Source organism: Rhinolophus ferrumequinum, chromosome 11, assembly GCF_004115265.2.
Source record: "Rhinolophus ferrumequinum isolate MPI-CBG mRhiFer1 chromosome 11, mRhiFer1_v1.p, whole genome shotgun sequence".
Classification (NCBI taxonomy): domain Eukaryota; kingdom Metazoa; phylum Chordata; class Mammalia; order Chiroptera; family Rhinolophidae; genus Rhinolophus; species Rhinolophus ferrumequinum.
The window spans coordinates 58,842,194-58,963,652 of NC_046294.1; the positions used below are offsets into that span (position 1 = coordinate 58,842,194).

Consider the following 121,459-nt stretch of genomic DNA (forward strand, 5'->3'; position numbering starts at 1 on the left):
CATAGCAGCCACAACGATCCTTTTACCAACAAAAGTTTTTAAAGAATCCTCTGCTTAACAGTGGTGGCCCAGCTCAGAATGAAATCCAAACCTCCACATGACCTGAAAAGCCTTGGCCCACTGCCACCTCTCTGACCTCAGCTACCACCAAGCTCCCTCTTACCCACTCTGCTCAAGCCTCCCTGATACTGTTGTTGCTTCTCCGAGATGCTAAGCACAATCCCATTAGGCTCTTTGGTCTTTCCTGAGCCAGTGCATGTGGTAAAGGGAGCCAGTCTCCACATCTTACCTTCTTGCTTTCTCACTTCATTCAAGTCTCTGTTCAAAAGTCACCTCAGGGATCAAATATATGGTGATGGAAGGAGAACTGACTCTGGGTGGTGAACACACAATGTAATTTATAGATGATGTGATACAGAATTGTACACCTGAAATCTATGTAATTTTACTAACAATTGTCACCCCAATAAATTAAAAAAAAAAAAAGTCCCCTCAAAGTCCCCTCAGCAGAGGGCTTCCTTGATGCCCTCTACACAATAGCACCAGATTCCGATCACGTCCCTCTATCCCTTCACTCTTTTTCTCAGAGCACTCATCACTCGTCATAAAATACCTGCTCATTTCCTATCCTTACAAGAAAATAAGCTCCATGGAAGCAAAACCTTATGTCTTGTTTATTGACTTCTTGCACCTAAAACTCCTGGCTCATAGCAGGCACTTGATATGTTGAGAGGATGAACAAAGAAGTGAATTTACTTTCATCTTATAGAAAACTCTTCCGTGGCCTATCTGCCCCTTGCTTATTGTCCTTCACCCCTTTTCGTTCACAGCCAACCTTCATACCACCACATTCTCCCCACATTCCTCACTTCCCTCTGCCTTCCACCCCACCAGTTAATGCCTGGGTATCGCTAGGGCTAAGGTTTAAGCTCCTAACTGCTGGAGCCAATGGACAGGTTTGAGTCTTTATTTCATTTGTGTTGACCATTCCCTACTTCAACTGTGTCCTTGACACCTCTTTCCAGATTATTCTCCAGCTCTGACTGTTCTTTCCTGGTCTCCATTATTCCTTGACTACACTTTAATAATGAAGATATTCTCCAAGATTCAACATTTTTTCTTACTCTACACAAATGTTCCTTTGGTAATCTCAATCACTGTGTCAGATATTCTTCTACATGAAGTATTTTCTATAGTTTGAATTAAGTTCTTTAGATTTCCAGAAGTGGGATTACATGGCAAAGAATAAAAACATTTCTATGACTTTCTGAAACGGCTGCCCAACTCACAATCAGAGTCACTACTGTTCCCTCCCAGGCGTGATAGGAATCAAACAGGTAAAATAGGTAACGGGGCAGAGAATTCCTGGGTTCTATTAAGAGGCGGTGAAGAAAAAAAGTTAGCTAGAACATTAGTTTCAGAAACAGAGGTAAGATATAGGTTGGAATTGTTGTAGGCCTTGAATACTTGAGCAGGATTCCAGTGGTTAAAGTGCAGGACTGAAGGGCAGGGGCTAGAGTCAGCCAGACACGAGAATCCCAGAGTCGGCCAGACACAGCAATCTCACAGCGAGACACGGGAGTCCCACAGTCAGCCAGACACAGGAATCCCAGTCAGCCAGATATAGGAATCCCAGAGTCAGCCAGACACAGGAATCTCACAGTCAGCCAGACACAGGAGTCCCACAGTCAGCCAGACACAGGAATCCCAGTCAGCCAGATACAGGAATCCCAGAGTCAGCCAGACACAGGAATCCCACAGTCAGCCAGACACAGGAGTCCCACAGTCAGCCAGACACAGGAATCCCAGAGTCAGCCAGACACAGGAATCCCAGAGTCAGCCAGACACAGGAGTCCCACAGTCAGCCAGACACAGGAGTCCCACAGTCAGCCAGACACAGGAATCCCAGAGTCAGCCAGACACAGGAATCCCACAGTCAGCCAGACACAGGAGTCCCACAGTCAGCCAGACACAGGAATCCCACAGTCAGCCAGACACAGGAATCCCAGAGTCAGCCAGACACAGGAATCCCACAGTCAGCCAGACACAGGAATCCCAGAGTCAGCCAGACACAGGAATCTCACAGTCAGCCAGACACAGGAGTCCCACAGTCAGCCAGACACAGGAATCCCACAGTCAGCCAGACACAGGAATCCCAGAGTCAGCCAGATATAGGAATCCCAGAGTCAGCCAGACACAGGAATCTCACAGTCAGCCAGACACAGGAGTCCCACAGTCAGCCAGACACAGGAATCCCAGTCAGCCAGATATAGGAATCCCAGAGTCAGCCAGACACAGGAATCCCAGAGTCAGCCAGACACAGGAGTCCCACAGTCAGCCAGACACAGGAGTCCCACAGTCAGCCAGACACAGGAGTCCCACAGTCAGCCAGACACAGGAATCCCAGTCAGCCAGATATAGGAATCCCAGAGTCAGCCAGACACAGGAATCCCAGAGTCAGCCAGACGCAGGAGTCGCACAGTCAGCCAGGCATAGGAATCCCCCATGTGATGGGTCACACTCACACTTCTCAGGAAGCTACATTTGCGGGAAGGGGAGGAAGGATTACCAAGTGTGGAAACTGTAAAACATGTATGCTAAGACTTGCAATCAAGAAAACATGCCTGAGAAGCTGCTGAATAATGTGAAACTAAAAATGCCTTGTGGGTCCTCTGGCTTCCCTTAACACAGGACAAGGCATCTGGGGACTTTCACTTACCTCCTAAATCTCAGGACAATAAAGCTCACGTTGATGAATGGCAGACACTCGTCTCTATTGAGTGACTGGTAAAGAATCGTGTTCTCCTAAGCACCTGAGACCAGTATTCCTTCAATCTTCTTTGTGAAGACTCCCTCTTTCCACCTCATCTCCAGCAGACCAACCCTCCCCCGAAGGAGGAAATGTCGCTGGGCTATCATCCAAAAAACCCTAACGTTTCTCATTACCTAAAGTATGTTTCGAGCTATGCTTGCTTACAGGAACTGAAAAGGATTCCCGACGGCAAAGACCAATGTGCCAAGCACAAAAATCAAGACAGTGATGGGGCATCGTGTGCAAAGAGGACCAAGCACAAGAAAATAACTACACATGCCTAAAAGAATTAAATCACTCCAGGTCACAGACTATTAAATACATAAGGCTCCTTCCCAGTAGGGGAGAAGGTGCCGTTAGAACATAACCTAACCCTTCTCCATTCTTTGATCAAAAAATAAAGTTTCTGCTCTGCTTTACCAAACTCAGTCTCAGTTCTGGCACAAACGGCACTGGGCAGAAGCACCTTGATTTGGGTCCCTGACGCAGAAAGGTTGGTAACAAAATATCTCCTTACCTTTGGTCGGCCTGGGAATTGTCAGAGCCTGGTGGAGCAGACTGGCCCCTAATATGGGATGATGGTAAAAACCTGCACTGAGTCTCTAATTGTCCACTACCTGCAGCTGTAAACTGCCCCGTGACTGAGGATGTTTTGTGTTGCAGGCATGGTCTTAAGGGGTGGCTTCGGGGAGCGATGCAACCATTAATCTGACCTCCTGTTCTTCTTTGATGTGGACAGTTCCTCTTTTGAAACTTACGCACTATGCGGCAATTCAAGGCACGTACCCTAGCTAAAACCTGACCCCCTTTTACTATGGTGTTAGTAAAACTGGTTTATTAAATAGCCCATCTTCTTTAATACATCTGACACCAGATGTATGCGTTTCCCACATCAATTACAGAACACCAGGTGGGTGTCCTATAATTCTCACACTAATGAGTTAGCACAGACCTCACAGGTTAAGGGCTTAGTCCCCCAGATTGCTCCCTACCCCCACTTCAGATGCCAATTCCAAGTCCAGGTTGTCCCCTGTGCTTAAGACTGACCAGCTATAAATCAGGGTTCCTGTGACCCCCCCCACTCCTCGGGTTCAGTAATTTGCTGGAATGGCTCACAGAATTCAGGGAAACACTTAATATTTATTATATACTGTGTTCCCCCGAAAATAAGACCTAGTCGGACCATCAGCTCTAATGCGACTTTTGGAGCAAAAATTAACATATGACCCGGTCTTACTTTAATATTAAGACCCGGTCTTACATGAGACCGGGTCTTATATTAATTTTGCCCCAAAAGACGCATTAGAGCTGATGGTCCGGCTAGGTCTTATTTTGGGGGGAACACGGTAATAAAGGATATATGATCAAGGATACAGATGAACAGCCAGATGGAGACATATAGGGAAAAGTCTGGAAGAGTCCCAAGAGCTGGAGCTTCTGTCCCCATGAGTTGGGGCGAACCACCCTCTTGGCACGTGGGTTATTTCACCAACCTGGAAGCTCTCCCAAACCCTTGGTATTGGGGTTTTCATGGCAGCTTGATCCCATTGGCATGATCAGTCACTAACTCAGCATCCAGTCCGGCTCCCCTTCCTGGAGGACGGGGTTGGGACTGAAAGTTCCAAGCACTAATCGTGACTCCTCTTTTTGGTGACCAGCCCCACCCTGAGGGTCTTCAGAGACCATCAAGTCACATTATTAGAACAAAAGACATACCTATAATTGCCAGGAAATTCCAAGGGATCTGTGTCAGGAACTGGGGTCCAAGACCAAATATTACAACAAAAGATGCTCCTAGTGGGCTTATCACTTAGGAAATTATAAAAATTCTAGGAGCTCTGTGCCAGGAACTGGAGACGGGGATTATATTTTCTCATCATCTTACATTATCCCATTGTGGGGACAGAGCCAGGAGTGCAGTTTCCAGGCTCTCGGCCTCACGTGGAAAGGTGCTGACTCAGGTAGTAAATGGCCATCAACTGTGACTGGATGGCCATCAGCTGTGGCTCATTGGCCATCAGCTGTAACCAGTGAGCCATTGGCCACTAATATAACCGCTGTGGCTACGCTAGCAGCACATGGGGGCTAGCAAGAAGATGGTGGCTGAGCTAGCAAGCATGGATTGCAGCTAGCAAGGGGGGGGGTTGGTCGGTTGGCAGAAAAGCGGATGGCAGGTTGCAGATGGTGTGGTTCCTGCTTTCTGTGTTGCCAACCCAGCCGCCAGCGAGACTATAGTGGTGTGACTCCCCTACCTATGGCTCCGTGGGTGTTCCTTTTTGGCCTCACCATGTCCTGCGTTCTTATGTGGGAAGCGGGAGCTGAGACCCCACAGGCCGCCCCACACGACACCCATTCTGTCCGTGTTTCTTTTAGGCCAGTATGACACCGGTTTAATTTACTGTAGCTTTATGAGGCAAAATGAACCATCATTGCTTCATTTCTACTTTGGAAATGTGATGTAAATTCTGTCCATCACGAATTGTTAAGTTCTGCCTATCAGTACAGTTGTTAAAGATTAGCCCCTAGCAATAGCGCTTATTACCACATAATGGGTGTAGCCTTCCTTGCATCTGCCTCTTAAGATCTTCGAGCTAAGCCAGGGGTGTCAAAACTTTTTTCAACGTTTTTTACCAAGGGCCACATGCGGTAAAATACACAAACAGCCGGGCCACTCATTGGAGGTGAAGTACGTATTGCCTCACCTGGTTTATTTAACTAAATATATTTTTGGAATTTGCTGCGGGCCAATTAACAATGGATTGCGGATGGCAGTTGGCCCCGGACGCAGTTCGGACACCCCTGTGCTAAGCCTTTGTGGGGTATCGCAAGGGAGTCTTTCCCCGCCTACTGCAGTGCCTCTGCCTCCGCCAGGCCCGTGAAGCCTCCCAATTATGTGAAAGTAGAGCTTTTCAGTCCCTACTCTACTTCAGGACAAAAATGATCAGAGAAAAGCCGATTTTGTTTCGTGCTTTTGAAGATGGCCACTAAGCTAGTTGGCAGAGACAGTGTAGTGTGCTTCATGCTTCCATGTAAAGTGTTCTTGAAAGGCTAAGGAAATCAATTGTAAGTTCTGCACGTTAGTGCAGGCAGCTTGGAGTCCAGGTGCACCAAGGGGATTGGGGGGCTGCTCGCTTCTCTTGGTATTTCCTTCAGACAGTCCTAGTCAAGGGCAACATAACTCAATGCTTGTTTACCAATAGGACAGCTGCCAACTGCCCAGGCTCAAAAGAGGCAGGAGATGTCTGACTGCAGTCAGACAGGGTGAAGGGTAGCTCCCCAGGTGATTCTCACATAATTTTCATTTCAAAACCCCCTTTGAAATCAGCTTTTGTAGCTGATAAAGAAAAAGCAATTTGAGTGAGAACTTATTAGGAAACAAAGTTTCCATAAAACTTTCTGCTTTTCTCTCCTTTTGGCTGTCAGCCTACAATCAATTTAACCTACCCTGCTTTCAAGATAATCACGAATCTGCCCCAAAATAAATACCACAGGGAAGAACTACACAACTGTTGACAATGTGGGTAGTTTCACACAGCATAAAGACTATACCTGCATGCTACATCAGTAACAAATGGGGTATTTACTAAATGCTTTTACCAAAATTAGACTAGAAATACCAGCTAGTGACAGAAACATTTCTGACTGTTGACACAACAATAATGGCAAGAAATCAGCTTGAGGTTTTCTGGGATTGCACAGAAGATGACACTGCACCCTTCCCATTCAGAGCCTATTCAGAGAATTCCACAAGGGCTAGTCAGACCCATGGAATGGTAGCAAGTGTGGCTGAACAAAGATCTAAACTAGCTGCAGAAGCCACGGATGGAGGCTGTGGTGCCACCTTTTTTGGCAGCTAAGAGTAACTTCATTTGGCAGAGTGCTGTGGCCTCCACACGCTCTGGGACCCAGGCACCACTGAACACACAGAAGCCACACTCATTTTGAATGATGACATTTTGTTTTTCTGCATGTAGTGTTGAAGAATGAGCATTTGCATCAGTACTCTGAATTCTCAGAATATGGAACACGTTTGTTGATGGTGATGAACAAGAGAAGGGCCTTGAAATGACTTTAGTTCAAGGAGCAACTTATCCCATTCCAGGGTCAAATTTTGTTGGCTTGTAGAGAAGTAAAAGATTCCTGGTCTAACAAGTCCTCTTCTTAACTATGGAATCTCATAGTTGCTGGTTACGGAAAGGATCTCTTAAAAACTTAAGAGTAAGATGTTAAATCAAAAGCACAATTATTTTGAAAATGATCTGGGATAGGTACAGTTGCTCTCTGCTAAAAATAATCTCTCTCTCTGTAGACTCTACCGACTCTGCTGGTTGGATAGTAAGGTGGTCTGGGCATGTACAGGTTTATAACCTGACGTAGTTACGCATTCAACAGCGGATTTACCTCATTTGCTGTATTTTGATTAAAGTTAATATGATCACACATTGTGTTTTTCCTTGTCCATGATGTCTGGGCATCGAAAAAGGAGGCAGGAAATATGAACCATAGGAGACCATCTGGGAATAAAGAATGGTCATCCGTCTAGACCACAGAGGGAAAAAAATTCCCTTTTCAGTTTACACATTCGAATTAACCACAACATGTCAGAGAGAGAACAATGAACCATGAAACCAAAAATGTGACTCCTCTGCCTGCTAGCTTACCAATCTAAGTTCCTTTTCTAGTTCCTGATTTTAATCTGCAAAATGAGTAAAATGTGAATAATACCTATCCAAACAAGCCCAAAAGTTGTTTGAACAATAGATGGCAATGTTTATGCAGCATCTTCACAAAATGAAACATACTAAAAATAAATAAAACAAATAAGGTAATGTAAAAGGAACAAGCCATAGACCTTGAATATAACATCCACTCAAACACCAGTATAGACAAATCAACATCTGTGATAATGTTAAGGAAGTTAACTTACAAAAGTACAATTTCCCAAGTTTATAAGAAAATGGTTTAATAATTGTGAAACTTAAAAACTGGTAAAATTAACAAAGTATATTGGCTAAAGACTATTTTTTTCCAACCATGGCAAATATTATGCAAACATTTATCAATGCACAAAGCTTTTATTCCCTCTATTATGTACTCTGAATCCTATTTACTATTCAATATGAAACATGATACAGTCAGAGGTTTCTTTGGCAGACATAATCACATGCATCAATATGTCAAACTCAAAGCATTTCCTCCTTAAACTTACCTGACCAAAGGCATCTGATCAAAAGACAAAAATGAACAATCTGAATAAGTAGTTCAGTTTATCAATAAGAGACTAGAAGGTAACCAAAAGTACAAAGATAAATCTTTTTGGAAATTAAGTTAAAACAGAAATTAATTTTACATTTTATTAAATCAGCAAATATAATTACCTGCATTTACTTTCATTAGCAAAAAAATGATACTGATGATAAAGTAAAAGGAAAAAAGAAAATGCACCTCACACCAGAATAACATAACAAGTTTGTGGAAGCTGCGTTTTATTTGAAAATCCACCCATTTTTGCTAACATACATTTTCATATTGTAAACAAAAATAGAATCTGCAGAGACAATGCAACAAGTAGGCTTAAACTCATGTACAGAACTGCTTTCCTACAACAAACTGTCCTTCTTAAGGCCCCTCTCAACCCAAATGTTAAGATGTATTTACACAAAGCACCGATCAACAGTGCAGTTTATTTCTTTGTTAACTAAACTCTTGGCTAGACATTAACTTTAAAGATATTATTTCCCCTTATTTAAAAGGTACATGATCATAACATGGCATGAGCCAAATAAAAGGTTCAAGGATTTTGTCCCCTTCCCTCCCCCCATAACACCTCCTAGAGTTTTACTGAGAAGGAAAGTCTTGAAGTGAAAGCAATTCGTCACATTCATTTTGGAAAGGCCCTAGTATCAAATGGAAAATAATGACATGCCAAGCACAAAGCGGTAAAGTTCCTTCCGATGCACTAATGCCGAATTTAAAATGTAGTGCTTTTCCTAGTCAGTGAACTGTTCCCTTGCAAAATCCTAGGCACAGAATTGACTATATGGATTAATGCATTTATAATGCTTCCCTAATTCCATAGGGACTGAGAATTCTTACGCGATTCAGAACTCAGACCTATGGGCTTGCCTTAAAATATTTAGTGCTCTGTATGTCAGCTGAAAAGCATTCTGAATCAGATTCATTCTTGTGGATAAAAATCAAACATACTGTGTACATCCATACTCATTTTCATAAGGAGGTTTGATACAATATTAATGTTATGTAAATTGATAATCATAAATAAATACAAATACTTAAGGAATGTCTACTGCAAACTGAATATATATTTTTTAAAAAAGAAAAGTTAACTTGAGTTACTGTTTCCGTATCTGTTAGGGAGGACTGGAGGAAAAGAAAGATACTGCACATTATGAGTTATGATTTTCAGCCCCCCAAAGAGTCCTGTGGTGTTACAGTAAAGGACACAGCTCTTCTCTCCAGGCAGCTTTTCAAATACAAATTTCACACTTTCCAGATAAGGGCTTTTCTTGGTAGGTTACTGATTATGGGTATTAATAAGAGTTGAAAGAACTGAAGGGTTAGTCACCGAAAAGACAGATCTTAGTCTGAAATCATGGCAATTCTTGGCTTTATAAACTGTACTGATACATTCTTCTATAGACTAGTCCCAATTTCCTTCATGGGCCTTCACTGGGTTACTGTAGCATTCTAATGGAAGAAGAGAGTTTGAGAGACAGCAGTTTGGATTTTGCTGGAAGTATTTGCTGCTTGAGCACTTGATTTTTTTGGAGTAATTCCATTCTCTTCCATCTAGTTACATAAACTGTATCTGGAGAAAAAAAAAAAGCATAAGTTAATTCATTGCACTGTAGGATGTCTTCTCACAAACACAAAAAATGCTTTATGGCTTTTACCATAACTGGCCCAGAAGTGTTCATAGCATGTTTTATCACAAACCCTGATTGTAAAACAGTCAGTATTATCTTTATCATGTGCCAGAACTCAATACTTGAAGCATAATTACAGGGCCTTCCAAATATCTTTCTTATTACTAAAACCAATGGGGTAGGAAAAGAAAGAAGACAAATGAACAATTTTTCCATGCCAAGTTCAGAAAAATCTCGCCATGAACACAAATATTCCACGTAAAAATCTTTTAGGAAAGCAAAATTTGAAATATTATTTCCAAATGATATGATAAAATTAGAGATAATTAAGGGAATAGTAATATTATGCTTACTAAATCATTTCTTCACTAATATAAATAAAAATCTGAAAGCTCTACAAAAGAATACTTTTCAATAGGTCATTATTCACTCAGATACTTCGTGATATCCCTTAAATTGAACATCCAAAGATACTACTGAAGTAGAAGTGCTAATAAACTGTTGTCAAATCAGAAAAGTACAAACTCAAAGAAGGTATATTTACACTGGGGGCTACAACACCAAGAAGAACAAATTATACTGTTTTCCAGCAAAAAGAGGCAGTGTGGATCAAATGCAGAATCGTTCTATCAAAAAGGGCCCAAGGATTCACTTGCCATTTAAAAAAAAAAAAATTAAGTTGGGGTTTTTTTTCTTTGGGAGAGGGGGAAATGTTACTATTTTGAGATGAAAAGGCATGCATACAAATATAACCCTTTAAAGAAACGATTAAAATGAAATTTTCACGATTTCTGGCCATTATATTAAAACTAAAGATGCTCCTAGTCAAGTTCTAAGCTTATGTGTAAAATTGTGTAGTTCCCTATGATTCTTTCCAGACTGACTAAAACAGCCAGTTCTTAAGGGTGGCATTTGATCTCGTCCATCTGCTGTGAGCAATGGATGCTTATGTGCAGACATGAGAGATGGTCCTTTGACTTCACACCTTCTAATTGTATTAAAAAGATTCTCCAAAAGTTGTTTGTCCTTACATCCTATCATGATGTTTTTATTCTTCACCCGAAGAACAGAGGGGGAGGATGAGAGGGGACCTGGAGTCCTTTAAAGAAACGAAGGAGAAGAGTGACTGTGCTTAATGTTTGATCATTTTTTCCTTAAAGTATTTCGTCCCCATCTCCCCCAACAAGCAGCAATACCTAAAGTGATTTATAAGAAATCCTCCAAAGAGAGCTCTGCAAAAGGGTCCTTTCCTGAAGCTCTGTGAGGACTGTGACTGGAGGGGCTGGAAGTTGCCGACAGCTGGGGGAAAAGAAGACAGAGAGAGGGAAAGAAAAACAGAGCTCAGAATGACAGAACATGAAAGCAGAAAATGTAATGAAAGAAGAAGTGATTTCTGTATTGTCATCTTCAATAAATACAAAGGCAGCCTTTGTAGAAAATGAAATTATTAAAACAAAAACTTCAGTTGCATGGCAAGCTAAAGGGTATCCAATGGCATGTGTTCTTCAGAAAACAAATTCTTGTTTCTGAAAGTCCAAAAACGTCGATACAAGCTGACCCACGGTTAAGACTTTTATTCTGTGTGTGACTGGGAGAGGGGAAGAAGTGCGTAATTGTGTTGTTTTTTTAAACTGAGGGAAGATGGCTTCCTGTGTCCAGGCTGTCTGTCAAAAGCTGTGCCAACTCTGACCCCAGTGCAGACTCAACACGTCTAGCTGCAATGTTCTTTCCTTCCTTTCCCCAGGAGTGGAGGTCCTGTCCTCAGTGCTCACACTTCTGCGCAGACAGGTGGCTCCCGCCTGTTTATGTAGCCATGTAGCTGATGCGTATGCATCTAAGGTCACCTAATCTAACTCCCCACATCTGGCCCTGAATAGAGGGAATGACACTACAGATTTTTGATTCTGCTTCCTGCTTGAATATGTATGCTTGATTCCTGGAATTTTCTCCCATAACTTAATTAGAATATACAGTGAGGCAAGTAAACTGTGTGTTAAACATTATCTTTAGTGTTTCCTCAAAGACAGACTGTTGCTAAAGACCCAGATGTTCAATTTCATACAGGTATCTCCTTCAGTACTTCAAACCAATCATGAGCCACTTTAGTTTGGAACAAACTTTTAATTTTTCTCCCCCTGCACAAGACTGCAGTCATGTAAGCACAGAGCCATCGTACAATGGAATGTCCTTTCATTAGCGTTCAATTGAGCATTAAATCAAAGTTGACTAAGTGAAAAAGTAGTTTCAATTCATACTTCAACATTCAAATTCTATCAAGGATTTCAAGCCCCTAAATCTGTTTTTGCTGGTCCAAAGTGATCTCATTTCTACCTTTTTATTAAAACAAACAAACAAAAAACCCAAAACACTACAGAGAATGAATAGCCAATGACTTCCAGCAAACAGTACATCACCAGTATATGCAGTTTGTTATTTTGGACATCAAGTTCAATTTACAGGCTTAGAAATCACCTTCAGTTATAGTCGTGGTTGAATCATTTACCTATTCCACACCTTGTTCTCAGAAATAAATGTTCAAAAACAATATGAAGGATGATGAAATTACACATGCAGCTACCGAGGGGAGGACAGGGCAGCACGTGGCTGGGTTTGGAGATTCAAATATCATCCACAGAAACAGATTAAGGTGCAACTTCATTGGAAAGACGTCTCCTCCGCCCCCTTCAGACCTACCATGGATAACCGTTCAGAAGCAGAATGACTTTGAGTGAAGTGATTATCAGTCACTAATCTGGAGAGTCTAAGATTAACTAGGTTTTTCTTCAAAACAAATTTTCTCTTTTACTTGAAGTTAAAACAAAAACAACAACAAAAACCTTGCTTATTGCAGATAGACAGCATCCAAAAGTCTCCTATGAGAGCCCCACACTAACATGTCTAAAATTACATGTTTTCATGAGTGCAACAGTCTGAAGACCTGACAGTCCTGGAGGACAATGCTCCTGAAGAATCTGGTCAAAAGTTAACACTTTCCTTCACCCCAGTATATGAGCACACTGCTGGAGAGAAGTCCTAGAGGCTTACAAATAAAGTTGAAGAGGATCAATTTTCCTTGGGACAAAAAAATGCTAGTTTCTAACTACTACTATTCTCTTAAATTGGCAAAATAATTACACGTACATGTCTCACAGAGTACAGACACCATAAGTTAACTTTAATAAAAGGCAAACATACCTAGGGCAAAGAAATTATAAAAAAAATTAATTGTAGTGATACACTAATCATAAAATTAAAATGGCACCAAAGAAAGAAAATTCCCGGTTAGAAGAAGAAAAAAGCAGCAGTCTCAGAAAGTGAGACTAGTGAAATTGAAAGCTATGGGAGAATAACGGATTGGATATTTAAGGATAAATTTCTGACATATCATTGGCTGTGCTTAAAATTCTTCGAGAAGAAGCTACTCTGCCATATCTTTACATGTGACTTTTTCAGTCAGCCAAAAGTCTGGATAACAAATAGCAATGCTGCAGAGACTCACTCTGTCTTGGCTGGAGAAGCAACGTCAACATCTTGAGAGAAAAATGGGTAGAACTTCCTTTGCCTGGGAGCAGTTTTGTAGAAAGGTGGAACTGACTCTAATCCTGGCTCTTTTGTAAAATGGGGTTTAGAATATCTAGACCCAACACTTGTATCCTCTTTTATGACTATCTTGAGAATAAAATGAAAAAACACATAAAGCCCTCAGCACATTGCCTGGCATAAATTAGTCACTCAAATAGTTCCACCTTCCCTACCACCTACAATCAAATGCTCATCTATTCTTGTACCAGAAGAGGCCCAGCTCAAATGCCATCGAGTCTGTGTTGCTCCTCCTCTTCCGCTGTGTTCTCAGCATTGTTTCTCTTCTAAGGGTTTTTAATTCTACCACCAACCAGTCCTTTGTGCACCCCTAGTATTACTCACCGTTAGGCTCCTCAGATGTAGGAAACATAATTTACTGTCCCTTGCTCAGAAACTCACAGGGACTTACACATATAGCAAGCATTCTATGTGTTAAAAGAAATTGATTTTTGGTAATAAAATAAGCTCTGTATAAAAAATGGTCTCCAAAGTGGATATTAGAAGAAAATATTAGAACTCTTATTTTTTACCCTTTTAATATTTCTATTTTTTACATGTTTTTCAATGTACCTAATATATTGTTGTAGGACTTTATAAATATAATATAAATATACGTATACTGAGGGTATATGTTTCAAGAATATTTTCCGGACACTGCTGTGCAATCAAAACATTTAGAAATAACGGCTCTGCTTAATAGGATTCCACAGAGACATCAGCTATAAAACTGAGTCATGGAATAGTAAGTTGTTTCCTGGTAATGTTTAGAATATGGCCAGGCTATTAGTAGTACATTTGAACCCACTTGCATAGGGATATAAACATACAGTGTGGCACTCCAATATTTTATATTAAAGATAATGCTGTTCCTCGGCTGTCTCTGTGAAGTGTGGCTAAAAGAGAGGATTTCTCTACTGTTAGAAGGAGAAGGCCTGCCCTGTAGGTTGAGTCTAGTGCCTCTGATAATTGCTTCTTGGGTTTGTGCTCAACATAACCCCACCTTGGGCTCCTGCCCATCAGAAACATCACGAAGTTATGCCACCGTGACTCCTGTCACCCTCACACACTGCTCATCTTCACTTCGGAGGCACTACACAGTGACCTAGGACATCCCTCTTTGAAGGTATGCTGTACCCAAACCCCTCTAAAACTGAAGACTACAGCTAAAAGTCTACAATCACTTAAAGCTGTTAACAAAAAAGAAATGTTATTCAAGGTGGCATTTATAGTAAGTCACTTCATTAGAATTATGGCAACCTAAATGAACAAAAGAGTTAAAGAAAACCAAATTAGAAAAGAGAGGGGTTGGTGCTAACGTAATTGCGGTTTAGAAAGTTAAAAAAAAAAATTACAAAACCGCAATTACTTTTGCACCAACTCAATAGATCACAAGGTTTTTAAAAAACTCGTGGGAGAAAATATTAACTGACCTAACATTAAAAATAAACATCTTCCAAATATCAGAAGTGCTTCCAAGGGTAAGGGAAAGCCTTTTAAAGTTCCATCTGATGAATGGGAACCATGAAAACTGGCTCAGTTTATCTGAACAAAGTGTTCAATGCTGATTCAGACTAAATTTCAACTTCTTGCCCCTTGAAAACAAACAAAATGAAAAGCCAAGGTTTCTGTCAACTGGTACTATAACAAGACAAAATCATAATTTACATGCACCTGCAATGTACCACTTATTTGGTATCTATTAGAAATACAGCACTTTTGTTTGGTTTAAAGAAAACTCCAAACTGTATTCCATATATGAACTTGAGGCTACCTGCTTTTACCTGATGGACATATTGGGCTTCCACTGAAAACTTCTAAGGAGACCGTTCCTTAGGCTTAAACATTTTCAAAAATGGTTTGCCCCTTCCCTAAAAGCAAATTAGACAGTTTATAAACTATATTAAATTGGACCAAATAAAATTTTTAAATATTCTATAATAAAGCTTGGTACTTCAGGGTAACACCACCTCAATGCAGGTGCTGCTCACAGTCCTGAAGAGTGAGGTGTCTGGTTCCTGTGAAAAGGCCACAGCCCACGGGCCTGTGGACGATTCAGGCCCCAATGCAGACCATGCTCAGCTGGGCTGTCCGGTCCCCACTCCCCAGTGACCACCTTAGCTTAGCTATGTGTTTACCTGATGTCGCCACGTAATAATGAGTCATAATTATGGCCATCGTTAAGTCAAAATAATGAACTATAAATCATTTACACTCGAGATAATTTGTAATGCATGAAAGAAATATAAACTGTATTATATACAGTAAGTTAGAATTTGGGAATCAGGTCTACTCAGGGAACAGGGACAATATCTGGAAATACGGCAACCTTATAGAATTTTCTTCTAAAATCAAACAAAAAAGTTCCCTGTAATCATCATTAATAACAACAAAAATACCACAAACCTCCACGTTCCTATTTCAAATTATTTTCATTTGATCCTTACAGCAAACCTACAAAGCACACAAGGTAAAATCACCATTTTATAGATAAAGAAACTGAGAGAGAATCAATTTCCGTTGTTTTAAGCCATCAAGTTTGTACTACTTTGTTACAGCAGCCCTCCGACACTAATAACAGACTCAAATGCATTTCTGCTGACTCCAAGGCTGGTGCTTTGTTTCCTCTCAAAAATCTGCCATACCAATTAATTTCAACTCACCTAGAATTCATGGCTATGTTTAACATACAGGAAAAGCTTAAAGTAGACAAGTAATTTTTTTAAAAGGGGCTTCTCTCCTAACTATTAGACAGTCACGACACCCCTTGTGCTTTCTATACACACAGTGCTCCACCTGGTCCCGATGTTCAGCATGAAGATCTTACAGAACTTCACAAGCACTCAAGACTTTACAAATATATTCTGGTTTTAAGACAAGAAATACAATTTCCTTCTAAATTAGATTTCCACCTTTTAGAAAAGACGTCCTCAGCAAAAAGAAACCACTAAAATGGTCTTATTCTACCGGTAGGTCTTATTAAGAACAGTTGTCACCAGATGTGACGCCGCAAATTTTTCTTTTGACTGACTCTGGTGTACCCTGGGGCTATAGAACCATTCTCAGCTATGGTACTAAATCCCCATTCCCAAAGTAAATTCCCTCATGGTATCTTCTACTAGGCCAGGATAAATGAGCACAACACACTGCTGACGAGGCAAAAGGCCTTCTTTACAGAAATCCAGCTGGTCCGATCAGCTGACAGAAGAGGCACTGCCAACACCCGCAATTAACACACCAAGCAAGTTAAAACAAAAAACAAAATACACACATACGCACACCCCTCCCCTAAAGGCAAAGAGAGCCATTAGTTCTTACACACAAGAACGTCATTAAAAAGGCCAATTTTTTTAAAAAAAGACTTGAATTATTCCAATATCTAAAGCCAACAGTGCCCCTATTTAGAAGCGTAAAAAGCATTCACAACAAGCCATTGTTTCCTTTCAGACACTTAGCTGATGTCAGACTTACTTAAAATTAGACATTACAAAAAAAAACACAGCAGCCATTTTGCATCTTTAGCCACATCCACCATAAATGAAACTGGCAATCCTCCATTAATAAAACACCCAATACCAATCAAGAAACACACAAAACTTTTAATATGCATATTTTAAAAATTAAATGCTCAAATGTAAAACTCTGGTTTTCATATGCTTTTGAAAAAATAGACTGGTATGTATCAGTGTGAGTTTCTCATAGAAGGACATGATAAGAACACAATAAGCACCACTCTTCCCCGCAAGGATCTTCAACATCTAAACTGCCTTATAACATTCCTTAAAAGAACGTTATTCCACATCACAGTGACTTTAAAAAAAAAAGAAAAAAACCCCTCAAACTAACTAGGTTAAAACTGTCTTCATGCTTAGTAACATAATACCTACATACTGACATGCAGAAAGAATTTACAAACTATTGGTCAGCAACGGACATTTCAATTTATATACCAATAAGTACCAGTAAGATTTATATAAAGCACCAGTAAGAGATGGTGTAAGAGTCCCCATTTTCTCCAGTTAAACAGATACACTCATAACCTGCAACAACCAAATAGTGAGCAAAACTGAGGAAGCACAGAAGAGGAAAAAAGCATTAACCACAGGGATCTAGTATTTTCCATGTAGTCAAACATCTAGGAAGATGTTTTTTAAAAACAAAAGTACAATGTTAGGCATGAAACAGAAGAAGTTAATAGCCATCTTTAAGCAACTAGCAGTTACATAAAAACATGTAAAAATTATAGAACAAACCAGCACAAAAAATGGGAAGAACAGGGTTAAGAGTACAGAAAGGCATAATTTCAATACTACAGTGCTATCTGCTAAATTAAACTATAATGAAGACAATTTTTTAAAGAATAGAAAGTGGAGCTAACAGCCATCTGGAAGGTATTATTAGCTACTTGCTCACCAGCAGGCACTAACGCAGCACTTAGAGTAACCTATGTGCAATGTAAAACACAACACATTGTTTGGAATGCCTCACTGAACGGCAAGAGGATAAACATATTTAGGAGGGCTCAGGTATTCTCAAAAATATTAACTAGATTTAATACTAAATAAGCAAAAGACCCAGGGCTACAGGTTATGCTCTAGGTGAGTAACGGCTTACAACACACTTCAAGGAGCAGAGAATGATTTTTGGAAATAGCTATAGAACTGCGATTTGATTAAAAGATTTTATTTTGATGGAATTTCTCTTTACATTTAAACTACCATTTACTTTATAATGTACAAAGAGATGTCCTCTGCCCCCAAGGAATTTTGAATCCAATTGAAAAAAGAGCAAAATAATAAGAGAACAATTAAAAGGTACTTCATTAAGAAATATTACTTCAGTTATAGCTAGCACTGAATTCAGGGACAAAAATTAATCCAAGGACTGGCTAAGAATCATTAAAAACTAAAGCATGAGAAAAATATCCCCTACTTCAAAGGTAGTTCAATTTTAAAATTATTAAAAATACTCAATTATGAAATTAAAGGTGTCTTCATTCCTCAGGTGAGTCATGACATTTTACCTTACAGTAACTAACTGCCAACAAATGAAACCAATTTTGAACACTGCTATAAATTATTACAATGGTTATTAAGTAAAAAGATCAATGGAAAAGGTAAGCACATTTACTTGTTTGACAAATAATGTTCAAAAGCTACTATGAGTCAGATACTGTTCGAAGAACCAGGCAGGATACAGAAGTAAACAAGCCACACAGAAGCCTGCCTCTATGAGGCTTACAACCTAGTACAGGAGTCTCTTGCTAGATGGATGGACTGATGGATGCATGAACAGATGGACGGACAGACAGATTTGAGGAAGTGATAAGTTAGTTCTATAAAGCAAAATAATGCAGGATAAGGAAAAGAACTTCAGATCTTAGAAGATGTGGAAAGGAACTGGAAAAGAATAGAGTGAGTAAAGAGTAAATCCATTTTATACAGACAAAAGACTTCTGTCAAAATCAGCAGAATACTGGATACTTATCAAGAATTGTAAAGGCACAGGAATTGAAGAACCTGAATATTCTGTTTATTCATTACTATTCTTACAAATAGGTAGACTTCGTGTGGTAGTTTTTAAGACAAAAGAAAAGCTGAGGGGATGTCTTATATGTTCAGTTATATTTAGATTCACCTCCTTAGATTTTTTAGTATAAAGGTAAGAGGCCACAAATACTACCTATAGAAGATAATGCCAGTATCTACATAATGGATTAAAAAATTGGAAAGGCAAGGAACGCAGGGAGACTGTTGTAAAATAAACACGAGATAAAGAGGTTCAAATCTGAAGGCTGTAGAAAGAAGGGTGGATCTAATGATGGCAGTGAAATAATTAGTGGGACTGTGTGATGAGACGTGTGGAGAACACAGGGGGAAAGGAAATTAAAAGTAACATTAAAAGATTTAAGATTCTGACTTTCAAATGATTCAAATTGACTGTGTGAGGAGACAGCGTCCTTGAGCCACTTCACTGACACCTAATTTTCTCTTTTTTCTAGTTATCAATGTGATTGCTTCGTATACTTTTCAATCAATAATATTGAAAGTTAAGTGCTCACTTCAAATATGACCTCTCAACTGGAAACTTATTACCCTAATGTTCTCATTCTCTTCTCTTCTGGCGTAAGTCATTAGGAAAAGGCATTTCTGTCACTGTTTTCTTTTCATGCACTTTGTTGGTGTTTTGGTGAAAGAATTATGTGGATTTTAGAAGGCAACAGGATATAAAACTTGGGTTAAGAGTAGATGCTAGAGGGTCTGCAATTTTTTAAGGTGGAGTTTTACTAAGATTTTTTTAAAACCATATTAAAAAGAAAAAAAGTAAAACTAATATAAAATGTTACAAGGTTGAAAGTCTTATCCAAAACTGTAAAGGATGTTCTTGACAACTATAGTCCGTAGTTATATCTTGTATGTGTACATGTAGTTTATAAGGAAACCCAAGGAGTTTGCAGAGTGGTTCTGATAAAAAGAAGACGTATGGGCTACTGTAGGGCCATATGGACTCAGTCCCGTTAGTAAAAAGGCAGTATGGTACCAACGGGCACTGAACCAGGATCAGGGATTCCTGGGAATCAGCTGCATTTCACCAACCTAGCTGAAGAACCTTTCCAAGTCTCAGCTTTCTTTATCTATAAAACAGGATGGTGATACCAGGCCCATCAACCTTAAAGATTACTTTGAGGAAATAATGTTATGTGAATGTGCTTGTAAACTGTCAGGCAGTAGCCAAACTTAAGGTAACAATATATTCTGTTTCTTTAGACAGGAGCTTGTAAGACAAGACCCAGACTGGGTGCAGGGTTTAGTCACACATCAGGGGAAAACAACTTCTGTAGTCAGCAGTTCCTAGTAAACTTATAGCTGTGCACTGTAGCTTTTATTTTTACATACATTTAAGTTCTTATCACCTAGTTTCTTAAAGCTAAAAAAATTTTTTTAAAAATAAATGATATATGTCTAAAGTTAAAAATATGAAAAACAAAGAAAAAAGAAGACATGAGGAAGACATATAATCTCAAGAAAACATCTACATCAATAGTTAGGGAAATCATGAATGTCTTATAAGATTATCAGAATCTAGTATGTTGCTTTAGCAAGTTAAGTCAGTATTTAAAACTACTGCTGGTAAAAGACAGAAGAGAAAGAAAACTATAAATACCCATAACCCATTTTATAAAAACAAATGCATAAAAATTAACTGATTTATAAAAGGGTAATGACTGCATCAATTTACCCCGACTCCCAGTTATCTTCAATGTAAATACCTGAATGATTAAGGAACATGATTAAGGAAAAGGTTACCTTAACATGAACAAGGGGAAAAAAAGGGGCACCTGGGCAAATATATGAATTGCAAAGAACATGGTTTTTACCTCTTACTCAGAGCTAAAATCACAATCCACTCCCAGTTACCGGTGCTCCCCAGGATCCCAATTAATTAAAATGAGCTCAATATTCCAAAAAGCTGAAAAATGAAAGATCTCCTGTGCTTCACTGCAAGCTATCTGCTTGCCCTATCCTTCCAAATAATCAATATTCCTAAAAGGTCTCAGATGAGAAAGCTCTGAAGCAAATAATGTCCACCATGAAGGGGGAAAATGCTATCAACTTGTTTCTCAAATTGTATGAAAGGATTTTTCAGCATTGTACTCCTTCCACATCAAGCACATTAGACTGGTTACATGTACACATTAATACCTGAGCTCCTGATACAGGGCCAAAAGGGTTTGGTGGTCTCATGACAGGCTGGCTGTATATTAAGGTTGGTTGTGTCATTACAGGTACACTTCCCATTTGAGGCGGCTACAAAATAAAAAAAAGTCACGTTACTGTAAGTAAACAAGACTCACATCTTCCTCTTAAGTAAGTAAACAAGAAGGATGACGGGGATAAAAACTACTATTACTTTTGCTTCAACTCAAAGGGAAAATTCCTGTAAATGAAAATAAGACTGACAGCTACAATTTTTAAGAGTATTTTGGTATGAAAAGTTTTTAATGTGCTCATTTTTAAAATCTGTATAAAAGCTTAACTTTTTCCATTCAATGAGCTGCAAAATTTAAACCTTACTAAAGTGGAGCAGACAAAATAATTTAGACCAAAAAATTTTCAAATTTGCTAACTTGTATATAGGAAAACTTAAAACTGTAAAATGACTAAGACATTTCTAAGTAAACTAACTTTGTATATCAAATGAAGTTCTTATGCCATCATGCAAGTGAACACAAGTGAGCACAGCTGATTCTTTTAAGAGGTTTACTCTGGTTCTTTCATTTTATCTCAGACATTTTTAAAGAGAACCAAGAAGAGGCTTAAATTTACACACAAAGCGGTTAGTTCATTCTTGAATAATAGAAAATATTAGGCTGGTGCAAAAGTAATTGCGGTGTAAAAGGTTAAAAATTGCAAAAACCGCAATTACTTTTGCACCAACCGAATACAATCTCAACCATCTCTTGCTTTAAAAATTACCACTCCATGGTATAAAATTAACATAATCAGTGACAAAACAGAGCACACACAGACCACTATACTATTTCGGGTAATGCAATTTAAAAACTTATCTTTCTACAAGTCATTATTTAACCTTTCAAGTAGACTCTTATTTGTACAAAGAACTTCACTTTAATTTTGTGGTCTGAGCTTTTGTGCAGACCCTTTCTTAGGTAATGACCACCAATCCAAAAGTTGTGAAACTTCTTCACGTGCAGGAAAAGAGCTACTTCCATAAGATGTAAATGAAGCAGCAGCACAGGAGCCACCACAGCAATACCAAGGGATGTGGTGCTGTCTCCTATCAGCAGTAGTTCCTCAAACAAGCACAGGAGGTTGAAGCCACTACCTCCATTTCTTATCTAAGTGAGTCTATATATGAAGAGGGTTGAGAGTACGGGCCGTCTAGAAAGTGGATTGTGAAGGAGTTCAAGGTTAAAGGACTGTTTTTGTACTGTGCCGATCATTGGCCTTTACTAAACATATCCCCACCCGATTTAAGAACTGTTCATCCCTCCCTCCACTACAGTATTAAGGTTGTAAGACCTCACTGGCGTTAACGTAACGTCACAGCTACAAAGACTTGGAGTTAACATTAATGTTTAAATGAGTTTGTAATGAAGTATAAAACACCTAGCAAAGTTATGAGGGAAGAATAAGCCAAGTAATACTATGAACATTAACAAATGATATCTGTTGTATACTGACTATTCTAGAAATATTTATGAAACCAATGCTATAGTACAAGGTTGTGTTAGGCACTACCAGTATGTGTGGCACTAAGTTCATTTTTCAGTTAAGTTTGTAATAAAAGCATGTTAAATATTTTCAAAAACCCGCGTCTAGAAAAATACTTACGATTCCATATCCTATCATGCCTGTTGGTGTAGTAGCAGGATAGGCCATTACGGGGGGTGCCTGAAATCGTGAAAGAAAAAATAAACAAGGAAGTATAATTCATGTATGTCAACTGAGTTCAAGGAATTAATAGCTGTACTTCCACTAAAAGAATTGCTAAGACAGCTGTGATTAAATATGACACTTGTGATCATTAATAACTGTGTCAATTTGTCAACTATACTTTAAAAATATAACTGTGTCAATTAATGCTTGTGTCTTGCAATTAGCAGAAAAGCAGAATGATTAGAAAGGAAAAAATGCCATTTAAACTTAGATACTTAAACAATGATCCAAGATTTCAACAGGCTTTTTTCTTTTTTTTTACAGCTTTAAAAATCTTAGGATTTTAAAAAATATTCCAAGTTCTAAAATTTAAAGTCTACCACTATCATAAAAAAAAATGTTTACCCAGAAAAGGTAATATTACTGCATGTTTTTCTTAGGCACTTCCTTTTTCGAGCAAAAGAAAAAAACGTAAAGGTCCCTAATCAATTAATAATCTGATCTTCCAAAAAATTAGTTTCTAAAGACCTCATTCACTTTTTCAAAGAACCCCCAAATATTTCAAACCACTACTGAGTATAGCTATTTGTATGAAGCACACAGCTCTTACAGAGTACGTATATTAGCTAGCATTCCTTTTAATTTATTCCATAAATTATTTAAGTTATCTTTTGCAAAGCAGCAATTTGAAGGAGGAACATTCACTTTTGAAGTCTGTTTATGCTTTAATGCCTGAAAGAGCCGCCCACCACTATGTTTAAGTTGCCCTCCTCCTACTTTAACTCATGCTCTGTAGCTATACAATCTGAGCACAGAATTATTTTAGATATATCTGCTGTCTTAACAACATTCCCTGTGTGTGTTATCTTATAATGAAAATTGAAACTGAATACAGGTGAAAGACCAGTAACACTGCTGGAACATAAAAAAACAAAAAACAAAAAACTGAAATTATATGGCAATTTGAACATATGCATGGAGAAGGTAAATGAAGCGTAACTAAAGGGAATAGTTAAAAGTTTAGTATTTGGGTGAGCACATAGGACTTATTGGTTTCTACCTACTTAAAAACCAAGAGCTGCAAGAGCAGCAGACAAACTGCCAAGTACAGCAGAAGCCTGTAAGATTTCATGCAATTGTTATTTTCAACATCACCACAATCAACATTTCCCTTCATTCAGAAATCATCAAGAGCATAGTGGCAGCACAAATACACACACAGACACCCAGCCATCTGGCAGCAAATGGCAGAATATTAAGCAAGAAAAAAAATTTATATTTCCCATGCCTCCATCAGAATCAATTCTGCAACACACCCATGAAATCAGGAGATGCTAGGAAGAATTTTTGGCACATTGAAAATCTGAATGTGAAAACAAGTAATAGCTGGAAGGTTATGAGATTCTGCTACAGCAGTGGTTAATATAGCATGCCAATTTATTGCAAAAAGGCTAGTTTTTGGTCACTTACGTATTGTGGAAAATGCATGCCATTCTGTTTTTCCCAGGGAGAACAATTACATAATGCAATAACACTGGATTAGAACAAGTACTTACACAACAGAAAATACACAGAGAGAGCATTTTTAGTTCACATGTACATTCACTAACTACCTAAAAATCCCTTGTATTTCCAGTATCTAATGGAAGAACATCTATACTAAAACACTATCAAGGTTGATCAGGGAAACTTAGTCTTTGGCATTAACCCCTTACATACATAATAGTTTACTGATTACAAGTGTCATTAAAACATAAAATCTATCAGTAGTGTCAATAGTACAAAATTCAGTGCATCCCATAAACAAGGCTGCATCACATAACATCTGCCACAGAAAAAAGCAAGCATAATTAAAAGAATTTGTAGTATAACATCATTATATTATTTTAATAAAATATCAATGAATTTGTTTTAACTTAAAAAAATATTTTAAAAACCTTGACAGTGTTTAAGGATTAATAAAAAGGTTAGAAATGTCCAGAAATGTCATAAGCAACAGTTTACCTAAGTAGTGAATCACATCACAGCCCTAAATGTTAGTCATTAAAAAGAAACTCTATAAAATACATACACACAAATATTTTAACAAAATCCTTAAGAGATGGTACACATTACCACATATAACACAGCACCATAAATACTGCTATCTTATCATCAACTCACATCCCAATTTTAGGTAGTTAGATCCCTATTACATTTGAGTAGTCAATCTTAGGTGAAGTGCTATCTATAAACTTGTAATATTTCATATAGATTAAAACTAATTAAATGCAGAATAAGAAAATATTCATAGTACTTTCATACCAGCATTTGGATTTGTATCATTCCTCATATTACTGTCAATGTATAATTCACACTTGAGTCTATACAATCTACTGACCTAACCTTTTGCCATTCCCTAGTCAGTGAGGTGCGTTCCAGTGGGGAAAAACACTGGATTTAGAGTCAGATGGGGGTGGATTTCAATTTAAATCTACTTTCTAGTTGATGTGCACTTGCAAAAAGATCACATAACTTCATCCTTACAATTGGGATGATACCTACTCAAATTCTCTTAAGAGTGCAGTGTTTACAGACTCAAGATAGTGTGTGCCGGTGTGTGTAAAAACCTAAATATTTAAAATGCAAGGTTTTATTATTAGTGATGGTAGTGACCACTATCAGTGAAAAACCACTGCCTACAAAAAGTGGCTAAATCAATATTATTTTCCATTTATGAAGACTGAAGCTAACAAAACTCTTTAGATAACGTCCCACAAAATTTTATCAGCACACTATTTTTTTAGGTCAACCTTACTAATTTTAACATGAAAATGGGGCAATGCTCTAGAAGGGATTTTATAACAAGAAAGTGACTAACACAAGGATAATGGGGATCTCTAATAACAACAGGGAAGCAACAATGTGTGGCTAGATTGTGGAGTCAACATGGAATAGCAATTAGCACACTTACAAAAAAGCATGTTTCAAATTTTTCCACAAGAAGAAACTAGTTTTCTCTGATCCAGGAGAACACTGTGATGGTAACACAGCAGCTGATCAAGGATAGGCATACAGCCTTAAAGCAACTCTGAGATAACTACACCTTAGAATAATTAAACACATTAACAGAAATTCATTTAGTTAGTGAACTAAAGGCTACCTACTTAATTAACATATGTAATTAATCTCATTATTAATGGATTCTGTATTTGCAAATTCACCTACTCGCTAAAATGTATTTGTAATTCGAAAATCAATGCTTGTGATGCTTTTGAGGTCATTTCCAGACACGTGTAGAGCGGTAAACAATTTGTCTCCCCTACACATTGGCCCAGCTGAGGTCGAGCAAGGCCAGGCTCTGTCTTGTTTCAGAGCTGATATGAAGATGGCCAAGAGGGGAAATGGTGCAACAGTAAGACGCCAGGAGCTCTGGTTCTGGTGCCAGGTGGACAGGGTGAGAATCTGCAATCTGGCACCTGTTACTGGGGTGGCTCAGACAAGTCACTGAACACTTCTGAACCTCCTTTTCTCTTTTGTAAAATAAAACACATATAATCTACCAGAGCGAGTGTTTTTAGCCTTAAGATTATAATCTATGTAAGGAGTGTGTGTGTATTTATACCTACACACAATCAATTCTCCACTTGTACCAATTGATTTGCTGCACTTATGTTCTCACCCTGAATTAGCAAACACTGCACTAGTGTTGGGGGAAATATGTATGTGTGAGTGGAGCTAGCAATGGTTCAGTGTTTGGGTAACTTTAAGAACTTAAGTGCAGCAAATAGGGAGAATCAACTGTATAAATTATAGGACAATATTAATAAAAGCCAAGCAAAGACGGTTTTTTTACCAATTGTGAGAGCAGAAAAAAATTAAAGATGTTATGTTCTTGATAAATGAATAATAAATTTGAGACCAATGGTGGAAAGTAGAGATTAAGACCATATGCTTTGAGGTTAGGCTATCTGGGTTCTAAAAATCCACCCAATCACTTAAGGACTCTGTGATCCTGGACATACTACTTAGTAATCTTTTGTCTTCATTTCATCGTCTGTAAAATGGGGACAATAATAGTTACTACCACTGAAGGTTAATTTGAGGATTATATAAAATAAAACGACATACTATTTATTAGAATAATGCCTGACACAAGTAACCTTTAAATAAATGGTAGCTACTAAATTGTACCTGCAAATATAGTCAACCTCCTTTAATAAAGAAATAAAGCCTCCTTTAAAGAAATACAAATTACTTATATTTCTAAAACTCAATAATAAAATAATCTTTCCATTTCATTTATGCCTGGCACTTCAAAAAGTTTTATGTTACACATTTATTGAAAGCATTCATGTTAGTGTATCATGAGCTTTTTCCACTCACCATTGTTGCAGCATTCCAAGCAGTTGTTGGTGCAACCTTTGGTTGCCAGTTAGATCCTCCAGTTAGCTTTTTTTCACCAGGCTGACTCCAATTTACATCACTTTAAATAAGATAAGTGAGAATATTAAATGTCTATAATTATGAAATTTCTTTACTATATATTTAGATTGAACAGAGTATTTAAGATGTACATGACATCTGTACACATACTTTCGAGATGAAAGCCAAATCAACCTCTAAGTGGCACACGGGCAAAGAATACAAATAAAACACTCACTTCTTAGTGGTTCCATTTCCAATGCCAAGATCTAGAACAGGAGAAAAAGAAAGCAGTTAAAAACAACTCTTCTTTATAAAACAATTTATTTTAAAGAAGATTAAAGAATCCAAAGAATACTTACTGCCCACAAGGTTGGCTAAGGACGAATCCAAGTCATCAGACACTAACTTGTTAGGTGGGAGTTTGGCAACAGGAAGACTCTGGTTCTGAGAGGCCACTGTTGGTTTCAGAAGTCCACCTAGTTCATCAAAGCCTTAAAGTTACAAACAAACGAAATAGGACTTGTAAGGAACTTTACGGTGCTACAGCTTTCTAAAGGAGGTCTTTGCCTTTTCTCCTTGCTTCTTTACTGGGAAAGTCCTCCAAAAAATGGGCACTAAACATTCTCTTAAATGGAAAAAGAAGAATTCACCATTTCAAAGTAAACAGATTGAGAAGGCTGTATTTGCTTTGATAGAAATAATTTGTCTCAGTTCATGACAAAATTACATTAAGGTTAAAGGGGATGAAGAAAGAAGCATTCTTATTCCAAAGTTGTAAAAGAGAAGAGAATGAAATGTAATTCTCCTTCTCACCTGACAAAATTGTCTTAAGACTCACTTATACCTGAAGCCACACAGGTAAAAAAATACATCTCTGTAACTTCAATTAAAGTTTCTTTTAAGAAATAATATTTTATATTAGGTTAGTGCAAAAGTAATTGTGGTTTAAAAGGTTAAAAATAACTGCAAAATCTGCAATTACTTTTGCACCAACTTAATAGACCTTGTTATACTCTCCAAAGTGGAGAATGTAAGGTATATGTAAAACAGTACTCTAGAAGCAAGTGAAAATGAACCATTAGATTATCTTTTGTTCTGTCTAAAACCAGTTAACCTAAAGTATACCTAAGACACTACAATTGCATAAAACCATCTAGTAAACTAGGACATTGTTTGGAAATGAAAATAAAATCCCTTAAATTCTCTTCCAAAGGGTAGAAGGTAATAATCCACTCAAACGAACCCATGAAAGGACTTAAATAACATGTTCTAGGAATACCATAGAATTTGAAAAAGAAAATCATTAAAAATGCTAGTTTACAAAATATGAACAATTGGTCTCTATTTCCTTTATCCTTTTTCCCAACAAGACAAATTCAAAAGGAAAAAGTCAAATGCATCAAAAATATTATAAACCTACTAGAGCACAAAAAACAATAAATTCCTAATCCATACATATTCTTTACCAGCTTGCTTACTTTTTGGATGACAACAACTGTATATTATAAAATTTAGAACACTTCAATATATTTCTTTAAATGGCTCGAATTTAATTACCAAAATCAAAGGCCATCATTCCATGGTTAAGAATAGATTTGTCAATTTTACAAAAACTCCATCATTACAAACTTCTAATTAACGAGATACTAAATGGCAACATTTAAGTACAAAGCTGGCTCTACAGCTTTACAAAGCTCTTTTAAAACTGAACAAGCATATTATAGTAAGAATCATCCCGAAAACAATACAAAGCCCCTGCACACACAGCTCTGCTATTTAATCCCTCCTAGCTGTTTATACATGGACTATCTCAACAAGTCAAGGTACCATCAGTTATATTTTACTAGTTTTCAAAAAAGACCAATTTTCTTTCAGCAAAGGTAAAAATTATAATGACTAACAGACACAATATTCTACACACAATCACTAGTAATTTAGCAGTCCAATCTTGGCAAAATCTCTTTTTCTCTTGAAACAAAATCTTCCCAGAACCAAAAATGCCACTATGAAAAGGCAACAGTTAATATTAATAGTTCCTTAAAGTTCTCATCTAGAGGTTGGGGGAGGAAAGACAACTTCCTTGGTATCCCAATTTAATCTATTTATACGTGTTAAAAGAAGCATTATCTGTCCTTACATAGAATCAAAATAGAACATTATAGTAATGTTAATAAAACAGTTTTTTCTTACCCCCAGAATCTACAATAACGTTGGCAGATTTATTTCCAAACACAGATTCAAAGTCAACATTAAGGCCAGCTGAAGGATGTGGCTGTGCAACTGGAGAAGGAGTGAATCCTAAGAAAAACCAAAATGGAAAAAAGCTCAGTTCTTTAATAAGTCTACATTTATAGTTCTTTAATAATGATAACAGAATGGAAAAAGCAATAAATTCCCACAGCATAAACAAAGCCAACCCTACAAGCAAAATGTTTCCGACACCACCCACCCCATCTTTGTGTGATGATTACATTTTCCACAACAAAATCATCCCACTGACAAAGAAAACTAACAACGGAACAACTGAAGTTGAACTACTAGTATGTTTTGTTACAGGGAAAAAAAAAAAATAACTTTGCTTATTTTTAGTGTTTGTTGTATGTTGATGATCTTTAAAAAACTGAACACATCTAAAATATACACAATGTAAGAGATCATTTGGGAATGAACTAAGTAGTCTATAGTGCTTTAAAAATACATGAATCTACTCAGTATCCCCAAGAGTCTTTTTCCCTCTACCTACTCACCTCCCATATTCCTACTTCCTTCCTTTCTCTTTTCCTTCCTTCCTTCCATGGTTAATCAAAAGCTATATGGTTAAGTTCTTTCAAGGAGTGACAGGATTCTGCAAGTTACAACTCATTAATCCTTATGTCCCTGACTTGTGTCAAGATGCATTTTGGATATCAAAGAAAAACAGACCAACTTTCAATTCCCAACTACCCTCTAACTTCAATTTAACTACTTCCAATAATAGGGTTGACAAGTACACAATCAAACATACTAATTTACCTAACTCTAGTCTAAAATACCAGAACATAAATAGGAAATCTTATTCTTTCTTGTCCTTATTACACGGATGCCAGTGGTATTAAGCCAACAAACACCCAGCTCATGTCTCTGAAACCACACTATGATGAGGTAACAAATGTAAGATTTTCAATTGTGTGAGGCCGTACTTTTGTACTTTTGAGGTGAGGTTCTGAATTTCTAGGGGCTAAACAGAATTACAATCATCTAAAATTAATAGGGCTGTCACATGACTTGGGGAGCTTTCAAATCATTGAGTATATATCCAAGTAGAGAAGAGTCTAGCAAAGATCACAAAGAAAGAATTCTTTTGTTTTGCTGAAGGCTGTAATAAATGGTTCCTAAGTTCTCTTCCATTTCCAAATTCTATAAACTCAGAATGTAAAAAAAAAAGAAAATCTGATATTAGAAGATTAACAACTATATCATTACAGAGAAGAAACTTTTGATTCCTAAACATAGGCTCTCTCTCTTCCTCTCTCAACTTTCTGCTGAAGGACTTTCAGTCTTGTCTCAATCTTACTTTGAATTCTTAATGTACACCACCAAGATGGAAAGAAGTACAATGAGGTTGTACTAAAAAGACTGGTCTTAAACTGTAAAAAGTAGGACAAGATTTGGTAAGAAGTCCAAAAAGGTCCCCAAAGGCAGAGGCCAGAAAGCAGTGAGGGTGAAAGCAGTGACTTACCAACAATGCCTCACACAAGCGAGTACGCACAATAATACAACTTTAAAAGTAGCAGCATTTTATATCATAGCACGAATATTCTGTAGGGCACAATTTTTTTTGAATGTACAAGTTTGATCTTATTTCCTTAAGTACTTAACCCTTAAACTACTCTTCACTCAAAGACTTTGGTTATACAATGAAAGCACAAATACTATCAAAATGCAAAATAATTTAGTATATAAATCTGACCATTCTTCAAAAGGTTCCCAGAATTATACAGATTTAACAATTTAACAGCATTTCAAAGTGTACAAGCTGTGTAAAAATCATACCATGGGCTTACTGGTTCTTCTCATAACTTGTTACAAAAAGAACCAGTGTATCGATTTAAGAAAAACAAAAATCTACCATGCTTAATTATGTGTCCATGCTATCACTGCAGAGTAAGAAGTACACATGTTGTTCTGTAAATCATTCTGGAAACAATATCTTGGCTATAATGTCACTAAGCTTTAGAAAATACATGGAACAATAATTTATAAATAGGGTAGCATATCAAATTCCTATTTTCTCCTGCTATTTTTGTCCCAACTTTCTAGAATTTGGTTGATATCAGAGGTTAGCCTATTTTTTACAGTAATACAAAAACAACTTTATTACTTTCTGTAAAGAAAGGAACCATCTTCTGAGGTTACCAGGGGACCAATCTGTGAGATTACAATATTATTACCTATAAGTATAAAAGGTTTGAAAGCATATAATGTAATCCAAAGCTAGCCCCTCAAGTTTAAAAAGCCTCTACATAGACACAGAAAACAGGCAAATTTTAATAAATTATTAAGAGCTGACTGGCTACCAGGGAAGCAAGCATCACACTTTCAAAGTAATTTTTTAATTAGTAAATGCTGGTTAACAACACACCTTCAAGGTAAGAGGTTTTTTGCATTATCATCTCAAAGCACATTATCAACTTATGGCCTTCTGTCCCAGGGTCACTTTATTGGAGACTGTGAAGGATTGTCAACCTTTACTTTTTAAAAGTTACTTTTTAAAGGTACAAAACTAATATCACCACTTCAAAATAAAATTTTATGGACCAAAAGAAAAAAAAATCCACAAAGATGAATTAACAGGTTCTCTGAGTTAAGATTAACTGAATTAATCACTACACTGAACTAACTGCCTACTCTTTCATTTCACCAAGGTCCAGTGAAACCTGTCACCAGCAGCACTTCATAGATGAAAATTTAGAAACCACTGCCTTGCAGGGCAAATCTCAGGAGGACAATAATAAGTTAACTGAAAGGTACAAAATGAACAAGCTTTGGGGACAGACACTCCAAACACCTTTAACAAAAATTGGCTGGTTTGTTAATGGATTTTGGTGGTAGTTCCATAATAAATGAGGCCTTGTACATTTTGTGAAAATAACTGCTACTATTTATTAATTCCTACTAAACACTATGCAAAGGCTTTATAAACAGGGTATTGTTTAAGCCTCACAACAACCCTATGATATAGTTATTATTGTCCTCATTTTACAGATGAGGAAACTAAGAGATTAAACAACTTACGCAAGGTAAAGATTTAGTAAGTGGTGGAACCAAGACTTAAACCCCAATTTGTTTAATTCCAGAATATATTAGGGGTTTTACATCTTACAAAAACGAGTAAGGTAGAAAAATAAATTTTTATTGTTATAGCTAGAGTAACTATATCTATTCATCAGGACGACTCAAGTTTTATGAACTTGAGCTTTTCACAGCAAACGCTGACCAAAAACGTGAACAATCGCTGGCAATTTTAAAATCTAAAAGCGATGAGAAAACAATCAGCGTTCAAAACGGTACCTGATGATTAAGTAATAATTTAGATAAGACGCACATTCCAAATACGAAATGATCGGCAGATACAAGATGGTGTTTAATAGTAGTTTTAATGACAGTCCATATGCCAGGGATAGTGCTAGACATTATACAGTCGTATATGTAAACCTCCTGGCAATCCTGTAAGACATTATCCCAATTTTCATATGCTTAGAAAGGTTAAATATTTGCTGAAAGTCACACAGTTAGGAAACGGAACTAGAATTCAAATCCAAGTTTACTGGATTCCAAACATATTCTTTCCATCAAATGCCCTCACAAATTCCATTTTTAAATACTTTAATGGTGTCCAATTCTTACCGCCAGTTAAGAATCTCAATTCTTTATAGTTGTTGTCAAACCTACTTTTTCATGCCAACTTCACTAATCAACTCCTATGCACACACACACAAAAAATCAGCTGGATTTTGAGGTTTTATTGCTATTACACTGGCTAGAGCATATCTGGAAAGACACAAATGAATATCAAATTAGCCATGCCTCCCTAGAAACTGCTTCCCATTTCTATGGCCTTTGCATAGTGCTGGAAAAGCATGCTTTTTTCCAGTAGAATCTCCGTTAACACCTGTGCAACAACTTGAGCCAAAATTATCTAATGTTCTATCACTAACATCTATACAAAGAGCTTTAAATTCCATAAGCTTATAATATAAAAATGTTACAAAACTTTTCTGAGAATTTGAAAGTTGTGAGTATGGATTAAAGTAACTGGAAGATGACAGGCATCCACTCACAAAACAATAAGGTGTCTAATCAAGGAAAACAAAATCAGGCCAAGAAAATGATGTTTTTTTAAAAGCAAATAAGTATTTTTCCTTATAAATATTTTAAAAACTATTTTTAAGAAAAACAAACCCCTCTTCCATAACTGACACATTTTAGAGATATACCATTACCTACCTCCAAATAAACCAGCTACAGTAGAAGGGTCATGGCACATAAGGGTAGTATTAGGATAAGCTTGAGTACCACAAAAAGAATCTGACAAGGCATACAAGGAGGGCAGGGGAGCACAGAAAGGGGGGGGGGGGGAGGGAGAGGGAGAGAGAGAAAGAGAGAGAGAGAGAGAGAGAGAAAGGGGGAGGAAAAGTTAAAAGTGGAATGGAGTAATTAAAAACAAACAAAAAAACCAGGGGAGTCTGAGTACTTGGTGTTCTTCAAATTACGCTTTACTAAAAAGAGCACGTAAGGCTCCATTATGAGTACTGTATTCAAAATAGGTATATTACATTCGCAATTTTTTTTTAAATAACCATCACTGCATCTCTTAGGTAAAAAAAATATGAAGCAGTCGGCTTCTTGGCTAATACGAACCTGTTTTCTAATGCCTTCTTTGACAGATAAGGAAGCAGGCCTAGACAAGGTCCCAGACATGGCCCAGCTGGGACCACAACGCACTCCCCTTGACCTACAGTTCAGCGTTCCTCTAGCTTTAATGAGAACAAGCTACCTAGTACACTGAGCATCACATCATCAGATCAACGCCCTCCTTTAGAAGGGCTGGAGGGTATCTACATAACTATCCTCTGATTTTTCTGGGTCGTTCTATAGTGCAGGGGTTAGCAAACTACAGGCTGTGGCCTATTTTTACATAGCCATGTGAGCTAAAAATGGTTTTTACATTTTTAAAGGGTTGTTATAAAACAAAAAAATGAAAGAGGAAAAGAAATGAAACAAAACAAAACAAAAGAAGAATATACAAGAGATTTTATCAAAACGAAAGGGAAATGAAAGGAAAAAAGAAAATACAATAGATTTTATGTATCCTGTACAGACTGAAGTATTTATTATCTGGCTCTTTACACAAAACATTTGCTGACCACTGTTCTAAAGCAGCACTAGCCAGCACAACTTTCTAATAACAGAAATGATCTATAGGTCTGCCCTGGGCGATGTGGTTGCCACTACTCATATGTGCCACCTGAGCAATGAAAATGTGGTTAGTACAACTGAAGTAAACTTTTAATTTTATTTAACATTTAATTTTAATTGAAGTTTAAATGACAATATGTGGTCAGTGGCTAATTAGACAATGCAGCTTTTAGGAATGGCACACCCTGGGTGGACCTTTCATGCTTGTAGTACTGAGTAAGAAACTCTCAATTTTTATTACACAACTTCACTTCTTAGAAACTTTTAACTTGGATTGAAAGCCTCTTCTAGGACAGGCATCAACAAACTACAGCTGCATGTCTTTGTAAACAAAGTTTTGGAAAACAGCCAAGCTTATATGCTTATGCATTTTCTATGTCTTCTTTCACTTTATAATGTTAAAGCTGAGTAGCTGTGACAGAGATTGTGTGGCTCATGAGCCAAAAATATTTACAATCTGACTCAGAACAACTTTGCTGACCGTTGTTCTAGACTAATACCTAATGGTTGACATCAGTGGTTTTAAATTTCCCCTCTTGTACTCATTTTCATTAAAAAAATAATAATAATAATAATCAGTATTTATCAATGTCTTTTCTCTCTAATGACAAAATTTAGCAGATGTGATTTTTAAAAAGTATACTTTATACTTTCATTTGTACTATTTGTTCTCAGAAAAAGTATAAAGGGATTTAAATGAAAGACTATACTTCCCTAAGGCAAGTACTCTGCAGAGCAAAGCTGCAGGTCCCTTGCTTCGGCCTTTGCTCCCACCAGCTGGATTATCTTCATGCATTTAACTTTTCTGGGATGCAGGTGATCCATTCATAAAATGGTAATAATAATCTCTCACCAGTAAGAGTGTTGAGAGCTGGTCCAAACATTCTCTAGAGGTCTTTGCAAACTCTAAATTATCAATTCTATGATTTTGATTTTCAAATGCACCTACTTACCTTGGAGTATATGGCCATCAACTTTACTAACCTGCTTTGTTTTCTGGTCTTATTCTTGTCCCAACCCATAGGCCGTAAATTTAAGAAATATTAGGAAAATGACATTGCTGGTATATTCCTTGTTACAGACTTTCCTTGAAAAGCCAAAATAATAAGTAACTAACTCTCTCACAATAGCTTTTATATTTTATTCTGCTTCTGTTGAATGTGAAATAGCTACGATTTTTAACTTAAGATTACTGTCTTCTATCTTGTCCCTCTTCAGTACATAGAGATTTGACAGGCTGAAGCTCAGGCACTACTCTGACCTAAAAGACGGAAATAACATATAGCTCCAAAGGAAAGATGTATCTGTTTCGTATCTCCAAGTTAAGAAAACTGACTTAAAAAGACACAGGCAGCCATATTTATTAAACATATACTAGTTCATACTCAATAAATGTATAGAAAATATAAACTTGTTAAAAAATAAAAAAACTCCAAGGATAACTCTAGTAATCCCTCATTACCAAGCAAATGAAATACTATTTGACAAATTTTCTAGAGTAACAAAATGTGAAATTTAGTTTCAACCACTTTTTATATAATTTTTAATGTATTACAATGACATGAAGGAATTATTGTGATCAGTAATTAAACTTTGGAGCTATTAGGCTAGTTTTATACAACTAGAGCACCTGCCTTGGAACATTCTCAAACCTCCAACCACTGCATTCTATTCATCTCCCTTGCTCCCTTCCTCTCACTCTCTAATAAATCTAACAGAACAGCCAGAGCCTGGCCACATGATCTATATTTATGGTACACAGATGACTTTCTGCATGATGCTTTAATTAAATGATTTATATTTGCATCACCTTAAGCTATTACTTTGAATCGAATAAAAGCAGTTTTACCATCTTTTAAGAGAGGTTTAGCATCTTCTTGGCAAGATTCAAAAACATTTTGGTTTAGAACATACTTAAAAATTGACTCTTCCGTGTATAATTTTGATATGAAATTCTGCCTTTTTATGGATTTTTATACTGCAATTAAAGGCTATTCAGTCAAGTTACTTTTCATTCTCTAGTTTTTTATTTATCTCTAGGCTAATAATGAAGTGAGACCCTTAAGACAGGGATAGAGGATACGTACGGACTTTAGACAATCCAAAATTCTACTATTCAGTTCAAAAAGGAAAAAAAAAAGATTAAGGTAGCTACTAATACAACCACTGTTGCTCCCAAATACAGAGGGAAAAATATAAGCATACACAAATAAGTATGTAAGTTTAAGAGATATTACTCTTCAATCAACTCTCCTAATAACCAACTCTCTAAAGTAATAAACATGATGCAACATGATGCTAGACAGCTTGAGTATTGCAATATAATATGATAGACAACAAAACACTAAAAAAAGTCCAACTTCAAAGGAAATTTTCTTTCCTGAAAACTTGCATTAAGTAAAATCAGAGGTACTAGTGCAAATTTAAAAACCTCACTATATTATTGCTATTTAGTTTATTTGAAAATGTGATATTAAAATCCAAAGTAATTATTACAGTACTTTAAAAAATAATTAATGGATACGTAAAAAAAATACTCAGGCAGTATAAACATTAATTGGAAAGAAAGGTTAAATGGTACTTTACCAACAAACATTTCATGAGTAGGTGTCCTAGTAGTAAAAGTGGATACATCTGAAGAAATGGGAAGGTGAACATCACCACTACTTTTTGTGAGGAAAGGATTTAAGCTTGGAATGGCATCATCAACAGCATCTACAGTAGCAGAGAAAGGATCTGTGTAGTCCAAGTGCATTACAGCAAAATGAAGAAAGGAAGTAAATTAATTAGTATTATAATTAGTCGAAAGATGCAAAGTGAAAAGTAGTAGCTGTATTACTATTTATAGTAGCTATATTACTATTTATATTAATCTTAAATGCAAAATCACCAAGATGGAAGAACTGCACTTAACATATTTTAAAATGAATCCTCAGAAAAAAAAATTTGTGTGTCTATTAACAGTAGTGTACTAAGGATAGATCTACTTTCCAACATTAGGAAGCCAATTAAAAAAAAGAGAGAGAGAGAGAGAATATTAACCAAAATGCTTCTGTAAAAAAGAGCCACACACTTTGAACCACGTTCACCACTCTAGGTAGGAATGTACTGGCTTTGGTGGCATAGCTACGTTTACTCAAATAACTGATAAAAACAATTGATACGTCTGCAGTGTTAAGTAAAATTTCTAAAAACAAAGGGAATTGGGGGTAAAAGGCTGTTTCTAATATATGCAGATAACTCTTGTATAGGTTCAGAGGTAGAATGTAAAGATGAAGAAAAGGTCTAACGATGGGGAAAGGAATTTTAGAAAAATTAACAACAGAGATGAAGATTGGCTGTTTAGTAGACTGAACAGTTCTGAAGGACAGCAAGAGTTTTAAAGCCAAATCATTTAGGCTTTAAATGATTTGCTGAAGAAATAACCAAAGCATTGTTCCCTACTAGAATGTTACCATATATATTATTATCAAATTCTACACCAAAAGTTGTTTTAGAATCAGATATTTACTGTCTGTGCCTATACCTCATTCAAGATAATTGTCATTCTATGATTGAAAACCATTCATCCTACCTTAAGTGAATGAAGAGAGGGAAAAACAGCAAAAATACAGCGCTGTAATTTTTTTCTCTTGTAACACAACAAAAATGAGAAGACACTCCTGTACCTCTAACCAGCAACCTGTTCTTCTCTAGTCTAGTTTGTGACCCTCAATGAAAAATACTGCGGTACCTTCACAGTATTAAGCACTGTAGTTTACTCTAAGGCTGTATGATGGAACAATAAGAGGGCAGCAACAGCCTGAAGACCAGCTCCTTCACTACAACCTAGGCACACTTTCCTTTAAGTCAATAAACTCAAAGCAAGTGTTCCACAAACCCTATAACTGTTTAAAAAAGAAAAATATGGAGAAAAAATTGAGGTCACTGGCTTAAATATAGCAAATCATTTTTTTAAAACGTTAAGTTTTGTATCACTTAAGGCTTTTTCTAGGAATTAAGCATTACTATGAAACAATTCACACCCAAAAATAAAGTCCTATAAATGTATTAAAATTCACTGATGTACTATTCAAACTCAAATGAATCATGTTTTCACATCTTTTCCACCCCTCTCCTCAACAATAAATGGAACAATGGGGGAAAAGAATTAAAAAAATATATTCAGAAATAAAAAGTAGAAAATAGTCAGATATAAGTTGGACTTTATGTACTAAAAGTAAAAATGCAATGATGACCACTGTAACTTCTTGTATAAGAAAGCAGCTGCAGTAAGTTTAGAGTTTATCTGTTTGGTTGAAAGTACTTTTTTTAAATATTCAAATAGTGGCATGGAGTTTTTCAAGTACACTACACTCCGTTGGACAGTAAGCAACATAGAACATCTCTCTAGTTTTCCATGCAAAAGAAGTCATGAGAGACGTCATCTGGGAAAAGGACACACATTTCTGTAACAGATCCATTGGGTTGTGAGAAAAGACATGTTCTGGAAAGATGACTACCATGTCCCCCCAAAAATAAGTCCCAACCAGAAAATAAGCCCTCACATGATCTTTCATGATGACATCCCCTGAACATCAGCCCTAATGCGTCTTTTGGAGCAAAAATTAATATAAGACCCGGTCTTATTTTCAGGGAAACACGGTAGTTATCTGCTGTTCTACTAACTGACACTGTTTTACCTAAGCACATATATCAATCATTTCCTATTATACGAAACATCCTAGAGAAGAATGTGCAGAAACATGTGCAAGTGCATCTGTATGTAGGTCAATCAGACAGTAAGAAAAACCAGGTCTTAATCTACTTGACAAAACACTACAAGTAATCTAGGTGATGTTAACGGACTAATAGACACTATACTATAAATAATAAAAGCATTCATTAAGACAAAAAAATAATGTTCCAGCCATTCCAACTTAAACTTTATTCACTAGACTGGCAAATCTATTCTAAATTCCTTAAACTTCTTAAAAATAATAGGGTTTTTCCCCATTATTTTCATAATTCATTTGGAAGATTAATTTTGTTACACCAGTCATAGAAAAATAATTTTAAAAATAAAGATTAAAATAGAACCAATCCAGTCATAGTCTTGAGATACTCCATACTTTTTACACACAGAAAATGGAGTTTTTTCATAAAACGTTGTGTTTCATGCTAGCCGAGTAATGCAAATTAAACTTCAGAATGGCTAATTCTTTTTTGCCTGAATTAAAATTTGAAATCTTGCTTAAAATATACAATATTGGTTACACTGTATATTTTTAGATCTACTGTCACTCAGTTTTCAAAGTGTTCGTGAAAACTTAAATTTTCTCAGCTATTAGTATTCAACACCAAGTGCTTATTTAAACTCCAGACCACTTCTTAAAAATTCAAAGGCTCATTAACAACGTGTTAAGAAGAACAGGAAAGCTTGTGTTCTCTCTAAGTTCATTTTTAGGTGGAATCTTAAATGCCTTTCATATAAACATGCAAACCTTACTTTCCTTTAACTTTGTATCACTACCTATCTGTAACTGGGAGTACACATCATTTCTGTGGTATTTATGATAAGAACTAAATTAAATACCAAATCTGATATTAACATCCATTTTCAGCATATGAAAGCATAGAATAAAATTTTAGAATCATCAAAAATCATATCTTCTGTTTTGTCACACACTATAAAAGCTGCATAATATAAACCGTTACGTTATTTCAAAAACATTTAAAATTTTTTCATTATAATAAAAACTTTTTATACATAAGATTTACTTACTTATCTCAGTCTAACTTCAATTTTAAAAATGAAGTAAAAAACCTTAATCCGAATGTCATGGAAATCAACAATACACTAACAAAATTATCAAAGTTCTTAGCTTAAAATACTCTTCAGCTATCCAATATGCAGAGTTCAAAGCTCTAGAAACTATCACCAAAATTATTTCAAATATATGAAAGTCAAGACAAGTATTAATTCTTCTTAAACTGAGGAGTTCATAGTGAAGATCACCATCCTTTCCTCGTATGTATGACTTTAAGCTTTTGGGAAAAAATAGTCAATTGCTCCTGCCTCTGTTCCCACTACACTTCATTTGTAATTTTAATACTTTTAACAGTCTCAGTTGTACAGAGCAAGCCTAATGTTAAAACGTAGGGAAAATTTTGATGGAAATATTACAGAAAGCAAAATAACCAAAAATAGAAAAATTAAACACAATTAAATGTATTCCAACATACTGTATTCACACATAGACTGCTATGGGATATTCTTATAACAGAACGTAGAACAATTCTTACAGGCTCAAATTACTTATAATTATCTGCCTTCAAGTATGAACTCAATACTTCCAGGCAGGAACGAATTTCAACTTGTCTTTGTTAGAATTGTACATGGTGTTCAGAAAAAAACAATTTCAGAGTTCAGTTTTTTTGAAATGTTACATTAGTTCTCATTAAACCTTCTGTAAAAATTTTCATCTGTTTGGAAAGAAAACTTTCAGCCTTAATTTAGAAAAACTACTTAAAAAACGGTGGTGGGGGAAGCAAGCTACAATTGCTTAAGTGGTCATATTAATTCTAGTAACCTTGTCTAAAGCAATGTACAATAAGCATGTAAATTTTGGCAGATTAACAATCCTAAAACTAGGAATCACCATAAGTATATTAAGAAACTCCTTTCTTAATCTTAACTGGCTATCTAGTGCATTCAGATAAATAATTCTAAAAATTTATTGACTTTAAACCAGCTTGTCATTTTTAGAAATTACTCCCAGATCTTAAAATTCAGCTAATTTAAACTTTCCTTCTGAGTCGGTCAATGAACTTTTAAGTAAGTTGTGGCTCACAAAATTAGTCCAAAAATCTAGTGTTTTAGTTTCAGTATTCCTGGTCCTCTGCCTTATCATGAACCAGAAATAACTGGTCTAGAAAAATACAAAACGTTCACTCATTCAACAAATATTCACAAAGTACCTATTATATGTATCAGTCATTGGGGATATAGCACTGTACAACATATTTAAAAACTCCTACCTTCAGAGATTATACAAAATAGAGCCTTAAGAAATAAATATATAAAACAAAAAAGTTCTTAAAACTCAAATCATTAAAGATGAAAAAAGTCTCATTCAGATACCATTAAAACTCACTAGAACAATTAATTTATCTTTGTTATGAGAGGTAAATCAACCAATTCAGATTTTACCTGTGAGTCAATATAAAGTTTAAGGTAACTTGCCATTCTCTATAGTTCTTTAGACACTGTCCTTTCCCTTCCAAATAATATTTGAGCATTTATAAAATAATACTTACATATATACAAACAAAATCACCAAACCCAACCAAAGGAAGTGATTTGAAAACATACTAAATGTCTACGCAAAACTGTTTAAAAATTCACGTGAACTAGGCTCATTCCTTCAAAGATGCCAAGGTCACGGTCATATGGTCACCTCAAGATCAAAGAACTACTCAAGGGCACCAAACATTCCTGTTGCTAATTTTTTAATAACAAAATTTTATAAGTCTGAATTAAATCAACATCTAAAGTATAAGTAGGATAAGTTTATCATGACATTCCTTCCTAGTCAGAACAGCTCACTGCCTCGTAACACCATCTGAATTTTATTAGAACTTTATCATATACTTACACAAGATGAGTTTTTTCCCCCTGCAAGTAATTTTTTTCCCCTATACCAAAAGTAAAATAACCATTATGTATTTACTGATTATAGAATAGAAATGCAATACTAGAAGAATGATTTCATACTTAAACATATATTTTGTCCATCTTCTTCGTCTTCATTAAACCTCATTTCATAATTTAATTGAACTTGAATTCCAAAATTACTTTATAAATAAATAAAAATATCTTCAAGGAGTAAAATGACTTTATTGTCATTTTAATATTTTTCAAGTTCTCATGTATCAAGTGTAATCAAAAACTGTACAAATAAATGAAATACCACAGAATAGGGAGGGGAGATGCCTCTATAACATATAAAGTAGAATTCTTTAATGCTTACCTCCCCATGTATTTGCTACCTGAGAAGCACTTGACATAGGAAGTACAGGTGGGTGAAAAGTTGGCTGCTGCAAATCAAGCAGATCATTTGGTAGCTTTGATGTGCTAGGAAAATATTTTGAAAAGATGATTTATTCAATAGGTAAACTTTGCTACATTAGCCACTCCCTTCCACCCCCTCCCCCCTCCAATAAATAAAAACATTTAAAAAAAAGTGAGAGAAAGCACCATTAATACATCTCAAAAGGAGGAACAGTTTCAGCTAGGTAGCAGCTGCATATCCCTCATTTAACAGCACACCACAAGGAGGCCTAAAAAATATTCAAATACCATTTCTTAAGTTTACAAAGGATTCAAATAATACCCCTCTGGAAAGGATCAGTAATTTCCCCAGTAAAAAATTAATTTCCTTATTGAAATGAACCTAAATAACATGATTCTGAAATACAAACATCATGGAAATTTTAATTTTTTTGAAGGAAATTTGTTTTCCTATTTTTAATCCTTCAAGAATTTCAAGTGCATTTGCAATACCAATACCCCTAACAAAGTAAAATATCTGTTAACCTCACCTCTACTGCTTTGCAACACAGGCAAAAATTATCCATGCATATATGACATCAATTTAAGCAGATTCACCCAATGACACAACTCCAGGGGGCACTACTTACATGATATATTTTTTACCACAAGACGTTTATGTGGTTAAGGAATATCAACTCAAAAAAAAGAGTCCCAGTTTCATGAATTGAGACATTATATGTGTACATAGCACAGATCATTTTTAACTTATATTTACTCTAAAACAAAGTTTCGAAGGCATGCCTTTCAGACATAAAAAACAGTTTTATAGGTAGATAAATAAAAATACAAATGGATTTAGTTGCTTTGAGGAAAAATAAAAAATGTGCAATAAGCATTCTGTAATAGGCTGTAAGATTTGCCCACAATTACTATTTAAAAAGTGAAAACTTTTGAATGCTTTAAGTGAAATGTAGTAAAATCAGTTCTTTAATATTTGTTTCAAACTGCAAACAATCAACATTCTTTTTCATTTATCTCCCCATGACAGACTTGTTTTCAAGGTCCCCAAATGGAAAACTTGACACTCAATGGGTTCAATGTTATTTAACTGGGGACTAAGGAAAGCAGCATACAAAAACAAAACCAAACAAAAAAATAAAGCTGAGAGAAAAACATATTAAATTCAACAAACATCTACTAAGCCTTTAGGGAGCGGGTAGAAGTTGAGTTAGTGTAAGTTATACTGAGCTGCAATACGAGTCAGCAGGTGGAAGGAAAGACCTTTCAAGGATGAATTAATAAAAGAAACAGCAACAATAAAATCAAAGAAAAGCAAGCAAACAAAAAAACCCCATTGCACTCTATGGTGCATTCACGATGTGCTAATAGCAACATGTACTTTGCTAAATCCTATACTTGTCATCTGGAAGCCTGCTGGAAATGAAAATTCTTGGTCCTCACCCCACACCTACTGAATCAGAAACTGGGGGTGGGGCTCAGAAATCTGTGGTTTAATTAACCCTCCAGGTGATTCTGATGCTTGCTAAAGACTGAGAACCCCTGACCTATATCATACATTATCTTATTTGGAAACTGAGGTGTCTTTTTTGTTTTGGGGGGTTTTTTTAAAAGAAGATTAAGAAATAAAGAGAGCCAGGATTCAAATTGACTTCCAAACTTCTACTTTAAACTACTGTGAGGTAAAAGACAGGACATATTTGAAAAAGCCAATTATTCTAATTTGCCTGGAAATATCACATTTCCATTGTTAAGTAGCTCAACTTAAGCAACAAAATTATTGAAGTTGGTTTGGTAGGCTTCAAATACCACAGAAATCTGGCAACTAAACTTTTACTATGTTCCAGAGTACTGATTTTAACACCAGGAATAGACATGTAAGACACTTAATATCCAATGAAAGATATTTTGAAATATTAATATGTTTAATACTCATTACACATATCTGCAAGAGTTACAAGGGGCCCTAAACGATTAGATACTTCATAAATGTTTTTAATTATGATTAACTTTTATACAATGAAATGTTTGCCAGAGATAACCCACCATATATTCCAATTAGTATAAATTTATAATTTAGCCATCGACCATTTCCTAAGTATACAAAATGAAAACTCTTATCACTTTCTATTTAGTTATTCTACCTCCACCGCCATTTTATCACCACCTCCTTTGCTTGAATTTATGATTAAAACTGATAAGTCAAACTAAACCTGAAAAGCTCTGCAAAATTTCTCTGAGGACTCTTTAAACCTAAGTATTCCGAGGGAGTCTTTAAGCCTCCACCTACCTGTTAGAAGAACTAGGGGTAGAAAATATGTCAATGGCTGGTGCAGTCATTACACCCCCTGCAGAGGTGGACACAGGAGAGGCTGCAGTTGTTAAAGAGGTATGCGGTTTCTTTGCAAGTTCTTTTAGGCGCTGTTCCTGTTGAGAAAAATAACTACCATAAGGAATCCAGAAACCAGATTTCTTTGTATGGCCTCTGAAAAAAGCTAATTTTCTAATTTTGTTTCGACAGCAGAAAGGTATTCACTGACTGTTTACTAGTCATTCAATGTTGGGATGAAAAATTAGACTATGTACTAGATGTCACCCCATTTGGATAACTATACATTAAATATAGTTAGTTTCTTTAGAGGTCCTAATTACTTTATGAACACTTGTACCTGTTTTTCCAAATAAAGAGAATACGCACACCTACCTTTAAAGCTTTTAAACGAGCCTGTTCTTCCTCTAATGCTGCCTGCTTTTCCCTTTCGTCCACTTTGGTAAGAGACAGGCCAGTACTTGCCAGGGAAGATACTGCATTCGAAAGTGTTGTCGCCCTAGAATAATTGGACAAAGGTAATTTGGCTTTTTGCCAACCATTTCACATTATAACCTGGTTATGAAATGGTCTGGCAGCCTTGGCATGGATGGGCACTATAATTATGAACTTATGAAGTCAAAACCAGTACTTCATAGGAAATATTCTACCCAGTGACCTAGAGGATTATTAGCATTTATACACACTGCTTTAAATAAGTGTTAGATTTTAGAAAGCCTTCACAATAAGGGTGGGACATTGCCTCTTCTAAACCCTAAGGGAGGGAACCCATGAAATTAGGAAAGAGCTCACATATTCCCAGGAAAACCCTGGTGGGTAAAAAATACTGAGTTTCTTACAGGAAATGATTCTCTGTTAACTTCCAGCCTGGGTTTTGGCAGTACTACTACAGAACACTAAAACACGAGTCCCGGTAATAAATAATGTGAGTAGGTATGTTTCCCTTTTAATAACCCAAAGGTATAGTTCCCAGAGGACCACAGGTTCCTTTAAAAGATCTATTTCATTCCAGTCACTAGTCCATCTGGCACCCCCTTTTCTCTGCTACCCTTTTGCTGAGTTATAATTTCCTTTTCATACGTATTATACATGCACAAGGCAACATCTCTCACTGGAAGATTCACAGTAAGCCACCTTCTTTCCCTTATACCAAAACCTTATCCATATTGTAAGCCTCAACATTAAATTCCAAAATGCTAATTCTAGCAAAATAAACACACATGGTAAAGAATTGTAACCAGAAAAACTAATCCTCAGTGACCTTTATTCATTTTCCTTTTATCACACACCAAACATCACTAATTTCTATTCTAAGCACACAAATGACAGAACTATTTAAATTTTATGTAAAGTCAATTTTATAAATGAGCCAATATAAACATACAACTCAGAAGACAAGTAACATAGTTGTGACAGACACGCCAAGAGCCCCAACAAACTTTATGATAAAAAAACATATGAGATGAATAGGTATCCCTGCACTACTCAGCTACATTTTCATTACTTTCTCAAATAACTGGGCCTTATAATTTTGGCTTGCACATCTAAAAACTACTAGAAAATTCAAAGAGCATTACTTGGAATTAAAAACTATTAAAACTCAGTAACAACAATTTCCTTTAGAAATTACTTAAATTTTTGTTGATAAAAATAAACCAAGTTCTGAAACAACAATCAAAAAGTCTAAAAAGCAGGAAGGTTCTCATTATACTTCAAATTTTTTCTTCATACTGTTAAAAGGAAATCTTCATAAGAACACAACGACAATTACTCATGTCACCACCCAACACAGAAATCATGTTACAAGGTCAATGTGAGATGGTCTGTTACTTTCAACTTGCTAGACTAATTAGTCCCAGTCTTGGGAATACGGTCAAAGCTTAATAGACTGATTAAAATATGTCGATAATCAACCCCATGAACTAGCATTAGTGAAAGATGATGAAATCTGATGTCAGACATCCTAGGTTTGAGGCCCAGAGTTACTACTGCATATTTCACAGGGCTGTCGTGAGAGTTAATCAAATGTGTGAAAGGCATCTTATAAAACATCACACCAATGACTGCATTATCATCTTTAAGAGAACTATTCACACTGTTCTAGTCACTATTCACACAATTCTAAACCAAGTAGTTACTGTCATCACCTTAATAGATGCTAACATTTATTGAAGACCAAGAACTATTCCAAGAATTTACATGTATTTAATCCATTTAATCCTTAACTCTGTGCAACTCTATGAGGATGCAACTGTCATTAAACCCATTTTAGAAATGATTAAATCAGGATAAAGAGAAGTAACTTGGAACTTGAGCTCGATTCATCTACTCTCTCAGAAACATCACTCTGCTCTTTGCCCTATGAAAAATGATGTACCTGCTTGCAGCTGTAGAATCTTTGATTTTCTTTCCTTCCAAGGAAGCTAAATGTTGTTCCAAAGCATCAAGAAGACTGCTTGGGGCCTGAAATTGTACAAATATTAAGACTTTCATAATCAGGTCATTGGTTAAAATAAAGCAAATATCATCTGACATAAGAAAACAACACAAATAAATAGGGGTATTCTTCATGAACTAATTAACAGTGGAGTTGTAACTACCTAAGAATGACACTGTTCTTTTTATTACATGAGCATCAACTAGAAAGAGGTATAACATAATCAAAAATATGAAAACTAAGAATAAGTAAACATGATACAGTAAGAGGATCCTGCAAGTGTTTAATTTTTTTTAATATTTAACTTATTTGAATTTTAAATAGAAACATACTCCTAAAAGCTGGACATACAGTTGAGCATATTCCTGGTACTTAATAAGAAACTCCTGAGTAATGGAAAAGTGTCCAAAAATAACTATTTTTGAATAGTTATTGATAAATGAAACTGAAGACTTAACATCAAGGAAATGAAAATTTAAAATCACAGTGAGAGACAACTTCTTACCAACTAGAATAGCTAAGGTTAAACAGACTAGCAATATAAAATGTTAGTGCAGCTATGGAACAACTGCAAGTCTCCCACAATGCTGGTGGGAGTACATCCACCTTGAAAAAGATATGGATGTTTTTTATAAAGTTAAATATACACCTACTATAATTACACAAATCCCATTCCTAATCATTTACCCAAGAGACATAAAAAGTGTCTCCACAAGAAAAGACTTGTTCAACAATGTTTAAGTAGTTTTATTTATAATAGTAAAAAACTGCAAATAATCCAGAAGTCCATTATTTGGAAACTGGATACACAAAACTGTGGTGAATTCACACAATGGAATAAATACTATGCAGAAATAAAGATGAATTAGTGGTACATTCAACAACATGGACAGATCTGTGATGAGCAAAACACTGTGATGAGCAAAAGAAGCCAGATACAAGAGTAAATACTTGCATGATTCCATTTATATTATTTTCAAGATTTAATAAAATTATGCTATTAGAAATCAAAACAGTGATTTTTTTCGTGGAGAGAACTAGGGAGTGACTGGAAGGGAACACAAGAATTGGGGTGAAGGAATTGATTACATCTTAAATAGTGTGTTGATTACACAAATGTTTATAGTTATCAAACCTTATTGAAATAGATACCTCAACTTTTTTGAAACAAGAAAGACTAGCTTTTAAACTCTCAGGCTATATGTCAAATCTCAACTTAATATGAAGACTTAATTACTTTCAAAACATCACCTTTTCAGCGATCTGAGAAGGAACACTACCTTTAAGTGAAGCAAATTCATCAGTGGCATTTAATTACTCCAAATATTCTTTAGGATTTGAGATACAAAATTTCTGGATTACAGAGATCTAAAAACAGTAGCTAATTTCTCTAACAATTATGTCTTGAACAACTTCCTTCATCCTGTATCTCTCTCTCACTCACACACACACACAAGCACAAGGCAGATACAATAGAAAATTAAAACAAAAATTTTGGATTGTAACACTGACTTCTATGTTGAACTGAGAACACGTGTGCAACTCACACAACCCTAACAAAATGTTCACTAAATGAACAGGCAAAGTACTGGTTCCAAGAGCTATTGTCAGAGACGATGAGACTGTTGGTAACAGGTAACACTTTAAAAGTTCTTATAACACAACAGGCACTGTGCTAGCTACCTTTTATATAAGCACTGACTATAAGGAAGACACTACTAGTATATCCTATTTACAAATAAACAACCTCAGTGAAAATTTAAGTTACTTATCGAAGATCATGTATCTGATAAATAGCAGGAGCCAACATAAGGCCTAAAGTATGTCTAGCCTGAAAGTCTACATATTAACTATTATGCTACAGAATCCTAAATTAAAATTGTGGTCCTTTACATTTTTCTGAAGGATTTAAGCTGAGGCTTACAAATATTAAACCACCATGTTAAAATAGTAATAACAAACTATTTCTATAGATCCGTTCTAAATATATCTGGCTATTCTTTAAAAGCCAAACCTACATTAGGAAGACTGAAGGAATGTGATACTTCACATCTTAAAAAGAACAATTTATAACGAAGAATAATCTCAAATTTCTACTGTTCTGCATACATAATCACCATCTTCCCTAAAGTATCAACAGCTTTGTTTTAGTTCACTTTCCAATCACTCAGAGATCTTCAATAAAGAGGGAGGTGGGAGGCTGGCTAACTCTGCCAGTTTCTCTACCAGGAATAAAGTACAGCCACATGACAACCTGTCCTGAGGCTGTTTCTGAAACAAAAGATGGGTGAAGGTGACAGGACAAGTGGGGTAAAAGGGAATGTGAAACTACCAAATCATCTTATACCACATACTGTTCTAGCATGATTCTGCTCACATTTAGCCCACAAGAATGTACTCAATCTTCATGAGGTCAATGTATCTCCAATGCAGAGTATTTCCCTTACACATAACCCATAACTAGATCTATTGAGTACTCTTGGCCTGAAGATCAAAAGGATGAATCAGAAAAAGTTAGCACAGAGAAATAAAATAAAAACCATTATTTAAAAAGAGGTCCCACAACAATTTAAAATTAGGTACAATATAAGTTAACTATTAAGGAGAGAGCTGATACGAGTGTTATAAGGATAGTTTATGCCAGGTACTTTCATTCTTAATACTCAGTAAACAAACAAACAGAAAAAGCAGAAAAAAATTGCAGGTTGAAAGTTTTTTTCCTAGAAATATTTTTGAATACCGTGATAAAAACAATATAATAATATCTAATACTGAGTGCTTAATGCTGTGTCTTTTAGGTATTAACTCATTAAATCATCCCAACTACCTTATGAGGTGAATACTGCAATTTATCCATTTTAGAGATGATAAAACTGAAGCATAGAGAGTAACTTCCTCAAATCACAGGGCCAGCTAGTGGCACAGCCAGGACTCAAACAGACGGACAAAGCCTGCTCTCTTATTCCACTATCATGTTTTGAGGTTTAACCCTATTTAATACTCCTACCTGGGTCAAACAGCCAAAGAGGAAGGTTTAAAATAAAAATAAATCCTGTATAAAATAATTCTCTACCAATAGAATAGTGCAAATTTTGTTTTTAAAATACTGTTCTCTAAGTTCAGTTCTTTCTTTTTTTGACAGTAATAACGATGGGAGAAATTAAAAGGAATAAACTAAAATGGTTTGTAGTGGCCAGCTCTACCAATATTAGAAGTGAGTAGATCATTCTGTATAGTCATGATGTTAAGAACAAGCATCAGCAATACATCAAAATGTTAAAAATCTGTCAAGAAAAATTGTACTGATCTTGACAGCAGGGGCTGCATATTATTCATCATGTGTCCTTCACACCTAACAATACATAGCAGACATTGAATTGGTATTATGACAACACACTTACCTGTGAAAGGTCTGGTATATCACCTCTGTCAATTCCAACTTGCTGTAAGAAGAAGCATTGTATTTAATAGTTAAAATTGTAATAAAGGTGTTTTCTAAAAAAATTAGAAAATGACATTTATGACTAGTACTGTGAACAATATTTTAGATAGACTTCTTTGAAATCAGAAGAATATTTAATCATTCAATATTTCCAAGGGCTCAAATATTATTTGAAGGCTCTAAAAGTTCTAACAGGAGAGGAACTAGAGTGGGAAACTCACCAAGACTATTAAGTTACCATCTCTAAATCTTCTAAGTACCTATACCTTGTCACAATTTGGAAGACTCATCACCACTTCTAGTTGTCATATGATAAAAACACTATGGCAAGAATGAGAAAGGCTGATCACGAACAAAGAAGTTCCTTGGGGGCATAAAAGAAGTCAAAGAACAAAACTGATGACAGTGACTTTCTCTTTCTCCATAAAGAATGCTTTCCAAGGCAATCATCATAGATACCAATTTTTAAAACCTATGTTCACTCAATTAGGCCAGGTTTTATACAAATGCCAAGTGGTATCTAACCAGAACATAACTGTCTCCACAAAGCAAAGCAATCCCAAACACGCTTTCATGACATTCATGCACTAAACAATTTCCAGCAAAAAAGATAAATACCCTTCCTACTTATTCTAATACTCAAATTAAAGAACCGTTTTCCCTCCCTGTGGCTATGTTTCATTTTCTCATCATTCTCTCTTTCTTTTCTCAACCTCTCAAGGGCCAGTCCCAGAATGATATCAGTAGAAAAACCTGATAAAATAATTCAAACTGAGATCTTAATAACTAATCACTGAGACATTTGTCCCCTTGAAACACATTTGAAAAGGTTACTCATGCCTTTACTCCAAGAACTAAGATCTCATAATGAACTAGCAATCCCAAAGACAGCTTCATGAAAGAATATTTTAGGGCAGGAGAGTCTTCCTATTTCTCAGATCATATGGGAACAGATGGTCTCTCCCATCTCAGGCTAAGTAAGACCAGCAGATATGGAGGTAAATAGGGCTTAAAACTTAAGTCAGTGACTATAACTATCAAATCCAAAGAATGTAAGGGGCCAAATGGAAAAGTCAACAAATTAAAACTTAAAGAATGTACTGAAATCACAGCATAAACTCTCTTTTCTTCTGGTTTTACTATGTGACTAACCCTAAGAAATGGAAAAAAACATTGATTTCTCCTTGAGAGATACTTTACATTTAAAATAAACTGCAGAAGACTTTATGAAATAGATGATTAACAGCACGTGTTACAGAATAAACTATCACTACGGTAACAGAGCTAGCTAGAATCAACAACTTGCTAGTTCCAGATTAACTACTTTAATATAATTGATCAATTATAGCTTAGTCATCTTCCAGGATTAATTACCCTAGCAAGATGGTGGTGATGGTAGAGGGTAGAGAAAGGGTAAACAGAAACCGTTAAGAGCTACCTCTGTGCAAGCAAGAATTATCTTGCTTGTAAGCATTACAACCGCCTTCTGTGGCAATTTCAGAAAATTATTTCTTAAGCAGATTTGCAAAACTAGATTATCCTATAATCTATATTCATGGTTTTCATAATCAATGATAAATAATAAATACACTAAATTCACTTCCATAGGGGAATAAAACATTTGGAATGATGTGGCTCCAGGTGCAAGTCTCACTGGAGAGAGACTTTCACTAACACTGAATAGTCTCTACCACATTTAACAGAATAAATCTTCTAAAATACATGGCTAATCCCAAACATAAAAATCACTGCCACCACTGTGTGCCACCTACCTAATTTTATAGAGAAATAATTTTAAAATAGATTACCTTTCAATATTCAATATTGAATTAAATATGTAGAATACATTTTATTCAATACTACATCATATTCATATCATGACAGAATTCAATACAGCTTATCAATATGATTGAATACATATCATATTTAAGATGTTTCTTTTTTCTTGAATAATGACTGATTTCTTTAAAAAACACACTTAAAGACGAAAAAGCAAGTTAAGAGACAGTCACTTAAAGATAGTTTACCTCTGCAACTTTAAGAAACTCTGAGATTCTTGTCATCCTGGTCAGGAACTTCTTATAAATGTCAAGTCCTTCTTTGCATTGGTTCTTTTTCATATCAAAATATTTTTCTGCCAAAAGAAGATGTAAAAATACTTTTACTCACATCAAAATATAACACTCAAAAAAGACCAGTAATAGCTCGGAAGAGATCATGTGTCTCAGAAAACACACTCACCCTATAGGAAAACATCAGTTAAATTAGCTTAATTATTTAAGGCAAATTAAAACAGACATGCTGTTAAAGACAGAAAAATTACTTGACTTTACTCACATGACCAGTTTCTTCCGTAATATTTCTTCCCTCACAATTTCCTACACATGTATTTCTATGTCAATACATATCACCCTTTACTCCATTTAAAACAGCACTAACTTCTATGTCCAAATATTCTTACTAATGACATCGTAACAAAGATGGCTACTTAATCATGTCCAAATATCACTTGGAAAGCTCATTTAAACTTAATATATAAACAGCAGTAAAGAACTTAATTTACAGTAAGCACAGACTGGAAGACTGTGCCTTCCAAAGTTTTATAGAAAACACTCCATTTTTCAAATGTGGAAAAAAATAAGCCCAACTTCCCTATCTCCATGGATTAAAAAGCATCCCTGAGTAAGTTCGTGTTACCCTGGCCAATGAAAAACAAATTAAAATAAATTCTAAAAGAAATAAAAAGGACTGGGGGGGGGGGAAGCGCACTGAGTAAACACATTTGATATCTGACACTTGTACTTCGGCATTCTTTGCAGACTATTATTTGTTCACTCCATCCAAATCCCACTGGAAAAAAAATGAGCATTCCTAGGCAAAATTAACTGCATTCCACATACAGTTGATCCTGAACAACCTGAGGGAATGAGGGCACTGAACCCCTGTGCAGTCAAAAATCTGCATGTTAACTTTTCACTCCCTGAAAACTTAACTACTAATAGTTTATTGTTGACCAGAAGCCTTATTGATAACATAAACAATACATATTTTGTATATGTATTAACTAGTATATTTTTCACAATAAAGTAAGCTAGAGAAAAGAAAATGTTATTAAGGAAATCATAAGGAAAATATATTTACCACATCAAAAAAATATACGCATCTAAATGGACCCACGCAGTTCAAAACCATGTTGTTCAAGGGTCAACTGTATACCTAATACACAATAAAGCACCACACATTTCTAAAATACCTCAAAACACCTCCTCCTTAAAAATAAATGTTTAAGGCATTTAAAATAATTATCAATTTTTAAATTAAGTTCAGAAAAAATGTCAATTTTACAGTTAAAGTTCATTATGAAGTAAACTGAGGAAATAAGATTTTTCAGGGACAGAAAAATTCCAACTTAATTTTCAAAGCATTTTTATGTTTTTAAAAATTATAAAACTGATTGAACACAGATGTATCTAAAAAATAAAGTTCATCTAGCTAAATGTTCCAGTTGTAAAAATAAGAACCATATTTTGCACACTTTTTTGTCCAAATTTGTGAGGGAAAAATAAGGACGTGCATTATACATGGAGAGTACTAATTCCATATCTATATAAATGTTTTTAGTTCTTTTATTTATGCTTATGAGTTAAAAGTGTAACTCTAGAAATCAATAACGATATCTGTATGCAAAATAATACCCTGGAATACAATAATCGGTTTTGTTAAACTTACGATGAACTTGCAACAACAAAGAGTTCTTGGCCTTCTACGGTACGTAAGTATCGTATATTTTTGTTACCGGTACATAAAATTTCTTGTACGTTGTATCTGTTCTTGTGTTTTGTAATTATTTGTTACATCAAATTTTTTGTACCATATTATGTTTTAAAAAATGCTAAAATTCCTTTATCATACAAAAAACAAGTACCTAAATGTAAACAAACAAAAATTTTAATTAAAAAATTAAAACAAGAGATTTTTTTCTCCCTGAAAGTTTGGGCCAAAAACGTAGGTGTGCATTATATGCGGGAACACATTATACACGGCAAAATACGGTAATCACTTAGCCTGTGTAACAGGTATAAAATTCTTTTCTCCAAATAAATTGTTACAATAAATGAATATATCTCAATAAATTTCTACGCAGCTCTAAGTAACATGAGTTGTTATTTAAATGTATTTATTTATGCATATGACACAAGAAATAAAATGTCATTAAGTTACAGCAATATTTACCCAACAGGTTAATAATTCCTTCATTGTATGCTGCAAACAGTCTAATGGCATCTTTGAACAAAAGCATGAAGGCAGCATTTATTACCCCATTTGTAAGTTCATTACTATTAACCTGGGGAAAAATAAGAAAAAAGATTAGCTAATCTTATGTTTTAAATGACAATGACTTCCTGCAAATTAAAATACAGTGAATTCAAATACTTAGGTGTATTAGGGAAAGAATAATTTATTTCTTGTAATCAGTTACAGCCAAATAGTACAAAAATCTTAATCAAAGAGTTCAGATTTATGTTAAAGACAGAAGCAAACAAACATCCTATGATATTCAATTTAGTTTTGAAGTAAGTAACTGAGAACAAAAGCACCTTTTGACTCTTAAAATCCTAGGCTATATCACAAAAGTATTTTAATTAGAAGTTCACTTCAACATTAAATACTTCTAATTGTAAAATAAAGCCATTTCTAGGTGGAAGTTCACTTTGAATCATGAAGGATTTACCGAGTATTTTAAAATCAAAAAATATTTACTAAATGGCTACTACAATCACCAAAGCACTAAGCTAAGCGAGGTAGAAGATACTTTTTAAATATAACTACACACACACACACACACACACACCTTTTCTCAATATGACAAATGAACTCATCACTTCCAAAATGGTTATGATAATAGGATTTTTACCTCATTTGGTTACTGGGAGAATTAAAGGGTATACTGAGTGTAAAGAGACTAGTGTATAACCTTACACATGAATGATCAATATTTACAATTATTACTGAATTATGCTATACCAAAAAAACAGCACTTGTCTATCAAGAATACTAGAAATACCTTTAGTTTTATCTCAAGGAATCAATCAAAAGGATAAACCAAATTAACTTTAAGCTCTTTTATAGATAACACAAATATCTAGTACCTGAAAAGGAACGTGTTGCTAGGTATAGAAAAGCATTAAGTAAAAAACTGAGTAGTAAGCAACAAATTGGTAAATATTTGCAGAATACTAACAAGGCTGATTTCCATTATAGAAAGAGAATCCTAATAATAAAGCAAATGACAGACAATTCACAAAATAAAAAATACAAATGGCTAGTAACATGTGAAAAGAAGCTCAACTTCACTTATCAGATAAATTAAGATATAATAATCAAATTAAACTACTGCAATATCCTTTCTTGAACACTAGACCAGTAGGTATCAAAACCAAGGTATTATTCAATGCTGGTAAGGATTTAAAAACAAAACAAAACAAAACAAAACAGATACCTGTTGACAAATGACTGGCTCAACCTTTTTGGAGTGTAAACTGGCAATATTTTAAAATTTTAAATGTTTATGTCCTTTGAACCACCAAATTATTTTTCTAGGCATTAACCTTATAGAAATATTAAGTTGGCTATTCCTACAGAAAATTTTCATACATATTTACAATCTAAAAACCGTTATCAAAAGAAAACAGGTTTTCAGATCAATTCCTTCACCTCTCATCGCTTTAGCTTGTACAGTCAGTGCTCCATATCCACAGGTTCCATATCCATGGATTCAACCAAACATGGATAGAAAATATATATTTTTTTAAAGTTACAATGTGGCTGATGTGTACTGTGTAGTTAGGCCTATGATGGCTGCATCTGTACTGAACACGTACACTTTTTTTTCATGTCATTATTCCCTAAGCAATACAGTATAAAAACCATTTACACAGCATTTACATTGTATTAGGTATTATAAGCACCGTAGAGATGATTTAAAGTATACAGGAGATGTGCATAGGGTATATGCAAATACTGTGCCATTTTATCTAAGAACTTGAGCATCTGTGAATTTTGATATCTGCAGGGGGTCATGGAACCAATTCCATGGATACCGAAGGATGACTGTATACTCCATAATTCTAGAGATAGAGAAACACCACCAAAGAAATCAGAGTAAATCTAAAACAATTATAAAAAATGGAAAGTAATCTGATTTGAGACCACATTTATGAAAATCCTCAGCCAAATAGGATATTAGTGTGAAAAAAATTAGTCTATGAAAACCTGAAAATAAAAACTCAAATCAACTATAATGATATAATTTTTTTAAATCTTAAATTATAAAAGCATTTGTGTAATCAACTTACATTAAAATCAAGAAGGGCATCCATTTGATTTTGAATGATTGGTACCGTTTTTAGGAGTTTTTCTGTGTTCATTGTCCTCATAACACCATCAGCCCTGTTTTTTTAAAAAAGAAACAATTGAGTTTGGTATTACAATCTCCATTTCCAACTCCCATCTGGTTCTCTATTTAAACAGAGAACGAGTTGCAATGAAACATCACATATTTTTAAGTCATTATTGAACCTGAAACCTTAAGCATAAATCATATAGAAAACAAAAACAGGAAATACTTATGTCCAATATCAAGGTGCTCATTTAACACTAAAAAAAGATACAAAACATGACACATAAAAATCAAAGTTTACACTATATAGCCAGGTTTACAGTGTACTTTTCACATGAGGAAATCATCTGATCCTCACACCACTCGTGTGTAAAAGGGAGTTTTACAGATTTTTTTTTTTTTAAATTACCAATAAAAAACAATAATTTGCCTCAAATCACTAGTTAAGACTTGATGCAACCATCAGCTGAACTCGTCTTGGTGAGCACTGCTTTAAGGTATTTTACTCATTACTCAAACAGCAGTGGCTTGTAATACAGAAAACACTGTAACTAAAATAATTTTATTATAAAATAAAGGACAGTTTTACCAAGTCATTCTAATCTGGCCTTTAAAATAAGTGATACTTAAGAGGAATGTTTTTAATAAAATATTGTTAAATAGCTCCAAAAAGATTCTTTTAAATATTTCTTTAGATATTTCTAAAGATAGAGAAATATTAGCAGTACCAAATAAACTAGAATTTTATAAAACTAGTACCAAAAACACTAGATAAGAGGTACTGGAGCTAAGGTACACAATTAACACTAAGTACTTATTATATGTATATCAGGCTCCATATTAAGGGTTTGATGCATGTTTTTCAAATCCTCACAAAAATCCTATAGATGGTCTTGTCCCATTTTACAGATGATGAACTTGAAGGTTCGGTGAGGTTATATGTCTACGGTCAGAGAAGTAATCAGTGGTAAGCTCATTATATAAACTCAGGTGTATTCAACTTCAAAACAGCGCTTTTAGTAACCGCTGGCACAGTAACAAGGCACTTTCAGAAGTGTGGCAGGCTTTCCCTAATTTACAAATGACACAGACTTATAAAGAGCTGCTCTATGCTGAGCTACCCCTTCAACCACAACCCCAGATGCGGAAAAACAATTAAGCAACACTAATGAAAAGCAACAGTAGTGCTTTGCTCAACAAAACAGAGTTTAAAGAACAAACACTAACTGCCTTAGGTAGGTAGCTATCAACCAGCTTTAGTCCAACGATTTCTCCAGTAAGATGTGTTAACCCACAGATGCCTGTTTCCTCCCAAGTACTAACCTACACTGATCGGTACTAAACATTGAAATTTGGAATAAGGATACCATTACGTTGTTGCAACCCTTTCTTTATTTTCATACACATCACACTCTCTCATTTTATCCGTCATCATTTAGTCCCCTTTTAGTTCTCCCTCCCTCCCTCTCCTTGCTGAGGTCACTTTTTATCTCCCAGTCACTTCCCCTTCGTCACAGAAGACCTGAATGCTGGCTCAGTTTTTCTGGGTTAACTTCAGTATCTATATGGACAGTCAATCCAACATCTTGATCTCAAAGTCCCTTGAAGGCAGTTCCTATTCCCATAGTCACCAGATACTGACCTCACTGCCCCCTTCGCCCCCCGCAAACCACATCAACCACCCACCACCTCCGCCATGAAAAAAGACAAAATTCAGACATCTTATTCTATGATAATAACCTTGTGACTTTCCAGCAGCCTTGATCAAGTATCCCCATGGCAAAAACTATTCAACTTCAATGTATCAAACCCTCCACTATCCACATGGATTCCTTCCCATCTTTACTTCCTTCATCTAGCTTAGAGTTCCACAGATCATTATTACAATCACTCCCTTGCTAATACTCTTAACTCTTGCACTCTCTTCTTCCCTTGCAGTCAACTGGCAAATTCAAAATCCTAAGTGAGCAAACATTTATCTCCTCCATGACTACACACACGCAACTAAATACTGATAAAGAAAACCACACAACTGAGCAAACCTGCAAAACTATAATAAATTCATGATCAGCCTCAAGTGGGACGCAATTCACAAACCCAAATGCCTGAACACAATTCAAACCAAATGCATGACAATTCACACTTCACGCAGAACGCAAGTTTTTATGAAACCTTAAATAGGTTATAATTAAATTCAGATACTTTATTCCCAAATATAAGCGTCATGGATTAAAGGCTAATCATCCATGTCCTTATTCAAATACAATACCTGGATTAGGCTTTCTTTTGCTTGTTATGTAACAGTGTCTTGTCACTTTATACCGTACCCAATTTAGAATTCAAGATTATTAAACATAAGTTAACACTACCAAAAAATTGAAATGTTAAACAAAAAAAAAAAAATGAAGGGACCAATTTTTAACAACCTACTAAAACGACAAATCTACAGGAAATTTACTGGATTCATTTTTCATAGAACCATTTTAATGTAGTGTTTACAGTCATCTACTCAACTTTTCAAAAACTGTATTAAACATCCACTACATTCAGACACTGTGGAAGGTCCTGAAGATATGAATATAAGACTGTATTGTCCTCCTGGATGCGACAGTTGTCATATAAAATCTAACTACAGAAAGACTTCCTCAAAGAAATGATGTCTGAATGAATTCATGAAAAATAACTAAGAATTTGCCAGAGTAACAAAAAAGAGGCTTTATAAAACAAGTACAGTAGACCCTTGAATAATGCAGGGGTTAGGGACACCAACCCCTACACGGTCAAAAATCCACATGTAACTTTGGATTCCCCAGAAACCTAACTTCAGTTGTCCCTCAGTACCCACGAGGGATTGGTTCCAAGACTCCCCATGGATACCAAAATCCACAGATGCCCGCATCTCTTACATAAAATGGCACAGAATAATACATACAGTCGACTCTGCATCCATACCATTTTTCAATTATTTAACTGGGTAATAATTCATTTTGATTTTTGAATATCCAGTATTTCTATTAAAAGTTATAGTTGGTCTCCACCTCACTTTTTTTTATACCAAAATATATTCCAAATGAATCAAAAATTTAAATAGAAAATACTGAACCTATAAATATATCCAATGAAAACATAAATAGGCAATTAATCATTTTGGTATAGAAAAGCCCACTCTGAGTTTGCTTAAAAGGACAAAAGTCATAAAAATAAAGATGACTTTGATCACAAAAGATTTTAAACTTTTAATGTTTTTAAAAAACAAGGAAAAATATTTGTAGCCCATGATAATTTTCCTAATATACAAATGTTTGTTAGTGTTTGCCATGTACTGTAAGCATTACACACACTGTTTCATTTAATTCTCACAACACTCCTAATAGATAAGTGCTATTCGAGGCTTCCCGTCTATGCCACATCATTCTACTACGGTACAAATGGGTGATATACATGCCGAAACATTCGGCCCTAGTCCTTTAGCCTCAGTCTTCTCCATTTAACCCACTGTCCTACACAAACAGTATCAGTTTGTGTGCCACGATGTGAAAAAAAGTTAGCAAGCTGATGGGCATGTAATAAAAGATCCGAGTTCTTAAGATATATGCACAAAAGTATTAAAGGATATAAACTAGAAGGAGGCATGAGATGTAATCCCCTCTCAGATGGTTCAGGAAAGAAGTACACACACAGAATAATTAAGCAAATGTGACAAAAATGTTAAAAACTGGTGAGTCTATAAGAGTAAGTCTATAAGACTTATCTATATTGCAGCATTTCTGGAAGTGAAATTACTTCAAAATAAAGTTATTTTTAAAAAGTCAGACAGCTGGCTGAAATAACTAACTGAAGTCCCTCATCTAACTGGAGTGAAGCAAGACTTCAAACCTAGATACATCCAAATAAACAGCCTGTGAGCTCTTAACACTATTCAACAATATTAATTAATAAATAAATAGAGAAGTAGGCAAAGGACATCGAAAGGGAATTATCAAAACACAAATGGTATTTTAACAAAGAGAGAAAGAGACTTAATATCACCATTTAAGTATTCAATCAACTGGTATAGAATGAACACCTTATGATACATATTTTCACCAGAATTGAAGAAAATAGTGAAAGAGGTATTTATAACTGTATTTAAGTCAATAGTTTGGTACAATTTATAAAGGACAATTTGGTGTTTCCAATTAAAATGTTTTATATATATCTCCATCCTTTGACCTATCAATTCGAAGAATTTATTCTACAGGAAACTTCACTTAAGAATGTAACCATATGCAAAAGGATAGTCAATGCACTGCTCTTATAAGATAAAAAATGAAAATAAATCAAATGCACATCTAGAGCATAACTTTATAGCCATTCAAACCAATGAGATACATCTATACGTACAGACATTAAAAATGTCTAAAATATATAGTAGGGGAGGAAGCAGTCTTCAAATGATGTCTAAATATTACATAGTAACTTAATTACATTAGACAAGAAATTATATACAATTAAACATTACATATTAATGTTAATGTAAATATTAAATAAAAATATATATAATTTACTTAATTTTCTAAATGCCCTCACACATTTATTTCTATTTACATATAGAAAACAGATTATATACACCAAAATGTTAACATTTCCTACAAGCTGCCTGAATTTTTAAAAAGTCTATTACTTTTGTAAACATAAAAAACTGATTACCCTAATAAATAACATTTTACTATTTGCTACACAAGTCTTCTGCAAAACTGAAAGTGTCTTGGGGTTTTTGCCATGATATAATAAATTTTAATTGCTGTCATGCCCTCAACTTATACCCTATTTCTTACATTTTTTCTTTACTTACAATTTTCTTTACATACATATATATATGTAGGCATATATATCAGTGTTTGTATGTCAATTTTGTGCTTTTTTGCGGTTCCACTCAATTATGGCTTTTCTTTGATTCACTTTCCTTTTCCTTAGCATTAAATGAGAGGCATTTCTTTTAACTCAATACTAATTATATTGTACATAATTAAGGGCTGTTATTCAAATAATAAAAGTTTGCTCTATTAAATAAAGAAATGCAGCAACTCTCCTCAATCTCAAAACTGACCCTTCAGATCAGGAAAAAAAAAAAGTTACTATTTTTAAAGTCTATTAATCTGATATCTACAAATAGCCTGAATGTCAGTTTTACTGAACACACTTAACAGTGAAGTATTAATATAAGCCCAACTGGAAAATCGTTTACTGCACGAGATACTGGAATTAAGAATCAAACTGCTAAGATAAATTCCTCTATTATAATCTTCTAAAGTATCTAAATATACGAAACAAAATCTGTGACATTTAGTTTGGGTTAAGTTCCAAGCTAATCGCCTCCTGATTAACTTGGACTAGTGGACATAGAACATTTAAGTTCAGCTTTAAAATTTCTTGAGTGGCTAAGAGGCTACATCTACATTTACATCAAACTGTTCGCTTCAGTTTAGTCATTTAACATTTCAAGAGAACAATTTAAACATATTAACTGCTTCCATCTTTGGGATCTTTGAGCAGCAGGGAAACTTAGAAAGGCATTCATTCACTAGAATATTGCTACGGAAGCCAGATTCCCATCAGGGCAGGATTTCATAGCTACAAGGATCATCAATGCCTCTTTAGTGGCTCTTTCCTGAGGTCTCATCGTATATCTTAAGAAAAATCCACATACCAAGCACTATCAGGTATAGAAATACTGATTGTATATAATTCAATGATTAGTTCATGTGCCAAGAAGATTATTATTTAGGGCATAGCAAAAAATAAATTCATCCTCCGCATCCAAGATTAAAAATTTTAAATACAAAACAGCACTGAAAGAAAACAAAGAAAAACAGAAAGACATCCCATGTTTATGGATTAGACATAATGTGTTAAGATTGTTATACTCCCCAAAATGGTCTACAGATTCAATGCAATCCCTACAAAGTCCCAGCTGCCTTTTCTGCAGAAATTGATAAATTGATCCGAAAATTCACATGAAAATAAATGGAAGGGACCCAAAACAGCCAAAACAACCTTGAAAAACAAGAATAGAGCTGGAAAACTCACATTTCTCAATTTCAAAACTTACTGCAAAGCAACAATAATCAAGACAGTGTGGTACTGGCATAGGGATAGACACAGATCAACGGAACAGAATTGAGAGTTTAGAAATAAACCTTTACATTTATGGTCAATTTTCAACAAAGATGACAAGACCATTCAATTGGAAAAGAACACAGTCTTTACAACAAATAGTACAGGGACAACTGGATATCCATAAACAAAAGAATGAATTTGAACCCATACCCCATACCATATACAAAAATTAATTCAAAGTGGATTAAAAACCTAAATATGAGGTAAAACTACAAAACTCTTAGAAAAATTATAGGAGTAAATCTTTATGACCTTAGATTAAGCAATGTTTCCTTAGACATGATGCCAAAGATACAAGCAACCAAAAAAAAAGATAGATAAATTGGACTTCATTAAAATTAAAAACTTGTTTTTCAAAAGATACCATCAAGAAAGTAAAAAGATAAGCCACAGGGTGGGAGAAAATACTTGCAAATCATGTATGATAAGGGACTGGTGTGTAGACTAATAATAAAAAAAATAAAAACCCTCTTGCAACTCAACAACAAAGAGACAAATAACGCAACTGAAAAACCAGCAAAGGATCTGAACAGACATTTTTCCAAAGAAGATATACAAATGGCCATTAAGACATTTAACATTATTGAAAGCTATCAATAATGTCGATGTAAACAAGGAGATGCAAAACAAAATCATAATGGTAATACTACTTTACACCCAACAGGATGGCTATAATAAAAAATAAAAAAAAATAAAAAACAGAAAATAACAAGTATTGACAAGAAGGTGGAGAATCCATATACTGATGGATGGGTATATAAAATGGTTCAACTGCTTTGAAAAATGGTTTGGCAATTCCTCAAGTTAAATATAAGAGTTACCATAGGACCCAGCAATTCCACTCCTAAGTATGTACCCAAGAGAACTGAAAAGAATCCACACAAAAACTTGTACACTAATGCTCACAGCAGCACTATTCCTAATAGCCAAAAAGTAAAAACCACTCAAATGTCCATCAGCTGATAAATAAACCAAATGTAATATAACCCATACAACAGAATACTATTCAGCCATAAAAAGAAATGACGTATTGATACATGCTACAACAAGGATGTTATCACTTGAATATACTGTGCTAAGCGCAAGAAGCCATACATAAAAGGCCACATACCGTATGATTCCATTTATATGAAATGTCCAAAATAGGTAAAGCCATAGAATCAGAAGTACATTTGTGGATGCCAGGGTTTGGAGAAGAGAAAAATGGGAAGTAATTGCTAACAAGTTTGGGGTTTCTTTTTGGAGCAATGAAATGTTTGGGGATTTCATAGAAGTGATGTTGTGCAACTTTGTAAATATACTAAAAACCACTTAATAGTACATTTTAAAAGGGTGAATTTTATGCTGTATGAACTCTATCTCAATAGTTATAAAATTAAAAGGAACTTAAAAAAATCCAAGTGCAGAAAGTATCTGATGTACTTTAAGGAAAAATGAAGTTCAATCTTTTAAAACTGACCAGAAATTCCACAAGTCATAATCTAATAATTTCTATGGTTTATATTTTAAAATATTCAAATCCACTAGATGTCAAGGAAAAAAAAAAAAGCTCAACTCACCCTCTTTTCACTTTTGTGAAATCAAACGCAACTTGTCTGTATGAAACTGCTTTTTCATTTAGATATCTACTATACCGCCTAATAAATGTAGACATGTCATATCCTGTAAGAAAAAAGAGAGTTTTCATAAACGATTAAAATCCCAATTTGCTTAGAAAACCAACTTATTTAATCCAATGGCCATGTCTTGGTATCAACTCAATTTAGTGATTTAAATTGAAATTAAGTGACTAATGAATAATATCACATTCAAGTCTCTAAGACTTCGCATTTTTTAAGTCAGTTACGTCATATGTGGCTTTGAAAAACCTTCCCTCTTAGAATTTCTTTAAAATGATACACACATACATTTACTTCTAATCAACATTCCAATCTTTCATTTGTCAAGAATTAGAAAAGCATATTCCCTTACATTATTTGATAACCTCGTAACTCAAATGTAACATCCTATGGAACCACGACCCCACTCCTCAAATCATTAAGCAATTTTACAATTTTCACACTTCTGAAAATTTTCAGTTATATATTATTTAGAACCATAACTAGATGTGCCAACCTTATAAAAAATACAGAAAATTACTGCATAGTACAATGAAAGAAAGGCAATATGCAAGTTTAAGGCATAACAAAAAAACAATGACATGTTTTCAATAAAACTTTCTAAATGAATACCTAAATAATTCTAAGATTTTGTTTCATTACAATCATGAGATCTGAAAACTTCAGCAACATAAAATCTGAGCAATGTTATATTATAAAAGGAAAAAAAACCTTCTATTTTAGTTACTGCCTGGCTCAAGGAAGTAAATTGTTGCTCCTCATTGAAAAGCCAGGTCCATTTTATTTTGGCTCATCTTCATCTAACAAATTTAACTTTACTTGATGATCTCTGTTACTTCAAAAACACAAAAACAACCAAAAAAGAAAATGTAAAGTGACTGGATTTAACATAATCATCAATTCATTTATTCAGAAACATTTCATCAGAGCCTACTAAGTGCCACTGGAGAAAAACCAATGAACAAAACAAAACAAAAACTCACTGCCCTCATATATTCTCATAGCTACTAGTGTATTCGATAAGATGTTTGTTATACATTCATTCACATTCTCAGCTTCTTAGTTCACATTGCTTCCTCTAATCAACTCTACTCCACCCTCTGATGGGGGAATACCTCTCATCCTTCAGGGCTCAATCTCTGAAACTTTCCCTGAACTCTTTATGGTCCCAAATTATTCTTACTTCAACTACAGCTTATAGCTATTATATGTGACAGTATCTATCTAACTCACTAGATTAGAAGTACATTTATATTTATATACACCTAGTATATATTTAATAATATAGTACACTCCACCCGACAAAATACATCAGCAATCAAAATTATTTTTCAAAAATACCACTGAATTATATGCTTTAATTATTGTTTCAGTCGTATCTTTATAATCTCTTTGGAATATGATCTTTAAATAAAAGGCCTAAAAACTGTTCTCTACGTGAAAGGAATGAGTCTTAAAACCTTAAGAAAGTGGAAAATCAGTAACTAATACGGCACAAAAAATTCACTTGGACATACGTATATACTCTGCTCTAGACAGTAGTGGTTTGCATATTGTTTTCCACAGACTCTAGTTCGAATGAACTGAGTAAAAGGAGCAGCAGGAATAAAAAGATGAGCAGGCAGTTTCGTCCATTAGCCTGAAAACAGAGCAGCTCCAGTGTTATCTGTCATATATGTCTACTTCTACTTATTGGAAAACGGGATTTCACCGCTTATTTTTTTTCCTTAACTACTTACAGCACTACATATGTCATTAAAGTAAAAATAATCTTGTAACACTTGGTCCCATGTATAGGTTACTGGTCTTCCAAAATCTTTGGAAGATAGGGTATTCAATCCATTCTAACTACTACTTCTGTCCACCAAAAGTAAACAAGTATTGAACTAGACAGTCCCTAACCCAAACAGAGCTGGTCACTAAATCCCACTGATTTTCACCGCCACGAGAGCCACTTCAGGCTCTCATCAAGTCTGAACTAGATGACTGGACGGATGACTAGAGCAGTCTCCATGTCTTCCAGACTTCATCCACTCGAATCCAACCTGCACTGAGTAACGGTGCTTTCCTTAAAACACACACTTCCTCTCCCCTCCTCCCTCAACTCAAAAAAGCCACCACTTTTTCTCATTGCATCATAAAATCCCAACTCTGTGCCTGATTTTGGCCCCTACAGCTTCTTGAGGGCTATCTGCCACTACATGTTCTCCAACACATTATCCATACATTCTAGTTACACTCATTTGCTCTATAAATCTTAAATGTCCCATGTTCTTTCACATCCATGTATATCTGAGTACCTTTGTTTAAGCTAATTCATGTCCTCATCCATCTTTCAAAGCTCAGCACAAATCTCACCTTCTCTAAAGATACTTCCCAGACTGAGCCTTATTGTTGAATATTCCCAAGTCATTTGGTATGTCTTTTATGAGGTTCTTTGTAGAGCTGACATACTAACCATCTAGTTCTGCAACTAAGTACAGGAGATCCCATGAGGACAGAATGTGCATGGAGAGCCACACCACCAGATTACAGCACTTTTAAGTTTTTGAATTAAAAGTAAAAATAAGATACGAAAGCAGGTGTGAGTATCAATGAGCAATTCATCTGAATAAAACACTAGTTACCTTTGCTACTAAAATGTATAATATTCCCAACTACATTTCTTGGAATAAAGCATAAAATATTAACAATGAAAGCAGATACTTACTTTACTAACAATTGTCACTCCAATAAATTAAAAAATAATAATAATAATAATAATAATAAAGAAAGAAAAGAAAGCAGATACTTACATAGTGTTTCCTTTGTGCCCAGCAGCATTTTAAGCACTTTACATTTATTAACTAGGTTAAGCCTCATGACAACCCTATAGGGTAGGTGCTATCATTATTTGTGATTTTACGGATGCAGAGAGGTGAAGTAACTTGCTCAAGTTCATGCAGCTGGGAAGTAGGAGAGATGGGATTCAAACCCAGGCAGTCCAGTTCCAGAATCATGCTCTCAAACCACTACCCTATACTGCACCTCAAAGAGCTTGGGTTGTCAAGTAGTAAAGTCAATCTTAATCTTCACATTAGAAGACAGTCTTTTCTTACCTACAACCTTCACTAAAATACGAGGTTCCTCCATAGCATTATGTTCTACAAGACAAATTTCAACTCTGTGGTAATCACATGGGGTCACTCTTGATTTTCTATAATTAATAAGTTGTCTTTACCTTGCAATCCACTTTTATCCAAAAAATTGCTTAAGTTAAACAACGTGTTTCTTGAAGCCAAATACTGAATGAAACGCTGAAAAAAAAAAAAAATCATGTCAAATTAAAGTTTCACCATCTAACAAACTAATTTCAGAATTAGGGGGAGAAATTGTGATTAACACATTCCATTAAGCTTATCTAGTTTAAATTTTTCATCGTCGGTCCTCCCATTTACTAGTTACCAAACATAATACATATCTTTCATAGCATATATGGCACCCTAAACTAACACACTAGGATTTTGAAGAACTATTTGTAAATCGAAGACTCATCTTGCATCACTTACCCTAAAACAACCTGTTCAAAAAGACAGTATTAGACTCTGATTTTCATAAGCTTTGATAATTCTTTGTTGTGGGGGCCTGTACTGTGCATTATAAGATGTTTAGAAGCATCCCCCTCCAGTTGTAACAAATGTCCCCGGAGATGGGCGGGGGGGTCACTCCCCTGCCCTCCCCTGCGCTATTCGAGAACCACTGTTCCATGGTATTCCCATCACCACAGCATAGTGAAACCCTATGCATGCTCTCTTACAGGCTAGTAACAACTGCCGGTGAGAAAACCTGAGGAGTGCATATGCTAGCACAGAAAAATGAGCAGAACACTGGATTTGTCTTAGTTGCTTAAGGGAAACTAAACATGTGTTTATCTAAGAACCACACTGAAATGCTATCTTTCTCCTCCTGCCAGTTGATTGTAAGGACTGACAGTTAACTTTATGTTTCTTTGCCTTTATCAAGTTTTTCCTTCTAGTATTATCACCTTATTTACAGCCTCTGAAAGCCACCACTTTTGCTTCTTTATCTCACATTGTAGTTGGTTATATTTGTGGCTTTATATTTTAAAAAAATAAAGAACAGTTGGCCCTTGAACAATGCATGGGTTAGGGGTGCCAGCTCCTGTGCAGTCAAAACTCCATGTATAACTTCTGACTTCCCCAAAACTTAACTACTAATGGCCTACTGTTGAAACTTTACCGGTAACATAAACAGTCACATAACACATACTTTGTATGCTGTATGTATTATATACTGTATACTTACAATAAAGATAGAGAAAAGAAAATGTTTAAAAAATTATAAAGAAAATACATTTACAGTATTTATTGAAAAAAATCCACACGTAAGTAGACCTGAGAAGTACAAGCCCATGTTGTTCAAGGTCAACTGCACATTTTAAAAAAGTGAAAAAAGCATACAAACCTGATATTCTTTGGAATAAATGATAAGATCTTAAGTAAACACAATCCTGATAAAAGTAAACTATTATCCTAGTTAAGATCAAAATGTTTCAAATTACACTGAAGCTGGTATACAAACATTTCTATTGACTCTGCACAGTGGTTATAATGAATTAGAAAGCAACTAAGTAACATGTCCTGAAAATGGTCATGCCTATTGACTAAGTATTTCAGGTAACCCTTCTGGAAATAATTTTTAAAACTTAAAAACTACAAATAAAATCATTCATTGTGGTGCTCTAACTAAATTTCCAGCAAGGGTAACGGTTAAGAAAATCATGGAATACATGATCAATAATGTAATAACTAAAGATGATAAATATAAAGAATATAGATGCTTATGGTGTGATATATAAACTAAATGTAATATTTTATCTAGATTATGGTAATAGCTATAAAAATACTTTTGGACAAGTACCAAAAGGGAACACCAAAGTGTGCAGCAAATAGATCTTGTTGAATGATAAAATTGTGGGTAAATTCCTGTTTTAATTCTGAACTTTATGATGCTCTATTGGTATCTATCGAAGATAACAGAAGAGTCTCATGACTGAAAAGCCCAAAATAACAAGTAAAGTGATGGAGGTCAGAAAGTCATCATGCTCAGAAGTCTAACGTCCTTGACTGACGTCCCTCCTCATCTCTATGGAAGCTAGCTATCTTCCAACAACCACTGGGCTGCATTTTTCTCAGGTACATACCAATGTCGATTTATCTGGTTCCACTAGAATGTTCTTTTAAAACAATTCTAAATGTTCCTTTTAATACAATTTTACAAGTTAAGTATACTGGACTGAGAAAAGTATTTAAGGTAATAACTCAAAAATGAGCTGCTTAGGCTATCATGGAAAACAAGATGATTCTCTCCAAATATTAAACTGCAAAAGCTTATGCATCTTATGTGTTCCCCTTTTGAGCAGAGAAGATTTCAGAACACCTCTCTGCTGAAGAAGGCATTCTTCAATCAGTCCCTCTAGCAAAAGGCCATCACACCCTTGTAATTAATTAGGCAACGTGCTTTCATAGACAACCATATGAGATCAGACAGAAATCTACAGTAAAAAAGCAACTGGATACAGACAGCCATACAGTCCATAAATATGTAAGGCCTGCAAAGACCAGTGCTGCTTATAGAACCCACCTCTAGGCATCAAGTTTTGCTTCTTGATCCCATTATTGAAGCCCTCTAAACTCTAACCCACTTGCTGCTTTCTGGCTTACAGGCCACCTGCACTCAAATTGACAGGTCTACAGTTGTATTTCCTCCTAGGCACTTTGCCTTTTTAACCTATACTATTCAGTTGCTGAAGCCATTCCTCAAGTTTCAGTGGGAGAAGCAAGCTGAATAATCAGGCAACACACCAGTATACTTGTTAACCCCAAATTCTGCTTACCTCATTTCCATACACCATCAAATGATGAGTTGTAATGAGAGATTTGAAGACCACCACCCAACTACTGTTAGTAGTTCTTTCAAATAAACTGTCTGCCAACTGTGGGATGTTCACATTCATCTCATTTGTGCACTGAATTAAGTCTGCAAAAAAAAAAAAAAAAAAAATTAATTTACTCTCTGGCTTTAATGTATTGTTAATCCCAGATTTGCATACTAACAGGTGAAAGGTCTAAAAGAGTAAAGCATCAATAGGTAGTTTGGAGAAACTGTTAAAAAGCTCTCGGAACAACTGAAACCACTGCAAGCTACCTGAGAATTAAACAGTGTATTCATTAGGATCACATAAATGATCAATAATAGCAGAAAGTAAACCAAACTCCCTCAGGGAGTAATTTACCCTCAAGTGTTTTATGTATCTCAAAAGGAATTGTTTTAAGGCCTTGAGGAACTTGCAGTTCTCTTACTACTCATAAAACTTCAGAGTAACAAATAGCATAATTCATCCCTACCTTTTAAAAAACTTTTAAAAAAAAATCATACACATGGAAGCATGAACAAGCTGAAGGTCCAACTACCTTTATTATATCCTCCCTAGAATGCTGTGTTTGCACTAACAGGAAGATAACAGATACATGTGGTAGCTGAGAGGGTAGGAGCTCAGTTTGTTTATATAAAATAATTCTCATTCTTTTCTCCCTTTAGTTCTACTGAGTTATCTCAGGTATCAGTTGGTAGTCACCAGCTAACACCGACAAACAAACAAAACTGAAAATGAACTAAAGTTTCTTATTGCAACATATTTCCAAGTAAGAAATGATCCAGAAACCCTACTCAACATTACCCTGGAAAAGTTAAAGCAAAATTAAGTTCCAATTTTGTATTTCTAACTGGCATGCTTTACTATAAAATAGTCTAATGTCCCATTGTTTTAGTACGAAAACTGGAAAGAAAAAAAAAAACTTTTAAAAGACCACAAGGTTTCACCTCCAACTGCTTAAAGATTATTGCCAAATTCAATAAAGAAATTACAAAATAGGATCCAATTTAGAGAACAGAGAGGAAGACCAAGAAATGAGTTGTTGTAAAGTATGCATAAAACAAGTATAAATATCTCAGTTGTAACTACCATAAAGGGGAAAAAAAATTAAACTTATTCATGACTCATTAGCAATTTGTTCACTTTTAATGCATAATGATTAAATATGAATTCAAGTGATCTACCTTGGCCTTAACTGCTAGCAAGAAACATTAATGTAACTGACCATTTATCTGCTTATAATGTTTCAAAACTGTTTGTTTTAATAGGTCCAATTATTATACAAAGTTACATTTGATAAGGAAACCAAACGCATTTTACTCCTACACAAGTAGTTCTGGCCAACTGATGCTTAAAGAACAGAGCACAACAAACAGTGCCCATGAAACAGAATGGCACAAGACTTTTGCATTTCAGACTACTTGCAACAAAAATTAAATAGTGCATTCAATTCGCAGGTATATAGTTCAGCTTCTAATAGTAAAAAGTAGAATTTGCTCTCTGCCTTCTTTGACTCTTCTTAAATAGTACTGTATACCTTTCCTAAGGCACTGAATATATTGTACTTGCTTTATTCCCAGAGCTAAGTTTTCTCCTTCTCTCAAAATATACTGAGGGGAAGGCCTATCTATCTGTTGCTCATTTTGAATCTTTTAAAACTTCAAGCACAGTGGTTAAGTTCTGAACTTGTTAATATTCCTAGCTTTTTTCTGTATTTATTTTTATATATCTAATTTTTCTATATCCTTCCAAAAACTGTCTTGAGCTATTCAATTCTTAAATATAAGTTACTTCCTCACAATGGCATCCAGTCATTTTACTCTTCAGAATCTTATTTTATTTGTTTTCAAAATTGAACCTGTCACAAAATTTGTCACGCTATGCCTGCGCCAAAGGTTCTCCAACGTGAGTGTGTTCATATACACTCCCCAAAGCCAGTCAGTAACCAAGTCTCCTACACCTCCATCAATTCCACTTTCTCCTCTCCATCACACTGTCACTGCGAAAGCCAGAGTTCAGATCCTATTTATTTTTTAACTAGGGGGTAACCACTACTCCTGGGAGCATTCAAAAATTGGGAAATAAGATTATCACACTCTCTAAGGACACGAAAGAGGACTTCCAGAACTGCTTCAGAAAGTGGCAAGAACAACGGGAAAGTGTTCGAAGCGAGACGCAATACTTTGAGGGGAATTAATGGCAATGTGTTTTTTACTGTAATCTATTTTTTTATTGAAACATTCACTGTATTGTGTGATCATACCTCGTATTGCTATTGCATATGAAGGATGAGGAGACTAACTGTCCTGTATTGCTGCACAATCAGCACTCCACAATTAGGAAGTGTCCCCAAAGCACTCCCTACCCCAAAGTGTCCCCACTGAGACATGTTGGACTGACATCCTCATTTTCAATGACACCAGATTTGGGGTCTCACCCACCCCACACCCCTAAACATTCTCTAAATTGGCCACAAAACGATCGATAACACAACAGTGACTATCACTGTCTAACTTCAATGATGTCCCCAGTTCTTCAAGGACGGCATACATTTTGCCCTTGTCAATATCCCCCTCCTTGATACTTAGTGTCTAACACAAAACCACCATAGTGTTCTGTGATGTACCTTGCTGCTGTTTCACACAGAAATCTTTCCATTCTTGCTCATTCTTCAAAACGAATGAAGGCTTCCCCTCTGTGAAGTCTTCCCCTTCACACATTAAGGTGCCTTCCACACAGTCACTAAAGTTGACACATAATTCTACACTACAGAATTACTCTGTAATTATTTACTTCCAAATCATTCTCTTCTACTTGACCAAGAGACCTTAAAAGGAGCCTGCAAACATTTTTGTTAGCAATTTCTTTCTTTTTCTTTTTTGTAATTAAAGTTTACTGGGGTGACAATGGTTAGTAAAGTTACGTAGATTTCAGGTGTACAATTCTGTAATACATTATCTATATATCACATTGTGTGTTCACCACCCAGAGTCAATTCTCTTTCCATCACCATGTATTAGAGCAATTTCCATACTATTCATCACGGACGTAATAAACTGCTAGTCAGATAAAGCCTGATTTTAAATGAAGCCCAAATGTATAGAGACTTCAGTTTCAACTACAGTATTTTATGCATAGAACATATATAATCTATCTGCTGCCTTTGAGATAAGCTCTCCCCTCTGCATCACTTGGCTGCAGTTACACGGATGTCTCCTTTGCAATGCTTCCCACAAGCCGAGGACCCTTACCTCAGGCGCCCAGCACTTGCTGCTGCTTCAGCCTGGAATACTCTTGTCCCCGATATCTGTACTTCTTGCTCCCTCACTTTATTCCTATAGATCTTTGCTTAAATGTCACAGTATCAGATGAATGTCTGAATATTTACAGCACTCTTCTACCTCTAAACCCTCATTATACTCCCTTACTTTGATCTCTCTCCAAAGTACTTACCATCATATCTAACTCATCCTAATTTGTTTACAGTCTTTTCTCTCCCAATTAAAATATAAGTTCCATGTGAGCAGGGCTGTTTTGTTCTCTCCTGTATCCTCAAAGGCGTAGAACAGTGTCTCGCATATAGTAGTCACTTTTTACTTTTTGAATAACTATATTCATTTTAGTATGCATATGGACAGTCCTAACATTTTTTCAAAAAGCATCCAAAAGTGGTAATTTTTACATAGACTAAACCAACAATCTACAACTATGTGCACAACCTGCTCGTCCCAAAAGGTTTAAGTACAAACCTGAGACCATTACATTTGAAAATTTTCAAATTTCAAGTTAAAGGAGATCTAACAAATAAAGGTTTTTATTATAATGCTTATAAAAACTATAGTATGCTTTAGAAATGACCACATAAAAACTGAAGAATAACTCCAGAAGCCAAAATATAACACTTCACATATAACAGGAAAAATGAAATAAGAGTTCATGCTGAGATTATGAATCCAGAGTACACCAAATGCAAAACCAAAGTTATATAAATATGACAGAGAGAAAAAAAAATACTGAATAGTTACACAAACTCTGCAGAACATACTTCCCCATAGTATTTTAACTCAACCAGTCATTTTCTCCATGCAGTAATTTGTCCTTCGCACAATGTTTCTACTATAGTAGTAACAAAAATGCTTCCAAGTCTGAGCTCCAACAACTCAGGAAGGAAATGTTTTCCCCACTTCTGACTAACCAAAAGCAAATAGTTCCAAACAAAAGATTGCATATTATGGCAATAGGTACTGCTTTTTCCATTCTCAATCCGAAAGATCTCATTTCTTAAAAAGCACAAACTTGGCATTAAATTTCCCTTACCAATCAAAAGGGATCCAAAGTAGAAACACATCTTATATTGTTTTAATTATTTACCTTAAGAATATAAAAACTAAAATACTTTCTTAAATACTACATTAACAATTCAAAAAAAAAAAACAAACTATATGGTGTGAAGGTTTTTGCTTTAGGTATAGGTGAGAATTCATGAGGATTTCTAGTATTTAAGGGAAGGAAGAAAATAGGCCTAGCATGGAAATGAGCATTTTTCCAAAGCGAGATGGTAGAAGGAACCAATTCCTACTATACAAAATGCTCTCACTTTTATTTTTTATATGGTGATCCAACAAACAATGTTTGGGGGAGACAACATAAATGTGAATTGTATTAACATAGGTAAGGTGCTTGCCCACAGGTAAGGTCAAAGGAGCTCACTACTCAGTGACAGATTTATTAATAGAATTAAATTTTTCTAAGAGCTAAGGGTCATTGGAAACTTATACAAAGTGAATACCAAACTAGCCAATTTAATGCAAGTCCTAAATTTATTTTAATGGAAGTCCTAAATTTCTAACTAATTTAAAAAACCAGTAAGAAAAGTAGTGAAATGCAAAAAACAGTATTTTTGTAGTTAGGGAAAAATGTTCAGCAAAGTAAAAAAAAATTAGAAGTGACTAGTTACCAGACGATTTCATTAATCTTATAGCCATATTCCTAGTGCAGCCCACAAGCCTATGTAGATCTCCCCTGGCAGAGTTCACTAACCTTAGAAACTTAGGGTACTTAGGGTTCACTTCCACAGCAAGTCAGGCAACCCAGCCAGTGGCATGTACTATTAGCAAAATGTAGAGGCTGAGTTCCCATCTAAACAGGGACTCAACTAGACTAAATAAAAACTATGCTTATACGCAAGTAGAATTTCTAAATAAATGAACTTGGCTAAAAACAATAGCAAGTTATTTACCTGAAGAATATAGATTTTAAAAAAAAACAGGTTAAAAAAAAGTATCATGATAATGTAGCCAAGTACTACTATGTCTTTCAAAAGAGTCACTTTGAATGATACCATGTTTCACCGAAAATAAGACCTAGTCAGACAATCAGCTCTAATGAGTCTTTTGGAGCAAAAATTAATGTAAGACCCAGTCTTATTTTACTATACTATACTTATATCTTATATAAGACCGGGTCTCATTAATTTTTGCTCCAAAAGACACATTAGAGCTGATTGTCCGTCCGGCTAGGTCTTATTTCAGGGAAACACTGTCCTCTTTGCAATTGCCTTTAGAATGAATTTAGGTAACATAAGACTGATTTTTTCAAACATCTAGAAAATTGGAGATATACTCAGTTTGGAAGGCAATTTAAGCAGTTCATCAAATGTTTCTTCATTATCCTATCTTTGAAATTTTTTCTGGGTAGGAGTACAAATAAAAGGAACAAACATTCACGAAGAAACGGTAACCAGAGGTAAGAACAGTTTCTGAACTTCTGTTATAAACGATCAGCAACACTTTTTTCATTTAACATAAATTTTAAAGTATTTAGAAAACATGTTATTTGAAATCAGACTTAAGCCAAAAGAAATTATACACAAAGAGGCATATCTGCCCATCAGAAGTGTCAAAAGGGAAATGTCTGGGAAATAGAATGAACTGTTATATCTTTCTCCATTCAATTCTTTTGTGTGTGTAAGGGGTCACAAAGTATGGTCCAAATTAAGATGTAACTATTACAATTTTATCTTTAAAGTTTGTGGGGTCCTCTGTGAGAAATACAATATTATACTTTAACACAATTTCCATTAGAATTAACTTAAAAAATATGGTCTTCACAGAATAATTTAAACATTAATAAGTCTAACCAACATTTTAACCGGATGTTAAGATAAAAACTGGGAAGACTCACACAATATAGAATGCTCATTGTAAATAACAGGACGGAGTTAATTTGAAAAGAGGAGAGAAGACATTCAGAGTTATTAAAAAGAAATGACAAAGATATCCAAATGACTGATAAAAGTACTACAAAGCTAAGGGACCGCAGTAAGTGGACATGCCCAATAGTGATAGGGTAATTCATTAAATGACAGTAGTCTGACAGTGAAATACTAAGAGACTGACAAACACATGGCAAAAAAAAAAGCCAACCAGGGGAAATGCTTGCAGTATATTAAATCAAAACCATGTTAAAAAAACAATAAAAATTCCGTTTTTTAAAAACTGTAGATATATTTTGATTTATACTAACTGTACTTGCCCAAATACAGGGTGATGCAAATTACTCAACAACTAAGTTATATATGAACAGGTAGTCAAAACCAATACGTAACAAAACTATATTACTATTTTTTCCCCTAATTTAACAAATTCCAGTAAGCACCTCTCACGTCACACAGCAAACACCAATCCTGTACTGCCATTCATTCTAGACTCTTTGGAGCATATCATGATCACGGGCAGAAAGCAGAGCCATGGCAGGATCCTTCATTTCCTGATGATGTGAGGAGGAGGCAGTCAACGTAAGAGTTGTATAGTATAACAGATGGAAATCCTGTAGCCACTGTTACACAGGTAGGCCAATACTTTGAATAGAAATTATCATTCTCACCATGGTAGACAATGAGGAATCTTCCAGAACCCACAAATAAAGTAAGGCAAAATCCCATCTTACTAAAAAAACTAGCTGCAGCTATAGGCAAAATCAATTTGTTAGAACTAGATAATGCTATTACTGTTACTGTATTCTCTGCCAAATGAATGGACTAAAGATTCATACATGTGAAAACTAAGAAATGTAAAAATAATCCTACACTTTGATAAAAGTACATGTTATATGCGTATTTAACCTGGTTATTGAGTAATACGTTTTTCTTGCCTGCTGATTTTTTTTTTTAAATCACCACGTAAAAGGAGAGGTTTTTAACCCCCTAAAAAAAACTATTCAACAGAAATGCTGCTGTTAAGTCTTCACAATCCTCTTATCTGGCTGTGTTTATTTTAAATAAAGGTTTTTTTGTTTGTTTGGTTTTGGTTTTTAAGAAGATACAATAACCTGAAAAGATCTCCATCAGTGCCAATTTCAGGTAGCTATGGAGGCCACCTAAGGAAATCAATTTTTTTTAAAAAGAGGAATAAAAAATGTAACAGATTTAGGAGGCATTCCTGGGGATACATCACACAACTGGGGATATATCAAGTGCTGTGTGTCTTCAGAACACTTTAAAAAGCAACAAAAGAGAAAGGACTGAGCTGCTTTATATCTGTAGCAGAGGAAAGAAGTGGAACTAGAGAGGGAACACCTAAGAGAAGAAAGAATTCAGATGGAGCTAGGTAAACAAAGCCAATGCTGGGGTACTCTATATTAATGTCTGGCTAAAACGAGCCTCTTAAGTCATAGCTGAACACAAGCCAAGTTTGCTGAATTGTCCATATTTTAATTTACAAACTGCAAAATAAATTGTTTTAGTTAATAGAATCATTATGTAATTGCCCTAAAATTTTAATCATACAAAAAGCATCCTTTTCAAATCAGACCAAATGACTGTCTCTTAAAATTATCTATCATTATTTATGCATTTGCCTCTTAGCCCGTACATCTTTTATAATTACACAAAATCTTACAAAAAAGGAAGTTTAAATCATGAAAATTCTCTATAGAAAAACATATACTCTTGGAATACTTTCAGAATTCATTGCCACTGACTTATTTTTCAAGTGAAAGGGTCATCCTCCTCCCCCGCCCCCCACCCCATTATCAAAAGGTTTTTGTCTACTATGTAAGCATTCTTAATATTAAAAAAGTCTGAAACCGTAGAGCTTCTCCTTGGCGTTCTGCTGTATTCTGCATTCCTACCACTAGATGGACGACTATACAGAGAAACAATAGGACTCCAGCAAGAACAGAAATGAGTTCAGGCTTGTCTATAAACAAACTCCCTAATTTTGAGATTGTTTAGGGTTCCATTCTAGTACTCCAAAGTGGTGATTTCCAAATCTATATATCATACTCCCACCCCAGATTCCAAATAAGGATATCAGAGGTGCGGAGAACCATATTTTAGTAAGCACTACCTCAAAGATAACTATTTTTTCTGTGTTAATTTTTAATTTACTAGAAAATATTAGGTTGGTGCAAAAGTAATTATGGTTTTTGCAATTATTTTTCTTTTAAACCGCAATTACTTTTGCACCAACCTAACATAAGATGATAATAAAAAGTGAGTTATTGAATAAAATACATCACATAAGAATTAATTTATTTGAACTGAATAGGAAAACAAAATGAAAGCATTACAGTTCTCCAACATTAAAAAAAAAAAAACCACATGATCTTCATGGTATAAACAAAGATGTTCTCCTTCCCTTCTTTGAAGATCTGAAGTTTAAAATTATAACCCCACCTGTAGGAAAAAAAACATATTAAGTACCAAGTAATGTAAGAATAAATGCCCAAATTACAAATTTTCTTTTTTTTTTCATTCTAAGAACTTACTAGTAATTCATCAGCTCCATTAAGAATATAACCAGGATTTTCAAAAACAATCTAATACTGGATCAAAAACACATAAAACATTTCTTTAAAAAAATAAAAGGTCAACCAACAATACATCATGAGTACTGTGCTTACCTCCACATGTCGTAAATCAAAACAGTCCGGGGAGGCAGGAAAAAATGGAAAGAATCCTTTCATTCCAACAAGACCAGGAAATAGGAACCAAAGCTTGAGAGCCTCTGTGAGTACATATCACAGACTCCACAGGGAAAAAAAAATTATCTGGAGAGGTTCAAGGAATTGCAACTAAGTCTGGAGAAAACCGTGTTATTAGTCCGAGGTGATCAAGTGTCCTGGTTTTCCTAGAACAGTCTTGGTTTACACCTGTTGTACCAGTGTCCCATTCAGATAACATATCCTTTCACTCTCAAAAGTGACCCAGTTTGGAATAAATTATATGTCACCCTAGTTATAAGTGACCTAATAAAAATCTACATGTAGCTAAAGGAATTAATACACTACCACCATCTACTCCTGGTGGATTTGCATTTTTCTTTCTATGAGCATGATATTCTGGTTCTTCCACAGCCCTCCTAAAATACAAACATGCTTCCACCCTGAGAAAAATCATCTAATTTCTTAACTTCAATGAAACTTCTATGCAAGTAATTCTCAAATTTGTTCTCTGAAAATCAATCTAAGGTCCTCTATGGAGTTGGAGATATTAGAAACTTTCACCTCTATATCCAAAAATATATCTCAAGGTTAAAAAACAGGAACATAATCTCAACTCTCACCTAACTGTCCCATTTTTGTTTTCAGCAATCAAGACTCATTCTTTATTTTGTTAAAATAAATTCAGGAACCTTCTGTTTTCTTTTATCTTGCACAATGTGTAGCATAGTGCCTTGAACATATGTTGACATGATGGTACAAATATTTGTAGATTTGTAAGTGAAACAAAAGCCTATTTCTCCAGTCATAAAGTTCAGGGGGGAGAAGAGAAAACAACAGGCAAAAAGTCCTGCCCATAGTTAGGTTAATGTTATTCTGTAATAGCCAAGCCCAAATCTAAAAGAAAGGAATCCAAAAGAAGTTTTATGTCTTCTCTTAATTTAAATTCTGCCTAGTCAGAGAGAAAAATGGATTGCAGATAGCCTCTCTGCCAGTCTACTTCACCCAGAAAACACAAGTTTCATGTTCCCAACGCAACTGGAACAGCATCTTTATATTCCACCTTCCACTATCTTTACAAACCCCAGTAAGAACAAACAGAAATCCTTTATATTCAACAATATTCACTGCATACTCTAATATTGCAAATAGGAGTTAGAAACACAATAGCAGACAAAGTTCCTGCCATCATGAAACTTATCTACTAGTGGGGAGACACAATCTGTAAACAAATGAACAAAAATACATGGTGGTTAAGTGCTAAGGATTTCTTAGCACTTAAGAAAGATGGGACATGTGTTTGGTGGAGGTTGCTATTAATACACGATAATCAGGAGTCTGGGATAAAGGAGACTTGAAAATTACAGTAACAATGGTAGTGCGTCACCAGTGGCCTGGAGGACTACGGAACTGACCAAACTGACCAACTACCATCTTCCACACAGTGGGGAAGTATGGAGGCATCCCACATTCTACATCACACTCGGCTGCTTCACCCTTGCCAAATCAGTCATGTTGGACAGGAATCTTAATGATTCTGCAAAGCCTCTAGTTTTATGTAGATAGTTAAGTAGACAGTGGGAATCTCATTTATTCATTCATACACTTCACAATTAAAGCAATCTGTTGGCCTTAAGTGAGTCAAAATTACACCAGCCATTTACTACAGTTCATTAAAGTGCTATACCTGTAGCAAGTAGGCATCAAGAGGCCCCTGTAAGCCACTGGGTAACATGTGAAAGCCATTTCTGAAAAACCTTTTCTTGAACTGCTATAAAAGTAATGACAGATATAGCCAAAAATAGTAAGCACCAAATATCTACATGGCTTTAAGTTTTAAAATAATGTTCTATAAATAGAAAATATGACCAATTATTAATACATTATTAATACACCACCATAAAATAAAGCCGAAGTATTTTTCCTAATTAAACTTAAGCCTTTAAGTTCTACAAAAAGGAAAAATCACTAGGAGTATTTCAATAAAAAAACCTTCATCCTTGCATTTCATAAGCATACAACTACCTGTTTTTATAAAATTCTATGACCCATGTTTCCCTGTTTCTTAGCATTAAAAAAAAAAAAACCTGATAATTTCATCCTGACAGATGCCTTTCTTAAAAAGCATAATATTGCCTGAGATTTTTTTTAAATCTGCTTTATTGAGCTGCCAAAATTAAAGTGAAGATATTACTTTTTTAACTTAAAAATTCGATGTAAATTATGCCTCAATAATGTTAACTAAAGGAAAAAAAAAAACATCACCACCGCCAGTTTGAATCTAAAAATCCAAGCTTCGGCCATCAAAAAATGTTGATATGGGAAAAAAAATCTTCTTAAAAATGTTTTTGAATGCACAAGTATAGGGAATTTGGTAAATGTTATTTAAATTCCAAAATAAAGTTATAATTTGACTCACTCAGTTTAAAAGCCATCAACCTAAGTATATTACAGTAAAAAAATTAAGAATATTTAATATTTTTAACATTCTTCTATTAAAAGTCCACATGATCACAACTTACTTTGTACACTGCACAATTATGGATTTATTTCCCCTAAATATAGGCTTCAAATATTTCTCAATATTTCTCAGGCATTTTGATAATAGACCTTTGCTGCTAGAAAGTTTAAAAACAATGAATTTAACACTTAACATATACAGTATATAATATTTACAATGGTTTTTAAATTTAGTAGTCCTGCTTCCCTTTAGTAACTACAATAACAATAATAACAAAAGACTAAGAATAAAAACAGTTGAAACTTTCCTGGAAGTATCTACATTTAAGCAGATAGACAATGTCACATAATTTTTCAAAATCCAGTATGTCTGTGGATGGATATCTGAAGAGTCCCTCAAATTTCTGAGATAACTTGTCTTTCACTTGTTTATAAAAATGTAATATAAATCTTAAATGGTCTAGACAAAAAGTAGCAAGGAAAAATTTAATCACCTTTCTCCCTTCATTCTTATTTAAAATACCAATCTTTCACCAATTTCCCCCTTTCACTGTGTTAACAAAGGCTCCCTAAAGAAGCCTTATACCCAACTAAAATGTGACTTACTACTTTGAATACTACGAGTTTTCAATATGATCCCTGGCCCTGCTCTTGACAAATAGTGGCGAACATTAACTGTTTTTGCTTTCACTGCTATATTGGAGACCTTCCAGAATGACTGGGATTGGAGGGGGGGTGGAGAGAAGGAGTGTCTGGTTTTTGTTCTTTCTACTCCTTTAAAATTCATTTCTTTCTAAACCTCTTTTCTGACTTACACTTATTTAATAGTCTATCCTAAGTGCTACTCATTTGCAATCTCTGCTTCAAACAGTCAGGATGATGATACTAATTTCACCATTACAAAAGTTCTGCTCTAGTCGATCCTATCACTGCCATGCATGGCCCCATTCATTTCCATGTGCTAGGACTGTATGACAACAAACAGGATAAAGTGACATCACAATGAGCAAAGGATCTATACTGAATTCTAGATTCACTATTTACTTTTATGACTTCAGGCATGTTAATTAGCCAGCTTCAATTTGTCCATTTTAGAAAACAGAATAATTAATTTTCACAATATATTGTATTAGAGTACTTTGTAAGCTTAAAAGCACCACTACAAATATTAGTGTTAGTTTTACTTAGTATATTTTATTGGTAAGTTTTTCTCTCATTTTAGTAGACTATTTCTCCATCACTTTTCCAATACAGTATTATGAAATCATCTCAAACTCAATGACTTCTGCAAAACCTTCTTTAGAAGGTTTATAAACCCCAATTTCTTCAATTAGGAAGTGTTACCATAGTTACTTGTACTTGATCTTAAAAAGTGGCAAAATCTTTATACATGCGGATTTTTTTATACTTTACGAAGTTCTTTCATATCCTTAGTCTTCTGATTATCACAACAACCTTGTGACAAGCAAGGGATGCTATTAGCTCCATTGTGAAAATTTAAATTCCTATCTAAAGTAACACAAACTAATAGCTGTACTGTAGCTGGATTCTTTAAAACAGTAATCTTTCCACTACAGGGAGGGATAAAGACACATATATGTATTTTCTCTCAATTCTCTCTGTCTCTTCACTCCAAGTGGTCTGAGTTTTGTCATCATCACTTCCCTACTTATTCTAAAATCCACATATTCTCTTTATAGCCCTCACAAATCTAAAACTTGGTACAGACAGTAAACACCTCTTGTCTGGTATAGCATCTTCTGCTCATTGGCATTATCTGCATTCTGGCTACAATAAACTGAAGTTGACTGGATATAAGGAAGACATCATATTACCCTGTTTCCCCGAAAATAAGACCTACCCGGACAATCAGCTCTAAGGCGTCTTTTGGAGCAAAAATTGGTCTTATATTAATTTTTGCTCCAAAAGACGCCTTAGAGCTGATTGTCAGGGTAGGTCTTATTTTCGGGGAAACACGGTATTCAACTCAAGTTCACAAGGAACAAGTTTCAAGAGCTTTGGGCATCCCCATCTCCAAGTGCCTCAGAAACTACAAGACTTAATGTATAAGCAAAGCTTTAAAAGCCAAGAATGTTATTATACAAAACAAACTAATTCAACTCACCAGGTTTTAAGTGAGTAGGGGGCTTACATGATTTTACATGAGAGGAACACATAATAGCAGTTTTCTAGTCATCTGCCCCAGAAATTTAATCATTCTAAGTAATAGCAGAAAAGGTAAACTATATTTAAAAGGGTCTCAACAGCTACACTACCTTCTTGGTTGGTCACTGACTAAATTAGGAAAACATAACTGAAGAACAGAGTCAAAGAAAAAGCACTTCCAGGTTAAGTCTACAGACCCAAAGATAGGAGCAGCTTAAGTGTAAACTTCTCTCTTAAAAGGTTTCCATCTCCTGACAGGAAGAAATGGCTTTCTGCCAACACTCATTTTCAGGTATCAAATTCATAATCCTAGCGTGAACACTATGAACTTACCAAGTGAACCAACTAACTAAAAACCAAGATCATATCTGAGTAGTTTCAATATAAAGATTAATTCTATCCAAGAATTAAAAAAAAATAAAACAAAAGACTGTTGACCAAATAGTTCACTAGCCCAGTATTTTAAATCCATTATCTTCCTCAAAGAGGTATTACATATTTACTAAGATACTATTCTGCATCAAACATATTCCGAGTACTAGAGATACCAAGATATAAATAAAGCAGAATCCCTATTTTTAGGAGAGATAAACATGCACAAGATGCTATGAATAGAGAAAAAGAAAATGACTCTGCAGAGGAATAGGGGAGCAATTTAATTACAAATGCTATCTACCCATGGCTTGCTAGGTATGGCTCGTTTGGCCAATTGGCGGAGGGCGGTGAGGTGAGGAGAGATGGAAAGAAGGGTCCGGCTGTCTTCCCTCATCAAACAATGACTTCCAGAACTGCTTCAGAAAGTGGCAGGAACGATGGCATAAGTATATTCAAAGCGAGGAGGAGTGTTTTGTGGGGAGATTAATGGCCATGTGTCTTTTTACTGTAATAAATTTCTTTTTAATTTAAACATTCACCATATTTTATGATCACACCTCATACAATTTTGAAAATCAGCTCTAACTATGGTCCAACCTGAGATACACCTAAAGGGCATATGATTAATATCCATACTCTCTCTACAACCTATCCCTGGACAACTGTTCCAGCTGTATTTCTCCCTACACCCAACCTGTCCTTCCCCAATGCCAAAGCACCCTATTTACCCTCTCTAGTTAAACAGACTCCTCTGTTCCCCAAACACAGTTCCAGCCTTCCTAACCTACAAATGTTGGCTCATGCTCTTTCCTCCACCTGAAATGCCTTCTACTCCTCACAGCTTATCATTTAAGACCCAGTTCTCCCCCTTGTCAAAAGCAGTATTTCTCTCTCCTCAGATCTTCAGTGAACTTACCTCACATTTGCCTGGTAATACAGATACCTGTATATGTCATCTTCCCTACTAGACTGGGGACATGGCCAGTGATTTCACTTTTAGATTTCTTAACATTGTCAACACAGTAACTTGGTTATATAATAGACACTCAACATGTAATTGCTAATGAGTATATTAATTTCCTCAAAACTAACATCTTGTTTGGTAGAGATCCAGCTTTAAGCTAAGAATGACTCAATTAAGTATTATTTGCAGATAAATAGATGTTAATAGTTAAATCACATAAATCAAACATATCCAAAAATCTTATTAATTTATCAAGTCTTTTCTAGTCATACTGACCATCATCAGATAAGATATTGTCTTGAAGTCCATTCAAAAATTTGGAACTCAAAAAACTCGATTTCCAGACAAGCTCATAAAAGCCATGAGATCAGTATACCTGATTTTATTTATTTAGCAACGCAAATCACCATGTATAACAATATTCAGAGGTCCACTTGCAAGTGCCAAAGCTTATCTCTAGCTCCCTGCACAAATGGCAACTGGATTGTGTATTCCTTCCTTTCTATCCCTTTCAATAACCCTACCACAAATTACCTGGGAAAAGGAAAGAGTACTTTCCTAGTTCCGTAACCTTGGCATCTAAAGCTAGGAAAGCAGCTAATAAACGGGAGGAAAGGGATTCTAAAACAAGGATTTGGGGGGGAGCGTTGAAAGAAACCAGAGTCTGTCAAGAATAACTCCTGTCCGTCCCTACAAGACATTTAAGCGCTCCTCTCTCCAGCCTCATCTCCCTTTTCTCCCATTAATACACTGCATTCCACATATAGTACTATTTCAAGTTTTCCCTAAACACATAATAATGCTTTCTTGCCTCTATGTCACTGCATGTGCTCATCTATTTAAGAGGAGCCCTTTTGTCCATCTGGCAAATCACTATTCATCCTTAAAATTCCTGTTTACCTCCTCTATGAAGCCATCACTAACATACTTTAAAATTAATTACTCCAGTCCCTACTTTGATACTTTATGTAAAAAGTATTATGCATTTATCTCAATGTATTATAATTATTTGTTTAAACATTTTCACTACTAGATCTCACGTTCCTTGTAAGGTAAGGATCAAGTGTCATTCATCTTTACATTCTTTTCTAGACCTTGATCACTCTCCCTTAGCACCCTACGTATTGCCTCTGACCAGGGTTTTTGCCAGTACTGCCCAACGTTAAACAACTCAGTCTCAGAACTTTTTTCCCATATTCTTGCTCATAGAGCAAGCAAAAGATTTGAATACAGTTTCCTAGGGAAATTTACTAAAATAACATGAAATAAAAAATTATTTGCTCTTATAATACTTTTTTCATTCAGGCCTTCTCCAAGAAAGAATCACATAAAATGATAAACAACTGAGTCTTTAGGTACACAAATGAATTACGATTTCTATACACTTCATTTTCAAAACAAAATTAATTTGGATTTTCATAGGCAACACAGCACAGTCCTAAGACCAGGAGAGAAAGGGAATAGCTAAAGTGGGTAGTAGGAAGAAGCCAATCAAGGTCAATGCCCAGATCATTCAATATAGCCTATTGCAGGCATATCCTTCGTTTCTGACTATCTTTATTTGCACTCTAAATGTTTTGCCAACGTCTTAAAACACACAAGCACTTAGCAAACAAGGCCCTGTAGCATTCTGTTATCAGTTATACCGCAGATAACATGAAGTCTAAAATCAAGGACTCTACGGAATTCACTTTTAACAACTACACACAAGCAAATAATCATGGTAATAAGAGAAAGAAAAGCAGAACACCCAAGATTTGACTAGCTTAAATTCATTTGAAGTCAAATATCCCAAAAATAGGTAGGCCCTGAAATAAATTATATTTTAGTGTCAAACTGCCCTAATTTTATATAATGTAATTCTGAAAGTTTGTTTCACAACTTCCATAATTCCTCACATTTTCAATCAATAAGGAATAAAAATTTACTTGATCATGGAAACGGAAAGAAGTTTAAACAAACAACCACTACTCACAGCACAAACTATCACTCCTGCAGCAATCTTCCTCTTCCTTTATATGAAAAATCCTGAAGCACTGTTTGATAACACATTAGACACCACCCATGAAAACGTCATCTTCCTTAGTTTTTTAGCATCTCTTTATTGCATACTTGCTATATGCTGTATTTAGCATAGCAAAGAAAACACACAAGGACTCTCTATAAACAATTTAATTATAGAACTATAAAGAATTACAACATACGAAAGGTGTCATTATGAGGAAGTACAAGATACTATAGAAACACACACAACACACACACACTATTCGGTGTGGACAAAAGTAACTGCTTACTGATACTCATACAACTGTGTATTATCTCTTCACACTCAAAAGATTATATTGAGAACCTTAAAAAATGTACTTTGGATTAGATTAAGTGGTCCAGCCAGTTGAAAGAACGTTTGACTCCAATATTTCCATTTACCAGTCAATGAACTACACGAAATACTGTAGACTGATAAAGGAAATTTTTTTCTCCTTCACTAATCTCTATTTCCATATTACACAAAGGTAGTAGAGTTATACTCCATGTCAACTTCAAAAGGGGTGGGAAAAGGGGGAAAGAACGGGGAATAAGCGGAAACAAACAATATCCCTAATTTTTCTTTAATACCACCTTGCCTCATCACATTTTTACAAACTTAACTCAATCAAAACTGTCCAAACCTAAAAGAGTTAAAAACCTATAAAATTCTAAACAATCAGTAACCACAAGATGGCCACGGGGTTTTGAAAATTAATCTGGGGAATGTAATTTAGTGGTTACCAGAGGGTAAGGGGGTTGGGGGGTGGGAGATGAGGGTAAGGGGGATCAAATATATGGTGATGGAAGGAGAACTGACTCTGGGTGGTGAACACACAATGTAATTTATAGATGATGTGATACAGAATTGTACACCTGAAATCTATGTAACTTTACTAACAATTGTCACCCCGATAAATTAAAAAATAAATAAATAAATAAATAAATAAATAAATAAACCTATAAAATTCTTAGTTTAGGTGTAACTCTGTGTAACTGTGGATTACCAATGGTTTCTTAGATATCATACCAAAAGCACAGAGAAAAAATAGAAAAATTGGAACTTCAAAAGTTTCATCAAAGGACACTATCAAAAAAGTGGGAAAACAAGCCACAGGATAAGAAAAAAATATTTGTAAATCATATAAGGATCTAGTATCTGAAATGTATAAAGAACTTTTCTAGCATCCCAAATATATAAAGAACCAAATTTAAAAATGGGCAAAGGATCTGAATAGACATTTTTAAAAAGATAAACAAATGGTCAATAAGCACATAAAAAGATGCTCAACACCATTAGTCATTAGGGAAACACAAACCAAAAACACAAGATACCATTTACAGGGACACACAAACCAAAACCACAACGTGACACCCAATACCCACGAGGACAACTACAATAAAAATTTTTAATTAAATTTTTTAAAAACCTGAAAATAACAAGTGTTGGCAAAAATGGAGAAATTGGAACCTTCATACATTGATTTTGAAAATGTAAAATTGTGCAGCTGCTATGGACAACAGTCTGGTAATTCCTCCCAAAGTTAAACATATAATTACTATACGATCCAGCAATTCTTCTCCTAAGTACATACCCAAGAGAATTGAAAACAAATGTTCACACAAACACTTGTACACGAATGTTCACAGCAGTATTATTCTTTGTGGGTTTCAAGGAGTAAACAATCCAAATGTTCATCAATGGCTGAATGGATAAACAAAATATGGTATATCTACACAAGGGAGTATTAGATTACAAAAAAGAATGAAGTACTGTTACATGCTACAACATAGATGAACTTGAAAATACTATGCTAAGTGAAAGAAGCCAGACATAAAAGGTGACATATATTGTAAGATCCCATTTACATGAAATGTCCAGAATAAGAAAAATCCATGTTATGTGAATTACATCTCAATTTAAAAATTGGAAAACAAAAACTATCACTTTGCATCACAATCCCCTTTTTCACATTACTTTGGATTAAATAATATTTCAAAACATTCAATGCCATGCATGAATTAAATTTCTGCAAACAACTGTTTCAAGTATATCCAGAGTCTGGCAATCCTCTCTTCCAGTTGTGAATACCACCTGCTGTTTACTTTTTGGTATATATTTAAATTATAGTAAGACTTTTGCATATTAGATGTATCTAAAATATGGGGCATTTGTAGTTCTTAAGTATCCAAAAAATAACTAACTCTATTATCAGCACATAGTTTTTAAACATACACACACACCATGAACCTTGTCCTCAGGGCTTATAGTCACATGAGATTACCCATATAATCAGCAGAAACATGTACATTAAAATACAGCAACTGAGTATACCTTATGAAGTCACTTGTAAAGTATACTTGCAATCTTTAGTGAGGGAAGAACTTTAGAAAGTATTTCTGGCTTCCTCAACCACTGCTTGGAAGGAGTGTCCCTTGAGTAAAATTACGGCCCCTAGGGAGGTTTCAAGTAGTAAGTTTATGACTATAAATACCAGCACGATCTCAGACATCACTGCAGGAATTCCAGTGTTCACAGAGAACTTGGAGCAATTCCCACTAGCCCTAGAATCAACTGATGGTCTAGGTGTAGTGTTCTTCCTATCATGGCTATGACTACTACCACCCCAACCCTTGCCTCATACCTTGTAAGGCTTCATTCTAAAAGTCCTTTCTTATCTTTTACATTGTGACTATCTATTAAGTGTACTTTATCCCTCCTTACCTCTAATTTAGGAAGTCTGCCACACAGTTATACTCTGGAGGCACGCTGCACATAGCCTACAAGGCGATCAGCACCTCCTGAAGTTGTACATGGAAGCAGCTCTGATAAGCATTTCAAATCTATTTCTGGTCTCCTGTTTATTTCTTAAAATTCATTTCTACTTTCAAGAACATATCCTCGAAACCTGCATTTTAATAGTTTTCAAACTGAGCAGCTGCAACCAAAAAATTTCTTTTCTGTAAGAGTATTTTGGGAAACAACACACAATATCTAAACAAAACTAGACCTCTTAATGCCTGATGGGTTTCATGAAACACATAGCAGCAACTTGGTATAATGTTTTTATCAATGTTACTGATTGACTACATATATAATTTTGTAACCAGGTAATTACCATTCACTGCAACTAAGATAAGCAGCATAAAAATAATATTAAATGTCTACTAGAATAGATCTCTATACTGCGTCCAAAGTTGTTCATGGAAAAGTCTGAGCTGTGATGGAGATTATGTATAACCATTCAATATTTAATGAGCACCCACAGAATAACTGATGAGGTAGTTTGGAAAAAGCTATAAAACAGTACTTATTCTACAGAGAAAACATACAGAAACCCCAAATATATATAAAAATATAACAGGAACTACAGTTAAACAAAATTGTAACTTTAAATAGTGATAATAATGTTTGAATGTAAGGACCAGAGGGAGCTACTCAGTATTGTCTTTATGAAAGAGGTTACTTTAAATGTGAATGTTAACAAAAGCAATTTAGTTTAAAGAAGGATGAATCTGTTTTGACAGAGATGAAGATATTTTTGGACTAAGGAATGGGTACACGCAAAGGCTAACAGTTTGGGGGTCAAGAACTTATTTTGGCACAATTGGAACCTAACCTGCTTGGCAGAAAAGTAATAGCTTAGATGTGTTTAAAAAAAAAGGAGGAAAAATGAATCAAGAGTCCCAATTAATGATAAGCTTTATTAAGGCCTTTAAGGGAAAAAAATTAGATATTACTGTTAGACTCTTTTTGCCTCCAGTAGTCCCTTTCCAAGTCACAACACACATTCTTTCCAATCTACTTAATGTATGACATAATCAAAGGATTATGCCACATCTCTTGCTCAAAGTCCTCCAATGGTTGGGTCACTGTTATCCACCAAATCAAATCCAAAATTACTGAGAGTTTAAAGGGGCTCTTAAATCGAGGTCCTCTCTCTGAGATCCTCTAATGACACCCTCTTCCTTTGAGTTGCATTTTTTAAGTCTCAGAACCTTTACAATGTTAAAAATTGAGGACCCCAGAGAGCTTTCAGTTACGTGGTTTTCCTCTTTTGACATTTACTATTAGAAATTAAAAACTTTAAATTATTCATTTAAATTCATTTTTTAAAAAACTCATCATATGCTAACATTTTCCATGAAAAATAACTGTATTTTCCAAAACCAAAATTTAGAACAGTGGCATTGTTTCACATTTTGCAAAACTCTTTACTTTCTGGCCTAATAGAAAACAGTTGGATGCTCATACCGTGTTTCCCCAAAAATAAGACCTAGCCAGACCATCAGCTCTAATGCATCTTTTGGAGTAAAAATTAACATAAGACCCGGGTCTTATGTTATACCCGGTCTTACAGTAAAATGAGACCGGGTCTTATGTTAATTTTCTCCAAAGACACATTACAGTTGATGGTCCTCTAGATCTTATTTCGGGGAAACACAATATCTGCTACTACATTCAATCTGTTACAATACACACATCACATAGCCTCTGGAAACTCCACTGTACATTTGTGAAAGAATGAAAATGGAAAGGCAAATAATGTCTCAGCATACAAATATAGTTTTGACTCACAGATATGCTGTGTCTTGGGGACTCCTAGGAGTCCCAGGACCATACTTGAAGAACCACTGCCACACTGCCATGAATAAATGAATATTGTTTATTCATTTCCTGGAATAGAAAAGCATTATGTAAAAAGTCACACTGAGATGAAAGCACAGATCAGATGCTAGACTACCTCGATTTAAATCCCAGTTCTCCTCTTTCTGGCTGTGTGACCTTAGGCAAATTATTGAGCTTTTCAGTACCTTAGTTAGTTCCCTCTTCACTAAAATTATTGTTTTATAGTAATAAAATTTCTCTCATAAAGTTGTTGAAAGAAGTAAGTTCATAAATGTAAAGTTTAGTATGGTGAGTGCCCAGTACAAAATAAGCACAAATAAATATTTGTTAAATAAATATAAAATCAATCTAGGTATAAGCACAAAGAACATGCCTAGCTGGGAGTATTGCCACTATATTCAAATATAACTTAAGAAATCCTTAATATTCTGATTACCTGGCAAGTTACAACATAATATTTAATACAAAAGTTTAGATTCATCAAAATTCCCTCTTAAAGGAAAATTTCCTTTTAAAGGCAATTAGTAAAATCTAATTGCCCGGGAACTATGCTCCATAAAAAGAACCATACACACAATGGACATACAAAATTCTAATAGGTCATATCCAAAAATTTCAATTCTCTAGAGAAATGTATAAAGCAGTTTAACTAGGAACACACTGAGACAAAACACAAAGTAACGGAAATGCCACTTCAGCCACTAAAAAGAACAGGAAGAGCAAATACTAAGCCTTTACTTTGAAAATCTAACCCTACTTCTTCTTCGTAGGGCTCTAACCTCTTGCCAAAAAACATTTAAGTTCTTTTTTCTTTTGATTTCAAGGGAGAAATCATGGAACTAAGCACTTTGGAACTGAAAAAAATTGAATAGAAGCAACTTTCTACGCATTATGACAAACTTTCACATTAAATGTCTAAATGACAATCAGGGTCAAAATAAACAATTTTATTTAAATTAAAGCAATTCTGACAAAATAGGTTATTTTTTAATAATATATTAAATATATTATATATTTATAATAAATATAACGTATTTTTAAAACACCTAAATATTTCATACAAGTGATTCACAAATCAAATGAGAGGAAAAAAGCCAAGTCATTTCATATGAAGTTTCATGTCTCACCTGGCACTCTAAATTAAATTCAAACACCTTTAATTATTATTTGGATATATAAAATACATAGTTAACATAAAAGGCATTGCTATAAGGATAAAAAAATGTGTAAAGTCTAACAGTATTTAAAACAAGTGCACCAGCGAAGCCTTATTACTTTACAAAGATATTTTTAAATTTGCTAATTACAAAATAAGGCAGCTACCAAATGAGTATATGTCAAGTTCTCTTCAGTTTCTTTTTTAAAATACTTACTATTCAGAAAAATAATTAGATATACGTATCAAGGAGAAAAAAATCTTATATATTTATGGAGTTCGACTATATACCTCAGGCATTTGATGTCATTTGACACAGTCAAATCTTACTACTACCACTTTAATAACTCCACTACTATTTTTTGTATTTCAGAACTATTAAAGGCTAAATGACAGAATAGGTCAAATAATGAAAATAGAAATCATATGGTTAATTCTTATGGGAAACAACAGTCAGCTTATACATTAACTACAAAATAACTGTCTCTGTAAAACAAGGTCCTCAGTTACTTTTTTTTCTAAACAAAAGACACCTTGGGGCAGATCTTCCACTTAATAGCTTCCTCATCTTCTTGCAAATCAAATCCCAGTTAACAGATACTTTCTTGACAATACGCAAACAAAGCACCCATTGGGTATCCTTAAGACATTACAAAACAATATATTTGCTTAAAAGGGTAATTATTTCTAGTACCTTTCACTATTTATATATATATAAATATATATATATATACACACACACACGTGTGTGTGTACCCCTTCCCCACCAATGGTTATACAAACCACTAACCCAAATACAAATTCCACCTTCTATATATTCAAAACATTCACGAATTAAAATTAGGCAGGTCTAGATCCAGTACACAACACACAAATACCTACATTTTATCTATCATAGAGATTGGCTTATAGAAGATGCTTAATAAAAACATGGTCTTGATTTTGTTGTAGAGAATGTAAGGCAGATGGTGGTTGGAATGAAGTGTCCCTGGAAATTAACTGGGATAAATATGGATAAAAAAGTGAAGCCATTATAGCCATTAATGTTACATTTCGTGAAACATGTAAATGCCCAAGGACAGTAAATTGAACAAGTACAGAATAAAGGAAATTATTCATATCAAAAAAGACTAAAGACTGTGAAATCAGCTAAGAATTTTTTAATTAAGAATTTATAAAATTAAAAATTGTTTTGTCTATACTTCAATCATTATGGAAGTTTTAAGCATTCTATACCTTCTTTAAATGGAGTTAGAAACTACTTTGTATCCATATGGTTTGCCTCTCCTATAGCCCTGAAAAAGGATTAAATAAGATAATGGTTAATAAGTACTTGGCAAACCGAAGTTCTTCAAATTTATATTTGAACCCTTATGGGTTGCTATTCTACCATGATTATGGCCACAAAGGTCTGGAATAAAATGCAAGTCATGCTCATTTTTACAAATATGTTTCAAGTTTGACAACTCTTTTCACACTAGGGACACTAATTAACACTACTATCCACTTACTCCTAAAAGAAAAGCAAAAAAATCTTTCTTAAACAAGTATAGGTATAATATAGCACGAATTAAGCCATAATTCATTGATTATAATAATCCCTCCTAGCATGGAAAGACATTGGGGAAACAGACAGAAACCACATCTACATTCTAAAAGCTTATAGGAAAAAAAAAAATCCTATGCATATTTTTGTTAAATACTAACACTTAAAAAATGAAATTGTTTTCATTAGGTTCAACTAATGCAATAGTTTTGGTCAGCATTAAAAGGCTCCAAAGAACTAAGCCTTCACTAGAAAGAAAATTTTCTGAAAGAGGAAAAATTATCTCTAAAGCCTAAAATTCATGGTGTCAAGACACAGAACAGTCTGTGAAAGTCTTTTCAACTTCCTCAAAGTATGTTAAAGTGTGTATGGAAGGGATGAAAGGTGGTTAGAAAAATCACTCATTGGTCAGTCTGTACTTAAAATAAATTTATTTCATTAAGGAGAAGTGGTTACAAGTGCATTTTAAATATAGGGAAAATAGTATCACTGTATTTTAAAAGCGTCATTGAAAATAGAGTAGTGGCTCCTTATTTACACAGATTTTTTTTTAATCAAACATTACCAGGAATATTCAAGTTCTAAATAAGTGGGAGCTTATAAATACATCAGTGATAGAGAAAAAGAACTACAAATGTGAGAGAGTACCCTCCAAAACCTCTTGTAATAGAAGCATCTACAGTAGCTTCTACAACAAGAGAAAAAGGTTAACATTTATAAAACCCCAAGTAAATATCACCATCCTGACATGACCTTGCCTATTTTCTGACCTTTTTGGCAATGTGTTAAAAGAACTGCTACATTTGAAGTAAGACAAAAGCCTTAAAAACTATACCTATTCTTGCTATAATTTATCATTTTGAAGTGAGGGAAGAGGACAATAGTTCCCAATCACAAGTAGCTTCTTCACCTATCCTCATCATCAAAGAGAAAAATAAAACAACAACAAAAGAATTGACAGTGTTAGGGCAAACTGTAAGATTGAGTAGAGCACACCAAGTAGTCATTTGAAGAGAAATGAACAGAAATATCCACTCCAAATATCAGATTTAAAAAAAAAAAAATCACTTATAGTTTCACAATGCATTTTAAAGAATTTTCCGTTTATAAAAATGTCAGCATTTAAATATATTCTGCATTCTCTAAACAGGCAAGGGCTGAGAGTTAAAAAGCAGCCTGCAGGACTTACTCATCAGAGAGAAGAACCAAGCAGTAATGAGATATATATATCTATATCTATATGTATAGATATATGTATAAACTTTTCCACAGAGAAGGAAACAGTCACAAAGAATAATGGGTTTGTCTGTAGCAATAACTTGTTCTAACAGCACTTCGTGCGCAAAGTATCTTGGAAGAATTCACATTCTGTACCCTTTTTTTTTTTTTTTTTAAGTTCAAGCCTTACGGCCAAAGTACAAATGAAAAAACCTAAACAGGACTCCTGTCAGTGAATTCCCTTTCAGGACGTGCTTACTCCTGCTTCCGTCAGTAAAGCAAAGTTACTTGCATGTAGGATGAAGTCAGTCAGGCTAATGTGTCCAGTGGCCATTTAAAAAAAGGAAATTATTGTGCCTATTTCCATATTTTTCACTGAAAAGTCTCGGGTCAAAGCTCCACTGAGCCAAAGCATGAGTAATCCACTGAGCTTTGTACCTTGAGGTAAATGAATGGAAAGAAAAAGGAGGGTATTATTACAGGTGGCTTCCAGGTTTGGAAAAAAGTTGGGAGGAGTTAGGTGTAGTGATGGTACCTAAGTTAGTGAATGCAGGGCCATTACGCTGTATAAGACAAGCTAGTCCCCCAAAAAGACAGCCAGCATAAAATTAAAACGGAGTCCAAATTCAAGCATCATCAAACATCTTATCACCATCTTAAAGAGATGTGTATGTTGTTTGTAGGTTTGAGTATTAATCCATGTTCAATTCCAATAGTCTACGCTTTCACCCTCAAGCTTCTACATTCAAACAGCCAGGATGAACAGTTCCAGGAAGGGATACCAGTATCAGCAAACCCTTTCCCATACCCCCATTAGAACCAAAAAAAAAAGGCGGCGGGGGTGCGGGGGGGTGCGGGGGGGATGCCTCACCTTCACAACCTATCCCAGTCAAAAGCACGAGAATACACTGATTACACTCCACCAGAGGCAATTAAAAACCCCAACTTTCTACAAGGCTCTCCTTACACCAAACGGAATCCCTTGACTTCTCCTCCCACGAATCAAGTAATCTGGGATAAAAGTCGGGTATTGAGTATGAAATGTACACTAAACGGAGACGACGGACTTGAACTGAAGCTACGGACGCAAAGAAAAGTAACCCAGATGGGTTCGTAAAGGTGGAAGAGACACTCAAGCAGGGAAGGGACAGCAGCAGAGGCCACTGGAGCAAAGGAAGTGGTAATCACTTCAGGGGAGGCAGTGCTTGGGGTGGCGGAGAAAAGGGGATCCGGGTCCGCGGCACCGGGCGTTTACGGAAACCCGAAGGCGGCTAATGGGAAACAATGGGGCGGTGAGACCCGGAGGAAGCCGGGAGCAGCTCAGGAGGGCGACCAGGCACACGGGACGGGTGGGACGAAAGAGCCGCGGCAGACGGAGGAGGCAGGGAGGCGAGAGGCTAGTTGGGGAGGCAAGTTGGTCGCGTGTGATGGGGTACCGTGGCGCACCCGCCTGGGAAGCGAGGGTCCCCCAGGACCCGTAGGGGAGTGGCTTGTCAGGGATTTTCAGACAGGGAACGGAAGCCGCGAAGGCAGGTGTGATGGAAGCAAAAAGAACACGGCTAGGACGGGCTCAGGACCCGCCGTGCCAGACGAGACGCAGGGAGGGAACAAGCAGCTAAAGGGGGGTAAGAAAAGAGCTGAGGAGAAAGACGCGAGTCGCGGGGGCCGCGGTCGGCTTCACTCACAGTCCAGGTGCTTTTTCTTGGGCCCCATGATCTCGTGGGTCGTGGCCTTGCATACTGTCTTGGATACCGCGGAGCCGGTGACACTGTGCTGGGCGGCGGTGATTCGGTCCGTCAAGCTCTGGCCGGACATCTCTGCGGCGCCTCCGCCACCCCTTCCGTTCCACAGCCGGCGGGGACTGGGACCCCCAAAAGCCGGAGGGCCCCCACCCCCCACCGCACCCCCTACCCCCACCGGCTCCCTTCTCCGCCTGCTGGCCTGGGGCGGGGCTCAGGGCTGCGCGCTGCTACCCAGCCGGGAAAGAACCGGCTCCTGTCACCCGCGGGGTCAGGCACGGTGTCGGGCGCTCCCCTGCCCCCGCCTTAGTTCAGCCCACCCCTTCCCTGGTCAGCTGGAGCCGGGCAGGGTAAGAGGTACAAGCAGCTGCAGGAAAATGGCGGCGCCAGGCTCCTCCTCGGAGCTTTCCGGGCTGCCCCGGGTCACGTGACTCGAGCGCCGCCCCTTCTCCCTCTCCCGCCCCTTTTTCCTTCCCTTTCCTTTCGACGCCCGCCCTCCCTCGCTCCGGGAGGGAAGAGCGGGGCGGTGCCCGCGCGTTACGTGGTGGAACCCGCCCGGCGGGCGCAACAGGAGGCCCGCCGAAGGCGGGGGGAGTGAGCGGCCGGCCGCGTCACGTGACGCGCCTTGCCAACAGGTCGCCGGAGGCTGAGCCGGCGGGGGTCACAGAGAGGGGCGGGGGAGGGGCGAGGAGTCCTGCGCGCTGGGGGCGGGGAAAAGTGTCCGGCTTTTCCCCTCGCCCACCCGGTTCCCAGGTTGTCCTAGTGCCTGTGGTTGAAACCAGTGGCTTGACAAAGACGTGCAGCTGCCTTCACAGCTCCCCCTGGGGAAGGAGGTGTCAGAGCTCCGGCGCCCCGGGCTTTCATAGCTGAATCAAGAATGTGTTTAGAGACGCCCCCAAGGCCATCCTCCTGGCGTTAAGGAAAAGGCTTCAGTAGGCCCATTTTCTGAGCCTGCCAGCAGGCCTCTCCTCATTGTGTAACTGTAGAAGGTCTCCCTGCTTCCTTACCCCCAGAAGGGTTGAGTATTTTTCCCCTTTTCTTGGGAGGCTTGGAAATGTCACCTGTTTTTGTTTCTGTGAAAACTGTACACGCTGCTGCCAGTCTAAATTTAGATACTAACCAGCCAGTATTCTTCAGGGCGTCAAACAAGACAGGAAACACATAGTTTCACTGGAATTTGAAAAAGGAAGTGCTAGGATGATGTCAACCAGAGAGTAGCTTGAACCCTATAAGGCTAGTGGTGTGGTGATTAAAGGTCCACACCATAGAGGGAAGTGAGAAGAGTGCCAAATGGAGAAGTCCCATTCAAACAAATTGAAACATCACTACCTGCCATCTCCCCTGGGTTAGTCTTTCTTCCCTTTACTCTTGCATAAACCATATTTTCAAGGAAAGAAGACACTGACACTACCCTGTAGGTATTTTGGAGGAATTATTATGTTGTCTTGTGAATCTGTTCTATGAGTTCCAGATCTATTAACAAACCCTTTAGAATGTTATTAGGGCCCCACGTTTAACCCAGATTTGGGGATAAGTTTAAAAATCTCTATGAATGTTAAATTGCTGTGATAGTCCTATGCAATCTTGCTACTAGTTTCAAATGAAATGCTAACATACTCAACGTCTGTGTGCACCATCTGCCAGCCAAATCTAAAATACTGTGCTTCAATCTGGTAACTCTCAAAAGATGCAAAGCTAATAGATAGTTAACAGTTAGTTTATGCATCATATCATGAATTTTGTAGTCTCCTCCCATTCCCTTTCTCCCCCCCCCTTTTTTCACTATGGCTGGTGAAATTCTGCAACACCATGCTTTTGCCAAGAACATACAGTTCTTAAACCATCAGGCTTCATCTTTGTCAAGCCAGCCCCAAATTTCACAAAACTGTAATGATTTCCTTCACTGCATCTGCAGTCCATCTGCGGTTTGGTGTCCAGTTTGCTGCCCTGTTCCCATCAGGCAGTGGAATTAACCCAATTCGCAAGCCATTCTTGCTACCCTTCTATGGATTCTGCTGAGTAAGTTACACTTAGCCTGAGCCTCTGCACTGGTAAACTCCCTGATGGGGTCCACATAAGCATGGCATTTAGCTATCAATAGCTAAATATTTCATTCTTGGGGGAAATTCTGGTTGAGTGAATGAATGAAAACATTTTGAAGTCATGCATTTGGCAACACCACTCCAAACCTCTCATTTGATAAGATTTATCCACTTTTTCACACATTATGTCCATCCCATAATTATCTGTCTGGAGCATCATCTGTATTTCGGTACTTTATTAATTCATTCACTATTTCAAAAAAAATGTATTGAACGCCTACTATGTGTCAAGAACTGTTCTAGGTGCTGAATACTGGTCTAACCGTGAACCCATTGGTGCTTTGGTAACTAATCAGCTCTTAACTTTGATCACCAACTTGAAGCCTATTTTTTTCCATTACAAATGAACAGAACGAAAAACAGAAGGAAAACTTGAATAGCACATGATATTTCCCATGTTCCCCAAATTAAAAAGTAGGTACCCCAAATTAAAATAGAGAGGTATAGGGTTTAGGGGTGGGAGCAACAGTGTTTGTTTAATGCAACAGTTTTTTTAATGCCTTCTATGTGCCAGGAACACTACATACACAAAGTTTTTCATTTCATTCTCACTAAAGCTCTAAAAGTATTGTGCCTATTAATACAAGGAAAAAAATAAATCTTAGAAGTTAAATCTTAGAAGTCCCAGAATCCCACAGATATTAAAATAGCAGAAGCAAGATTTAAAAACTCATTGTCTTGGGTAGCCGGATGGCTCAGTTGGTTGGAGCGCACGCTCTTGAAACAGGGTTGCAGGTTCAATTCCCACATGGGATCGTGGGCTGCACCCCCTGCAACTAAAGATTGAAAATGGCAACTGGATTTGGAGCAGAGCTGCGCCCTCCACAACTTGATTGAAGGACAATGACTTGGAGCTGATGAGCCCTGGAGAAACACACTGTTCCCCAATATTCCCCAATAAAAAATTTGAAAAAAACAAAACTCATCGACTTTCTGTTACTTTATCTAGACCCTTTTGGCAACACTTGAAGCAACTGTCAATGTAGGTTAAATTCATTCAACAACTACTTCTTGCCTGTATACTCTATGCTAGGCATTGCTAGATGATGAAATAATATGTGAGACAAACATGGTCTCTGTTCTGTGTTTTTACAATATTTTAATTGGCAACAGAGAAGAAAATGTGCTGCACCTGAAGAAACTTGATGATGTCTGTGATTTAAAAGTAAGAAAAAGAGAAAGAGAATATAAAAGGATTGACAAGAATATTTACTCCTTATTACTTCACTTAAGCCCTTTCCCAAATCCAATGAGCCTATAATTCTTTATTCCCATTCTTAGACATTAGGGTTATCTAAATTATAATCTTTTGACATTCTGTTAGCTAAGTTAATACAAACACCTGGCAACCCCTTCCTCCCTGACATTTCTGTTTGTTATTTCTTGATGCTGCCAAATCAGTTAAAGATCATAATCTTATATAACCTTACAAAAAGGTAAAGACATTTCTTTGAATGTAGCTGAGTTCTCCTACTGGAACCTCAAAGCAAGTACCCCACTTCCAACTGTGGAATCCTTATTCAGGGCCTCAGTATACATACTTGTGATTATAATAAGAACGTTACTTTGTTGATTACTTACCCTATGCTACACATTACGTGCACTATCTCAGTTAAACCCTAAAGCTACTTTATGACCTTAAGTGGCAGAGACAGCTTTGTGTTCCCCAAACTGTTTCCTTTTCTTCTGAGCACACAGACTGCATTTCCTAGCCTCCTTTGTAATTAATTGTGGTCATGTGACTGACTTCTGTCCAATAGAATGTGGACAGAAATGATGAAAGGCATTTAAAGCTTGGCCCACAAAACCTCTAAAAACTCCTACACATGCTCCACATTTTTTTCCCCCTATCTACCCAATGAATAAAGACTTCAGAGAATTTAGAGGAGGTCAAAACCACAAAATGGAAGAACCCTGGGGCCCCAAATTAATCCTTAGGGGAGTGCTGCCCAGGAGAACTGCATGACCAGGAAAACCTGTATTGACTTTGATTTGTTTTGTTCAATTACGACTCTGAAATTAGCTGCCCTGCCTAATACACTTGTGCTCTCACCATTGTACCGATGAAGAAATTGAGGCTGAGATAAAATTAAGGGACTTGCTTAAATGTATTAGGTGGGGTAGCTAGGATTAGATCTCAGGTCTATCTGACATTAGAGCCTGGGCAACTCACTGCTTGAGTGTCTCATGATACTAATTCATATGCTTCTACATTTTCATAAACTTCTATATGGCCTTTAATACACACTGCTTCACCTAGCATGCTGAAAAGACAATAATCAGGGTAACCTCCAGGTTCTCTCACATATAAGGATCTCTTACTATCTTTAACTCACTTCTTTCACACTTTCTTTCAGGTATATTCATTTTACAATTTCAATATGACTTACAATGTATTTGGATCCATTATACCTGTTGAAAGATGATATGTAGACTAGTTGTTAAATATAATCCTTCCCTTAAAAGGGAAGATTAACAAAATCTTGACCCTGAATCATCATCAAAAACTCTAATTATGAAGCAGAATAAATACCTGAGCTGTTAAGGTATCTGGAGTCCATTCTTTTTAATTAAATCAAGTACTAGACCATGCAACATGGAACTAAAATAAGGTCAGAGTTTTCACATTGATATTGAAATTGGGATGTTGAATTTTGACCAGTAAGTATCAAGAAAATAAAGGAGATTTATTAATTCTTTTGAGGCACTGGGAGAAATACCGGACTTGAAGCCAGATACACTTAAGTTCAAAAGTGTATGCAAGTTATTCGGTTTTCTCATATATGAAACAGGGATAATATAGATTTGTTGTCAGGATTAAACTAATATACGTGAAAAACTAGTACAATGCCTGACACACAGTTGGCACTCTATAAATAAAATCAGTCAACAAACATTTACTCAGAATTTACTATGGGCAAAGCACTCTGGTAGATTCTCATGATACAGAGATGATTTAGACAAAATATTAACACGGTGTAATAAGTAATACGATTGAGGTATGCATAAAGTACTCTAAGAATGAAGAAAAAAGACACCTATTTCTTCCTGAAGGAATCAGTGAACACTGGTTTCTCAGGGGTAGTGACACATAAGCTGAGTCTTGAAAGATAATGAGGAATTGTGAGGGAATCAGGGAGAAATTATTCCACGCAGAGAAAAACCACATATACAAAAGATGGAGCCATTTTAGGAATGCAGATAGATTCATATGGCTTCCACATAGTATGTGTGAGGTTTTCATGTATTCATTCAATCAGCAAGTAATAATTGACCACCTATATATGCTGGATAGTGTTCTAGGACCTGAAAACTTATCGGTGAACAAAACGGAAAAGTTTTCTGCCTTCTTGAATGGTGCATGTAGTCAAGCAGGGAATATAACAAACAAAAAAATAAATAAATATGAAACATATGTGGGGAGTGAAGAGTGCTATGAAGAAAAATTAAGCAGGGTAAAAGAATTAAGAATGACGGGAAGAGGGTGGCCATATGGCTCAGCTGGTTAGAGCGCGAGCTCTTAATAACAAGGTTGCTGGTTCAATTCCCGCATGGGATGGTGGGCTGAGCCCCCTGCAACTAAAGATTGAAAACGGCAACTGGACTTGGAGCTGAGATGTGCCCTTCACAACTAGATTGAAGGACAACGACTTGGAGCTGATGGGCCCCGAAGAAACACATTTCCCCCATTTCCCCCATTTTCCCCAATAAAATTTAAAAAAACAAAACAAAAAACACCCAAAAAATGTTTGGAAAAAAAACAGAATGACGGGAAGAGGACTTTAAATTGGATGACAAGGGAAAGCCTTTCTGAGGAGGTGACATGTGACTTGAGTGTACTGTGGGAGTCAGCAATGCAAAAATGGGGAAAAGATCAGTTTGCATAAAGGAAACAATAAGGACAATAGCTTTCAGGCAGAAACAAGACTAACTTGTTTGCAGAACAGCAAGGCCAGTGTGGCTAGAGAAATGAGTGAAGAAGAGAAAGAGACTTAGGAGATGATCTCAGAGATAGGCCCAGATCATGTAGGGCTTTTTAGGGAGCCTACATATTGAGTCTAAGTAATATCCAGAGGTAGATGTCCTATGAGAATAGACAGCTAGCCCTAGATCCTTGGAACAAGCTGATGATTGCCTAAAATAGACTATTTCCAGGCAAGACCACTGGAACAAGGCCTCATTGATTGCCATGTTGTTCTTTGTATGTGTATCCCCTTGGCTTTGCATTTTATCCTCTTGTCTATTTTCTTCCCCGCCTCCTAGATTAAGGTCCTAGATTGTTAACAGACATCCTTGTCCTTTACTCAAGATCTGTATCCTTGACAATTACCAGATATAGGATTAATTCTTCATACGCTGGTGAAGTTTGAGCAAACCTTATCCAAATTAAAAGAAAAAAAAAAAAACTTGATTATATAAGAAAGACCCAAATAGATTGTGTCACATGCTTTCATTGTCCACTTTTCAAAATCTGGGAATATAGCTTTGAAATGCCTTGCAAATTCTAATAATTTTTGTCTTAGTGTCTATCTGCATTGCAGTTACTGGATATATGATCTTCAGAGTCTTCAATGCTGCTGCACAGCCACTGCTACACTGGATGGTTTACAAATCATCGTCCAACAAAAAGAACAGGAAGGTCTAATAATTATAGAGGTCAATATGGCTACCATGAAAAACAGTGCATAATTGTGACTTATTAAATAGCAGTGCATTTGATCATGTCGCCCAAAAAAATAATGGTCTTTCTTCCAGCTTAAGCTAAAGATTGACCAAAAGAAGGGAGACTGAGAAACCAAGCAAAAACTGGAATGATTTGCAAAATGAAATGAACCAAAAACTAAAATGATTAATTGTACCATTCCATGATACGTAACACAAACCATGTAAGCTCTTTTTGTTTTAAGACCAGCTTGTTCAGACCCATATGGAACAAGAGAAGACCACAAATAACTGATGTAACTGACACTCTGCACAGACTCAAGTGTCCTAGTAATTCACTTAGTTGACAAATTCTAACCAACCCCTGCATAGGTCACTAACGTCTACCATAATGTCTCTTCCTTTCCGAGTTAAGAGTCTAAAATAAGGCAACAGAATAAATTTCTGTTGAGTACGGCACTATGGTTACGGTAATTTTGTTACAGCAGCAAAAGGAAACTAATATAGAGAGCTTTGGCAGGAATTTAGATTTTATACTGAGTGAGATGAAAAGTCATCAGATGTTTTGAACAGAGAAATGACATGATCTTAAATATATACATATATATATATATATATATATATACATATATATATGCTTGTTGTATGAAGAATTGAATTGAAAGCAAGAGCAGAAGCAAGGAAACCCGTTAGGAAGGAATTGCTTTAGATCAGAAGAGCAGTCAGTGACGCGGACTAGGGGTAGAGTTGAAGACATGGAAATGAAAAGAAGTAGCTAGACTTACATATATTAAAATGTAGAATCAACAGAATTTGCTGGTAGATTGAATAGTGAGGAGCAGAATCTGGGGACGGTGACTCAAGGGAAAGAGACTGTATAAGGATGACGCCTAGGATTTTGGCCTGAACAACTGAGTAAATGCAAAATAGGGACAGATGAAGTTGGAAGGAATACAGAGGCCAGGTCATGAAGAACCTTGTATACCATGTTAAAGAGTCTGGATATTGTCTCGAAGGCAACAGAAGTGCATTGAAAGATTGTAGGTACAGGAATGTCATGAAGGACTAACTGATCTTTGTGGTTCCTTTCATTTTCTAAACTTAAATTATATTTTAAAAGCTGTCCCACAGCCATAAACCATTATTCTCTTTCCTCATACTTCTACCTGTGTATGTAACGCTTTGGTTTTTAATTTAATTAAAGCCTGGTTATGAGGTAAGTTATCATGAAAGTTCTGAACAGCTTAAGTTTTACATTTTATGGTCTGCATTAGGCCTGATTTACAATTGTCTGATAGAATATTAGCAAACAAAAAGTTGTACTTATTCACAAAACTTAGGCCGAGGTCAGATCAAGGGAAAACTGGCTAGTGAATAGAGGGCATTGTGGCAGTGTCATTAGAGAGGGGAGGAAGGATATAGATTCTGGAGGTAAAATACATAGGACTTGATAAAGAGGTTGCGTGAAATAGATAAGGGAGAACACCGAGTCTAGATTGATTCCTAGGTTTCTGACTGTGGTTATCTGGATATATCATGATTCTATTCACCAAAACAGAGGATACTGGAGGGAGAGGAAATTGGGAAGGTGACAGGGAGAGAATGATGCATTCAGTTTGGACACACTGATTTCTCTAAATAAATAAAATTTATATCTTAATAGCAGCTTTAGGTTCACAGCAAAATTGAGTGGAAAGAACAAAGAGTTACCATAGTCCCTATCCCCAAACATGTACAACCTTCTCCGCTATTAATATCCACAATGATATATTTGTTAACAATCAATGAACCTACATTGGCACATTATTGTCACCCAAAGTCCATAGTTTACAAAAGGGTTCACTTTAGGTGTTGCACATTCTATAGGTTTCGACAAATGTATGACATGCATTCACCATTGTAGTACCATACAGAAGAGTTTCACTGCTCTAAAAATCCTCCGTGCTCTGCCTATTTATCCGTCCCTCCCCCTCAACTCTGGCAACCTTTGATCTTTTTACCATCTCCTTAGTTTACCTTGTCCAGAATGTCATATAGCTGGAATAATACAGTATGTAGCCTTTTCAGATTGGCTTCTTTCATTTAGTAATGCGCATTTAAGTTTCCTCCATGTCTTTTCATGGCTTGATAGCTCGTTCCATTTTAGCACTGAATAATATCCCATTGTCAGGATGGACCGCAGTTCTTTTATCCATTCCTCTACTGAAGGACATATTGGTTGCTTCCAAGTTTTGGCAATTATGAATAATGCTGCTATAAACATCTATGTGCAGGTTTTTATGTAGACTTAAGTTTTTAGTTCATTTCAGTAAATACCAAGGAGCAAGATTGCTGGATTGTATGGTAAGAGTATGTTTAGTTTTATAAGAAACTGCCAAACTGTCTTCCAAAGGGGTGTGCCATTTTGCATTCACCCGCAATGTATGAGAATTCCTTTTATTCCACAATGTCACCAGCATTTGGTATTTTCAGCATTCCGGATTTGGGCCATTGTAATAGGTGTGTAGAGGAATCACATTGTTTCAATTTGCAATTCCCTAATGACAAATGATGTTGACAATATTTTCATATGTATACTTGCCATCTGTATACACATGTGTATCTTTTTTCCTGGGGTTTCTGTTCGTGTATTTTGCCCATTTTTAAAATTGGGTTGTTTGTTGTATTATTGTTAAGTTTTAAGAGTTATTTGTATACTTTGGATAAGTCCTTTATCAGACGTATCTTTTGCAAGTATTTTTTTCCCCATTCTGTGTCTTTTCTTCTCTTTTTCTTGACATTGTCTTTTGGAAAGGAGAAGTTTTTTTATTATTATTATTTTAACAGTCCAGCTTATCAATTATTTCTTTGATGGATCACTCCATTGGTGTTGTAACAAAAAAGTCATTACCATACCCTAAGTCATCTAGGTTTTCTCCTAGGTTTTCCTATGTTATCTACTAGGAATTTTATAATTTTGCATTTTACATTTATATCTAAGATCCACTTAGAATTAATTTTTGTGAAGGGTGTAAGACTTGTGTCTAGATTCTTTTAGTTTGTTTTTGCATGTAGATGTCCAATTTTCCAGCACTATTTGTACAGAAGCTTTCTTTGTTCCATTGCTTTGCCTTTGCTCCTCTGTCAAAGATTAGTTAACCCTTTTTCATGGCTCTATTTCTGGTCTCTCCATTCTGTTCCATTCATCTATTTGTCTATTGTTTTATCTCGAAGTTGGGTAGTGTCAGTCCTCCAACTTTGTTCTTCTTCTTCCGTATTGAGTTGGCTCTTCTGGGTTTTTGCCTCTGCATAACTTTAGTATCAGTTTGTTGATATCCATAAAATATTGCTGGGATTTTGAGTGGGACTTCGTCAAATTTATAGATCCATTAGGAAGAACTGAAATCTTAACAATATTGAGTCTTCCTATTCATGATCATGGAATATTTCTCCATTCAGTTAGGTTTTTTAAATATCCTTCATCAGAGCTTTGTAGTTTTCCTCATATAGGACCTATACATATTTTATTAGACTTATACCTAAGTATTTTACTTTTTTGAGTGCAAATGTAAATGATAATACGTTTCCAATTTCAAATTCCACTTTTCATTTCTGAAATATCGGAAAGTGGTTGAGTTTTGTATATTGACCTTGTATTCTGCAGGCTTCCTATAATCATTTATTAGTCCCAGGAGAGGTATTTTGTTTTGTTTTTTCCAATTCTTTCAGATTTTCTTCGTAGACAATCATGTCATCTGTGAACAGAGACAGTTTTGTTTTTTTTCCTTCCCAGTCTGTATATCTTTTCTCGTCTTAATTCACTAGCTAACTTAGTGGGGGTTTTTTTCTCCATACTTTAAATATTTTGCTCCACTCTCTTCTTGCTTGCATGGTTTCTAAGAAGTCAGGTGTAATTCTTATCTTTGCTTTTCTAAAGGTGATGACTCCCCCCCACCCCCGGCTTCTTTCAAGATTTTGTCCTTATATTTGATTTTTCTGAAGTTTGAATATGATATGCTTTGGTGTAATTTTTTTTAAGGCATATATCCTGCTTGGTGTCCTCTGAGCTTCCTGGATCTGTAGCTTAGTATCTGACATTAATTTGGGGAAATTCTGTTATTATTGCTTCAAATATTGCTTCTGTTCCTTTCTTTTCCTTCTGTTGTTCTCATTACACATATTTTACATTTTTTGTAGTTGTCCCACAGTTCTTGGATATTCTGTTTTGTTCCTTTAGTCTTTTTTCTCTTTGCTTTCTCAGTTTCAGAAGCATCTATTGTCATATTCTAAAGCTCAGAGTCATGGATTTTCCTCAGCCATGTTTCATCTATTAAGAGACCATCAAAGGCATTCTTCATTTCTGTTACTGTGTTTGATCTCTAGCATTTCTTTTTTATTCTCTTAGAATTTACATCTCTCTGCTTACATTATGTATCTATTCTTGCATCTGGTCTACTTTTTCCGTTAGACCCCTTTAACATATTAATCATTGTTGTTTTAAATTCCCAGTCTGATAATTTCAGCATCCCTGCCATATCTGATTCTGGTCTGATGCTTGTTCAGTCTCATCAAACTATGTTTTTGCCTTGTAATATTTCTTGTAATTTTTTTGTTGAAATCCAGATATGATGTACTGGGTAGAAGGAACTCCAGTAAATAGGCCTTTCATGGTGTGGTGGGTAAGGTGTCAGGGAAAAAGTGTTCTATTGTCCTATGACTGGATCTCAGTCTTTTGGTGAGCCTGTACCCATGCCATGGATTGTGAACTTTATCAGTGCTTCTCAGTTTCCCCCATCTCTTAGGTGGGACAGGATGGCCAGAGGGGACTAGATTTGTATATGTCCCTTCCCCCAGGTTGGCTAGGCTCTGATAAAACCCCAGCAGATTAGATTCTGGTAAAAAACAAAAGTTTCTCTTGAGGGTAGAGCTTATTAAAAACAGAATGCTCTGGTGTATTTAAAAATGTTTCTTTTTCCTCTTCGGCTGATGGAAACACCAGGAGAATTTTCTCCGGTATTCACTCTAAGGGCCTGGTAGAGCTCCTGGAGGTAAGACTCACAAAAGGGAGGTGGGGGTGACGGCGGGAACCTGGGGGAGTGGGGAGGGGAAACTATGCCTGAATTCCCCTAGAGTTTTTAGCCCTCGGACTTGTCTACACAGGTGTTTGAGTCTCCATAAATTTGTTAATTACATTTTAGGCTTTCTTATCCCTGCACTGTTTCCTGTGGAGGTTCCTGGTTGGGGGTTTCTGCTCTATAAGTTGTAATTCTTTGCACTCACCTGTCTGTCTCCAATTTTGGGGGCAGCAATTTGCCCTTTGACATCACCTCTCTGATAGTAGATCTAAGAAGAGTTTCTTTTCCAGTTTGTTCACCTTTTTACTTGTTTATATGACACAGTAGTAACTTCTATGCAGCTTATACGCAGATCAGAAACTGGAAGACTGGACATACTGATTTTGAAGTGCTCATGAGACATACAAATGGAGCTGTCTGGTATACCAAAGGATACTAATGTGGCTTTTAGTAAGCTGGAGCTATAGACTCAAACAATATGAGTATACAAGTAATTGGTAAAATCACGGAGTGTGTGATGTTAACCTGGGAGTGAGCTCCCACGAGTGAGAAAGAGTTCTGGGGAATTCCAACATTAAAGAGGAAGCATACAATTTTGAAGGAGCACTAAAGATATAGTCACTCTCTGATAAAATTAAGTTTTCCCTCATTCCTTGTTACTGCTCGTATAAATTTATCAAAGTTCATTACCTTTTATTCCTTTACACCCACACCTCCCACACCCCAATTAACTAAAGCAATTATATTACATAATCTGCTCATCCTGGCGCAATTTTTAACATAAGACTTTTAAAAGTAGAATAAAATAGCTCAAACTTTCTTTTAAATTAGGTTCTATAGATAGCTCTATAAATCTTTTGTTTAAAAATATCACTTTAAAGCAAAGAGATTTTATTCCAATTGTTAAGTCCAGAATGAGTTTTGAGTACCAAATTCTAAACTTCCAAAAGTAAGATTAAGTTTTTAGATACTGAGAAATGCCAGGAAACAGCAGCACTTGTGCATGCCACAGTAAAATGAAGGCAGCAGAGACACATCTGCCAAACTTTTTATTATAATTAAATCACTCCGTACTGACATAGCTTTACTTTAGAAGAGAATGTTTGTGGGGATTTTAAATCAGATAAAAATAGGGCTGCTGTTTTCTCTATACCAATTAACATAGTTGACATTTAGCCAGATCTGCCCTGGACACAGCAGGGGATGTACAGTTTGTCCTGATTCTGTGGGAAATGAAAAATGCAATACTTGGCACAAGAAGAAATATGTGAACCCAAAAAATGTTGACAAATATAGCAAGTCAAATTAAGAAAGTTGATTTACTGAAGGACACTCTATGCTTTCTAGAGAACAAAGTGGGAAGATTCTCCAAGCTACCATAAAACATTAGGAACCTGAGCTTAACTATTAATACTATATGGTAGTGACATTTTTAGTTAAAGACATTTTTCCTACAACTCAATTAAATATGCAATTTTTCTTACTCTAAGTTTAAGAAAGGAACTGATAGTGTCTCAAACACAGCATATAAAGACATGTTAAAATTTTTTGTGCAAAAAGTCTGCTTAGATGTCATCTAGTCCGATTCCTTTTTTTACAGGTGAGGAAAATTGGTCCCAGGGATGTTAAATTATTTTCATAAAGTCACACTGTTACATTGCCCTCACAGATTCTTTGGCTCATGAATTGAAAACTTTATGGGAACATCAAAGCTATAGTAATATTTCAAATAACTGGAGTGCTTGAAGAATAGAATATTCTAGTTCATTTCAAATTATGGTTCACTAATGGTTTGAAAGAAAAGTGTTTTTATATTTATAACATCATAAAAATTGATCTAAGGTGTTTTAGCTTACAGTCCCACCATTATAAGTAGCAGGTGGAAAACTTGAAATTGCTAATATTGGATAATTATTCACCCACAAAAGTAGCAAATCTCATATGGTTCAACCTAAAATATGAAAGTAAACTGTAAACTAAAGACTTGAATAACTTATAATAACTCAAGTTCATAACTCCAAAGAATACTTTATGTAGTTTAGCATTCTGGCTCCAAATATACGGTTCACATGACTGTGTTGAAAATAGTCTGGCTCCATAAATACCCTGAAAAATGTGGGACCTGTGTAGCCATCCGCCAAAATGGAATAACAAAATCCTGTTATTCATGCCCTTGTATAGTCCCCTCTTATAATAAATAGGAATGAACTGTATAATCAATAAAATATTGAGGAAATGATGGTACATGACTTCTTAGCCTAGGTCATAAAAAATATTGCAGCTTCCACTGTGCTCTCTCTTGGCTCATTCCTTCTGGCAGAAGTCAACCACTGTTATGAGAACACTCCAATGGTCCAATGGAGAGGTCCACATGGCAAAGAACTCAGGCCTCCTGCCACCAGCCTGCATTAACTTGCCAGCCTTGTGAGTGGGCCACTTTGGAAGCAGATCCTCAAGACACCACAGCCAAACTCTGAAAGGTTGAATAAACAGACCAAGATTACAAAGCCAGGTCTACCTGTCTCCAAAGGCTATGCCCAATCAGTCTGTATTTTCTTCTGCACACAATTAAAGGAGCCCTTCACTCTCAGGGTCATGAGGCCAACATGTTCATGATCCTGAGAGTGACGGACTCCTTGAATTTTGTACCCTAGGTGCCTCATTCAGCTCACCCTAGCTCTATCCCTGTACATAGCTTCCACCTACTTGGATTCCCCTGACTGCAGAGACCTTGTATCTGATCTGCTCTCTGCTACGTAGTACGGGGCCTGAACCTGCTTAGGGAGGTCTGAGGGTATCCAATGGGCCCATGTCTAGATGAGTAAGTCTATCCAATTTGGGGGTGAAATGTGACCACGTATCAAAGCCATATCTTTCAATTTAGCTTTTTAACACTAATAAAGCTGCTATTTTAATCTCTGGTTATCTGACTCCTATGTCTGTCTGTCAGCTGACTCCAGTGTCAGGTAGAGGAAAAGAGTGCTATTTAATGACATTCACACACACACACCGATAGACATACACATAACAGTTCCCATATAGATATAGATATAGATATAGATACAGATGTAGATATAGCTGTCACTGGGATCCTTTATAGCATTACTATGGAAGAAGAAGGAGACAGAAGGATAGGATTTTATTTGTTTTAAAATATAGTTCACAGGTTATGTGATTTCCCTGGACCTGTATGGCCCTAACTCCGTTCCAGGGATTATATTATGGCTCTCACTTCAGTGCCCCTCTATAAAGTCATCCCTGAAGGATGATTCAAAATCACACCAATCTTTCTCTCCATCGATCCTCCATAACATTTGTTTGGACCTCACTGTTTACAATTCCTTTGGTATCTCTTCTCTAGTTATTCCGAGTATATATCGCTTATCTCTTCAATTAGATTGTAAATTCCCTCCTCTCAGTTTTGTCTAACTGTGTTGGGGCACATTACATGAGCATCATTATACATTTATTGATTGAATCAAATTAACAGAAACACTTCTTCAGGAAAAACCCACTTAACATGCTTTTCCTCCTTGAAGATCATTTTGTCTCAGAAATCATTCTATATTTCAGAACATAGTACAGAGCCTTTTCACATGGACTATGTTCCCCAAGAAAACTGTGCAGTACTTAAATCACATAAATCCATCACGCAGTCCTCTTCGAGTTATTCATATTTCAGAAAATGTGCTGATTTTTATGTTTTGCTATTAATTTGCTTTGCCAGTTTCTTAATTTGCGATTTTTCTATTTGTGTAGCTACTGATCTAATTATATTGTTTTAGATTGGCTAAAATACCAGTTCAGGTAAAAAGAGCTTGCTTTGGAAACTGTGTGTGGACTCTGCCTGAAAGACTCACGCCTAACCTTTGTGGAGATGGGAACCGTGCATAGAGGTCCACATATCATATGTCTAAATATTTAAATGTTACAATATTATTAAGCGCTCAAACTTTTGAAGAAAATGATGTCTTATCTTTCTACCTTGACAAATTTTCTTCTTTCTTTTCTGAATTTCACTGTCATATTTTCTGTTTTTATCTTGGCCTTAATTTATACTCATTCTTGGTGCTCTAAAAGATTAAAAAACAAAATGTAATTGTATTCAAACTGTTCAAATTTTGAATATATTTTGCATCAAAAATGTAAATGAAAAACTGAAAAATTACAATTATTTTATATATTTAAAAATGATTTTTCTAAAGCATTCAAAGTTATCTCTTAAAATTGAAAAGGAAAAAACAAATTATAATTGTTGAATATCGAAGTTGCTCATCAGAATTATCAAAACAGCCTTTTGAAAATTTATTTGCATCTATTTAAATATTTTAATAAAAAAACTATTCTCAATTCTCGCACTGGCCATCCAGTGGCCCATGTGAAGAAGTGTTCTCACACATCATGTATGTTATGTCTCGCCTCCATATATACCCATTTACGAGTAATATGAATTGTTTTATATTGCAAAATGTCCCTCAGCCATCATGTTCAATTATTGCAAATAATACACTGGTTCATGAGGACTTGTGGAAATATAAATTAAAACATGAAGAAAAGCAAGAACACGAATGCTTGGTACACTGGAAAATGATACTGCACTATGCAAAAATCTCTTGTACTCTTGCCATCTGAGAGGAAGGCTCTGAAAAGTTAGTCTTTTCTCCTACCTAGATGCTTCTGCTATTCAAAGCCACCCAAATTGCTGGTGTTCATCTCCAAATTTGGTGGTGATACAATCCACAAGATTTCCCAAAATTTAGACATAGTTGCTTTTTATTCAAGGGTGTATGTCAAGAGATGTAAAGAAACATTTCCCTGGACCATAAAATGCTATTAAACTTGAAAGCAGATATTTCAGGGACACACTGTGCCAATGCACCAGATCTCAAGTGCCAGAGGTACCCATATTTACATGGTATCATTTAATCCTCAAAATAATGCTAAGGCATTATTCATTATTTTCAGAGAAGGAAACTGAAATTAAGAAAGGTTAAGTAAACTGCTCAAGGGCACAGGTAGTAAATGACAGGGTTGAACTTCATATAGATGTTTTCTGAGTCCTAAACCTATGCTCTTTTCCTTTGTTCTTGATTAACCATCCACGTCTTTTCACTCTAGATTTTTAGCTCGGAGATCACAGAGTATAATGGTACTGCTATTCACGAGGATGAAAATTATAAGTAAACTGTCATCACCGAACTTTGAGCTCCTTGAGGGCAGGCATTGTTTTATCCAGCTCTTAGCACAATGCCTGGAACACAACAAATAATAAATATTTGTCAAACCAATAATGATTAATCTGGAGCCAACAATAGGCTAGGGAAATTGACAGACATAATTTGTGAATTGACAGCCTAAAATAGATTCATTGAGACAACTACAGTACAACCTCTACTTCATGTAACACATTTTTATATGATTAAGTAATTTTTAAAATAAATTTTATTGCAAAACAGTGTGTTTCTCCAGGCCCATCAGCTCCAAGTCGTTGTCCTTCAATCTAGTTGTGGAGGGCGCAGCTCACTGGCTTATGTGGGAATTGAACCAACAACCCTATTGTTAAGAGCTCGCACTCTAACCAACTGAGCCATCTGGCCGCCCTGCTAAATAATTTGTTAAGACTAGTCATCTTTATACCCTTAGTTCTTGCTTCGACTTTGTTTGGTTTTTTTTTTTTTCGTTTTGTTTTGTTTTTCGTTTTGTCTATAAAGCTTTTATTTAAGGGTAAAGATCCATGATGGATTTTAGATCTTGTTGAAAGCAGCCACATGCATGACTACACATAGTCCTCCAAAGCAATGATCTGCTCCTCCAGCGTATCTGTTCCCAACGTTATCATCTTCTACTACACACTGTATTTGAAGTTTTTTAATTCCATACCATGCTGGAACTAGTTTAGAAAAGCCCCAGACCAAGCCATCTGCTCGCATGCTCCTGACGCACTCGTCTAATTTTGCCACATCTGTCTCATCATCCCAAGTTTCACATCTAATAAGATGGAAGACTGGGCAACAAGTGCAGGTTGTTTGGTTTTCTTTGACAAGTACTGCGCAAGGTGCTCTTCTTTGAGCCTCTTCACTTCTTCCTTTCTTCCTCCTCCGCCTCAGTTCCAAAGAGATCCATGTCATCATCATCTTTCCTACTATCTATACCTCCACTTCCTGTGCTGCCTTCCACATTAGTGGGGCCAGACTTGCCCAAAGCTTTCTTCACGCCAGGCAGGTGGGCCTTTTCCTTTCTGTAAGACTTAATGTGATTATACCACAGTCGGGCATGATACAAGTTGGCATGTGGTACGGGGTCCTTGTCAAAGTCATGGGTTCTGGGTCTTTGTCAAATAACATCTCTTCCTGACCAACAGAGGTCCCTGACATCCCAGAGCCTGCAGTGAGGAGAGTTTTACCTAATCTCAGGAGTCCCTAGTGCCAGTGACCACCTAAGTCCCTTGAGGCTAAACACCACTTTCTTTTGTTAGGTAGAGTGATTATACCAAAGTAGGGCATGATACAAGTTGGCAGGTGGTGGGCCAGAGACTGCTTCCAATACTGCCACATTTGCTAGTGATGGCACATACCCCTGATGTAACTCTTGTCCTCCATCCAGGTAGTTGTTAAGCACCTGGAGGCCTGCAGTCTTTCAGGTCTCCAAAACCCATTGCATTGGCTGATCCAGGAGCTGGGTGGCAGCCGAAGAAATAGGAGCTTGCTTAGACCTTTTTTTTTTTTTTTAATTGGGGAATATTGGGGAACAGTGTGTTTTTCCAGGACCCATCAGCTCCAAGTCAAGTCGTTGTTTCTCAATCTAGTTGTGGAGGGCATAGTTCAGCTCCAAGTCAATTCACTGTTTTCAATCTAGTTGAAACTGGCCCATTTGGGAATAGAGCTGGCAAACTTGGTGTTATGAGCACTGTGCTCTAACCACAGAGCAAACCGGCTGCCCTGCTTTGACATTTTTAACCTTGATTGACATTTTGACCTTGATTCTCAAATGAATCCTTTTGAAATGAAGACTGTGTTTATTCCAATTCTTTCTGGCTTCCACTATTATTCCTATGATCCTTGCTACAAAACAAATTATAGGATATTTGGAGATGTTTACCTTGTTTAGATTTGAACTACATGGAGTTATTTTTCTCTCAGAAAAATCTCATGGCACACACAGATTCATGCCAACTTGGAATATGGTCATCTGGACCACCTACCATTTTAAATAACATTGAAATTTAAGTTTGTATATTTAGAGATAGAGTGATGATGCCATAGAATTTTATTGTTTCTGTTCTTTTGAAGTTCCATAAGGAGCAACCCGTATCCAGTACTGAACATCGTAAGATACGTTTCCCAGCAAGTTGTAGAGGAAAAAAAATAAACCCCCTCTACTTCACCTCTCTTCTATTGGACCAGAAGCAGCAGCTATTTATTTACATTTTAGTCTAGATTGGGAACATAAGTGGGTTTCAAACAAACTCGTGCAGCATAAACTCAAGTGGTAGGCAACTGCTAAAGAAAATGGTGGCAGAGAAAGAAGACTGGTGTCAGACACAATCTCAAATATCCACTCCCCCATTCTTGCTTGGTGATCGAATCTTGATTTTAATTGGGTTTATAGCCACTCAAAACAGAGAAAGGAAAAAAGGAGCTTCCTTTGCAGTGAGATATAAAATCCCATGTGACTAATTCTAATCAATGAGATGTGAGCAGCATTGTCCTTTGAGATTTCCTGGAAGGCTCCTTAAATCACGAAGCCTTCTTCATTTCTATCTCCTTCATTTGGGCTGAAAATAAAATGTGATGGCTGAAGCCCCCGCAATGGTTCTGGGCCCCTAGGTAGAAGCCACGTGCTGCAGGTGGCAGAGCAAGCGGGTAAAGATTCTGTGTCCTTGTAGATCTTCTTGTAGGTCTTCTGTGCCAATCCTGCACTGTCCACTTTCATATTTCATGATGTAGGAGCAAAATTAATTTATATTTCATGTAAGCCACTGTTTTTTGTGGCTTTCCATCTTCCTCATCTGTACCTAATCCCAAGAGACAAAAGAATCTATTAAAGTTCTCATACAAGGTCTGACAATAGAGTTCATGAACTTGTTGCAACGATGTTGCTAACTTTTTGTGATATCAGAGAGATTATTCATTGTGAATTTGTATCAACTGGACTAACAGTTAACCAAGTTTACTACTTGGAAGGGCTGAAAAGGCTGTGTGAAAAAATTAGATGACCTGAACTTTTTGCCAAAAATTCGTGGCTCTTGCATCACGACAATGCACCAGCTCACACGGCACTGTCTGTGAGGGACTGTTTAGCCAATAAACAAATAACTGTATTGGAACACCCTCCCTACTCACCTGATCTGGCCCCCAATGACTTCTTTCTTTACCTGAAGATAAAGGAAATATTGAAAGGAAGATATTTTGATGATATTCGGGACATCAAGGGTAATACGATGACAGCTCTGATGGCCATTCCAGAAAAAGAGTTCCAAACTTGCTTTGAAGGGTAGACTAGGCGCTGGCATCAATGCATAGCTTCCCAAGGGGAGTACTTCGAAGGTGACCATAGTGATATTCAGCAATGAGGTGTGTAGCACTTTTTTTTAGGATGAGTTCGTGAACTTAATTGTCCAAACTTCATATATTGTTCTCTCTAGGATCTGGCCTTATCTCCATGATCATCTTCTTTTTCTACTCCCCAACCCAAATATTATCCTATTTCCATCTGGCCTACAGAAGCCAAAGACACCTAAACAACTTCTTCAAGAACAGGGAACTTGTTAATTAACCCTACCTTATGAATACAGTATCAATTTTTCAAATAATATGCCTCTTTTCTTCCAAGATGACCTAAATATTCTGCATTTTCTGTACTGTGATGTTAGTTTAAATTATTTCCCTGCGCTTTACACAGTTCATTAATTTTATGATGTCAAAGGCCCTAGAACCTTTTCCTACAATACTAAGAAAGGTAAACTAGCTGAATGTGAATTTTATCCTTAAACTTCAAATTGGTTTACACATTACATTGAAAAGCACCACATGGCTGTTTCCCCAGAAAGCATAGTTTTTCTTTTCAAATGTTCTCTCATTTTCACAATGTAATCTCTAAAATGTTTCAGGCCATATTATTATTATTATTATTATTATTATTATTATTATTATTACTAAGTTTTCTTTTTACCCCTGAAAAGATAATTTACATTTTCAATAGTGAATACTTAATGAGGTAGGTAAGAGTAGAGGATTGGAGGAGAAAAGAAAATGAAAGAAAAAAAATCAGATTTTAAGACAGAGGAAAACTGATATAAGCGCACATGAAACATTTTGGCTAAGTAAAATCTTACAAAAAATACCAAAAGATTTTTTTTTTACCAGCAGGAATAAAAGCCTAACAAAACCAAAAGGCAGGTTTCCTTGTGATCTAATAAGATCATTTTGTCTTCATAATTAGCAAATTGATATTGCTAAAATAGCACATGGAAAAGTAATGCTCAAATGTTTCAAATGTTCCCCCAATAGGAACAATGTGCATGATTCAGACTGAGCAATGGCAGCATAGGATGACTCTGGGGAAAGGCACACATCGCCAACTCAAACCAGCATATGTGCTAGTTAGTCCTCTACCCACTACTGACTCATGTGTCTAATATATGTTGACACATTTATTTGTCATGTGTCTTTCTTTAGTCTGCAGGGTGATATAATACAAAAAGCACTGGGTTCAAGGTCAAGCCTTGAGCTCTAGGCCAGGCTCTAACACTTATGGCTTTTTGCATGCCACTTGACCATGGCCAGTGTCAATTTCCTCATCTGTAAATTGGGGTTAACACCTGCACTGCTTGCCTTACAAGTCTGTTGTGAAAATCCATTGATATGTATGTATTAGTGCTTTGTAAATTATAAAAGTTAAGCTTTCTCTTCAGGTTTTGCCACCTGTACCTTCAGATATACTTGTGATATGTCCTGAAAATCGCTTTGAAAATTAAGAGCCAGTCTAGATCTTTCAGTGAATTGTTAAGAGCAAATCCCTCATCCTCTTGAGCCTTTTTTATCTGTAAATGATGAGTTGGACTACATTGATAGGTCAAAGTTTTATTCGGCAGCAGAAAATTTTTTTTAAATAAAGTTATTCAGAAGATCCACCGTGTAAAATGGATAAAAGCAGGTTTGCTCTTAATTGAGATGGTTGAAACTGGAATGAGGAGAACTCAGTGTCCTGCCTAATTAGACTCCCCGCCATCCTCCAGTATACCCCGCTCAGGCAGCCACTGAAATCCCTCACATCAAATCTCAGATCCTTCCCACTCTGACCTATTTGAGCCCTTATGTTCCTATGCTTCTTCAAACAAAACTCTCTCTGCTATGCAGGGCTAAAGAAAAGCTGTAATGTGTTAAGGTTAGATAGATGCCCTGGCATTTGAACCCTTGTTAATGACCAACACATTTGCTGAACTGTAGCCAAGTCAGTCTAACCAGGTCAGTACAAAACTCCTTGAGATGGAAGATGGCTTTAAGAAGCCATGTGAATATCTCAGCAGTCCTCCTGGAGCAGAGAACTCTGTCTGAAACTATAAAAGTAAATATTGAGTGGGCGATTCTCCAAGTTGTTCTCCACTAAATATACAGCAATACTGCAGGCTCTTTGAAACTGTTTTCAGTAAGAATGACTCAGAGATGAGGAAGCCACTTACAACAAAGCAAGTAATGCAATGCCATTTCTCAATGCCCCAAACAAGGAGATTACTTAGGGAAATTGGCTTCAGGATACACAGGTCATGTAACCACGGAATGTCAGACCTGGAAATAATGTTAGAGAACTACCAGTCTATTTTACAAGCGACAAATCTGAAATCCACGAAGACTGAGCTGCTCAAGGTTAGAAATTCATTCAAGTTTCATTCAGTAAACATTCACTGAGTACTATGTGTCAGGTGGTAAGGACAAGAAGGCAAATAAAACATGATCCTTGTTCAAATAGTGGGAGAAGACAGACAAATAAATCCATATTTGTAGATAGATTGTTGCAGAACTAGGATTCAAATTCTGCATGCAAGTTCTCAAGCCAGTGTCAGACTGCCTCTCAACTTGAAAAGCTTGAGAAATTAAGAGTGAGGAGCTGTGGCCAAACTGCTCCCAAGATACATTAATGTAAAGTAAGCCAAGGTCCTTGAGGTACAAAGTCCTTATCCACATTTCTTGAGGACCTATGAGTAATAAAGAGGTCTCTATCCATACATGGAAGAAAATTCTTACAAAAATCTTTCACTAATACTTATAAGGACTTCTTAGAACACTGAGGATATCATGAATGGAAGAGTCCTGCAAAGAAATCTAATCATAGCATGGCCTTTTCTCCAACTTTTGAAGAAGCCACCATCAAGGTCAAAGTCATGAAAAATTCCATTAGCTACTGCCATACTTTTCAACCTACTTAATCAAGACAAAGAGATTTAATTAGCTGTCTTTATGGGTTTACTATTTTTCTTTGGTATATAAAACGCTGAAGAAATA

At 35.9% G+C, this 121,459-nt stretch overlaps 1 protein-coding gene and 1 pseudogene across 22 annotated transcripts; both read right to left on the bottom strand.

Annotated features, from left to right (window-relative positions):
* Positions 1-8,039: 8,039 nt before the first annotated feature.
* PICALM (phosphatidylinositol binding clathrin assembly protein) lies at positions 8,040-98,551 on the bottom strand. Of its 22 annotated transcripts, none has more exons than XM_033121572.1 (23): positions 98,087-98,551; positions 70,880-71,022; positions 68,204-68,279; positions 64,924-65,026; positions 57,162-57,255; positions 55,039-55,150; positions 52,833-52,939; positions 50,765-50,806; positions 47,304-47,389; positions 45,302-45,425; positions 44,888-45,024; positions 42,557-42,660; positions 37,131-37,259; positions 33,573-33,653; positions 29,277-29,384; positions 27,446-27,577; positions 27,322-27,352; positions 27,045-27,144; positions 24,150-24,173; positions 22,635-22,694; positions 20,982-21,086; positions 10,896-10,998; positions 9,118-9,641 (listed from the first exon to the last, which is right to left on the bottom strand). In XM_033121572.1, the coding sequence occupies exons 1-22, from the start codon at positions 98,214-98,216 to the stop codon at positions 10,906-10,908; spliced, it is 2,121 nt and encodes a 706-aa protein (XP_032977463.1). In that variant the 5' UTR covers positions 98,217-98,551; the 3' UTR covers positions 9,118-9,641; positions 10,896-10,905. The 22 variants fall into 22 exon arrangements, with proteins under 22 accessions (XP_032977474.1, XP_032977480.1, XP_032977463.1 ...); XM_033121571.1 differs by having other exon boundaries at positions 27,446-27,562; positions 37,131-37,280; XM_033121569.1 differs by having other exon boundaries at positions 37,131-37,280; positions 98,087-98,546.
* A 17,151-nt stretch (positions 98,552-115,702) lies between these two features.
* LOC117029845 (elongation factor 1-beta-like) lies at positions 115,703-116,613 on the bottom strand (annotated as a pseudogene).
* Between the last annotated feature and the right edge of the window lie 4,846 nt (positions 116,614-121,459).

Coding starts and splice junctions, on each gene's coding strand:
- PICALM (XM_033121569.1), bottom strand. CDS start 98,216: ATGTCCGGCCAGAGCTTGACGGACCGAATCACCGCCGCCCAGCACAGT. Junction 50,807..52,832: donor AGTTTCTTAAAGTTGCAGAG/GTAAACTATCTT, acceptor TTCTTCTTACAG/CAAGTTGGAATTGACAGAGG. Junction 24,174..27,044: donor CTTGGAATGCTGCAACAATG/GTGAGTGGAAAA, acceptor TGGGAAAAACAG/AATGGCATGCATTTTCCACA.